A 118,345-nucleotide genomic window follows, 5' to 3' on the forward strand; every position below is an offset into this window, starting at 1 on the left:
AGGTGGGTTCATTGAGGAACCTCCGTTGTTGCTGGACTTCTTCCGGGAACTTCGCAATTACAACTGAAAACGATGGTGACAAGTTTGGATGCGACAACAAGTTAAAAATGTTAAGTTGGGTTGATGTTTGGCTCTGAATATGTCTCAAAATAATTTATATATAATAATATAACATACTAATAATGCATAACGAAGACAATGGTGGTTTTCTGTGAATATCTTCCATAACGTTACTATAGTTAATTAAGGTAAATATTAGAAAGCCGGGTTTGACCGTCGGCGTTGTATGAGCTACAGTACAGTACCGTTATCTAGCTAGATAACGTTATGTCCTAACTAGGCAGAACTAGGTTTGGATTATTTCCTGAACTATATTCTTTCCCATATATTGGAAACATTACATGTACAATACTGTCCCATTTTGGAAACATTACATGTACAATACTGTCCCATTTTGGAAACATTACATGTAAAATACTGTCCCATTTTGGAAACATTACATGTACAATACTGTCCCATTTTGGAGACGTTGCATGTCCACCCCCCTTATGAAGGGAAATTAATATCTTAGATGGTAGCTGTTCAATTGCATAATGGTATTAATACAGTGTCTAGACTACCTCTTTTGTATAAATGCCCTTCAGAATCCAAACACAGTATTGCCACGCAGCAAAATGTTGTGTGTAATCTTTCAAGTCAAATCTTCAAATCTTTCAATTTGTGTACGAAGATCTTGAAATGTGATATTAGGCTGTATGGCAGTACTGTATTGGCTGGTGCTTTCTCCAATATATTCTTCTATTTTACATTACATTGTATGTCATTGCCATTTATCTTTCAATATTTATTTAATATATATATATATATATACACACACACACACACACAGTGGGGCAAAAAAGTATTTAGTCAGCCAGTTCCACCACTTAAAAAGATGACAGAGGCCTGTAATTAGCATTTTTTTCCAGAAAATCCCATTGTAGGATTTTTAATGAATTTATTTGCAAATTATGGTGGAAAATAAGTATTTGGTCAATAACAAAAGTTTCTCAATACTTTGTTATATACCCTTTGTTGGCAATGACAGAGGTCAAACGTTTTCTGTAAGTCTTCACAAGGTTTTCACACACTGTTGCTGGTATTTTGGCCCACTCCTCCATGCAGATCTCCTCTAGAGCAGTGATGTTTTGGGGCTGTTGCTGGGCAACACGGACTTTCAACTCCCTCCAAAGATTTTCTATGGGGTTGAGATCTGGAGACTGGCTAAGCCACTCCAGGACCTTTGTTAAACCTGTTAGAGCTCTAGGGGCGCTATTTCATTTTTGGATAAAAAACGTTCCCGTTTTAAGCGCGATATTTTGTCACGAAAAGATGCTCGACTATGCATATTCTTGACAGTTTTGGAAAGAAAACACTCTGAAGTTTCAGAATCTGCAAAGATTTTGTCTGTAAGTGCCCCAGAACTCATTCTACAGGCAAAACCAAGATGATGCATCACCCAGGAATTAGCAGAATTTCTGAAGCTCTGTTTTCCATTCTCTCCTTATATGGCTGTGATTGCGCAACGAATGAGCCTACACTTTCTGTCGTTCGCCCAAGGTCTTAGCAGCATTGTGACGTATTTGTAGGCATATCATTGGAAGATTGACCATAAGAGACTACATTTTCCAAGTGTCCGCCTGGTGTCCTGCGTCGAATTCGGTGCGCAATTGCCAGCTGCTTCTACTTTACCATTTGATTCAGGGGAGAAAGCATGTGTCCAAGAACGATGTATCAATGAAGAGATATGTGAAAAACACCTTGATGATTGATTCTAAACAACGTTTGCCATGTTTTCAGTCGATATTATGGAGTTAATTTGGAAAAAAGTTCGCGTTTTGAGGACTGAATTTGGGGATTTTTTTTGGTAGCCAAATGTGATGTATAAAACGGAGCTATTTCTAATACACAAGGAATCTTTTTGGAAAAACTGAGCATCTGCTATCTAACTGAGAGTATCCTCATTGAAAACATCAGAAGTTCTTCAAAGGTAAATGATTTTATTTGAAGGCTTTTATGTTTTTGTTAATGTTGCGTGCTGGATGCTAACGCTAATGCTAACGCTAAATGCTAACGCGAAATGCTAACGCTAGCTAGCTACTTTTACACAAATGATTGTTTTCCTATGGTTGAGAAGCATATTTTGAAAATCTGAGATGACAGTGTTGTTTACAAAAGGCTAAGCTTGAGAGATGGCATATTTATTTCATTTCATTTGCGATTTTCATAAATAGTTAACGTTGTGTTATGCTAATGAGCTTGCTGATAGATTTACACAATCCTGGATACAGGGGTTTTTTCATAGCTAAACGTGACGCAGAAAACGGAGCGATTTGTCCTAAACAAATAATCTTTCAGGAAAAACTGAACATTTGCTATCTGAGAGTCTCCTCATTGAAAACATCTGAAGTTCTTCAAAGGTAAATGATTTTATTTGAATGCTTTTCTGTTTTTTTGTGTAAATGTTGCCAGCTGAATGCTAATGCTAAATGCTACGTTAGCCATCAATACTGTTACACAAATGCTTGTTTTGCAATGGTTGAGAAGCATATTTTGAAAATCTGAGATGACAGTGTTGTTAACAAAAGGCTAAGCTTGAGAGCTAGCATATTTATTTCATTTCATTTGCGATTTTCATGAATAGTTAACGTTGCGTTATGGTAATGAGCTTGAGTCTGTATTCACGATCCCGGATCCGGGATGGGGAGATCAGAAAGGTTAAGGGAATTTTTTTGATCTATAATGACTAATTATGTATACATTTCAATCAGGATGTTTTAGTCAGAATACTGTTATGCTACTGTACATGTATGAATTTTCTCTCTTGCTCCCAGTATTGAATATAATGTAGTGAATGTAGTCGGGAGTTTAGTACAATGACGGTCTGTTCCTTGGTACAAATGAATGAACTATCTCCAGACTGTCTAGAATGCTTATCTACACTGACTGACCTTGGCTCTAGGCGAGGAGGGAAGGCTTGAGAGCTATAGGGCCTTTCTACCAGTGTCAAGAAGAGACGGAACATTTAGAAAACGCTGACGTCATTTTCAGTTTATAACCTGTGGTAAAATGTGTATGAACTCAGTACTCTCTTGAATAAAGGCTGTTACTTGACTTTAAGACCGGGACTCTGTCCATTCCTATAAAATAAGGGTCTTACAAATCCTTATGAATTGACAGAGTGTTTAATTTTAATTGGGAATTAAAACAGAGGAATTAAATTCCTTCAACAACCTTAAAATGCTTCTTACGAAGCCACTCCTTCGTTGCCCAGGCAGTGTGTTTGGGATCATTGTCATGCTGAAAGACCCAGCCACGTTTCATCTTCAATGCCCTTGCTGATGGAAGGAGGTTTTTACTCAAAATCTCATGATACATGGCCCCATTCATTCTTTCCTTTACACTGATCAGTCGTCCTGGTCCCTTTGCAGAAAAACAGCCCCAAAACATGATGTTTCCACCCCCATGCTTCACAGTAGGTATGGTGTTCTTTGGATGCAACTCAGCATTCTTTGTCCTCCAAACACGACGAGTTGAGTTCTATTTTGGTTTCATCTGACCATATGACATTCTCCCAATCTTCTTCTGGATCATCCAAATGCTCTCTAGCAAACTTCAGACGGGCCTGGACATGTACTGGCTTAAGCAGGGGGACACGTCTGGCACTGCAGGATTTGAGTCCCTGGCGGCGTAGTGTGTTACTGATGGTAGGCTTTGTTACTTTGGTCCCAGCTCTCTGCAGCTCTCCCCCGTGTGGTTCTGGGATTTTTGCTTACCGTTATTGTGATCATTTTGACCCCACGGGGTGAGATCTTGCGTGGAGCCCCAGATCGAGGGAGATTATCAGTGGTCTTGCATGTCTTCCATTTCCTAACAATTGCTCCCACAGTTGATTTCTTCAAACCAAGCTGCTTACCTATTGCAGATTCAGTTTTCCCAGCCTGGTGCAGGTCTACAATTTTGTTTCTGGTGTCCTTTGACAGCTCTTTGGTCTTGGCCATAGTGGAGTTTGGAGTGTGACTGTTTGAGGTTGTGGACAGGTGTCTTTTATACTGATAACAAGTTCAAACAGGTGCCATTAATACAGGTAACGAGTGGAGGACAGAGGAGCCTCTTAAAGAAGAAGTTACTGGTCTGTGAGAGCCAGAAATCTTGCTTGTTTTAGGTGACCAAATACTTATTTTCCACCATAATTTGCAAATAAATGAAATAAAAATCCTACAATGTGATTTTCTGGATTTTTCTTTCCTCATTTTGTCTGTCATAGTTGAAGTGTACCTATGATGAAAATGACAGGCTTCTCTCATATTTTTAAGTGGGAGAACATGCACAACTGGTGGCTGACTAAATACTTTTTTGCCCCACTGTATGTATGTATGTATATATATATGTATATATATGCGTGTTTTAATGCTTGTTAGACTATTATTTGACACATTTTCTCTTCCTTTGAAATTCTTATAGGACAGAACATGGACACAATGCAATTGGGATCAAGAAGAAGTTTCAGATATGTTGTAGGACAGCTGCATTTGAAGTGTACATTTAACCTGCATAGCAGTCAATACAAACTGAAATCTATTAGCATACAAATGTGTGCAAATGATCTTTTCAGATGTTCTCAGAAATGAATCAAGTCCAGGGAATGGATATGAGAGTGAAATCCCGCTGTCCTTTGATGGGGAGAACATTCCCGCCCTCGAGGACGTCTCCATGGGACTTGGGGCTCTGATAGGGCTGTGTTTTTTATTTTCCCTTAAATTTCCCAAAAATGTCAGAAAAACACTTATGTTCTTAAGTTACTGTGTTATGGGGATAAGAGAAGTTGGGGTGGAGTTACCAAGGCCGTTCATAAAGATGGCAAGTTTAAAAAATGAACCCCAAAATGTTCTTCAAAGAATAACATTTAGGGGTTCCCACAGTTTCAATTTGAAGAACCCCTAAAGGATACTCCAGGAACATTTACTTTTTAGAGTGTATATTGATAAAAGTCACCTTGTCCAAGAGACATTTACATTGTTATACACAGCCCAATTTGGGATGGCTAATTTGGGGCGAAAAAGCGGCCACAACAGACAGACCTGATATCGCCTATAATTCGACGTCACGTGCTGAGTGGGTATGACCAAAGTTATTATATTTAGCTACACTTTGTAGTACATTTTTACACTATAATAAATGTTTCTGATGCTACATTGCCCGTTTTCAAACGGAGTTGTTGGTTTTTAGGGGCAGTCGCTTTGTGTCAGTATTTTCTCAACTGCGATACAAACTACAGTCAGCAGATGGCGATGTCCGTCTTTCAGGTGATTCTGCCACTGTGATGTATAATCTAGTGGACGGGACGCTTCAACATCAACAGCTAGTCAGCCACCTTGGTTCACTAACTTTATGGAAAAAGGTTTATTCAATACATCTAGCAACTCCGCTCATACTGGGAAGAAAATCCAATAAGCGTTTTATAATTACATCGTTAGGGTAACTTACCCTAAAGTAGATACACTCCCATCAGTTTCTGAGACAACTGCCCAGACTTTGTAGACCGTTTAATAATGCTTAAACCTCAACTTTATCAAATGATCCATTAAAGATACCAACTCAAGACCTACATTCATCTACATATGGGTTGTTAAAATTGTATCTAATTATATTCCCAGTATTACTTGATCAATTCTCTAGTAATCGATTATACACACATACAATTTATCATATATTCACAGAATCCATATAAAACGTAAGAAATTCTTAGGTTCTCACGAAAAACATTCCATTTGCTTTTTCAAGGACAGTCCATAGCTACGAAGCAGCTCTCCAAACATACTCCCAGCGGAAACAAAAAAAAATATGCTTTTGTTTCCCGGACAATGACCGGATCGTCAATGGTTCTCTAACCTCCCACAGACCACGGCAAAAATCAAGCCTCCCAGGAACTATAGACTTTCCGCTGCTTTCTAAACTACCATCCCGCAATCTTCTATGATGGCAGTGAAGGAACGGAACCCCAAGATAACGTTTTATCAAAGCTTATTATCCACATATCAATCATCTGACTAGGCATATTTCTCTGTGAGGAACTATAGAGATCTCCGTGAGGAACTATAGAGATCTCTGTGAGGAACTATAGAGATCTCTGTGAGGAACTATAGAGATCTCTGTGAGGAACTATAGAGATCTCTAGGAGGAACTATAGAGATCTCTAGGAGGAACTATAGAGATCTCTAGGAGGAACTATAGGGATCTCTAGGAGGAAATATGGATCTCTAGGAGGAATTATAGATCTGTGAGGAGCTATAGATCTCTGTGAGGAACTATGGAACTATCGATCCGTGAGGAACTATAGATCTCCGTGAGGAACTATGGAACTATAGATCTCGGTGAGGAACTATAGAGATCTCCGTGAGGAACTATAGAGATCTCGGTGAGGAACTACAGAGATCTCCGTGAGGAATTATAGAGATCTCCGTGAGGAACTATAGAGATCTCCGTGGGGAACTATGGATCTCTAGAAGGAACTATGGTACTATAGATCTCCGTGAGGAACTATGGTACTATAGATCTCCCCGTGAGGAACTATAGAGATCTCCGTGAGGAACTATAGAGATCTCCGTTGGAAACTATAGAGATCTCCATTGGGAACTATAGAGATCTCCGTTGCGAACTATGGATCTCTAGGAGGAACTACGGATCTCTAGGAGGAACTACAGATCTCTAGGAGGAACTATGGAACTATAGATCTCCGTGAGGAACTACGGATCTCCAGGAGGAACTACGGATGGATCTCCAGGAGGAACTACGGATCTCCAGGAGGAACTACGGATGGATCTCCAGGAGGAACTACGGATGGATCTCCAGGAGGAACTACGGATGGATCTCCAGGAGGAACTACGGATGGATCTCCAGGAGGAACTACGGATGGATCTCTAGGAGGAACTACGGATGGATCTCCAGGAGGAACTACGGATGGATCTCCAGGAGGAACTACGTATGGATCTCCAGGAGGAACTACGGATGGATCTCCAGGAGGAACTACGGATGGATCTCCAGGAGGAACTACGGATGGATCTCCAGGAGGAACTACGGATGGATCTCCAGGAGGAACTACGGATGGATCTCTAGGAGGAACAACGGATGGATCTGGATGGATCTCTAGGAGGAACTACGGATGGATCTCCAGGAGGAACTACGGATGGATCTCCAGGAGGAACTACGGATGGATCTCCAGGAGGAACTACGGATGGATCTCCAGGAGGAACTACGGATGGATCTCCAGGAGGAACTACGGATGGATCTCCAGGAGGAACTACGGATGGATCTCTAGGAGGAACTACGGATGGATCTCTAGGAGGAACTACGGATGGATCTCTAGGAGGAACTACGGATGGATCTCTAGGAGGAACTACGGATGGATCTGGATGGATCTCTAGGAGGAACTACGGATGGATCTCTAGGAGGAACTACGGATGGATCTCTAGGAGGAACTACGGATGGATCTCTAGGAGGAACTACGGATGGATCTCTAGGAGGAACTACGGATGGATCTCTAGGAGGAACTACGGATGGATCTCTAGGAGGAACTACGGATCTCTAGGAGGAACTACGGATCTATGTGAGGAACTACAGATCTCTGTGAGGAACTACAGATATCTGTGAGGAACTACAGATCTCTGTGAGGAACTATGGAACTATAGATCTCTGTGAGGAACTATGGATCTCTAGGAGGAACTATGGATCTCTAGGAGGAACTATAGATCTCTAGGAGGAACTATAGATCTCCGTGAGGAACTATAGATCTCCGTGAGGAACTATAGATCTCCGTGAGGAACTATAGATCTCCGTGAGGAACTATAGATCTGTGAGGAACTATAGATCTGTGAGGAACTATAGAGCTCCGAGCTCTCATATCAGTCACACAACTCTCATATCACAGTCACACAATGCTATTCCCTAACATACCTAATCAGTTAGTTGTTTTTCAACAATATTTTAACCTGCAGGAATATTTTCACATTTCTATCTCATGGTTAGTTTCTAGGATAATGTAACTCATACATTTACATCTTTCAATACTTCTAAAATGGGTTCCAGATTTAAAACAATTACAGGTGCACCATCCTATCTTCTACTATATCATAAATGGTAACTAGTAAACACAGATTCTAGTTTTCATCCAGTTCACACAGATAGCTGACTCACCCTCAGAGCCTCCTGACTGGGCCCTGTTTACACCTCCACACAGGAATACACACTCAGAGCCTATGAGGCTTTTCTAAAAACTACACATTGCGTGTTTCACTCACCTCTTTCTTTTTTAAAAAACTAGGTTTGAGTTGTGGTATCCACTCAGATCAAAGGTGGGTTCATCTGCTCCGTTCCCGAAGTGTGGTCTCCCTGAGATCCCAAGTTAGAGGGATCTCTCGTGCACCATTTAGCCAGGTCGTCAGTCACCAAGTCAAGATTCACGTCCCCATCGCCAAACGTGGTTGTTGATTTCTTTGATATCAAATGAGGTGACCAATGTATCACTCAAGTCAGAGTTATACTTGAACTAAATCTTTATTTGCTTAATAATAAGGGAGCAGGTCAAGACAACGCACACATATAAAGTGAATCAATTGAGTGCTCTACGATAATGATGGCTGGTCGACGAATCACCCCCAGATGATTCATAGGTCTTTTACAGCCAAGACACACCCCTTTCAATCTACATGACAAACAAGAGAAGTATAAAATGGGTCACAATATTAAGATTTGCTTCTCAGCAGACAGTATCTGCTGTAAAAAGAGTACTATTTGTGTAGAGTCCAGGGTCTAACCCTGAGGTCATCTCTCCCTGGTACCATATAGAACAGAAACATTAACTCATGCTCTGGAATGTGGTCTCTTTAGGTTTTATCACCCAAAAGACATTGTAAATCTCCTGTCAGTGTTTCTCCCAGAGGCCCATCCTCAGTAGACACAATAGTTATAAGAACCCTCTATTCTGTTGCATAAAACAACCATTTGATATAATAAAAGTATTATAACATAATGTTTCAGTTTTGCTCTCAGTGTCCACTCAAAGTTGACTAGTAACAACAACTGGGACATAGAAGACACCCACTAAATCTGCCCATAAATGGAAAAACAAAAACACCTTCCCCCTTAAGAGAATGCTTACCACCAACAGAAAACCACTTCCATTTCACATTATAATCAACTACAATGCTCCAACTTCACCAATATAAACACTGGCTGTGAAAAATTAAAAACAAGAAAAAAAAAACCCTAAAACTTACTAGTGTCTAGAACTGTTGTCTTCCTAAAAAACTCACTAGCGTCGGGAACTCTCGTCCCCTTGGAACGAGCCCAAACAAAACTCATCTCCAATACGGAAAAATGTGCAGTCAAAATAAATGGCAACGCACTGGCTAAATGCAAAACACAAAACTTTTCCACTGCCCACCCTTGAGACAAACAGCAACCAAGTTGTCCTTACCACAGAGATGTTTTATTTCAAGGGGAAACTCCTGCAATATCCGTAGTAACTTTACACCTCACTGCAGAACTTCTCTCTTTTCAGGGTTCAATAGATAAGGTATGTTGTTGGATCGGGACCCAGTCCCCAATGTCATGCTCTAGTACATTTGGTTTGGCACATATGAGAATTAACCCTGATATTCTTTAAGCAGGGCAACAATGTCAATATAATTGTACCAAAAAATTGTCAGTTGGTTGCATGAATAATTATCATTACTAAATATTTCATGAAATGTAAAAAAATAAATAAAGTATTTGGTTGCATAGTCTTATTTTCAACGTCTTTTCAATTACATTTTGCTAGGTGGGATATCCCAATGTCCAAATCAATAAATAAATCAATAACCAATGTGCAGAAACAGTTTGGGATAAATTGAAAACCTAAACATAACATGTGCTATATACACAAACGTCCACCACAATAATCATATAACTTTTTTTAAACAAGCACCAGGAACGCCGTTGTTTTGACAAGTAGCAATAAATCACTGATATCAATTAGGGGGAAAATCAGGTTGTTCGTGCTGTTGAAACTAACAACTAGAAAAAAACATGGAAAACACACTGGTTAGAGGACAACCTGCAGAAGACAGTCAGCTACATTTTGGAGTGATGCATTTAAATTTAAGGGTCGCTAAACAAAGGAACGCAACACTTATTTGTCATCACTCATCAATATCATGTTGAAATCAATTGTGCCGAGAGGAGGGAGATGAGGTTGCACGTCCTGTTACAACTAACAGCTCAAAAACCACACGGAATCTGGTAATAATGTGTACATCACTGGTTAGAGGACAATTTGTAGAAAACAGCGAGCTACATTTTGAAGTGTTGCATATTGATTCAAGTGGGTCACCAACGTGGTAAGTGTAACACAGCTCTTTTTGTGTTAGTCACTTTTTGTTAAATCGCATAAATAGTACTTTTTCAATTCAGAGCCTGGATTTTTCCCAAGGCTAATATCCATATCACGCTGAAATATATTGTATGGGGCAAACGTTTAGGTTTCTACATTGTGAAATTCCTTAAAATACTCCTACTATAATGTTAAAACATTCTACATTGTGACATTTTTTAATTGATATCACGAAATAACTGCATGTATTTTCTGATGTTTGATCAGAGATCTTTCATCAAAGTATCTCTTGTCACACTGATCACAGCTAAAAGGTTTCTCTCCTGTGTGTGTTCTCTGGTGTGATACCAGATGGCCAGATTGAACAAAACTCTTCCCACATTGATCACAGCTATAAGGTTTCTCTCCTGTGTGTATTCTTTGGTGTAGAGTCAGAGTGCTAGATGTAGCAAAACTCTTCCCACATTGATCACAGCTGTAAGGTTTCTCCCCTGTGTGTGTTCTCTGGTGTACTGTCAAAACTCCAGATCCACCAAAACTCTTCCCACATTGACCACAGCTATACGATTTCTCTCCTGTGTGTGTTCTCTGGTGTTGAGTCAGATGGAAAGATTGACCAAAACACTTCCCACATTGAACACAGCTATAAGGTTTCTCTCCTGTGTGTGTTCTCTGGTGTACTATCAGCACTCCAGATCTACCAAAACTCTTCCCACATTGACCACAGCTATAAGGTTTCTCTCCTGTGTGTGTTCTCTGGTGTTGAGTCAGATGGAAAGATTGACCAAAACTCTTCCCACATTGAACACAGCTATACGGTTTCTCTCCTGTGTGTGTTCTCTGGTGTTGAGTCAGATGGCAAGATCGACCAAAACTCTTCCCACATTGAACACAGCTGTAAGGTTTCTCTCCTGTGTGTGTTCCCTGGTGAGTCAGCTGGGAAGATTGACCAAAACTCTTCCCACATTGAACACAGCTATAACTTTTCTCTCCTGTGTGTGTTCCCTGATGAATGTTAATGCCTGATGAGGTGAATCTCTTCCCACAGTCAGAGCAGCAGTGAGTTCTCTTCCCTGTGGATCTCTGCAGGTGTTTATTGAGGTGTTCTGATCTGGAGAGACTCTTCTCTGCCTCGTCAGCATCATGAGGTTGTTGAGGCTCCCCAGAGGATCCACGATAGTCACTTCTCTCTCCTGTGTGAACAACAAAGTCAGACAGATGATTAAAGGCTCACAACAGCGGTAATCCATTGTAAAAGGTGATGCCAACAGCGTAGCCATGATGTTATACAACAATTGATGTCTGAATGTCAAAATTATTTGACAATTGTCTTAAAATGAGCAAGAAGTCATATTTTGTCTTGTTTTCACATTAGTAGTGACATCAATGATTGTAGGGTAGAAATAAGATATTCATGTTGCTGAATCTCTAAGCAGTGTGCCAGACGACTTTTGGTCTCCAATATAGGCACATTTCTGTGTTTGCTAAAATTGCGGCACGAGGGCAATTTGATTGCAGAAACTCCTCCCTGCTAATGAGGAAACCGATAGTTATGGATGTAGTATATCTGGTAATGAGGAAACCGATAGTTATGGATGTACTATATCTGCCTGGAGCAAAAATGGTGAGCAAAGATTTGTTTTTCACAATGTATTCTGAATGTGAATGGGGGAAAACTCCATTTCCAGGTTGCTTATGAGTACATTTCACACTACTTTGGATTATAATTGTGAGGCTCGTTTGAATGTCCTGCTTAATATAATGTTTCCTACAGTATTATGAATTATGTGTAATTATTGAAGAACCGCGTTAATGACAGTATCAATTTGGGTGTTGTCAATAAAGTTAAGATTACATTTTTTATTTCACCTTTATTTAACCAGGTAGGCTAGTCGAGAACAAGTTCCCATTTACAACTGTGACCTGGCCAAGATAAAGCAAAGCAGTGTGACAAAAAACAAGAGTTACACGTGGGATAAACAAACATACAGTCAATAACACAATAGAAAAATCTATATACAGTGTGTGCAAATGGAGTAAGGAGGAAATGCAATAAATAGGCCATAGTAGCGAAGTAATTACAATTTAGTAAATTAACACTGGAGTGATAGATGTGCAGATGATGATGTGCAAGTAGAAATACTGGTGTGACAAGAGCAAAAAAAGAAAAACACGGGGATGAGGTAGGCAGCTGGATGGGCTATTTACAGATGGGCTGTGTTCAGCTGCAGCGATCAGTAAACTGCTCAGATAGCTGATGCTTAAAGTTAGTGAGGGAGATATAGGTCTCCAACTTCAGCGATTTTTGCAATTCGTTCCAGTCATTGGTAGCTGAGAACTGGAAGGAAAGGCGGCCCAAGTAGGTGTTGGCTTTGGGAATGACCAGTGAGATATACAGTCTAACCAGACACATTAGAATATGTGGACAACAACAAATACCAAGTACCAAATACCAAATAATAAGTCAGAATCGTCCAGGGTAGTGATGCTAGTCAGACGGCAGATCATTTTAGAAAGAGAGGGTCCAGATTGTCTAACCCAGCTGATCTGTACGGGTCCAGGTTTTGCAACTCTTTCAGAACATCAGATATCTGGATTTGGGTGAAGGTGGGTAGGCTTGGGCAAGTAGCTGCGGGGGGTGGGGAGCTGTTGGTCGGGGTGGGGTAGCCAGGAGGAAAGCATGGCCAGCCATAGAGAAATGCTAACTGAAATTCTCAATTATCGTGGAGTTATCGGTGGTGACAGTGTTTCCTAGCCTCAGTGCAGTGGGCAGCTGGGAGGAGGTGCTCTTATTCTCCATGGACTATACATTGTCCCAAAACTGTTTGGAGTTAGTGCTACAGGATGCAAATTTCTGTTTGAAAAAGCTAGCCTTTGCTTTCCTAACTGACTGTGTGTATTGGTTCCTGACTTCTCTGAAAAGGTGCATATCGCGGGGACTATTTGATGCTAGTGCAGTACGCCACGGGATGTTTTTGTGCTGGTCGAGGGCAGTCAGGTCTAGAGTGAACCAAGGGCTATATCTGTTCTTAGTTACAAATTTTTTGAAAGGGGCATGCTTATTTAAGGTGGCAAGGAAATTACCCTCTAAACAACAACCAGGCATCCTCTTCTGACGGGATGAGGTCAATATCCTTCCAGGATACCTGGGCCAGGTCGATTAGAAAGGCCTGCTTGCAGAATTGTTTTAGGGAGCGTTTGACAGTGATGAGGGGTGGTCGTTTGACCGCGGACCCATAACGGATGCAGGCAATGAGGCAGTGATCGCTGAGATCCTGATTGAAAACAGCAGAGGTGTATTTGGAGGGCAAGTTGGTCAGGATAATATCTATGAGGGTGCCCATGTTTACAGATTTAGGGTTGTACCTGGTGGGTTCCTTGATAACTTGTATGAGATTGAGGGCATCTAGCTTGGATTGTAGGACGGCCGGGGTGTTAAGAATATCCCAGTTTAGGTCACCTAACAGAACAAACTCTGAAGATAGATGCGGGGCAATCAATTCACATATGGTGTGCAAGGCACAGCTGGGAGCTGAGGGGGGTCTGTAACAGGCGGCAACAGTGAGAGACTTATTTCTGGAGAGATTCATCTTTTAAATTAGAAGCTCGAACTGTTTTGGCTTAGACCTGGAAAGTATGATAGAACTTTGCTGGCCATCTCTGCAGTAGATTGCAAATCCTCTCATTTTGACAGAAAATGTTGTAGTTGGGGATGGACATGTCAGGTGGCCTTGTTTGTTGGTGGCCTTCCAAAGCCAGGATTCATACATGGCAAGGACATTAAGGTTGACAGAGTGTGCTAAAGCAGTGAGTAAAACAAACTTAGGGAGGAGGCTTCTGACGTTAACATGCATGAAACCAAGCTTCTACGGTTACAGAAGTCAACAATTGAGAGTACCTGGGAACACACAGGGCCTGGGTTAACCTCTACATCCCCAGAGGAACAGAGGAGTAGGATGAGGGAATGGCTAAAGGCTATCAGAACTGGTTGTAGTGCGTTGTGAACAGAGAATAAAAGGAGCAGATTTCTGGGCGTGGTAGGATAGATTCATGGCATAATGTACAGTATGGTAGGGTGCGGGTACAGTGAAGGTAAACCTAGGCATTGATTTACGATAAGATTGGTTGCATCTCTGGAGGCACCAGTTATGCTAGGTGAGGTCAGCTCATGTGTGGGAGGTGGGACAAAAGAGTTCTCTGAGGCATGTTGAGTGGGACAAGGGGCTCCGCAGTAAAATAAAACAATGATAACTACCCTAAACAACAGTATACAGGGGATATTGACATTAGAGAGACATAAAGCAATCACAGGTGTTGATTGGGAGAGCTAGCTAAAACAACAGGTAAGACAACAACAACAGGTAAAATGGCGATGAATGGGCAGATTATCTGGTGTAATGGTCCAGAGCTTACGGCAGGAATACGGTGAGGTAGTGGAGAAAAACAGTCCGATATGCTCAGGGTTGATATTGCGCTGTGCAGACTGGCAGGTATTATCCAAGCTAAAAGCGGCTGGTGTCTGAGCTAAAAAGTTCAAGACCGCTAGCAGTGGCTAACAATGACTAAATAGCTAGTAGCTAATTAGCTGGTTAGCTTCTGATGGCTAGCTGCTGATGGAGGTTCTAACTATAAGATCTACAAAATAGCAGATCCATATCACATTGGGTGAGGCGAGTTGCCGGAAGCATATTTCATTTAAAAATGGAAAAAGAGAGAAATATATTGCAATATATATAAAAAAGACGAAAAAAAAACATAACATTTACAACAAACACGTCTTACTGCTACGCCATCTTGGATTACAAGATGACTCTCAGTTAAAAACCATTGGATTTAGCAAATTCTGAAATTATTTAGTATACCTGTGCCCATGAAAACTGTTTTCCCAGTGTAACATAAGGAGCGAGTGCATTTCAGAATAGGAAAAAAACTCTCAGCAAGATCCCGTATTTAAGTTCATCATATGGTAAGCGTAACGTTATGACTATAACTACTGTTCCCCGAAGTAAGGAAACTAGGTACAACATACTATTAAATTCACGCCTCACTGGAAGCCCGCTTCCAGCGAGGAGTGATGAGCAGGTGATGAGCGTGAGGCTCGGGTTTATTCCTTAAATTTAATACCGCTCTTCACCAACACAGGAAGGAGTGGGGCCAAACAGGTGTTGTACCTTGTTTCCCTCCTTCAGGGAACAGTAATTATAGTGTTAGGCTCTAATTTTTCAGAGTAAATAACTCACGGACACTAGAGAAGCTTAACCAAGTTTAATTCTTCCCAAAGGGTCTTTACAGCTGTAATTCAAACAAAAACATGTTCTCACCATCATAAGTATATATACCCCACTTTGGACACCCCTCCTTCTCTCTAATCCTTACATCTCCTGGTTCCACAGGAAGAGGGTGACAGGATACTAAACCCTTATTACTCCTTTCAGGGGATCTGACCTGACCTCAATCATTCCTTCGCCTAATCCACAGATGTCCATCCGCTTCCCCTACAGCAATCCTGTGATCTCCTCCCATCCACCCAGCACATTCCACAGCCACTCTGTCTTTCTTCAGATCTCACTCCTTTATATACTCTGCGTCTGATCTATCATGTCGTTAATATCTCAATGTTCAAAGTTTAGCCCGAATCCAACAATAGTCATAAAGTTACACTCCCTTTCAGTCGGTCAACTTCGGTAAAACAGGTGTCTTTTATACAGGTAACGAGTTCAAACAGGTGCAGTTAATACAGGTAATGAGTGGAGAACAGGAGGACTTCTTAAAGAAAAACTAACAGGTCTGTGAGAGCCGGAATTCCTACTGGTTGGTAGGTGATCAAATACTTATGTCATGCAATAAAATGCAAATTAATTACTTAAAAATCATACAATGTGAATTTATGGATTTTTGTTTTAGATTACGTCTCTCACAGTTGAAGTGTACCTATGATAGAAATTACAGACCTCTACATGCTTTGTAAGTAGGAAAACCTGCAAAATCAGCAGTGTATCAAATACTTGTTCTCCCCACTGTACATATTGTTGATTTTATTAAAACACATGGGGAGATTGGTAAAAAAAAAAAAGATGTCTCTTGGTTGACCAAGATTTATTTTAGTTGGGGACAGCACATGATTTTGCAATGATTTTGGGGCTCACGAGTGGCGCAGCGGTCTAAGACACTGCATCTCTGTGCTTGAGGCGTCACTACAGACACCCTGGTTCGAATCCAGGCTGTATCTCAACCGGCCGTGATCGGGAGTCCCATAGGCCCGGCGTTGTCCGGGGAAGGCAGTCATTGTAAATAAGATTTCTGACTTGCCTAGTTAATCAAAGGTTACATTTAAATAAATAAAAATTGTGTTTTATGACAAACTGTTTTTTACAAATCCGTCAAGGCACCAACTTTGAGAAGGGTATAAAACAAACGTTTCAAATCAATTCATTAATGTAATTGAATCTATGTATCATTATGACATCATGGATGAATCTAGGCATGTTTCGCCATGAGCTGAAACCAAACCTGGGTCCAGCGACTGTTACGCCAAGATGTCTTAACTTCTTGACGAGGTCGCTAGGTTTTGGGTTACGGTTGCTTCAATAGCTTTCTCTATGAATTTGAGAGTGGTTACATTTCTCCTTCTCTCAGCTGTTTACCAAACCAAGTCTCAGGGCTGACATTTTGTTTATGTTAAAAAAAAAAACACAATCAACCAACCAACCAATCTGCAGTTCAAACAGTTTTGGGAAAAGATGATGGGGCTGGAGAAATGTAACTACTCTCAAATTCATAGACAGACCTATGGATGCAAGGACTAACCATCCACGATATCAACATTATAGTTTTAACCATGTTGAGGATATACAGTGTTGTTTAGAAACAATGTAAACCATTGGAGTAAAAAAAAAGCTTATTTGTGGTCCTGATGGGGTATAACAGTTGAACTAAGCTCATGAGGCATGTATTATATTCTTCAAGAATCAATGGCTATAAATTCATAATTTAAAAGTCTAAATATTGATGTAGCTATTGCATATTTCCCCTTTAACACCACACATCAGTTCCAACAACTGCAGAGTTTGTGCCTCTGTATTTAAGACAGTACTTACTAGTCTTAATCAGGGTCCATTCATTGGATGCCTTAAGATACGTTTGGGAAACCGGGCCCAGATATCCAGCCTCACTAAAACCCCCTCTTTGCTCTTCTTTTACTGTAACATCCTCCTCCTCTTTCACTCTGAACGCGTCTTCCTCTTCTTTCACAGTAACGTCTTTCTCTTCTTTCACTGTAACATCCTCTACTTGTTTTTGTATTGTGACATCCTCCTCTTCCTCCTCCTCTTTCACGACAACGTTCAGCCACAGACCCTCTTTCTCCGTCCAGCAGACCATCTCTTCTTTATCAGGAGGAGAGTAGCTTAGTGAACTCATGGTCTGGAATGCTAGCTAGCTAGGCTAATGCTAACCTAACCAGCCTGCTAGCTGACTAATAACAACAACACCGTAAATATGAAATTAAATCGGATAACTAACTAGACGACAGAAGTGGGTTTAAAACACAGTGGCTAATATCCACTAAAGCGTCTAAAGAGCTTTATTGGTTCGTCTATTTTGTCTAACAAGCTACCGAGGTGTCTGACTAACTGTTGCTGCTGTTGAAAGAAGCATTCCGTCCACTAGATTATACGTCACACCAGCATCATTGCCTTCAAGTCGCAGACCGCCCTCTGCTGCCTGGAGTGGGTAACGCAGTTGAGTAAAATGTAAATTACATTTTCAGACAAAAAGTTAAAGGGTAAAAATAAGAGACGTCGCCATGCCTTTAATGTTCATTATCCCCCCCTAAATAAATAAATATCAGTCAATATTTTTTTTATGCGATTAGTTTTTTTCGTCAAACGTTTCGTCGCATCTTAAACTTCTTCAGACCTGCACTGGGACCGGGGGAGGCTGCTGCTGCACGAGTGACTGTTAGACTTTCTTCAGCAAAGATGGCGGACAGAAATAAAAGGAGAGAGGGGTACCGCTACACTGAACTGGATCTAAGATGGCGGACTGAAATACGAGGAGAGAGTGGTACCGCTACACAGAACGGAACTGGAGCTAAGATGGCGGACTGAAATACAAGGAGAGGGGGGTACCGCTACACAGAACTGAACTGGATCTAAGATGGCGGACTGAAATACTAGGAGAGAGGGGTACCCCTACACAGACCTGAACTGGATCTAAGATGGCGGACTGATATACAAGGAGAGAGGGGTACCGCTACACAGAACGGAACTGGATCTAAGATGGCGGACTGAAATACCAGGAGAGAGGGGTACCGCTACACAGAACTGAACTGGATCTAAGATGGCGGACTGAAATACTAGGAGAGAGTGGTACCGCTACACAGAACGGAACTGGATCTAAGATGGCGGACTGAAATACTAGGAGAGAGGGGTACCCCTACACAGACCTGAACTGGCTCAAAGATGGCGGACAGAAATACTAGGAGAGAGGGGTACCCTTACACAGACCTGAACTGGATCAAAGATGGCGGACTGAAATACTAGGAGAGAGGGGTACCCCCACACAGACCTGAACTGGATCAAAGATGGCGGACTGAAATACTAGGATGGAAGCAAATGTAAGGGATTATAACGTTATAAAAAAAATCATGCAAAAACATGTACAGTTGACAGGAATGTTAGTTAATGTAGAGACAAACGATTATGCTTTTTTTTTTATCATAAAGATAATTTAAGAAAATCTTGATTTAGCTGGCTAGCTTTATGGGTGTTGTGACATGAGTATGAAATTGTCATTCTGGTTGTTTTAGGGACTCCTGAAACAACCAGCAAACCAGGCTGTACTGGTTTGGATACTGTATGGATGTGTAGCTAGCTATCTAGCCGATCTGTGTAATGGACCCGAACGTTTGGTATACATATTAGTTCAGAACCTAGCTATGAACCTCAGCTATCATAGCCAGTTGTATCAACTTCAAAACAGCCTGAATGACATTAATGAAGCCTATGGATTGAGTAGAATATAATATCATGTCGTGCCAAGGATGCAAGTCATATATACATGTAGTTATTACCATGCATGAGATCCCCACATTGTAGCCTGTACATTTAATATATTCACTGATCATGTACTCTACCTTGGCAAATAAAGGTGCTGTTCAGGTATGAATGTCTTTGAGATTATTTTTCAGTCATATCCAATACCAGGAGTATCAAATTCCAGTCTTTGAATGATGCTGTGTCTGCATGTATGTATTACAATTATACACTTCAACAGTATTTACCAATCTTGGTCCTGTGACATCAATGGTTACACATTGTAACTAATAGACTAGAAACAGGATTTAACTAGTTAATTCATATATACAGAACTATGTTAAACAGTACACTACACTTCCTATGCATCATGTAAATACTCTAACACTGGTTCATCTCAACATCTAATGCCCTTCATCTGCATTGATCTGATAAACACAGGATAGGTGGAGTATTTCATCACATTACACTTCATTTCAACCAGTAGAGAACGCTTTATTGAAAAGCTCATTATCCAAATGTTATAAATACAAGTTCAAACTGTACTTCAATGCACATCTGTTGTGAATTATATGAACAGAGGTGGAAGGAGAGGTGTAAAAGACAGAAAGGGAAAGAGGTAAGAACATAGGAGCAGGGAAGGCAGCACGTGATTAATGAATCACAGTGCTACCTAAATATTGTCTCAGTTCATCACAATTACATAATAGTGTCTCATCAGCCCAAAGGTTATCTTAAAAGCAGGTGAGGTGGCGATGATGGGACTGGGGGTTGGCATCCTCTCACATCAAAACATACCTGCAGATGAGAGACGGATGAAGAGAGAGAGCATGTTTAAGCCTTGTGTTTTTATTTTTTATTCTAACATTGTTAGTCATCAATCAGGAGGTGAAATGCAAAACTGACCTTGAATCATTAACTCTGGGACTACTGCATCTCTATCTGTATTTCAATGTAAAGCATCTCTTTAATAATACTTCCTGTTGACCTGACCAAGTGACCACTCACCTCTGATCATGCTGTGCCCTCTTGTAGCCAGTTCAGATGCAGGAGGCGTTCACCGACACAGCTGATATAACCTAGAGGATTTAGGGAGAAGGGGAGAGAGGGATGAAGTGAAGGAGAGAGACTGTTATTGAGAAAATAAGGTAGTTAAAGTGACAGTGTTCAACAGGAATCTGTGTGTGGCCTCACCTGGTGTCCACACCACACTAAGTGGCTGCAGAGGACTTTATGCTGAAAAACATGAACGGACGCACAAGGACAAACAATATAGCGTAGTTATAGAAATAATGAACTGTCTTACTATTCTCCATGGTTGGCCCTCTTGCCTATTCTTTGAAGGTGGAAGGAGCCACAGTTATACATCTGAACCTGCTTACTGCACAACACAATCCATCAATCAGATTGATACATGAGTGTGTAGGTGTGGGTTATAGGGTGTCTAATTGTTCAACATTTTTTCAATGTGGGTGATTTAAAATACCCTGTTTTGTTTTTTTTTGCACAGACATCAAACCCTACCTAGGGAGACAACAGCACCCTACCTAGGGAGAGAAACTGTGAATTTAATAACTGCAGGTGACATAGCTAAGTAAATGGAAGAATACTCTTATTGCAATGTGAATGGCTCTTAAAAGAGCCTTTGGTTGTGCATAGTGTAGTCTAAGGTGTTGCCAGGGAACAGCACCATCTTTGAAGAAGTAGGAGGTGAAGATCTCCTGCACACGGATTGCCTCTCTTGCTGCGTTGTTGGACCCCATCCTTGAAACATCCTGCAGAGCAGCAGACTTCTCCTCTGGGACACGGCGGCGAGCTGCAGAACCCATCCTGGTCCTCGTGTCCATCCTCATGAAGTTACGCAGGACACAGGTAGCCTTCACACACCTGAATTCCTCCAGGAGGCAGTCCCAGATGACCCTAGTCACCCATCCTTGCAGTGCCCTACACGGTAAATGTAGGAAATCGTTTTGAAGGAATCTCCAGTTACAAGGTATCTAGGAATATGGAAGACAATGTAATTATTAGACTGTTACATCACCAGGTCATTGTGGATTACTAAAGTATAATATCCCTGATAACAAATCATGATAACATTGGATTGATAGATGCATGGGCACACATATGTGCATGTGTAACATGTGACAATTACAGGATCATATCAAGGATAGCATCGCAAATTAATACATAAATACCACCTGAAGCTTGATGATGAGTTGATAATTTGAATCAGCTGTGCAGTGCTGAGCCAAAAACTACAATGTGAACTTATATTGGACGTCAGGCATAGTCTTATTGTCAACATCTTTTCAATTACATTTTGCTAGGCGGGATAGCCCAATGTCAAAACACAGTTTTAACGTCTTCAAATCAATAACCAATATGCAGAAACAGTTTGTGATATACTGAAAACCTAAATAGAAAATGTGCTATGTACACAAACATCTGCCACAATAGTAATCATATAAACTGCACAAGCACCAAATCACTGATATCAATTGGGGGCGAATCAGGTTGTACATGCTGTTGAAACTAACACAACTAAAAAAACACATGGAAATGGGAGATATCTTTTACCTCACTGGTTAGAGGACAACCTGCAGAAGACAGTCAGCTTCATTTTGGAGTGATGCATTTAAATGTAAGGGTCACTAAACAAAGGAATGCAACACTTATTTGTCATCACTCATCGATATCACGTTGAAATCAATTGTGCAAAAGGAGGGAGATGAGGTTGCACATCCTGTTAAAACTAACAGCTCAAAAACCACACAGAATCTGGGAATAATGTGTACTTCACTGGTTAGAGGACAATTTGTAGAAAACAACTAGCTACATTTTGATGGGTTTCATTTTGATTCAACTGGGTCACCAACGTGGTAAGTGTAACAACTATTTTTTAGTTAGTCACTTTTTGTTAAATATCAGCGTATCACATTGATCACAGCTATGAGGTTTCTCTCCTGTGTGTTCTATGGTGTATAGTTAGACTGCTAGATGTAGAAAAATTACCATCATAGTCTAAAAATGTATCTCGTGTGAATTCTTTGATATATTTCAAGGTCTGATGAAGAGTTGAATATCTTCCCACAGAGCAGCAGTGAGATTTCCCTCCAGTGTGTATTCTCAGGTGTTCTTTTAGTGAATTTGGTATTGAGAAATATAACCCACAATCACTAGTCTACTTCCTCTCTAACCACTAGTCTACTTCCTCTCTAACCACTAGTCTACCTCCTCTAACCACTATTCTACCTCCTCTAACCACTAGTCTACCTCCTCTAACCACTAGTCTACCTCCTCTAACCACTAGTCTACCTCCTCTAACCACTAGTCTCTAACCATTAGTCTGCCTCCTCTAACCACTAGTCTTCCTCCTTTAACCACTAGTCTACCTCCTCTACCCACTAGTCTACCTCCTCTAACCACTAGGCTACCTCCTCTAACCACTAGGCTACCTCCTCTAATCACTAGGCTACCTCCTCTAATCACTAGGCTACCTCCTCTAATCACTAGGCTACCTCCTCTAATCACTAGGCTACCTCCTCTAATCACTAGGCTACCTCCCCTAATCACTAGGCTACATCCCCTAACCACTAGTCTACCTCCTCTAACCACTAGTCTACCTCCTCTAACCACTAGTCTACCTCCTCTAACCACTAGTCTACCTCCTCTAACCACTAGTCTACCTCCTCGATCCACTAGTCTACCTCCTCTAACCACTAGTCACTAACCATTAGTCTACCTCCTCTAACCACTAGTCTGCCTCCTCTAACCACTAGTCTACCTCCTCTAACCACTAGTCTACCTCCTCTAACCACTAGTCTGCCTCCTCTAACCACTAGTCTACCTCCTCTAACCACTAGTCTACCTCCTCTAACCACAAGTCTACCTCCTCTAACCACTAGTCTACCTCCTCTAACCACTAGTCTACCTCCTCTAACCACTAGTCTACCTCCTCTAACCACTAGTCTACCTCCTCTAACCACTAGTCACTAACCACTAGTCTACCTCCTCTAACCACTAGTCTACCTCCTCTAACCACTAGTCTACCTCCTCTAACCACTAGTCTACCTCCTCTAACCACTAGTCACTAACCACTAGTCTACCTCCTCTAACCACTAGTCTACCTCCTCTAACCACTAGTCTACCTCCTCTAACCACTAGTCTACCTCCTCTAACCACTAGGCTACCTCCTCTAACCACTAGGCTACCTCCTCTAACCACTAGGCTACCTCCTCTAACCACTAGGCTACCTCCTCTAACCACTAGTCTACCTCCTCTAACCACTAGTCACTAACCATTAGTCTACCTCCTCTAACCACTAGTCTACCTCCTCTAACCACTAGTCTACCTCCTCTAACCACTAGTCTACCCCCTCTAACCACTAGTCTACCTCCTCTAACCACTAGGCTACCTCCTCTCTAACCACGAGTCTACCTCCTCTCTAACCACGAGTCTACCTCCTCTCTAACCACGAGTCTACCTCCTCGCTAACCACGAGTCTACCTCCTCGCTAACCACGAGTCTACCTCCTCGCTAACCACGAGTCTACCTCCTCTCTAACCATGAGTCTACCTCCTCTCTAACCACGAGTCTACCTCCTCTCTAACCACGAGTCTACCTCCTCTCTAACCACGAGTCAACCTCCTCTCTAACCACGAGTCTACCTCCTCTCTGTAATATTTGTGTTGTGGAGAAATGACCAGGCAGGAGACGGGAGTACAGTTAGTTTTCGTTTAGTCAAAACCCCTCGTGCTCTACAGTTTGCGGCACCCCAGTGAGCATGTGCATTTCCTATTAGGTGTAGTAAAGTAACACTGCCGTAATGCATTACTGCTTAGTAACAGCACAGTAACTAATATAAACCGATGTAGATCCCAGATACTACACTCTCTAACCACGAGTCTACCTCCTCTCTAACCACGAGTCTACCTCCTCTCTAACCACGAGTCTACCTCCTCTCTAACCACGAGTCTACCTCCCCTCTAACCACTAGTCTACCTCCCCTCTAACCACTAGTCTACCTCCTCTCCTCCTCCATTTTATTGGTCACATACACATGTTTAGCAGATGTTATTGCGGGTGTTGTGAAATGCTTGTGTTTCTAGTTCCGACGGTGCAGTAATATCTAACAAGTAATATCAAACAATTTCACAACATATACCTAATACACACAAGCCTTTGAATCTAGGTTTCTCTGTAGAAATGATCCATTCCGCCAGAGGGTGTTGGGTCTCCTGTATCAGTGGTTTTGACAAGATAGACACCTGCAGACACACAGTATAGTGCCTCTCATGTACTCTCCTAAGATTGGACTTTTCTATACCAAGTATCACATAACTGTGTTCCAACTGTGTGCAACAACTTGTCCTGGGGATTATTATGGATCTCCATTAGTTCCTCCCAAGGTAGCAGCTATTCTTCCTGGTGTTTATTTTGGATCCCCATTAGTTCTTGCCAAGGCAGCAGCTACTCTTCCTGGGGTTTATTATGGATCCCCATCAGTTCCTGCCAAGTAAGAAGTAAGGTCAGGGAGCGTGCAAGTCTGCCTGAACCGCCCCTTTCGAGCAAAAGGTATAAATGATGGGTTGTGAATTAACAGGTATAAATGATGGGCTATGAATTAACAGGTATAAATGATGGGTTGTGAATTAACAGGGATAAATGATGGGTTATGAATTAACAGGTATAAATGATGGGTTATGAATTAACAGGTATAAATGATGGGTTATGAATTAACAGGTATAAATGGTGGGTTATGAATTAACAGGTATAAATGATGGGTTATGAATGAACACATATAAATGATGGGTTATGAATTAGCAGGTATAAATGATGGGTTATGAACAAACAGGTATAAATTATGGGTTATGAATTAACAGGTATAAATGATGGGTTATGAACAAACAGGTATAAATGATGGGTTATGAACTAACAGGAATGAATGATAGGTTATGAATTAACAGGAATAAATGATGGGTTATGAATTAACAGGGATAAATGATGGGTTATGAATTAACAGGTATAAATGATGGGTTATGAATTAACAGGTATAAATGATGGGTTATGAATTAACAGGTATAAATGATGGGTTATGAATGAACACATCCCCTCCAGGCATTTCACTAGATTCAGGATTACTTATAGTGACCATAACATCACAAAACATGACATCTAAGTAGCTGAATATTATTTTGGACTAACAGTCTAAAAGTCTAAAGGACACAACTCATGTTATTCTGGTTAAACAGTGAGAGTTGATTAAGGAGTGGGGATTTTTTTGACAATTAGGAAATAATATGTCATGTTTCACTCGTACCTCAGCCAGCATTGTGAACGGTTAGAAAATAATATGTCATGTTTTACTCGTACCTCAGCCAGCATTGTGAACGGTTAGAAAATAATATGTCATGTTTTACTCGTACCTCAGCCAGCATTGTGAACGGTTAGAAAATAATATGTCATGTTTCACTCGTACCTCAGCCAGCATTGTGAATGGTGTCTGAGGTGGTGACATACTAGACCATGGCAGTAAATATAATACTTAGTTGTTTTTAGTCATGCATGAAAGGTCTGTGGTGCTTCTGTGGTTATAAATTACTGACCTTGGAATACATTTCTGGCCATGCTGGCAGGGTCTGAATCAAACCCAATGTCCACCTGGTACACTGACAGGGTCTGAATCAAACCCAATGTCCACCTGGTACACTGGCAGGGTCTGAATCAAACCCAATGTCCACCTGGTACACTGGCAGGGTCTGAATCAAACCCAATGTCCACCTGGTACACTGGCAGGGTCTGAATCAAACCCAATGTCCACCTGGTACACTGGCAAGATCTGAATCAAACCCAATGACCATCTGGTACACTGACAGGGTCTGGATCAAACCCAATGACCACCTGGCACACTGACAGGGTCTGAATCAAACCCAATGACCACCTGGCACACTGACAGGGTCTGAATCAAACCCAATGACCACCTGGCACACTGACAGGGTCTGAATCCTACCCAATGTTAAGGGGAGGGAAGATTGGTCAAGAGGGTGATGATTATTGTTGTTCTACTGCCTGATTGTTATGCAACAGCACTGTTTACAAAAGCTTTGTTAATGAACAAGGCCCACACACTGTTTACAAAAGCTTTGTTAAATCAGCACAACAGTTTTCAGCTGTGCTAACATAATTGCAAAAGAGTTTTCTACTGATCAATTAATCTTTTAAAATTATCATCTTGGAATAACTAACACAACGTGCCATTGGAACACAGGAGTGATGGTTGCTGATAATGGGCCTCTGTATGCCTATGTAGATATTCCATAAAAAATATGTTGTTTCCAGCTACAATAGTCATTTACAACATTAACAATGTCTACACTGTATTTCTGATCAATTTGATGTTATTTTAATGAACAAAAAAATAGATTTTCTTTCAAAAACAAGGACACTTCTTACGGACCCCAAACTTTTGTTACACAATGTAGGAGCAGTATAGACCTAGTCTTTTCATTATATACATCTACATGACGTATGTATTGCCTGGTTCACCAACTACTTCTCTGATAGAGTTCAGTGTGTCAAATAATTCTTTGGACACTCTGTTAACAACCCTCCAGACGAGCTTCAATGCCATATAACTCTCCTTCCGTGGCCTCCAATTGCTCTTAAATACAAGTAAAACTAAATGCATGTTCTTCAACCGATCGGTGACTGCACCTGCCCGCCCGTCCAGCATCACTACTCTGGACGGCTCTGACTTAGAATACGTGGATAACTACAAATACCTAGGTGTCTGGCTAGACTGTAAACTCCTTCCAGACTCACATCAAACATCTCCAATCCAAAGTTAAATCTAGAATTGGCTTCCTATTTCTCAACAATGCATCCTTCACTCATGCTGCCAAACATACCCTTGTAAAACTGACCATCCTACTGATCCTCGACTTCGGCGATGTCATTTACAAAATAGTTTTGTCACCAAAGCCCCATATACTACCCACCATTGCGACCTGTACGCTCTCGTTGGCTGGCCCTCGCTTCATACTCGTCGCCAAACCCACTGGCTCCAGGTCATCTACAAGACCCTGCTAGGTAAAGTACCCCCTTATCTCAGTTCGCTGGTCACCATAGCAGCACCCACCTGTAGCACGCACTCCAGCAGGTATATCTCTCTGGTCACCCCCAAAACTAATTCTCTCTTTCCAGTTCTCTGCTGCCAATGACTGGCAAAAACAACAAAAATCTCTGAAACTGGAAACACTGTTCTCCCTCACTAGCTTTAAGCACCAGCTGTCAGAGCAGCTCACAGATTACTGCACCTGTACATAGCCCATCTGCACCTGTACATAGCCCATCTGCACCTGTACATAGCCCATCTGCACCTGTACATAGCCCATCTGCACCTGTACATAGCCCATCTATAATTTAGCCCAAACAACTACCCCTACTGTATTAATTTATTTTGCTCCCCATTATTTTTATTTCTACTTTGCACATTCATCCACTGCAAATCTACCATTCCAGTGTTTTACTTGCTATATTGTATTTACTTTACCACCATGGCCTTTTTTTACCTTTACCTCCCTTATCTCACCTCATTTGCTCACATCGTATATAGACTTATTTTTCTACTGTATTATTGACTGTATGTTTGTTTTACTCCATGTTGTATGTGTCGAACTGCTTTGCTTTATCTTGGCCAGGTCGCAATTGTAAATGAGATCTTGTTCTCAACTTGCCGACCTGGTTAAATAAAGGTGAAATAAATCAAATTTTAAAAAATTCTATAGATCCGACATGATGTATTGTTACACCATGTAGGAGCAGTATAGACCTAGTATGTTCATTATATACATCTACATGGTGTATTGTTACACCATGTAGGAGCAGTATAGACCTAGTCTGTTCATTATATACATATACATGATGTATTGTTACACCATGTAGGAGCGGTATAGACTGACAGTTGCTGGCTACTTATTTAGATTTAGTTTGACTTAATGAAACTGCCTTAAATCTGCTGTAGTAAAAAAAAAATATTCGCACTAATCAATCAGCACATTCAGGTCTTTCTATGTTTCAATATAATAGTATTATTTAATTAAATCCATTTAAAATAATCTTTGTCTGAAAATAAAATATGATCCTCAACTGCGTTTCCCCTCCAGTCAGCAGACGGCGATGTGAGTCTTTCTGGCGACGCTGCCAGCGTGACGAATAATCTAGTGGACGGTTCTTCAGAAACAGCTCATCAACCACCTCGGTAGCTTGTTAGCCAACATAGCCGAAAGATTCAAGCTATTTATACGCTTTCGGTGTATATTAGCTGCTGTGTTTTAGACACACATCTGTCGTATCTACTTGTTAACCTATTTAATTTCATATTACGTTATTTTGTATTAGTCAGCTATAGTAGCTGGCTGGTTAAGTTAGCACTAGCCTAGTCGCTAATGATAGCTAGCTAACGTCCCCGAACATGAGCTCCCTAAACTACTCCCCTCCTGTTAAAGAAGAGGAGGTCTGCTGGACGGAGGAAGAAGCTCTGGGGCTGAACATTGTTGTGAAAGATGAGAAGGAAGAGGAGGATGTTACAGTAAAACAACAAGTGGAGGGTGAGGCTGTTACAGTGAAAGAAGAAGAGAAAGACGTTTCAGTGAAAGAAGAGGAAGAGAAAGAGGAGGAAGACGCGTTCAGAGTGAAAGAGGAGGAGGATGTTACAGTAAAAGAAGAGGAAGAGGAGGATGCAGTTTTTGGAGTGAAAGAGGAAGGGGCGATTACTGTCACATTGGAAGATGAAGAGGTGGAGATTGGAGATCTAATTAACACAAGTAAGTACCGACTTAAATGTGTTTTTTCACTTTGGATATTCGGAGTTTGCTCGTCAATACCTCTTCAACGGAGGGCCCTGGGATGATGACTGATATGTCTAGAGTCAGACAACGTAGAGAGCAAGCCACCCCTTGTTTTATCCTTTCCGTTTCCAAAAAGTCAAACTTAACATATATTTGAGAAGGGTCTATCTGCTGACCGCAGACTGGGGGGCACGGCATGTAGTGATTTTCGTGTAGTGATGATTTACTACACACCGTGCCCCCCAATAGTGCCATGTGAGAGTTGGGTTGGCTACACCAAAGATTATGGATATACTGACAAGATGATTCTCCGCTCTAACAAGGGGAGTCTTTGTCTTCACAGTGGCCATGCGGGTTGTCTAGCTCCCACCTATCCTTTCTTTGGATTGGTGGATACATCTTATTATTGTAATCTATTGTTTATATTATATGAGGGTTGTTGACGTCAACAACGTCAACGTATTCAATGGAGAGAGATGCTAAGCTACTAGCATGAATATGCATATCGATCTGGAGACAACTCCTGTAGTGTTTTTATCAAAGTTGTCGGTATGTCACGTGTCCACATAACTTAAGCTTTACGAAACTTCTGTTGGATTAAGTAAACCTCATGTAGCAATTAAGCCATTCATTTTGTTGTTGACCAAATTCGACACTTTCCACATTGGGTTGATAATTGTTTCCACTTGGATCTGCTGTAACCTACTGGCATGACCTAGAGAGAGTTACAACCTACTGTAACCTACTGGCATGACCTAGGGAGATATAACCTACTGTAACCTACTGGCATGACATAGGGAGATACAACCCACTGTAGCCTACTGGTGTAACAGTATAACTTTAGACCGTCGCCTCACCCATACCCGGGCGCGAACCAGGGACCCTCTGCACACATCAACAACAGTCACCCACGAAGCATCACCCATCACTCCACAAAAGCCGCGGCCAATGCAGAGCAAGGGGAACTACTACTTCAAGGTCTCAGAGCAAGTGACGTCACCGATTGAAACGCTATTTAGTGCGCACCACTGCTAACTAAGCTAGCCGTTTCACATCCGTTACACTGGCATGACCTAGAGAGATACAACCTACTGTAACCTACTGGCATGACCTAGAGAGATACAATCTACTGTAACCTACTGGCATGACCTAGAGAGATGTAACCTACTGGCATGACCTAGAGAGATACAACCTACTGTAACCTACTGGAATGACCTAGAGAGATACAACCTACTGTAGCCTACTGGCTTGACCTAGAGAGATACAACCTACTGTAGCCTACTGGCATGACCTAGAGAGATATAACCTACTGGCATGACCTAGAGAGATACAACCTACTGTAACCTACTGGCATGACCTAGAGAGTTACAACCTACTGTAACCTACTGGCATGACCTAGAGAGTTACAACCAATGGTATGCAAGCATTTCTAAACTTTTTTCTCACTTTTATGGGGTATTGTCTGACGATTGCTTAATTTTTTTTAAATGGAACATTTCTCTATTTAATCTATTTTAGAATAAGGCTGTAACGTAACAAAATGTGTAAAAAGGGAAGGGGTCTGAATGCATGTATGTTGTATGTTTTAGGGCTGTCCCAGATTTTTTTTTTAAATAGTATTTTCTTTCTACCAAATGAATGGTTGAAATTTTATGATGTGTATTTTTTTTCATATAGACACACCCCATGTGTTTAATAACATCAACTGTATATGCAGAACTTGAACTGAACTGATGCTTTAAGCGTTTGATTAAATAATTAAGACACACAGATCACTTGAGGAAGCCAGAGATCAATTTAACCAGAAGAAAATAACCAATTCCCAACCTGCTGCTGGCCTGAGGTTATGCTCGTGAAGTTTCCAGTAAAATCGGCAAACTTTTTCCATTTCCATTTGGAGAGCCAATCTATCTTACCATTTCTACCAATCTGCGTGCCAGTTATGAATGAGTTACAACACCTGTTTGGCCCCGCCACTTCCTGGATCGGTGAAGAGCGGTGTTAAATTGAAGTCTCACGCTCATCACCTGTGGAAGGCGGGGCTTCCAGCGAGGCATGGATTTAATAGTATGTTGTACCTAGTTTCCCTCCTTCAGGGAACAGTAGTTATAGTCATAACGTTAAGCTTGTCATATGATGAACTTCAACTTAAATACTGGATCTTGCTGTCGGACAGTTTTTTGTATTCAGATCTCTGAAATGCTCTCTACCTACGTAACATTTAGTGGCTCCTTATGGGAAAACAGTTTTCATGCGCACAGAAATCCTAAATCATTTCAGAGTTTGCTAAATCCAATGGTTCTAACCGAGTGTCACCTTAACTTTATTGACAAAAGTTATGGGTCCTGCAGTTTCTCTATGTTGTTGTTAGGTGAAGTTATGGGTCCTACAGTAGGTCTATGTTGTTGTTAGGTGAAGTTATGGGTCCTACAGTAGGTCTATGGTATTTGTATAACTAGTGGTTTCTGTAGGACCCATAACTTAATCTATGTTATTGTTATTGTATTCACACCAATAATACTTTTCAATACTTTGTAGAATCACCTTTTGTAAATGACATCGCCGAAGTCAAGGATTGGTAGGACAGTCAGTTTTACGAGGGTATGTTTGGCAGAAACCCAGAATTTGTGAGAAACTGGTTGAAATGAAGGCCAGCTACGATTGTCAGAAAATCTATTTTCGAGAGCGCGCTAGCCTGTTCATTTTATACTGGCTTCTCACGCACACACATTCACACAAACATACTCACACACAATCACACAAACATACTCACACACAATCACACTAACATTAGCACAACATGTCCACAACAAGTGGGTGGGGTGGGGTTATATCCTTCCTGTTTGGCCCTGTCCGGGGGTGTCCTCGGATGGGGCCACAGTGTCTCCTGACCCCTCCTGTCTCAGCCTCCAGTATTTATGCTGCAGTAGTTTGTGTAGGGGGGCTAGGGTCAGTTTGTTATATCTGGAGTACTTCTCCTGTCCTATTCGGTGTCCTGTGTGAATTTAAGTGTGCTCTCTCTCTTTCTCTCTTTCTTTCTCTCTCTCGGAGGAGGACCTGAGCCCTAGGACCATGCCTCAGGACTACCCGACATGATGACTCCTTGCTGTCCCCAGTCCACCTGGCCGTGCTGCTGCTCCAGTTTCAACTGTTCTGCCTTATTATTATTGAACCATGCTGGTCATTTATGAACATTTGAACATCTTGGCCATGTTCTGTTATAATCTCCACCTGGCACAGCCAGAAGAGGACTGGCCACCCCACATAGCCTGGTTCCTCTCTAGGTTTCTTCCTAGGTTTTGGCCTTTCTAGGGAGTTTTTCCTAGCCACTGTGCTTCTACACCTGCATTGCTTGCTGTTTGGGGTTTTAGGCTGGGTTTCTGTACAGCACTTTGAGATATCAGCTGATGTACGAAGGGCTATATAAATAAATTTAGAAAGGCAGGGCAGGATGGATATAGGTCTGCAACAGTTTGGGTGTAGAGTGTCACCCGCTTTGAAGAGGGGGATGACCGCGGCAGCTTTCCAATCTTTGGGAATCTCAGACGATACGAAAGAGAGGTTGAACAGACCAGGTGGAAAGCAAGGCCAGCCGTAGAGAGATGCTTATTGAAATTCTCTATTGTCGTGGATTTATCAGTTTCCTAGCCTCAGTGCAGTGGGCAGCTGGGATGAGGTGCTCTTATTCTCCATGGACTTTACAGTGTCCCAAAACTTTTTGGAATTAGTGCTGCAGGATGCATATTTCTGTTTGAAAAAGCTAGCCTTTGCTTTCCTAACTGACTGTGTGTATTGGTTTCTGACTTCCCTGAAAGTTTCATATCGCGGGGATATTCGATGCTAGTGCAGTACGCCACAGGGTGTTTTTGTGCTGGTCGAGGGAAGTCAGGTCTGGAGTGAACCAAGGCGTCAGACGTCAATTGTTGTACAACATCATGGCTACCGTGTTGGCATCACCTTTTACAGTTTCTGCTGTTGTGGGCCTTTAACCGTCTGACTTGTTGTTCACACAGGAGAGATACGGGACTACCGTGGATCCTCTGAGGAGCCTCAACAACAACATGATGATGAAGAGGCAGAGAAGAGTCTCTCCACATCAGAACACCTCAAGAAACACCAGCGGAGACCCACAGGAAAGAAATCTCACTACTGCTCTGACTGTGGGAAACGTTGCAGAACTTCATCAGAACTTAAAATACACCAGCGAGTACACACAGGAGAGAAGCCTTATAGCTGTAATCAATGTGGGAAGAGTTTTACGACATCTAGCCATCTGATTGTACACCAGAGAACACACACAGGAGAGAAATCTTATAGCTGTGATCAATGTGGGAAGAGTTTTATTACATCTAGCATTCTGACTCGACACAAGAGAACACACACAGGAGAGAAACCTTATAGCTGTGACCAATGTGGGAAGAGTTTTATTACATCTGGCATTCTGACTCGACACCATAGAACACACACAGGAGAGAAACCTTATAGCTGTGACCAATGTGGGAAGAGTTTTAATACATCTAGCATTCTGACTCGACACCATAGAACACACACAGGAGAGAAATCGTATAGCTGTGATCAATGTGGGAAGAGTTTTGTTCGATCTGGCAATCTGACAGTACACCAGAGAACACACACAGGAGAGAGACCGTATAGCTGTGGTCAATGTGGGATGAGTTATGTTCGATCTGACCATCTGACAGTACACCAGAGAACACACACAGGAGAGAAACCTTATAGCTGTGACCAATGTGGGAAGAGTTTTAATACATCTAGCATTCTGACTAGACACCAGAGAACACACACAGGAGAGAACCCTTATGGCTGTGATCCATGTGGGAAGGGTTTTACTACATCTTGCTAGTTGTATTTACACAGGAGAGAAATCTTATGGCTGTGATCAATGTGGGAAGAGTTTTACAACATCTTGCCAGCTGACTTTAAACCAGAGGACACACACAGGAGAGAGATCTTATAGCTGTGACCAGAGATACTCTGATAAAAGATCTCCGATCAATCATCAGAAAATAAATACATGAAGGAGTTGTTTCATGATATCAATGAAGTAATGTCACAATGTAGAATGTTTTGCCATTGTAGTAGGAGTATTCTAATGATGTCACAATGTAGAACCCTAACCCTTTGTCCCCTGTTCTATTGATTTCAACATGATATAGATATTAGCCTCAGGGGATAAATCCAGGCTCTGAATTGGAAGAGTTACTATTTATCTGATTTAACAAAAAGTGACTAACAAATAAGTTGTTACACTTAACATGTTGGTGACCCACTTGAATCAAATTGCACCACTTCAAAATGTAGCTGGCTGTTTTCTACAAGTTGTCCTCTAACCAGTGATGTACACATTATTCCCATATTCCGTGTGGTTTTTGAGCTGTTAGTTTTAACAGGACGTGCAACCTCATCTCCCTCCTGCTGCACAATTGATTTAAAAATTATATCGATGAGTGATGACAAATAAGTGTTGCGTTCTTTTATTTAACTTCCAAATGTAGCTGACTGTCTTCTGCATGTTGTCCTCTAATCAGTGAGGTGAAAGATATCTCCCATTTCCATGTGTTTTTATAGTTATGTTAGTTTCAACATCACGTACAACCTGATTTCCCCCCTAATCGATGTCAGTGATGTATTACTATTTGTCAAAACAACAGCGTTTTTGGTGCTTATGCAGTTTATAAGGTGCTTGTTTAAGAAAATACTTCATATGATTATTGTGGCAGATGTTTGTGTATATAGAACATTTTATCTTTAAGATTTCAAGTTATCACAAACTTTCTCTGCATTTGGATTATTGATTTGGACACGTTAAAACTGTGACATTGGGGCTATCCCACCTAGGAAAATGTCGTTGAAAATAAGACTTTGCCCGACGTACAATATACGTTTGGTATTAGTTGAAAGTGAAAGTTGAAAAGAAAACAATTTAATTTCAACAGCCTATACACATGGTCGCAGTGTAATAAATTGGTCTATAATCAATTGTATGAACAGTCCTACAACATTCAAGTGCTAAATGTCTTCATTTCACAACTGAAGAAGCATGATTCAAATCGCCTCATATTTCTCTGGGCTCGAACCCAGAGTCTGGTGGCACAGCTAACACTGCATCGCAGGAGGCTGTGCACCACCCAGGAGGCTGGAAGTTGTTTTCTGTTGTTTTCTCTTGTCAAACAGAAATATAGGATAAAGTTGTTGTCTTTAGGGGGAAGGTGTTACAGGCTTTGGTTTTTCCATTTATGTTTTGAGGTTGGAGGTTAGCAGGTAGGAAAGGAGGATACCTTGTTCAATTGAAATGTGTCTTCAGTGCACTGATTGGTGTCACCTTGTTAGTCAGTATGTGTTACACCTGTGCTGGCTTATACATCTCATTAGTGGGGAGGCGTTTCACTTGAGCTGGTCCAGGTTCTATTTAAGAGTGTCTGGCCCAGTGGTCTAGTTGTCTTGATAGATGTGGAGAGTCAACACCTTTAGTTGATCCACCTTTTTGGTTAAAGATGTTTTCATTTCAGGTTGAAGCTTCTTTCTGAAGAGAGCTTTTTTTGAAGAAAAAAATGAATACAAACAAGCAAACCTGGTTGGTTCCGGGGATTGGTATAGCAAATACCGTAAGATTTTCATGGACTGAAAAGGAGATGGAACCTTGGGGCAGGGAAACTTTTGGAAGGACCATATTGATGGGATGCCTCAGGATAGAGGTGAAGGAAGTACTCTGCCTTCAAGGCAACCCAAATGAAAAGGGTTTTGATGTGACGTTTCACAAGCAAGAGAAACATGATGATGTATTGAAGATGGCAAAGGAAGCGGAAAGAAAAGGACCCCTGTGCCATTATGCGGTGACCAGCCTGGCAAAGAACAACTTCAGGGTGGTCACCGTAAACATGTACAATCCGCACGTGAAGGATGAAGAAGTGAGGGCCTTTCTGGGGAGATACATGGACAATGTCTCCTCAGCGAGGTACCTCAGGGACTCCCTGGGTTTCTGGAACGGGAGGAGAGGGTTCCAGGCGTTACTCAGGGAGTCCCCGAAGAGTGTGGATGGCTACCTCCATCCTCCGGCGATGTTCTCCCTGGGGGCTGACAGGGAACACTCTACTATGCACGTCAGCCCCCGTTCTGCAGGCGTTGTATGGCCTACGGCCATATCCTGGCCTCGTGCAGCGCCAAGAAATGTCGTTTTTGTGGGTCGGAAGAACACGAGGCCAAGGAGTGTGACGAGCCCAAGGCTTGCCACGGGTGTGGCTCAAGAGCACACCTGTGGCGTGATTGCCCGGCTCGTCACCGGTCATACGCGTCTGCAGCTGGGGGGGGGGGGCGGGTGATGGGGGGAGGAAAGAAAGGACGCGTGCGGATTGCATGGATGGCACAGGGGAAAAGACGGCGCAGGAAGAAGATGGGAAGAAGGATGAGGTGGGAAGAAAGAGGCGAGGAGAAGAAAAGAATGGAACAGAAGGAGAGAAGAAAAAGGGGACGGAAGAAGGTGGAGGAGCTGAGCAGAGGGAGAAGGGGACAGTGGTACGAGAAGGAGTGGAAGAGGGAACGGGGACAGTGACGGAGAAGGAGGGAGGAGTGGAGGTGGGAGGGGGGGAGATGGGGGGAAGGAGTGGGGGGACAGCCTGCCAGGCTTCCTCGAGGTCGAAATGAGGGATTTGGTGGAGGGGTTAGTGGGGATGGGACGTTGTGTCTCCCCGCTACCTCCTTCACCAAAGAAGAAAGGGATAAAGAGGGGGAGCTTGGCAGGAAGTGAGAGGGAGGGGGGTGTGGAGGGGGAGGGGGGGGGTTAAGAGAGTGGCGGGGGGGGGGAGGGGAGGGTAATTTGTTCTCCCGGTTTGCCTCAGCCCCTTGCATTTTAGTGGATGACTCCAGTGAGGGGTCGGTGGGTTGTTTGCTAGAGGGATCCCAACTCCTGTTTGGGGAGATGGGGTCCCCTATATGCAGCCCCGAGGCAAACAGGGAGGGGGGGATGGTGGGTGGGGAGGGAGGACCCAACACACTGCCTGGATCATGGGTTGGGATGGAGGACGGGGGGGCGTCAGGAGAGGAGAGGACGTCCCCGCCGGTGGAGATGGACCAGGGGAGCATCGGGTGAGTCTCCTAGTTTTTCTTTGGGTTTTGGGGTTTTTATTTTCTGTAAATAATTAAATGAATAGTTCTGTTTCTTTTTTTAGTCTAAATGTTAGGGGGTTAAGGGATAATGTTAAAAGGAGGGCGGTTTTTTGTTATTTAGAGGGTGTGGGGTTTGATTTCTGTTTTTTACAGGAGGCTCACCTGAGGGATGGTGGGGATGTGTGTAGATTTAAGAGGGAGTGGGATAAGGGGGAATCTTTTTGGGGCATAGGAGGGGTGCACTCAACAGGAGTAGGGATTTTGTGTGGGCATAGAGAGGTTAAAATAGAGAACACTTTTGTAATAATGCAGGGTAGAGTTTTGGGGATAGATGTTAAGTTTAGAGAAGCTAGATATAGGTTAATTGGGGTGTATGGGCCACAGGTGGCGGCAGACAGGAGGGAGATGGTGGACTGTCTGGCGCCCCTGTGTGTTACAAACAGGCACTTGGTGATAGGAGGAGACTTTAATATAGATTTAGGGTTAGGCGGTGATAGCAGTGCAGGTGCCATCTCTGGGCTAATGGCTTGCCATGGTCTGGTTGATGGTGGCCTGCACACTACTCCGGCAATGGTCGGTCCTACATGGCGCAACTCCAGGGGGGTTGCGCGGAGGCTCGACTACATTTTTGTATCCAGGTCTTTGGGTCAGTTGTCTGGGCGGCTGTTGCCTGTTTTCTTCACGGATCACGACGGGGTGTTCCTGCAGGTGGGGACGCCAGTCTGCCTCTTCGGTAGGGGGTACTGGAAGTTAGATCGGGATATACTGGAGGAGCAGGCTTTCGTTGATGCATTTTTTTGTTTCTTTCGGAGGCTTGACGGCCTCCGGTCCATATGCGAGGGGGTGTTAGAGTGGTGGGATTTAGTCAAGGGGAGGATAAGGGCTTTTATAATAGGATATTGTAGAAGGAAAAAAAGGGAGGAAAGGAGGGAGGTGGATCGTATCCAAAGGTTAATTGAACTCGAGTACGAGGCAGGCAACCTCGGCGGGTCGATTGACTGGGAGAGATTCACAGCCCTAAAGGCGTGGCGTGGTGTGCTGTCACTTCTTTATAAGAAGGGGGAAGCAACTGACCTTGGCAACTGGCGGCCATTGACCATGCTGTGCGTAGATTACAAGATTCTTGCAAAGGTTTTAGCAGACCGGTTGCGCACAGCCCTTCCCTACGTCGTCCACGAGGATCAGACGTGCGGGGTAGAGGGCCGCTCTATAAGATGGAACCTACAGTTGATCAGGGATTCCATCGCTTGGGTTGAAGATAGAGGGCTGCCTTTAATGGTAGCAGCGCTAGATCAGGCGAAAGCTTTTGATCGCGTGAATAGATATTTTCTATTCAGGGTGTTAGGTAGATTAGGATTTGGGGAGAAGTTTATAGGATGGATCCGTACTTTATATGTCGGAGCGGGGTGTCGAGTTAGTGTAAATAGTCACTTAGGTGACGTTTTTGACCTCTCGCCTGGGGTCAGGCAGGGATGCCCACTCTCGGCTCTCCTCTTCGTTCTGTACATGGAGCCTCTGGGGGCTGCCATTAGGGCAGACACAGGGGTGGAAGGCTTGTTGATCCCTGGAAGCGGTGGGCTGCGTGTTAAGATGACGCAGTACGCCGACGACACTTCCTTGCTGTTGTGCAAGGACTTGTGCCTGACAAGGTCCCTTGCCATCTTTGGGGATTTCACCCGAGCGTCGGGAGCAGTTCTGAACCATGCAAAGTCTTCCGTCAAGTTTTTCGGAAGATGGCGCGGTAGAACGGATGTGCCTGGGGGGTTATCTCTCTGTGAAGGGGCCCTGAGGATTCTCGGGGTTCATTTTGAGACCTCCGGCTCAGCGACGCTAAACTGGAACATGCGTATCGCAGTGGTACAGAGGAAGCTAGCAATGTGGAAGGCTAGGTATTTGTCTTTTATGGGCAAAGTCCTGGTCCTAAAGGTGGATGTGTTGCCGTCTCTTTTGTATGTGGCATACATCTATCCATTGCCGGCTTGTCTGAGGAGGACTCTAGTGAGGCTTGTGTTTCAGTTTATGTGGAGTGGCAGGTGCGAGTGGGTCGCCAGGGCACGCATGATCTGTCCCATCGGGGAGGGAGGTAGGGGGGTACCACATTTCCCCCTCAAGCTGGACGCCATTTTTGTTTCTTTCTTGTTGACGGAGCTTGCTCGTCCGGTTATACACCCGTCCGGTTACCTCCTGCTGATGTTCTTCTCGTTTAAGGCGAGAAGCGTAATGGTGTAGTCTAACGCGGGTCCTCGGGCGGAACAGCTGCCGTGGCATTTTGGCCATGCGGCCAAGTGGCTGCGTGCGCACCCCGAGGTTGAAGTTGCCCGAGTAGGTTTAGACCACAGGCACCTGTACGAGGAGGTCAGGCAGGCAGGGAGTCCTGCGCCTGTAGCGGGCATCTCGTCAGTGGTCTGGGAGGGAGTGCAGGCGCGGGGCCTGGACAACAGGCTCAAGGACCTGAATTGGTTGGGCCTCCATAAGTGCTTGCCGGTACGTGCCATCTTGTACCGGTATAGTTTGGTGCAATCCCCCACCTGTCCAAGATCCTCTTGTGGCAGGGAGGAGACTGTGCGCCATGCCTTCTGGGACTGTGCCTTTGCCGGACTAGTCTGGGCTAGGGCACGGGTAATGCTAGGTGTGGTTAGGAGTGATTTTGTTTTGACATGGGCTAGGCTAGAGAGAGGCGTAGGGAGAGCAAAGGGAACGGATAGGGACAGGTTTCTGCTGTGGCTTCTCATGAGTCTCTTTAAAAAGGGACTGTGGGAAGCCGGGCAGAATTTAGTCAAGACAGGGAGAGATTGTGGGGTGGAAGGGATAGTGAGAAGGGTGGAAGGTAATTTGAGGGGGAAGATGAAGAGGGAGGAGAGGAAGTGGGGGAAGCATGCGGCACGGGAGAGGTGGAAAGGGGGTTTAGGGCTGGGAGTGTTAGAGTGAGTTTGGTAAGGGGATAGATTAGGGAAGGGGAGATAGAGAAAGGGTTAGGTATTGGTTAGGTATGACGGGGAGGGACGATGCTCCCCTGAGGTTTGTTTTTGTTTGATGTTTTTGTAAATATAATTAATTAAGAATGAATGAGAATTATGATTTTGTAATAGTATGAATGGTATTGATTGTAATAAATTATTTTAACCACCACCTTTTTGATTTACTTCCTGTCTTTAAGTTTGGTGTGTGTTTTCCTTATGTTTGCCTCTTCTTGGGAAGATTTAGTGGGTCTCATGGTGAGTGTCTTTTAGGTCCCAGTTGTTGTTACTAGTCGATTTTCAGTGGACACCCCCATAGTGTCTATCAGAGCCCCTCCTAAAAAACAAGCTTGTATTTTGGGTTGGATATTGCATCCAATTCATATTTTAATCAATGGCATTTCCTTAGACTGTTCATTAGTCTTTCAGTTGTTTTTCTTCTGTTAATTTTCATTGTTTTTTTCCTACGAAGCCATTATGTTGCATCCATGTCTGAAATGTGCTGTATAAATAAAGCTTGATTTTAACATATTGTAAAACAAATGAACCCAATGACCGACCAATCAACAGACTCTTGGTCCCTCTTAGTATCCCCCTTGTCCCTTTGAACTAGACCAGGTACTGTGTTACAGCTGCTCTCTCCTCCTCAATGTCATGAACTAGACCAGGTACTGTGTTACAGCTGCTCTCTCCTCCTCAATGCCATGAACTAGGTCCAAAGCCCTCACGTCCACAGTTTCCCCAACCTAAACTCACTGAGATGAGGTCCAAAGCCCTCTCCTCCACGGTTTCCCAACCTAAACTCACTGAGATGAGGTCCGAAGCCCTCTCCTCCAAATTAAGGCTATTCCATGCGAGAAATTGACAAGAAACTGAAGATCTCGTACAACGTTGTGTACTACTCCCTTCACAGAACAGTGCAACCTGGCTCTAACCAGAATAGAAAGAGGCCCCAGTGCACAACTGAGCAAGAGGACAAGTACATTAGTGTCTAATTTGAGAAACAGACACCTCACAAGTTTTCAACTGGCAGCTTTATCAAATAGTAACTGCAAAACACCAGTTTCAATGTCAACAGTGAAGAGGCGACTCCAGGATGTTGGCCTTCTAGGCAGAGTTGCAAAGAAAAATCGATATCTCAGACCGTTTAAAAATATAAAAAAATTAAGATGGGCAAAATAACACAGACATTGGGCAGAGGAAGATTGGAAAAAAGTGTTATGGACAGACAAATCTAAGTTTCAGGTATTTGGATCACAAACAAGAACATTCATGAGATGCAGAAAAAATGACACCTTCTGTCAAGCATGGTGGAGGCAATGTGATGGTCTGGGGGTGCTTTGGTGGTGGTAAAGTAGGAGATTTATACAGTGTAAAAGGCATCTTGAAGAAGGAAGGCTATCACTCCATTTTGCAATGCCATGCCATACCCTGTGGACTGTGCTTAATTGGAGCCAATTTCCCCCTACAACAGGACAATGACCCAAAGCACAGCTCCAAACTATGCAATAACTATTTAGGGAAGAAGCAGTCAGCTGGTATTCTGTCGATAATGGAGTGGTCAGCACAGTCACCGGATCTCAACCCTATTGAGCTGTTGTGGGAGCAGCTTGACCGTATGATACATAAGAAGTGCCAATCAAGCCAATCCAATTTGTGGGAAGTGCTTCAGGAAGCAGGGGGTGAAATCTCTTCAGATTACCTCAACAAATTGACAACTAGAATGCCAAAGGTCTGCAAGGCTGTAATTGCTTTAAATGGAGGATTCTTTGACGAAAGCAAAGTTTGAAGGACACAATTATTATTCCAATTATAAATGATTATTTATTACCTTGTCAACGTCTTGACTATATTTCCTATTCATTATGCAACTCATTTCATGTATGTTTTCATGGAAAACAAGGACATTTCTAATTGACCCCAAACTTTTGAACGGTAATGTAGGTTCAACAGGTTTGAGCAACACAGAATTTAGAACAGTCACATTATTATAGATGACGTCCCACGCGGCCTAGAGCGTGCGCAGCGTAGCCTTTATGTCATCTACTAAACCACTGGCCATTTTCGAGAGCATCAAATCCATGCTGAATTGTGGGTAAATTGTGACTGGCTGATTTATAAATAATGACGAGGAGTTATTTATGATGCATGGGTATTTGTATATCAGTCAGTTGACAGTCGCCTGCAGTGTCAAACAAGCCCAATACCAAACCAATCAGGTGGTTGTTCAACTAAATTAAGCTTCAGAAGTTGTTGATCACGTGCTGCTGATAAAGTGATACAGGCATCAGCACACTGTTTTGAAGTTTACTGCTTAGCGATTTGGATGCATGCCTCGTAGCTCCGGTATCAAACGTAACATCCCTACCGAAAAGTTGACAAAACAAAAAGGAGCAAGCAGGTTGTTTCGTTTTGTGCCCACGGTAAGAAGGCACCAGAGTTTACTCTCCTGTTAAAGAAGAGAAGGTCTGCTGGACGGAGAAAGAGGGTCTGTGGGTGAACGTTGTCGTGAAAGAGGAGAAGGAAGAGGAGGATGTCACAATACAAAAACAAGTAGAGGATGAGGCTGTTACAGTGAAATAAGAAGAGGCAGACGCGTTCAGAGTGAAAGAGGAAGTTTCAGTAAAAGAAGAGGAGGAAACTGGATATCTGGACTCGGTTTCCCAAAGGCATGTTAAAGCATCCAATGGTTCTAACGATGAACGGGCCCTGATTAACACTAGCAAGTACTGTCTTAAAAACAGAGGCGCAAACTCTGCAGTTGTTGAACTGATGGGAAATATGCAATTGCTACATCCATATTTAGACTTTTTAAATGTGTTTATTTATAGCCATTGATTCTTGAAGAGTATAACATGCCTCATGAGCTTCGTTCAACTGTTGTACCCCATCAGATCCCCCAAATAATAGTTTTTACGCCAATGTTTAGAAAGAATGTAAATCAACACTGTATAGCCTCAACATGGTTAAAACTATAATGTTGATATTATGGATTGTCAGTCCTTGCATCCATAGGTCTGTCAATGAATTTGAGAGTAGTTACATTTCTCCAGCCCCATCCATCATCTTATTACCAAAACAGTGGTGGAATGACATCTTTGTTATTGTTTGAACTACAGATTGGTTGGTTGATTGTGTGGCTTTTTTTAAGGGGCCACTTAGGATTTAAACAGCAACTAAATGTCAGCCCTGAAACTTGGTTTGGTAAACAGCTGAGGGATGGGGGCTGGAGAAATGTAACCACTCTCAAATTCATAGAGAAAGCTATTGTAGCCACCGTAACCCAACACCTAGCGACCTCTTCAAGAAGTTCAGACATCTTGGCGTAACAGTTATAAGGTGTTGGCTTGACAGTCACTGGACCCAGGTTTGAGTCCAGCTCAGGGCTACCCCCTGAATTGACTATAAATACAAGGACTAGCCATCCATAAGGTCAAAATGATAGTTTTAAACAGATTTCAAGGCTATACAGTGCTTGTTTACAAACAGTGGTGTTATACAAGCTTATATTTTGGTTTCTGGTGGGGTAAGTTATATTAACTTAAGTTATATTTTTCAAGAATCAGTGGCTAAATAGTAAATGGGTCTTTCTATAACTACCAGGGGTCAAATTGTTAGCTGTTGATAAGTTATTAGCTGTGTTAGAATACTCATACTAACCGTACTATTTGTTATGTTAATTGATTATATAGTATGCTCATTGGTCATAGTATGGATATAGTTAATATGTTAAAAGTTCCCTGATGTCGTACTATCTTCGCCAAAATATGACGTAAACACGCAGTACGTTAGGGTCCATAATGCAATTCTTCATCAAATGGGCGTGGTTTCACATCGTTTTCAGATTTGAAGAAAATGGCGGAAAATATTCAGACGAAGCCCAACGAGAGCCGATACAAATTCATTGTTTTAACTAATTATGACAAATGTTAATAAAATACTGAGCAATGTAATAAAGTAATGACTTTTCAAATAAGTTACCATACACGTTATTTTGACTGACAATTTGCTTGCATGCTATTACAGCAGTATGTACCGGTATGTCAACTAGCTACCTAACGCTAGTTGGCTACTTATACAGTATATGAACTATATTCTAACTAACTACCCAATGTTTATTGACTTGATTATTCCCATCATTCTTAGCTTAGCTAAATGGCATAGTCGTTGTGCTTTTTCAATGGACATTCGGGTGCTTTCATAAATCGCTCTGGCTCTCTACTCCGATTTCAGAGCTCTCTCGTCTGAGTACCAGAGAGCAGAATAATGAATTTACTAGCACTAACTGTGCTATTTTGTTTGTTTTTTGCTTTGTTTGTAACTTATTTTTTAAATCTTATTTTGTACATAATGTTGCTGCTATCGTCTCTTATGACCGAAAATAACTTCTGGACATCAGAACATTGATTACTCACCACCACGAGCTGGAAGCTATTTGTTTTTTTCCTTCAACGAGTCCGACGAGCCCTATGTAAGGGACATATTGCTTTCCCGGGAACAGGCCCACGTCATTTGCGTGAATAGAAGACTGAGAAAAGGGGGGCAGAGTTCGTGCTGCCTTCTAAGGATTTGTATGCGGTCGAGTAAACCCCCACTGCTTTCAATTCTACTAGCAAACGTGCAATCTTTGGAAAATACAATTGATAACCTACGAGGAAGATTAAAATACCAACGGGACATTATAAACTGTAATATCTAATGCTTCTCGGAGTCGTGGGCGACTGACGACATTATCAACATACAGCTGGCTGATTATACACTGCACCGACAGGATGGAGCAGCGGCGTCTGGTAAGACCAGGGGTGTCGGACTATGTATTTTTGTAAATAACAGCTAGTGCAGATATCTAAGGCAGTCTCAAGGTTTTGCTTGCCTGAGGTAGAGTATCTCATGATAAGCTGTAGACCAAACTATCTACCTAGAGAGTTTTCATCTGTATTTTTCGTAGCTGTGTGCATTCCACCACAGAGCGATGCTGGCACGAAGACCGCACTCAATGAGCTGTATTCTGCCATAAGCAAACAGGAAAATGCTCATCTAGAGGTGGCGCTCCTAGTGGCTTTAATGCAGGGAAACTTCTCAGTGTACAAACCCTCATTGTCATGCTGATGGTAAAGCTAGCCAAAGAGCATTTTACTGGTTGAAGTGTTGAAGAATAAAGCAGTTGATTTGCGACAGTAACACAAATATATTAAGATTCAAACGAGCCTTACAATTATAATCAAAAAGTAAGCAATAAGCAAACTGGAAATGGAGGCTATATTTTCTTTCAGCCTATTAGAACTCCCCTGAGTTTTCCCCCACGGTGGTGAAATAGTGAATAGATACAGAGCTTAATGTGAGCTTCCTTGAGTAGCACTCCTGATCTTGCGCTGATAGTGCTTTGTAATATTCAGAATACGTTGTGAAAAACAAATCTTCGCTCACCATTTTTGCTCCAACCAGATATACTACATCCATAACTAGTGGTTTCCTCATTACTAGATATACTACATTCATAACTAGTGGTTTCCTCATTACTAGATATACTACATTCATAACTAACGGTTTCCTCATTAGCAGGGAGGAGTTTCTACAACAAAATATACTACATCCATAACTAGCTGTTTCCTCATTAGCAGGGAGGAGTTTCTGCTACCAAATTGCGTGTGCATTGCCCTCATGCCACAATTTTAGCAAACACAGAAAGTGGCCTATATTGGAGAGCAAAAGTCTTCTGGCACACTGCTTAGGATTTCAACAACTTGAATAACTTATTTCTAGTTAATACTAATGTGAAAACAAGACAAAATATGACTTGATGCTAACTTGACTGTCTTAATTGTCAAATCATTTAAAACCTGTACAGGGATCAACATCAGCGGAAATTCAGAGTGAATTTAGTACTCGATAGTACTAATAGTACTCGATAAAACTCAAACTTAAATTAAAACACACATGCAGGGTACTCAATTAAAGCTACACTCGTTGTGAATCTAGCCAACATGTCAGATTTTTAAAATGCTTTTCGGCGAAAGCATGAGAAGCTATTATCTGATAGCATGCAAACCCCAAAATACCCAAAGGGGACGTAAACAGAATAATTTGCGTAGCCGGCGCTACACAAAACGCAGAAATAAAATATAAAACATTCATTACCTTTGACGAGCTTCTTTGTTGGCACTCCTATATGTCCCATAAACATCACAATTGGGTCTTTTTTCGATTAAATCGGTCCATGTATACCCAAAATGTCCATTTATGAAGCCCGTCTGATCCATGGAAAAGCACCGCTCCAAAACGCAACGTCATTTTTTTAAAATTAAAAATGTTACCTATAAACTTTGACAAAACACTTCAAACTACTTTTTTAATCCAACTTTAGGTATTAGTAAACGTTAATAATCGATCAAATTGATCACGGGGCAATCTGTATTCAATAGCAGCACGTTTGCAAATTATGCTCCATTTTGTCTCTCTCCAAACATCCGTTTGTATGGTCGATAACAGGAAGTGCCTATTGGTCATCTGACCAAGGATTAACTTCAATGTAAATGCCAGTACTGGCGACATCGCGTGGAAGCTGTAGGCATTGTAAACAGGGCCCCATATATTTTCGCTTGCCATAAACAATACAGAGACTGGCGGAGTGATTTTTTGTGTGAAAAGTTTTCCTTGGGATTTCGCCTGCTAAACACGTTCTGTTATAGTCACAGACGTGATTTAACCAGTTGTATAAACTTCAGAGTGTTTTCTATCCACACATACTAATCATATGCATATACTATATTCCTGGCATGAGTAGCAGGACGTTGAAATTTTGCGCGAGTTTTAACAAAAACTGCCCGAATTCGCAGCCTCCTTAACAGGTTTTAAGACGTCAATTGTTGTACAACTTCGTGGGTACGATCTGGGCATCACTTTTTACCTCAAATAATCCATGGATTTCTGTTGTTTTGGGCCTTTAAAACTTCTTAAGGCTAGGGGGCACTATTTTCACATCCGGATGAAAAGTGCCCAAAGTAAACTGCCTGCTACTCAGGCCCAGAAGCTAGGATATGCATAGTATGAGAAGATTTGGATAGAAAACAGTCTGAAGTTTCTAAAACTGTTTGAATGATGTCTGTGAGTATAATTTGGCAAGTGAAACCCAGAGGACAAATCATCCAGTTTTTTTTTTAGGTCACTCTCTTTTCAATGGGTTTTCATTGAGAATCTATAATTCTAAGGCAGTTGCTTGCAGTTCCTATTGCTTCCACTGGATGTCAACCGTCTTTAGAAATTGGTTGATGTTTTTCGTTTTGAGAAATGAAGAAGTAGCCCTGTACAGAACGAGGGTCGAGTCTAGTGTACTGTTGTGGTTGGGACGCGCGACCTGAAAGCACGCTCCACATTGTTTTCCTCCGGTATTGAACACAGTTTATTCCGTCTTAAATTGTATCGATTATTTACATTTAAAAATACCTAAAGTTGGATTAGGAAAGTTATTTGAAATGTTTGGATCAAGTTTACGGGTAACTTATTAGATCATTTGTAGTCATGTTGGGCAAGTTGGAACCGGTGTATTTCTGAATCAATCGCGCCAAATAAATTGACACTTCGGATATATAACGACAGAATTTATCGAACAAAAGGACCATTTGTGATGTTTAATGGACATATTGGAGTGCCAACAGAAGAAGATCTTCAAAGGTAAGGCATGAATTATATGTTATTTCTGACTTTTGTGTTGTGCCTGGTGGGTTGAATTATGATGGGGTTATGGTTTGATGGGGTGCTATCCTCAGATAATAGCATGGTTTACTTTCGCCGTGAAGCATTTTTGATATCTGATACCGTGCCTGGATTAGCAAGAAGTTCATCTTTAAACCCATGTATAACACTTGTATGATTGATGAATTATTATTATAAGTATTTCTGTTTTTGAATTTGGCGCGCTGTGTCAAATCAATCCCGTTAACGGGATTGGCGCGGGAAGGGATCACTAACCATCTGTCTGACTTTGTCGTTCACATAGGAGAGAGACGGGACTATCGTTGATCCTCTGAGGAACCTCAACAACATCATGATGCTGAGGAGGCAGAGAAGTCTCTCCAGATCAGAACTCCTCAAGAAACACCAGCATAGACCCACAGGGAAGAAATCTAACTGCTGCTCTTCTCTGTGGGAAGAGATTCAACTCTAAAGTAGACCTTAAATTACATCAAAGAATTCACACAGGAGAGAAATCTTATAGCTGTGATCAATGTGGGAAGTTATACTCAGCTAATCAGCCTGATAGTACACCAGCGGACACACACAGGAGAGAAATATTATAACTGTAATCAATGTGAGAAGAGTTGTACTACATCTAGCTATCTAACTATACATATGACAACACACACAGGAGATAAATCATTTAGCTGTAATCAATGTGGGAAGAATTTTACTCAGCTAAACAACCTTATAGTACACCAGCAGACACACACAGGAGCGACATCTTATGGCTGTGATCAATGTGGAAAGAGTTTTACTGCGTCAAGCTCCTTGATAGTCCACCAGATAACACACACGGGAGAGAAATCTTATACAGTGGGGCAAAAAAGTATTTAGTCAGCCACCAATTGTGCAAGTTCTCCCACTTAAAAAGATGAGAGAGGCCTGTAATTTTCATCATAGGTACACTTCAACTATGACAGACAAAATGAGGAAATAATAATCCAGAAAATCACATTGTAGGATTATTAATGAATTTATTTGCAAATTATGGTGGAAAATAAGTATTTGGTCACCTACAAACAAGCAAGATTTCTGGCTCTCACAGACCTATAACTTCTTCTTTAAGAGGCTCCTCTGTCCTCCACTCGTTACCTGTATTAATGGCACCTGTTTGAACTTGTTATCAGTATAAAAGACACCTGTCCCCAACCTCAAACAGTCACACTCCAAACTCCACTATGGCCAAGACCAAAGAGCTGTCAAAGGACACCAGAAACAAAATTGTAGACCTGCACCAAGCTGGGAAAACTGAATCTGCAATAGGTAAGCAGCTTGGTTTGAATAAATCAACTATGGGAGCAATTATTAGGAAATGGAAGACATACAAGACCACTGATAATCTCCCTCGATCTGGGGCTCCACCCAAGATCTCACCCCGTGGGGTCAAAATGATCACAATAACGGTGAGCAAAAATCCCAGAACCACACGGGGGGACCTAGTGAATGACCTGCAGAGAGCTGGGACCAAAGTAACAAAGCCTACCATCAGTAACACACTACGCCGCCAGGGACTCAAATCCTGCAGTGCCAGACGTGTCCCCCTGCTTAAGCCAGTACATGTCCAGGCCCGTCTGAAGTTTGCTAGAGAGCATTTGGATGATCCAGAAGAAGATTGGGAGAATGTCATATGGTCAGATGAAACCAAAATAGAACCTTTTGGTAAAAACTCAACTCGTCGTGTTTGGAGGACAAAGAATGCTGAGTTGCATCCAAAGAACACCATAACTACTGTGAAGCATGGGGGTGGAAACATCATGCTTTGGGGCTGTTTTTCTGCAAAGGGATCAGGACGACTGATCCGTGTAAAGGAAAGAATGAATGGGGCCATGTATCGTGAGATTTTGAGTGAAAACCTCCTTCCATCAGCAAGGGCATTGAAGAGGAAACGTGGCTGGGTCTTTCAGCATGACAATGATCCCAAACACACCGCCTGGGAAACGAAGGAATGGTTTCGTAAGAAGCATTTCAAGGTCCTGGAGTGGCCTAGCCAGTCTCCAGATCTCAACCCCATAGAAAATCTTTGGAGGAAATGTTTGATTATCGTGGAGTTATCGGTGGTGACAGTGTTTCCTAACCTCAGTGCAGTGGGCAGCTGGGATGAGGTGCTCTTATTCTCCGTGGACTTTAGTGTCCCAGAACTTTTTGGAGTTAGAGCTACAGGATGCAAATTTCTGTTTGAAAAAGCTAGCCTTTGCTTTCCTAACTGACTGTGTGTATTGGTTCCTGACTTCTCTGAAAATATGCATATCACGGGGACTATTCGATGCTAGTGCAGCACGCCACAGGATGTTTCTGTGCTGGTCGAGGGCAGTCAGGTCTAGAGTGAAACAAGGGCTATATCTGTTCTTAGTTCTACATTTTTTAAAGGGGCATGCTTATTTAAGATGTTGAGGAAACTACTTTTAAAGAACAACCAGGCATCCTCTACTGACGGGTGGAGGTCAATATCCTTCCAGGATACCCGGGTCAGGTCGATTAAAAAGGCCTGCTCGCAGAATTGTTTTAGGGAGTGTTTGACAGTGATGAGGGGTGGTCATTTGACCGCGGACCCATAACGGATGCAGGCAATGAGGCAGTGATCGCTGAGATCCTGATTGAAAACAGCAGAGGTGTATTTGGAGGGCAAGTTGGTCAGGATAATATCTGAGGGTGCCCATGTTTACGGATTTAGGATTGTACCTGGTGGGTTCCTTGATGATTTGTGTGAGATTGAGGGCATCTAGCTTGTATTGTAGGATGGCCGGAGTGTTAAGCATATCCCAGTTTAGGTCACCTAGCAGAACGAACTGAAGATAGATGGGGGGCAATCGATTCACATATGGTGTCCAGAGCACAGCTGGGAGCTGGGGGGTCTATAACAGGCGGCAAAAGTGAGAGACTTGTTTTTAAATTAGAAGCTCGAACTGTTTGGGCATAGACCTGGAAAGTATGACAGAACTATTCAGGCAATCTCTCTAGTAGATTGCAACTCCTCCCCCTTTGGCAGTTCTATCTTGACAGAAAATGTTGTAGTTGGGAATGGAAATGTCAGAATTATCTCATTCGTTAAGTATTCAGACCCCTTCACCTTTTCCATATGTTGTTACATTACAGCCTTATTCTAAAATTGAATAATTTCTCCCCCTCATCAATCACACAATAGCTCATAATGACAAACCCACATTTTTTTTTTATTTTTTTTTTTACATTTTTGCAAATGTATTTAACTATTCAAACCCTTTGCTATGAGACTCAAAATTGATCTCAGATGCATCCTGATTCCATTGATCATCCTTGAGATGTTTCTACAACTTGATTGGAGTCCACTTGTGGTATATTCAATTGATTATACATGATTTGGTAAGGCACACACCTGTCTATATAAAGTCCCACAGTTTACAGTGCACGTCAGAGCAAAAACCAAGCCATGAGGTCAAAGGAATTGTCCATAAAGCTCTGAGACAGGATTGTGACGAGGCACAGATCTGGGGAATGGTACCAAAAAATGTCTGCAGTATGGAAGGTCCCCAAGAACAAAGAGGCCTCCATCATTCTTAAATAGAAGAAGTTTGGAACCACCAAGACTCTTCCTAGAGCTGGCCACCCTGCCAAACTGAGATATCGGGGGAGAAGGGCCTTGGTCAGGGAGGTGACCAAGAACCCGATGTTCACTCTGACAGAGCTCCAGAGTTCCTCTGTGGAGATGGGAGAACCACCCAGAAGGACAACTATCTCTGCAGCACTCCACCAATCAGGCCTTAATGAAGCAATGATTCAATTGGCAAAATGTATTTCAATTAACAATTCAGTGAACTGTTCTGTGAAAGGAGCTTGCAGGTATTTGTTGTTTTGCATGTTGCCTACTTTGATGCTAATTAACATTTTCCAATTTGAGAGTAAAGAGACAAATATATTGATAAAGTATTTGTCACCACGCCGCTTGGTCCTGTTGTGGTGGGTGATTCTGTTAAGGTTTTCTTCTGGTGAAAGAGAGGAGGACCAAAATGCAGCGTGGTTATCTTTATACATCTTTAATGAAAGATGAAAATAGAACAATATACAAAACAAGAAACGTGAAAAAAACGAAACAGCCCAATCTTTTTTTTTTTATAAAAATAATTTATTATCATCAATACCATTCATTCTGTACAACTCATAATTTCCATACAAACTCAAATAGTGGTATTTTAATTTAAACAAAACAAAAACCCCAAACAAAACCTCAGGGGAGCATCTTCCCTCCCCGTCATCCTACAAACTACCTTTCCCTATCTCCCCATCCCTAATCTATCCCCTTACAAATCTAAATGACACCCAGCCCTAAACCCCCCTTCCACCTCTCCCGGGCAGCATGCTGCCCCCACTTCCTCTCCTCCCTCTTCATCCTCCCCCTCAAATCTCCTTCCACCCTCCTCACTATCCCTTCCACCCCCCAATCTCTCCCTGTCTTCACCATGTTCTGCCTGGCTTCCCACAGCCCCCGTTTAAAGAGACTCATGAGAAGCCAGAGCAGAAACCTGTCCCTATCCGTCCCTCTCGCTCTCCCTACACCTCTCTCTAACCTGGCCCACGTCAATACAAAATCCCCCCTTACCAAACCTAACAACACCCGTGCCCTAGCCCATACTACTCCGGCAAAGGCACAGTCCCAAAAGACATGGCGCACAGTCTCCTCCCTGCCACAAGAAGATCTTGGACAGGTGGGGGATTGCACCAAACTATACCGGTACATGATGGAACGTACCGGCAAGCACTTATGGAGGCTCAACCAATTCAGGTCCTTGAGCCTGTTGTCCAGACCCCGCGCCTGCACTCCCTCCCAGACCACTGACGAGATGCCCACTACAGGCGCCGGACTCCCTGCCTTTCTGACCTCCTCGTACAGGTGCCTGTGATCTAAACCTACTCGGGTAACTTCAACCTCAGGGTGCTCACGCAGCCACTTGGCCGCATGACCAAAGTGCCACGGCAGCTGTTCCGCCCGAGGACCCGTGTTAGACCACACCATTACGCTTCTCGCCTGATACGAGAAGAACACCCGCAGGAGGTAACCGGACGGGTGTATCACTGGATGAGCAAGCTCTGTTAACAAGAAAGAAACAAAAATTGCGTCCAGCTTGAGGGGGAAATGTGGTACCCCCCTACCTCCCTCCCCGATGGGACAAAGCATGCGTGCCCTGGCGACCCACTCGCACCTGCCACTCCACATGAACTGAAACACAAGCCTCACTAGAGGCCTCCTCAGACTAGCCGGCAATGGGTAGATGTACGCCAAATACAAAAGAGACGGCAACACATCCACCTTTAGAACCAGGACTTTGCCCATAAAAGACAAATAGCTAGCCTTCCACATTGCTAGCTTCCTCTGTACCACTGCGATACGCATGTTCCAGTTTAGCGTCGCTGAGCCGGAGGTCTCAAAATGGACCCCGAGAATCCTCAGGGCCCCCTCACAGAGAGATAACCCCCCGGGCACATCCGTTCTACCGCGCCATCTTCCGAAAAACTTGACGGAAGACTTTGCATGGTTCAGAACTGCTCCCGACGCTCGGGTGAAATCCCCAAAGATGGCAAGGGACCTTGTCAGGCACGAGTCCTTGCACAGCAGCAAGGAAGTGTCGTCGGCGTACTGCGTCATCTTAACACGCAGCCCACCACTTCCAGGGATCAACAAGCCTTCCACCCCTGTGTCTGCCCTAATGGCAGCCCCCAGAGGCTCCATGTACAGAACGAAGAGGAGAGCCGAGAGTGGGCACCCCTGCCTGACCCCAGACGAGAGGTCAAAAACGTCACCCAAGTGACTATTTACACTAACTCGGCACCCCACTCCGACATATAATGTTCTCCCCAAATCCTAATCGACCTAACACTCTGAATAAAAATGATCTATTCACGCGATCAAAGGCTTTCGCCTGATCTAGCGCTGCTACCATTAAAGGCAGTCCTCTATCTTCAACCCAAGCGATGGAGTCCCTGATTAACTGTAGGTTCCATCTAATAGAGCGGCCCTCTACCCCGCACGTCTGATCCTCATGGACGACGTAGGGAAGGGCTGTGCGCAACCGGTCTGCTAAAACCTTTGCAAGTAGCTTGTAATCTACACACAGCATGGTCAACGGCCGCCAGTTGCCAAGGTCTGTTACTTCCCCCTTCTTATATAAAAGTGACAGCACACCGACAGCCATTGATCCCCCCGGGACCCCCGTCTCAAGGATGGCCTTCAAGACTTCGAGGACCACTGGTCCAAGTATACCCCAAAACTTGAGATAAAACTCAGCCGGCAGCCCATCTATCCCAGGCACCTTCCCTTTTCCCATCCTCCTAAGAGCGCTCTCAACCTCTTCTAGTGAGATCTGGGCCTCCATCACTTCTCTAATGTCCTCCGGCAACCGCCTGGACAAGTGTTCTAAAAACACATTTCCCTGCTCTACATCTATTTCCCTTTCCTTAAATAAACCTTGGAAATGATCAGTTGTCACCCTGACCATATCCTCTGGTTCTCTAACTATACTACCATTTTCTTCCCTAACGCCATGCATTACCTTCCTACTCTGTCTGGCCCTAACCGACTTAAAGAACATAGCAGAACAAGTCTCATTGTGTTCTAGAAAGCCACTATGCGCACGCTCCAGGAAAGCTCGAGCCTTCCGCTCCTGCAACTCCCTGAGCTGCGCCTTTAGGGTTGCGGATCTCTCCCAGTCAAACGACCCACCGAGGTTGCCTGCCTCGTACTCGAGTTCAATTAACCTTTGGATACGATCCACCTCCCTCCTCTCCTCCCTTTTTTTCCTCTTGCAATATCCTATTATAAAAGCCCTAATCCTCACCTTAACTAAATCCCACCACTCTAACACCCCCTCGCACATGGACCGGAAACCCTCAAGCCTCCAAAAGAAACCATAAAACCCGTCAACAAAAGCCTGCTCCTCCAGCACATCCCGATCTAGCTTCCAGTACCCCCTACCAAAGAGGCAGACTGGCGACCCCACCTGCAGGAGCACCCCGTCGTGATCCGAAAAGAAAACAGGCAACAGCCGCCCAGACAACTTACCCAAAGACCTGGGTACAAAAATATAGTCGAGCCTCCGCTCAACCCCCCTGGAGTTGCGCCATGTAGGACCGTCCATTTTCGGAGTAGTGTGCAGACCACCATCTACAAGCCATTAGCCTGGCAATGGCGCCTGCACTGCTATCCCCCCCTCTTCCTAAATCTGTATTAAAATCCCCCCCTATCACTAATTTCCTATTTGTGACACACAGGGGCGTCAGACAGTCCACCATCTCCCTCCTGTCTGCCACCACCTGTGGTCCATACACCACCACTAATCTAAAATTACAATCCCTTATCGTGACATCCACCCCTATAACCCTCCCCTGCATTACCACAAAAGAATCCTCCACTTTAACCTCCCTGTGCCCACACAAAATCCCTACCCCCGATGAGTGCACCCCCCCAACACCCCAAACCGACTCCCCCTTGTCCCACTCCCTCTTAAACCTATTAACATCCCCTCCATCCCTCAGGTGAACCTCCTGTAAAAAACAAAAATCAAACCCCACACCCTCCAAAAAACTAAAAACCGCCCTCCTCTTAACACAATCCCTTAAACCCCTTACATTTAAACTAACAAAAGTAAAATCAGACCCCATGAAAGAATAAAATAAAAACATGTAATACACTCAAATTCTAAACCCAGACAGAAAAAAACAAAAACAGGAGACTCACCCGATGCTCCCCTGCTCCATATCTACCGGTGATGACACCATCTGTACTCCCAACATCCCCCCCTCTTCCTCCATCTCACCAACCCAGGATGCAGGAATAGTGTTTGGCTCCGGGGTGCCCTGCACCCTGGGTCTACCCCCACAATCCTCCCCCTCCCCAGTGCTGCAGCTGGATTGGAAAAAATTTGGGGAGGCTGAGTCCCCAAACAAAAAACTCCCCACCTCCTCCTGTACCCAGTCCTGAGTCCTGTTAGGTGTGTCCCCACCCAACAGATATTGAGAGCCTGTGGAAACCAGCAGCAACCCAGAGGTTTCTCCCACCCCCATCACTCTCTTGGCCATCCCCTCCCTCTCACTGTCGGCCAATCGCTCCCTCCTCTTCATTCTCTTCTTTGGTGATGACGGCAGTGGAGAGATACCAACCCCCCCCCCCCCCCCCCCCCCCGCCAGCTCCTCCACCATACCCCTCATCTCTTCCACCAGGGCACATTCCCCCCAGTCCACTTGCTCTTCCACCGTCTCCTTCTCCACCACTCCTCCATCGCTTTCTTCTCTCTCATGCTCCTCCACTCGGTTGCCGTCTTCCGCCGCTTTTCCTGGTTCTCCTACTCCCGTGCCTTCCGTTTCCTTTTCTCTTCCTTCCGCCGCCTCTTGCTCCTCCTCCTTCCTTGTGGCCTTCCCCTCTGGACCTGTACTCTGATCATGAGGCGTGCTTCCTTCCCCTCCTCTTCTTCCCCCATCCCCGCCCCTGCTCCCCCCCCAGCCGCAGACGCATATGACCGCTGACGGGCCGGGCACCCCCGCCACAGGTGTGCTGACGAGCCACACCCATGGCACGTCTTAGGCTTGTCACAATCCCTCGCCTCATGATCCTCAGATGCACAAAATCTGCATTTTCTTGTACTGCATGAGGCGAATATGTGACCGTAGGCCATACAGCGTCTGCAAAATGGGGGCTGACGTGCATAAAACAACGTCCCCCTGTCAGCCCCTAGGGAGAACATAGCAGGAGGATGGAGGTAGCCACCATGTCCCTTTGAGTCCTCTCTGAGGAGGGCCTGGAAACCTCTTCTCCCATTCCAAAACCCAAGGGACTCTTTGAGGTGCCTTGCTGAGGAGACGTTATCCATATATCTCCCCAGAAAAGCCCTCACCTCTTCGTCCTTAACGTAAGGGTTGTAAATGTTGACAGTTACAACCCTAAAATTATTCTTCGCCAGGCTTGTTATTTCGTAGTAGCACATCGGCCTCTCACCTCCCACTGCTCTTGCCCTTCTCAGGATATCATCGTGTTTTGCCTCTGTATATAGTGCCACGTCGTATGCTCCCTCCAACGAGTTGCCTTGGAAACAAAACACGTCCTTCACCGTCAGCTTTAGAATCCCCATCAATATTATCCTTCCAAAAGATTCCCGTCCTAAAGGCTCCATCTCCTTTTCCTTCCAAGCAAACCTAATCGTGTTAGCCAGCCCAATCCCAGGGACCGACCGTGTTGATGTATTTAGCACCATCTCCGCAGGGAGAATGGCGCTCGTTCTCTTCTCTTCCAAAACAAGTGAAAAGAAAAAACCAAAATGACTGAGCCTATCTGGTGCAAACAAACACAGAGACAGGAACAATCACCCACAAGAGACCTAAATAATATGGCTGCCTAAATATGGTTCCCAATCAGAGACAACAATAACCACCTGCCTCTGATTGAGAACCACTCTAGGCAACCATAGACTTACCTAGAATACTTAACTAAACACAATCCCATAAACTACAAAACCCCTAGACAAAACAAACCACATAAATCACTCATGTCACACCCTGGCCTAACCAAAATAATAAAGAGAACACAGAATACTAAGACCAGGGCGTGACAATGACAATAGACGACATTAAGTAGCTGAATATGATTATGGACTAACAGTCTAACCGTTTGAAGGAAACAACTCATGTTATTCTGGTAAATCAGTGGGAGACTAGTTGATTATGGACTAAAGGAGTGGAGATTGTTTTACAATTAGGAAATAATATGTCATGTTTTACTCGTACCTCAGCCAGCATTGTGAATGGTTAGGAAATAATGTCATGTTTTACTCGTACCTCAGCCAGAAGTGTAAATGGTGTCTGAGGCAGTGACATACTAGACCATGGCAGTAAATATAATACTTAGGTGTTTTTAGTCATGCATGAAAGGTCTGGGGTGGTTCTGTGGTTATAAGTTTCTGACCTTGGAATACATTTCTGGCCAAGCTGGCAGGGTCTGAATCAAACCCAATGTCCACCTGGCACAATGGCAGGGTCTGAATCAAACCCAATGACCACCTGGCACACTGGCAGGGTCTGAATCAAACCCAATGTCCACCTGGCACTCTGGCAGGGTCTGAATAAACCCAATGTCCACCTGGCACTCTGGCAGGGTGTGAATCAAACCCAATGTCCACCTGGCACTCTGACAGGGTCTGAATCAAACCCAATGTCCACCTGGCACTCTGACAGGGTCTGAATCAAACCCAATGTCCACCTGGCACACTGGCAGGGTCTGAATCAAACCCAATGTCCACCTGGCACTCTGGCAGGGTCTGAATCAAACCCAATGTCCACCTGGCACTCTGGCAGGGTCTGAATCAAACCCAATGTCCACCTGGCACTCTGACAGGGTCTAAATCAAACCCAATGACCATCTGGTACACTGGCAGGGTCTGAATCAAACCCAATGTTAAGGGGAGGGAAGATTGGTCAAGAGGGTGATGATTATGGTTGTTCTACTGCCTGATTGTTATGCAACAACACTATTTACAAATCCTTTGTTAAAGAACAAGTTGTTGTTTGTGTCTCATTGCTTTGCTTTATCTTGGCCAGGTCGCAGTTGTAAAAGAGAACTTGTATCAACTGGCCACCTGGTTAAACTATCATTATACCCTGATGAAGACAGCCTGGCTGTCGAAACGTTGGTAATTAAATTTTTGCATCTGAGCTCCTAGAGTGTGCGGCTCTCTTTTATCTTCAAGTTTTCTACTCCGCTAGCCAGCACCTCGCCAAAATAGGTGTGCATTTATTTTTCTTCTAGATTAAACTATCATTATGACATCATGGCCACCTGGTTAAATAAAGGTGCATATTTTTTGTAACATTAACAATGTCTACTCTGTATTTCTGATCAATTGCATGTTATTATAATGGACAAAAAATGTGCTTTCTTTAAAAACAAGGACATTTCTAAGTGACCCCAAACTTTTGAACAGTAGTATACATCTACATGATGTATTGTTACACCATGTAGGAGAAGTATAGACCTTGTCTGTTCATTATATACATCTACATGATGTATTGTTACACCATGTAGGAGCAGTATAGACCTACAGTAGCTAGCTACTTATTTAGATTTAGTTTGACTTAATGAAACTGCCTTAAATCTGCTGTAGTAAACATTTATATTCACACTAATCAATCAGCACATTCAGGTCTTTCTATGTTTCAATATAATAGTATTATTTAATTAAATCCATTTAAAATAATCTTTGTCTGAAAATAAAATATGATCCTCAACTGCGTTTCCCCCTCCAGTCAGCAGACGGCGATGTGCGTCTTTCTGGCGACGCTGCCAGCATGACGTATAATCTAGTGGACGGTTCTTCAGAAACAGCTCGTCAACCACCTCAGTAGCTTGCTAGCCAACATAGCCGAAAGATTCAAGCTATTTATACGCTTTCGGTCTATATTAGCTTCTGTGTTTTAGAAGTACTTCTGTCGTATCTACTTGTTAACCTATTTAATTTAATATTAAGTTATTTTGTATTAGTCAGCTATAGTAGCTGGCTGGTTAAGATAGCACTGGCCTAGTCGCTAATGATACATAACTAACATCCCCGAACATGAGCTCCCTAAACATCTCCCCTCCTGTTAAAGAAGAGGAGATCTGCTGGACGGAGAAAGAAACTCTGGGGCTGAACATTGTCGTGAAAGAGGAGAAGGAAGAGGAGGATGTCACAGTAAAAAAAGAAGTAGAGGGTGAGACTGTTACAGTGAAAGATGAAGAGAAAGACGTTACAGTGAAAGAAGAGGAAGACTCGTTCAGAGTGCTCCTCCTCCTTCCTTGTGGCCTTCCCCTCTGGACCTGTACTCTGATCATGAGGCGTGCTTCCTTCCCCTCCTCTTCTTCCCCCATCCCCGCCCCTGCTCCCCCCCCAGCCGCAGACGCATATGACCGCTGACGGGCCGGGCACCCCCGCCACAGGTGTGCTGACGAGCCACACCCATGGCACGTCTTAGGCTTGTCACAATCCCTCGCCTCATGATCCTCAGATGCACAAAATCTGCATTTTCTTGTACTGCATGAGGCGAATATGTGACCGTAGGCCATACAGCGTCTGCAAAATGGGGGCTGACGTGCATAAAACAACGTCCCCCTGTCAGCCCCTAGGGAGAACATAGCAGGAGGATGGAGGTAGCCACCATGTCCCTTTGAGTCCTCTCTGAGGAGGGCCTGGAAACCTCTTCTCCCATTCCAAAACCCAAGGGACTCTTTGAGGTGCCTTGCTGAGGAGACGTTATCCATATATCTCCCCAGAAAAGCCCTCACCTCTTCGTCCTTAACGTAAGGGTTGTAAATGTTGACAGTTACAACCCTAAAATTATTCTTCGCCAGGCTTGTTATTTCGTAGTAGCACATCGGCCTCTCACCTCCCACTGCTCTTGCCCTTCTCAGGATATCATCGTGTTTTGCCTCTGTATATAGTGCCACGTCGTATGCTCCCTCCAACGAGTTGCCTTGGAAACAAAACACGTCCTTCACCGTCAGCTTTAGAATCCCCATCAATATTATCCTTCCAAAAGATTCCCGTCCTAAAGGCTCCATCTCCTTTTCCTTCCAAGCAAACCTAATCGTGTTAGCCAGCCCAATCCCAGGGACCGACCGTGTTGATGTATTTAGCACCATCTCCGCAGGGAGAATGGCGCTCGTTCTCTTCTCTTCCAAAACAAGTGAAAAGAAAAAACCAAAATGACTGAGCCTATCTGGTGCAAACAAACACAGAGACAGGAACAATCACCCACAAGAGACCTAAATAATATGGCTGCCTAAATATGGTTCCCAATCAGAGACAACAATAACCACCTGCCTCTGATTGAGAACCACTCTAGGCAACCATAGACTTACCTAGAATACTTAACTAAACACAATCCCATAAACTACAAAACCCCTAGACAAAACAAACCACATAAATCACTCATGTCACACCCTGGCCTAACCAAAATAATAAAGAGAACACAGAATACTAAGACCAGGGCGTGACAATGACAATAGACGACATTAAGTAGCTGAATATGATTATGGACTAACAGTCTAACCGTTTGAAGGAAACAACTCATGTTATTCTGGTAAATCAGTGGGAGACTAGTTGATTATGGACTAAAGGAGTGGAGATTGTTTTACAATTAGGAAATAATATGTCATGTTTTACTCGTACCTCAGCCAGCATTGTGAATGGTTAGGAAATAATGTCATGTTTTACTCGTACCTCAGCCAGAAGTGTAAATGGTGTCTGAGGCAGTGACATACTAGACCATGGCAGTAAATATAATACTTAGGTGTTTTTAGTCATGCATGAAAGGTCTGGGGTGGTTCTGTGGTTATAAGTTTCTGACCTTGGAATACATTTCTGGCCAAGCTGGCAGGGTCTGAATCAAACCCAATGTCCACCTGGCACAATGGCAGGGTCTGAATCAAACCCAATGACCACCTGGCACACTGGCAGGGTCTGAATCAAACCCAATGTCCACCTGGCACTCTGGCAGGGTCTGAATAAACCCAATGTCCACCTGGCACTCTGGCAGGGTGTGAATCAAACCCAATGTCCACCTGGCACTCTGACAGGGTCTGAATCAAACCCAATGTCCACCTGGCACTCTGACAGGGTCTGAATCAAACCCAATGTCCACCTGGCACACTGGCAGGGTCTGAATCAAACCCAATGTCCACCTGGCACTCTGGCAGGGTCTGAATCAAACCCAATGTCCACCTGGCACTCTGGCAGGGTCTGAATCAAACCCAATGTCCACCTGGCACTCTGACAGGGTCTAAATCAAACCCAATGACCATCTGGTACACTGGCAGGGTCTGAATCAAACCCAATGTTAAGGGGAGGGAAGATTGGTCAAGAGGGTGATGATTATGGTTGTTCTACTGCCTGATTGTTATGCAACAACACTATTTACAAATCCTTTGTTAAAGAACAAGTTGTTGTTTGTGTCTCATTGCTTTGCTTTATCTTGGCCAGGTCGCAGTTGTAAAAGAGAACTTGTATCAACTGGCCACCTGGTTAAACTATCATTATACCCTGATGAAGACAGCCTGGCTGTCGAAACGTTGGTAATTAAATTTTTGCATCTGAGCTCCTAGAGTGTGCGGCTCTCTTTTATCTTCAAGTTTTCTACTCCGCTAGCCAGCACCTCGCCAAAATAGGTGTGCATTTATTTTTCTTCTAGATTAAACTATCATTATGACATCATGGCCACCTGGTTAAATAAAGGTGCATATTTTTTGTAACATTAACAATGTCTACTCTGTATTTCTGATCAATTGCATGTTATTATAATGGACAAAAAATGTGCTTTCTTTAAAAACAAGGACATTTCTAAGTGACCCCAAACTTTTGAACAGTAGTATACATCTACATGATGTATTGTTACACCATGTAGGAGAAGTATAGACCTTGTCTGTTCATTATATACATCTACATGATGTATTGTTACACCATGTAGGAGCAGTATAGACCTACAGTAGCTAGCTACTTATTTAGATTTAGTTTGACTTAATGAAACTGCCTTAAATCTGCTGTAGTAAACATTTATATTCACACTAATCAATCAGCACATTCAGGTCTTTCTATGTTTCAATATAATAGTATTATTTAATTAAATCCATTTAAAATAATCTTTGTCTGAAAATAAAATATGATCCTCAACTGCGTTTCCCCCTCCAGTCAGCAGACGGCGATGTGCGTCTTTCTGGCGACGCTGCCAGCATGACGTATAATCTAGTGGACGGTTCTTCAGAAACAGCTCGTCAACCACCTCAGTAGCTTGCTAGCCAACATAGCCGAAAGATTCAAGCTATTTATACGCTTTCGGTCTATATTAGCTTCTGTGTTTTAGAAGTACTTCTGTCGTATCTACTTGTTAACCTATTTAATTTAATATTAAGTTATTTTGTATTAGTCAGCTATAGTAGCTGGCTGGTTAAGATAGCACTGGCCTAGTCGCTAATGATACATAACTAACATCCCCGAACATGAGCTCCCTAAACATCTCCCCTCCTGTTAAAGAAGAGGAGATCTGCTGGACGGAGAAAGAAACTCTGGGGCTGAACATTGTCGTGAAAGAGGAGAAGGAAGAGGAGGATGTCACAGTAAAAAAAGAAGTAGAGGGTGAGACTGTTACAGTGAAAGATGAAGAGAAAGACGTTACAGTGAAAGAAGAGGAAGACTCGTTCAGAGTGAAAGAGGAGGAGGATGTTACAGTAAAAGAAGAGAAAGAGGAGGGTGTAGTGTTTGGAGTGAAGAAGGAAGGAAAGGAGGAGACGGAAGGTCAGATTAACACCAGTAAATACTAATATTTAATAACGGGGGCACAAACTCTGCAGTTGTTTTACTGCTGTACACAAACGTGGTTTTAAAGCAGTAATGGTTTTTTATTTTAGTACATTTTAAAGTGAGATTTCAGAGCCTGGTGTAATTCCGTTACTGTGGAATTGTCCAGCTCCTAACTTCTCAACAATAATATAAGCACAACATGCAACAATTTCAAAGATTTTACTGAGTTACAGTTCATAGAAGTCAATTGAATTAAATAAATTATGCCATAATCTATGGATTCCACGGCTGGGCAGTTGCCATACCCATTGTCAATGTTTGTAAAAACATTTAAACATTCACTACATTGACTGTCTGACTTTGACGTTCATACAGGAGAGAGGTGTGAACTTCGTGGATGCTCTGGGGATCCTCAAAAACATCATGAAGCTGACGAGGCAGAGAAGAGTCTCTCCACATCAGAACACCACAAGAAACAACATCAGAGACCCACAGGAAAGAAACCTCACTGCTGCTCTGACTGTGGGAAACGTTTCAAATCTTCATCAGAATTGAAAAAACACCAGCGATTACACACAGGAGAGAAGCCTTATAGCTGTAATCAATGTGGGAAGAGTTTTACTCAGTCAAGCCACCTGGTATCACACAAGAGAACACACACAGGAGAGAAGCCTTATAGCTGTGATCAGTGTGGCAAGAGTTTTACTCAGTCAAGTAGCCTGGTATCACACCAGAGAACACACACAGGAGAGCAGCCATATAGCTGTGATCAGTGTGGCAAGGGTTTTACTCTGTCAACCAACCTGGTATCACACCAGAGAACACACACAGGACATCAGCCATATAGCTGTGATGTATGTGCAGACAGTTTTACTACATCAAGCCAGCTGGTAGTACACCAGCGAGTACACACAGGAGAGAAACCTTATAGCTGTAATCAGTGTGGGAAGAGTTTTACTCAGTCAAACAGCCTGAAATCACACCAGAGAACACACACGGGAGAGAAACCTTATAGCTGTGATCAATGTGACAAGAGATACTCTCATTCAAGTAGTCTGATTAAACATCAGAAAATACATGCTGGAGATCCACGGAGTGTGGAATGGGTAGCAGACCTGGGTAACAGAACACAGAGTGTGGAATGATCTCCAACACCAGACCTATATACAGTTGAAGTCATAAGTTTACATACACCTTAGCCAAACACATTTAAACTCAGTTTTTCACAATTCCTGACATTTAATCCTAATAGAAATTCCCTGTCTTATGCCAGTTAGGAGCACCACTTTATTTTAATGTGAAGTGTCAGAATAATAGTAGAGAGAATTATTTAGTTCAGCTTTTATTTATTTCGTCACATACCCAGTGTGTCAGAAGTTTACATACACTCAATTAGTATTTGGTAGCATTGCCTTTAAATAGTTTAACTTGGGTCAAACGTTTCGGGTAGCCTTCCACAAGCTTCCCACAATAAGTTTTGTCCCATTCCTCCTGACAGAGCTGGTGTAACTGTGGCAGGTTCATAGGCCTCCTTGCTCACACACACACACTTTATTTATTTATTTATTTATTTCACCTTTATTTAACCAGGTAGGCTAGTTGAGAACAAGTTCTCATTTGCAACTGCGACCTGGCCAAGATAAAGCAATTCGACACATACAACAAGTTACACATGAAATAAACAAAACATACAGTTAATAATACAGTAGAAAAAAGAAAGCAAGTCTATATACAGGGAGTGCAAATTAGGTCAAATAAGGGAGTTAAGGCAATAAATAGACCATGGTGGCAAAGTAATTACACTTTAGCAGTTAAACACTGGAATGGTAGATGTATTGTTACACCATGTAGGAGCAGTATAGACCTAGTCTGTTCATTATATACATCTACATGATGTATTGTTACACCATGTAGGAGCAGTATAGACCTAGCCGGTTCATTATATACATCTACATGATGTATTGTTACACCATGTAGGAGCAGTATAGACCTAGTCTGTTCATTATATACGTCTACATGATGTATTGTTACACCAACAAAATGAAGGGAAATAACCAGCTTAAATAACAAGTAACCAGCTTTTGGGCTAAAATATCCTGGTAGTGGGTAGAGTTGATTTATTTTATACAAACATATACACACAACTTTATCAAGGGTATCTATAACTAGGTGCTTATTTTGATATCTAGTTATTTGACTGAATCAGAAATACAGATGTGGAGTAGATGTAGAGTTTGTTTTAAATTCTCATAAAATCTGACCTAATCAAACAACACTTGTTGCTCTTTGTGCGTGTTGATATAATATTCATATTTAATGGAGAGAAAAAAAACGTTTCCCTAAACTGCTTTATAATATTATAATTCTCGACCATGAGCTCACAAATCTACTCTCCTGCTAAAGAAGAGCAGGTCTGCTGGATGGAGAAAGAAGCTCTCGTGAAAGAGGAGGAGGAAGAGGAGGCTGTTACAATACAAAAACAAGTAGAGGGTGAGGATGTCACAGTGAAAGAAGAAGAGAAAGACGTTTCAGTGAAAGAAGAGGAAGACGCGTTCAGAGTGAAAGAGGAGGATGTTACAGTAAAAGAAGAGGAGGATGCAGTTTATGGAGTGAAAGAGGAGGAGGATGTTACAGTTTTTGGAGTGGAGGATGAAATTAAAGAAGATGAAAACGTTTTTGGAATGAAGGATGAAGAGGGGGAGGTTACTGTCACATTAGAGGAGGACGAAGAAGAGAAGACTGGAGATATGATTCACACCAGTAAATACAGTGAGTACTATCTAATAAAATAGGGACATTGATCTGATTAACACCAGTAAATACAGTGAGTACTATCTAATAAAATAGGGACATTGATCTGATTAACACCAGTAAATACAGTGAGTACTATCTTATAAAACAGGGACATTGATCTGATTAACACCAGTAAATACAGTGAGTACTATCTAATAAAATAGGGACATTGATCTGATTAACACCAGTAAATACAGTGAGTACTATCTTATAAAACAGGGACATTGATCTGATTAACACCAGTAAATGCAGTGAGTACTATCTTAAACAGGGATACAAACTCTGCCGTTGTTGAACTAATGTGTGATTTTTTCAAATGCATTCTACACTTAAATATGTTTTTGTACTGTATGATGGAGTGAGTGATGTCATAGTAAGGCCTTCAAGGAGTTGGCTTGATGGGAAGTCGTGATGTCATCCAATAGGAGACTGATCTTCATGTGAATTTTCATTATTCTTTTTAAAATCCTTCATGTCAAGTCTTACCATAGACTTTCAAAACAATTTAAGTCCAAACTGTAACTAGGCCACTCAGGACCATTCAATGTCATCTTGGTAAGCTCCTCCAGTGTAGATTTGGCATTGTGGTTTAGGTTATTTTCCTGTTCGTACAGTTTTTTGTATTCAGATCTCTGAAATGCACTCTACCTACGTAACATTTAGTGTCTCCTTATGTTACGCTGGGAAAACAGTTTTCATTGGCACAGAAATCCTAAATCATTTCAGAGTTTGCTAAATCCAATGGTTCTAATCGAGAGTCACCTTAACTTTATTGACAACACCCAAATGGATACTGTCTTTAACGCAATAATACTTAATACTGTAGCTGTTTAGTTAGTCGCATGTTCAACTATCATCAGCTGATCCAGGAAATCATTTTCTGAATAACAGTCACATGACAAACATCACGACATGCAACAACAACCAAAGTGCTTCTTCATTCATTACTCTGGTAAAGACAGTTATGCCGTGCTCCACGTTGGATCCAACATCCCTAACAAATTGGTGTTTATAATGTGTTATTGTCTGCTTGATTTATAGTAGGGTCTCGTTAGTGGAAACAGAGATACTTAGCTCATAATGTGTAGAGAACTGTTCCTTGATGGATAGACTATTGTACAACACACAGAGCTATTTTCCTTTATTCAGGACATTTAGAATGACAACACATTACAGAGTAGTCTAGTGGGATTAATGACAAAATTATCTGGTGATCAGGTTATGAAATGTCATGACAAAAACATTTTAGTTTCCATGTTTCACCTGAAATATTAAGTTATTTAAAGTTATAGGTCTATGTTATGGTCTACGTTATGGGTCCTACAGTAGGTCTATGTTATTGTTAGGTGACGTTATGGGTCCTTCAGTAGGTCTATGTTATTGTTAGGTGACATTATGGGTCCTACAGTAGGTCTATGTTGTTGTTAGGTGAAGTTATGGGTCCTACAGTAGGTCTATGTTATTGTTAGGTGAAGTTATGGGTCCTACAGTAGGTCTATGTTGTTGTTAGGTGAAGTTATGGGTCCTTCAGTAGGTCTATGTTATTGTTAGGTGAAGCTATGGGTTAATTTGTTAAACACTTAGTGTACAAACCCTCATTGTCAGGGAGATGGCAAAGCTAGCCAAAGAGCATTTTACTGGTTGAAGTGTTTTTTAAGTGTAAAACAGTTGTGACAACACAAACATATTAAGCAGGAGATTCAAGTGAGCCTTACAATTATAATCCAAAAGTAATGTGAAATGCACTCATAAGCCACCTGAAAATGGAGGCTATTTTTGCAGTCAGCCTAAGAGAACTCCCCCGAGGTTTCCCCCACGGTGGTGAATTAGTAACTAGCGACACAGAGCTCAATTTGAGTTCCGTTGAGTAGCACTCCTGATCTTGCGTTGATAGTGAGCTGTAATATTCAGAATACATTGTGCAAAAACTAAAATCTTCGCTCAACATTTTTGCTCCAGGCAGATATACTACATCCATAACTAGCGGTTTCCTCATTAGCAGGGAGGAGTTTCTTCAACCAAATTGCATGTGCATCACCATCGTGCGCCAATTTTAGCAAACACAGAAAGAGGCCTATATTGGAGACCAAAAGTTTTCTGGCGCACTGCTTACACGGAACCCAAACCGGCTGCGCGCGTGCGCCATCGTGCATAAATGTATTTTGTCCCCCCACACCAAACGTGATCATGACACGCAGATTAAAATTTCAAAACAAACTGAACCAATTATATTAATTTGGGGACACGTCGAAAAGCATTAAACATTTATGGCAATTTAGCTAGCTGGCTTGCACTTGTTAGCTAATTTTCCCTATTTAGCTAGCTTGCTGTTGCTAGCTAATTTGTCCTGGGATATAAACATTGAGTTGTTATTTTACCTGAAATGCACAAGGTACTCTACTCCACCAATGAGTCCACATGTAAACAGTCAACCGAATCGTTTCTAGTCATCTCTCTTCCTTCCAGGCTTTTTCTTCTCTTGACTTTACATTGCAATTGGCAACTTTCATAAATTAGGTCCATTAACCGCCACTGACCTCGTTCGTCTTTCAGTCACCCATGTGGGTATAACCAATGAGGAGATGGCACGTGGATACCTGCTTCTATAAACCAATAAGGAGATGGGAGAGTGTTATGGGATTTTTTTTTATCAATAATGACTAATTATGTATACATTTCAATCAGGACTGACTAATCAGAATACTATTATGTTACTGTATAGATGTATGAATTTTATTTTAATCCTAGTACTGAATATAATGTGTGTAAATATAATCAAGAAGTAGAACAATGACTGTCTGTTCCTTGGTAGAAATGAATGAACTTATAGCCAGACTGGCTAGAATGCTTATCTACACAGGCAGACCTTGGCTTGCGTCGTAAATTATCTTAGTAGGGAGAGACGATGTGGGAAGGCTTGAGAACTATACAGCCATTGTACTGCTGGTTGATGAGACGGGGTAGTACGAAAACTAATGACGTCATTTTCAGTTTATAATCTGTGGTAAACTGTATCATGTTCAGTACTCTCGAGAATAAACACAGCTGGTTGATTTTTGAGACTGGTCTCTGTCCATTTTATACAAATAAGAGTCTTACAAATTCTTAGGAATTGACAGAGTGTTTCATTTTAATTGGGTATTAAAACATAGAGGAATATAATTCCTGTAACAGAGAGGCAGGACTTGCAGCGCGATCTACATCACAAATAGAACTGACTTCTATTTTAGCCCTTAGCAACACAGATGCTCGTTGGCATGTGCAAGCAGCGTGGGTGCAATAATTAAATTATATAGATTTCTAATTTTATTTTGCTACGTGAGCGATGTTGTCAGCCTGTTTGGATTTCAACAACTTTAATAACTTATTTCTAGTTACTACTAATGTGAAAACAAGACAAAATATTACTATTGTTGCTAACTTGACTGTCTTAATTGTCAAATGTATCAGATGTCAATTTTTATACAACTTCATGGGTATCACCTTTTCTTCAAATCTGCTGTTGTTGGCATTTAACCATCTGTCTGACTTTGTGATTCACACAGGAGAGAGACGGGACTATCGTGGATCCTCTGGGGATCCTAAACAACATCATGATGCTGACGAGGCAGAGAAGAGTCTCCAGATCAGAACTTCTCAAGAAACACCAACAGAGACCCACAGGGAATAAATCAAATTGCTGCTCTGACTGTGGGAAATGTTTCATAAGAACTAATTCACTAAAAGTACACCTGAGAATTCACACTGGAGGGAAATCTCACTGCTGCTCTGACTTTGGGAAAAGATTCAATTCTCCAGTAGACCTTAAAATATATAAAATAATTCACACTGGAGAGAAATCTTTTGTGTGTGATCACTGTGGGAAGAGTTTTATTCGGCTAAAAACTCTGAAAACACACCAGAGAATACACACAGGAGAGAAATCTTATAGCTGTAATCAATGTGGGAAGAGTTTTTCTACATCTAGTTATCTAAGGATACACCAGAGAACACACACAGGAGAGAAACCATATAGCTGTGGGAAGTGTTTCACTCAGCTAAATAGCCTGATAGTACACCAGAGAACACACACAGGAGAGAAATCTCATCAATGTGGGAAGAGTTTTGGTACATCTGGATGTCTGACCACACCAGAGAACACATACAGGAGAGAAATCTCATCAATGTGGGAAGAGTTTTACTACATCTAGCCAGCTGACTTTACACCAGAGAACACACACTGGGGAGAAATATTATAGCTGTGATCAATGTGGGAAGGGTTTTTCTCGGCCAGACAGCCTGAATATACACAAGCGGACACACACAGGAGAGAAACCTTATAGCTGTAGTCAATGTGTACATCTAGCCAGCTGACTTTGCACCAGAGAAGACACACAGAAGAGAAATATCTTAGCTGTAATCAATGTGGGAAGAGATACTCTGATAAAAGATCTCTGACTAAACATCAGAAAATACATGGAGTATACATGTTATCAATTAAATAATGTCACAATGTAGAATGTTTTAACATTGTAGAAGGAGTATTTTAATGTCACAATGTAGAACCCTAAACGTTTGTCGCCTGTTCTATTGATTTCAGCATGATATGGATATTAGCCTCAGGGGGGAAATCCAGGCTCTGAATTGAAAGAGTTACTATTTATGAGATTTAACAAAAAGTGACTAACAAGAAAAGAGCTGTGTTACACTTACCACGTTGGTGACCCACTGGAATCAAAACGCCACAATTCAAAATGTAGCGATCTGTTTTTTACAAACTGTCCTCTAACCAGTGATGTACACATTACTCCCAGATTCCGTGTGGTTTTTGAGCTGTTTTAACAGGACGTGCAACTTCATCTCCCCCCTCTCGCACAATTGATTTCAACATGATATTGTTGATTGATGACAAATGTGTTGCGTTCCTTTGTTTAGCGAACTATACATTTAAATGCATCACTCCAAAATGTAGCTGACTGTCGTCTGCAGGCTTTCCTGTAACCAGTGAGGTAAAATATATCTCCCACTTCCATGTGTTTGACCAAAATGAAAAATATAAAAATATAAAAATATAAAAAAATGAATAATGGCAATTACACATGCAATGAAACTACGCATTTTTTTTTGCACTTCAATGCTAAAAACAAGCTGGTTAGCAGAGAATGGTTTCGATCCCTCGACCTTTAGGTTATGGGCCCAGCACGCTTCCGTTGCGCCACTCTGCTTTCAGCCACTTCAGAAAAGACTAGAACTCACAATCCATGGCTTAGGAGGCTAGGGTCTTAGGCCACTGGGGTTCTGTGTAATCAGTATGACCTAAATGAACTGATGGAAGAGTTAGTTTAGTTAGTTTCAACATCACGAACAACCTGATTTCCCCCCTGATCGATATCAGTGATTTATTGCTACTTGTCAAAACAACGGTGTTTCTGGTGTTTGTGCAGTTTATAAGGAGCTTGTTTAAAAAATACAAGGAATATGATTATTGTGGCAGATGTTTGTGTACATATGTTTTAGTTTTTCAATATATCACAAACTGTCTCTGCATATTGGTTATTGATTTGGACACGTTAAAACTGTGTTTTGACATTGGGGCTTTCCCACCTATCAAAAATGTCTTTAAAGAGAAGCCTATGCCCGTTTGGTTGTAGTTAAATTACTTGAAAACAACTTAATTTCAACTTACTTTGAGGTAGCCTAGTGGTTAGAGCTTTGGGCCAATAACCAAAAGGTTGCTGGATCGTGTCCACGTGCTGACAAAGTAAAAATATGTCCTTTTGACCCTAAACAAGGCAGTTAACCCACTAGGCCGTCATTAACCCACTAGGCCGTTCCTCGGCCGTCATTGTCGATAAGAAGTTGTTCTTAACTGACTTGCCTAGTTAAATAAAAGTTAAATAAAAAGTGGACTAGAGTTCTTGAAGCTAGTGAGTTTTCGGATTCTATAAAGAAAAAAAAGAAAAAATAAATACTATTGTGTTTTTTCTTGTATTGTTTTTCTTGTATTGTTGAAGGTGTAGAAGGTGAAGCATTATAGATTATAATGTGAAATGGAAGTTGTTTTCTGTTGGTGGTGAGCAAACTTGTCTATCAAAAATATAGGACATATTTGTTGTCTTGAAGGGGAAGGTTTTACAGGCTTTGGTTTTTCCATTTATGTTTTGAGGTTGGACTTGAGCTCGTCAGCACTGATTGGTGTCACCTCGTTAGTCACACCTGTGCTGGCCCATCTCATTAGTTGGTCCAGGTTATATTTAAGAGGTCTGGCCCAGTGCTCTTGGTAGATGTGGAGAGTCAACACCTTTAGTTGCTCCACTGCTTTGGGGTTTGTGTCCTGATTTTATTTATCTTTATTTAACTAGGCAAGTCAGTTAAGAACAAATTCTTATTTTCAATGATGGCAGAATGACAGGTACCTTGTCAGCTCGGGGGTTTGAACTTGCAACCTTCCGGTTGCTAGTCCACCACTCTAACCACTAGGCTACCCTGCTGCCCCAGTTTTTTTTTTCTTCTTTTGTTTGCCTCTTGTACAGTTTTAGTGGGTCTCATGGTGGGTGTCTTTTAGGTCCCAGTTGTTACTAGTCAACTTCCAGTGGACCCCCCCCATCGTGTTTTTCAGAGCCCCTTCGAAACCCCACCTGTTTAATTGTGGTTGTTGTCAGTGACTCTTTGTTAGTCCCTCGTTCTATTTAAGGGACATTTCTGTTTTTTTCGATGGAGAACGTAACAAACAATGTAGTAAAACAAGCTTTTATTTTGGGTTGGATTTTGCATCATGTTGTTTATTTTAATCAATAACATTTAGAATGCTTAAAATGCTCATTAGTCTTCCATTTAATCTTGTTTTTATGTTTCATTGTGTAGTAAATGATTTTTTTTCATTTTTTTTCTTTCTGTGAAGCCATGTCTGAAATGTTCTGTATAAATCAAGCTTGATTTGAACATATTTGCGAAATGAATGAATGAATGAATCCAATGACCGACCAATCAACAGACTCTTGTAAAAGCAACACATATTAGGGGAGGCAGGTAGCCTAGTGGTTAGAGCGTAGGGCCAGTAACTGAAATTTTGCTGGATCGAATCCCCGAGGTGACAAGGTAAAAATGTAATTCTGCCCCTGAACAAGGTAGTTAACCTACTGTTGCCTGGTAGACTGTCACTGTAAATAAGAATTTGTTCTTGCCTCGTTAAATACGTTTTACTTTTTTTTTAAACAAAAAATATTTATCTTGGTCCTTATTAGTATTAAAAAACAGTAATAGAAGTATTTAAAAAATAGTGCATGTTGAAATCAACAATACATGAAAGGATTCAACTATTAAACATTGAAACAAACAAATGGATCAAACAAATCAACCCCACTTTTCCAGCCTGCTGAAGGCGTGGTGGAGTGGTAAACACCACCCCCGGCTCTACCAGAGGCTTGAGGTGGTCTCCCACAGCTCTGCTTATGTCATGTTCTGTCGCCTTGCTGTTCCATTTCTTGACTGTCCCTGCAACACAGAAAGAAACACATTCAGTCATATTAAAAAAACACTCAAAGTAATGGATATGGAGCATCTATGGCCTCAGTTTCACCTGGCACATTAATGTGACTTCTTTCATCTGATCACTCCAAGCTGCATTAGGTTCAGATCAACCAGGATGGGCCTTGGACACAGTCAGGCCACTGAATATAAATAAGCAATGTAAAGAGGTGGGGTGAATGAGTGAGGAAAATAACATTTGACACCAATGACCTTCATAATAACAAAGAACAAATGTGTACCTGAGGGGAAATGAACTTTGATACAGCCAGAATTTGCACTAATGTAAATAAACATAGATGATGGAACATATTCCCTTTTGCTGACGTGATGAACCGCTAAGGGGACATAATATTTACCATCTAAACCATGTGTGACCTCTCTGGATGTAGAAGTGTTCTTCCTAACCAGTCCCTCAACAGCTCTCTGACTGAGCTCCATCCTCACTGGGTCTTCAGAGGAGAGGAAGGCTGAGGAGGGATGGAAGGATGAATGGATCAGTCAGTCAATAAATTGTAGAGCTGCTGTCTGACAAAATCACTAGTCATTCATTAAAGCAAATAAGGCTTTATGACTGCCGAATACCAACTATCAATCACTTAAATCATGTATTTTCAGGTAGAGATAAATCCTTGGGACGTCCCTAGCCCGTTGAAGTTGACATTTAAAATGGTTAAGGTTAGGGGTTAAGGTTAGGGTTTGGGGTAGGGATGTCCCAAGGATCCCGTTGTGCATTCTTCTGTCTCTTTAACATAGCAGGTGATGGGTTCTGACTTCTGAACTTGAAAATATGAAATATCTTTATTATGTGAAATTGAATGAAACAACAATGTATGTTGATGCTAATATGATGTACAATATTCCATGATGTTTCTATATGATAACAATAGAGTCATATATTTAATATGCCATATACTATTTTTTAACAGTTTCACTAATTCGTTTTAATTAACTTAACTATTATGATTCAACATCAGTTCACCGTCTCACCTCATACTGTACTGGAGCAGCAGCAGCTGACTTGATCGTTGATGCTAATCAGCATGTTTGAAAATGAGAGTAATTGGATCCGACTACAACACTTAATTAAAATGAAGGGTTCAACTGGAGTTGTTCTCAGATCCCCTAAGAACCGTAGGGTTCTTGGTCAATGAAAAATAGCCCCAAAAGGTTATTCAAAGAACTTGTTAGAAGGTGGGTTCATCGAGGAACCTCCATTGTTGCTGGGCTTCTTCTGGGAACTTCGCAATTACAACTGAAAACGATGGTGACAAGTTTGGATGCGACAACAAGTTAAAAAGGTTAAGTTGGGTTGATGTTTGGCTCGGAATATGTCTCAAAATAATGTATATATAATAATAAAACATACTAAAAATGAATAACGAAGACAATGATGGTTTTCTGTGAATATCTTCCATAACGTTACTATAGTTAATTACCGTAAATATTAGAAATCCGGGATCGACCGTCGGCGTTGTACGAGCTACAGTACAGTACCGTTATCTAGCTGGATAACGTTATGTCCTAACTAGGCACAACTAGGTTTGGATTATTTCCCTCAACTATATTCTTTCCCATATATTGTATATCGTTTCCATAAAGCCAATATGGCTTTACACTTATTAACGTAAGTTTCCAATCTAGAGCAGTACTCACTTTTGTGATAATGAACTAGCTAACGTTAACTAACTAACTATCTAATTAACTAACTAGCTAGCTAACTAACTAACTAAGGACGGTGACCTGTCCAGACGAGATGTTACAACGAACTGAATCGTCAATGGAGGTCTTCCTCTTTATATAGCCTGCTACAGCATGCAATACTATTAACTCACAAGGGGGCATAACGTTACATGGACAATACTATCCCATTTTGGAAACGTTACATGGACAATACTATCCCATTTTGGAAACGTTACATGGACAATACTATCTCATTTTGGAAACGTTACATGTACAATACTGTCCCATTTTGGAAACGTTACATGGACACCCCCTTGTGGAAGGAAATTAATATCTTAAATGGTAGCTGTAGATGGGATTCAAATGCATAATGGTATTAATAGAGTGTCTAGACTACCTCTTTTGTATAAATGCCCTTCAGAATCCAAACACAGTATTGCCACACAGCAAAATGTTGCGTATAATCTTTCAAGTCACCCTGATAAAATATTGAACAATTTGTTTACAAAGATATCTTGAAATGTGATATTAGGCCTGTATTTTTTTTATTTCACCTTTATTTAACCAGGTAGGCTAGTTGAGAACAAGTTCTCATTTACAACTGTAACCTGGCCAAGATAAGCATAGCAGTGTGAACAGACAACACAGAGTTAGTTACACATGGAGTAAAGAATTAACAAGTCAATAACACAGTAGAAAAAAATAATACAAAAATAGTCTATATACATTGTGTGCAAAAGGCATGAGGAGGTAGGCGAATAATTACAATTTAGCAGATTAACACTGGAGTGATAAATCCTCAGTACTGTTACTGTATGGCAGTACTGTATTGGCTAGTGCTTTCTCCAATATGTTCTTCTATTTTACATTACATTGTATGTCGATGCCATTTATCTTTAAATATATATTTTATATATATTTATTATGCTTGTAAGACTATTCTTTTACACATTTTCTCTAATTCTTATAGGACAGAACATGGACACAATGCAACTGGGATCAAGAAGGTACAGATATGTTGTAGGACAGCTGCATTTTAAGTGAACATTTAACCTACATAGCAGTCAAAACAAACTGAAATCTAGTAGCGTACAAATGTGTGCAAATTATCTTTTCAGATCTTCTCAGAAATGAATCAAGTCCATGGAATGGATATAGACACAAATAATTCAAGGACTAGCAGAGAGGCGAGGCAGGGGTGAGGACATCATCCTGCTATTTTGACAGTGAAACTGAAAGCCGAACCACTGCTTTTAATCAGGACAAGGTGACCGGAAACATGACCGAATACAAACAGTGTAGCTATTCCCTCCGCAAGGCAATCAAACAAGCTAAACGTCAGTATAGAGACAAAGTAGAGTCGCAATTCAACGGCTCAGTCACAAGAGGTATGTGGCAGGGTCTACAGTCAATCACGGATTACAAAAAGAAAACCAGCCCTGTCACGGACCAGGATGTCTTGCTCCCAGGCAGACTTTTTGGCCCGCTTTGAGGACAATACAGTGGCACTGACACAGCCTGCAACCAAAACATGCGGACTCTCCTTCACTGCAGCCGACATGAGGAAAACATTAAAACGTGTTAACCCTCGCAAGGCTGCAGGCCCAGGCGGCATCCCCAGCCGCCCCCTCAGAGCATGCGCAGACCAGCTGGCTGGTGTGTTTACGGACATATTCAATCAATCCCTATCCCAGTCTGTTGTTCCCACATGGTTCAAGAGGGCCACCATTGTTCCTGTTCCCAAGAAAGCTAAGGTAACTGAGCTAAACGACTACCGCCCCGTAGCACTCACTTCCGTCATCATGAAGTGCTTTGAGAGACTAGTCAAGGACCATATCACCTCCACCCTACCTGACACCCTAGACCCACTCCAATTTGCTTACCGCCCAAATAGGTCCACAGACGATGCAATCTCAACCACACTGCACACTGCCCTAACCCATCTGGACAAGAGGAATACCTATGTGAGAATGCTGTTCATCGACTACAGCTCAGCATTTAACACCATACTGCCCTCCAAGCTCGTCATCAAGCTCGAGGCCCTGGGTCTCGACCCCGCCCTGTGCAACTGGGTACTGGACTTCCTGACGGGCCGCCCCCAGGTGGTGAGGGTAGGCAACAACATCTCCACCCCGCTGATCCTCAACACTGGGGCCCCACAAGGGTGCGTTCTGAGCCCTCTCCTGTACTCCCTGTTCACCCACGACTGTGTGGCCATGCACGCCTCCAACTCAATCATCAAGTTTGCGGACAACACAACAGTGGTAGGCTTGATTACCAACAACGACGAGACGGCCTACAGGGAGGAGGTGAGGGCCCTCGGAGTGTGGTGTCAGGAAAATAACCTCACACTCAACGTCAACAAAACTAAGGAGATGATTGTGGACTTCAGGAAACAGCAGAGGGAACACCCCCCTATCCACATCGATGGAACAGTAGTGGAGAGGGTAGTAAGTTTTAAGTTCCTCGGCGTACACATCACAGACAAACTGAATTGGTCCACCCACACAGACAGCATCGTGAAGAAGGCGCAGCAGCGCCTCTTCAACCTCAGGGGGCTGAAGAAATTTGGCTTGTCACCAAAAGCACTCACAAACTTCTACAGATGCACAATCGAGAGCATCCTGTCGGGCTGTATCACCGCCTGGTACGGCAACTGCTCCGCCCACAACCGTAAGGCTCTCCAGAGGGTAGTGAGGTCTGCACAACGCATCACCGGGGGCAAACTACCTGCCCTCCAGGACACCTACACCACCCGATGTCACAGGAAGGCCATAAAGATAGTCAAGGACAACAACCACCCGAGCCACTGCCTGTTCACCCCGCTATCATCCAGAAGGCGAGGTCAGTACAGGTGCATCAAAGCTGGGGCCGAGAGACTGAAAAACAGCTTCTATCTCAAGACCATCAGACTGTTAAACAGCCACCACTAACATTGAGTGGCTGCTGCCAACACACTGACTCAACTCCAGCCACTTTAATAATGGGAATTGATGGGAAATGATGTAAAATATATCACTAGCCACTTTAAACAATGCTACCTAATATAATGTTTACATACCCTACATTATTCATCTCATATGTATATGTATATACTGTACTCTATATCATCTACTGCATCTTTATGTAATGCATGTATCACTAGCCACTTTAACTATGCCACTTTGTTTACATACTCATCTCATACCATCTACTGTATCTTGCCTATGCCGCTCTGTACCATCACTCATTCATATATCTTTATGTACATATTCTTTATCCCCTTACACTTGTGTCTATAAGGTAGTAGTTTTGGAATTGTTAGCTAGATTACTTGTTGGTTATTTCTGCATTGTCGGAACTAGAAGCACAAGCATTTTGCTACACTCGCATTAACATCTGCTAACCATGTGTATGTGACAAATAAAATTTGATTTGATTTGGTGCCGTGGCGGAGATCTTTGTGGGCTATACTCGGCCTTGTCTCAGGATGGTAAGTTGGTGGTTGAAGAAATCCCTCTAGTGGTGTAGGGGCTGTACTCTGGCAAAGTGGGTGGGGTTATATCCTTCCTGTTTGGCCCCGTCCGGGGGTATCATCGGTTGGGGCCACAGTATCTCCTGACCCCTCCTGTCTCAGCCTCCAGTATTTATGCTGCAGTAGTTTGTGTCTGGGGGCAGTTTGTTATATCTGGAGTACTTCTGTCTTATCCGGTGTCCTGTGTGAATTTAAGTATGCTCTAATTTTCCCTTTCTCTCGGAGGACCTGAGCCCTAGGACCATGCCTCAGGCCTACCTGGCATGATCACTCCTTGCTGTCCCCAGTCCACCTGGCTGTGCTGCTGCTCCAGTTTCAACTGTTCTGCCTGCAGTTATTCTATTTAGCTACACTTTGTAGTATATTTTTTCACTATAATAAATGTTTCTGATGCCACATCGCCCGTTTTCAAAGGGAGTTGCTGGTTTTTAGAGGCAGTCGCTTTTTAGCTTTTTGTCTGAAATTATTTTCTCAACTGCGATACCAACTCCAGTCAGCAGATGGCGGTGTGCGTCTTTCAGGTGATTCTGCCACTGTGACGTATAATCTAGTGGACGGGATGCTTCTTCAATATCAACAGCTAGTCAGCCACCGTGGTTCACTAACTTTATGGAAAAAGGTTTATTCAATAAATCTAGCAACTCCTCCCATACTGGGAAAATATAGAAATACACACTCAAGAGCCTCCTGACTGGGCCCTGTTTACACCTCCAAGGTGCCCCCCTCACACACACTCAGAGCCTATGAGGCTTTTCGAACTACTACACTTTGCGTGTTTCGCTCACCTCTTTTTAAAAAAACGAGGTTTGAGATGTGGTATCCACTCGGCTCGCTGCCTCTCAGATCAAAGGTGGGTCCATCTGCTCCATTCCCAAAGTGTGGTCTCCCTGAGATCCCAAGTTAGAGGGATCCCTGGTGCACCATTTACCCAGGTCGTCAGGAGTGGTCACCAAGTGAAGATAACCACATTTGGGGATGGTTAATTTCTTTCATATCAACTGAGACAAAATTCACACAAGTCAGAGCGATTCTTAAACTAAATCTTTATTCACTTAATAAGAGCAGGTTAATACAACGTACACATACAAAGTGAATCAATTGAGTGCTCTACGATAGTGATGGCTGGTTGTTGTATCACCCCCAGATGATTCGTTGAGAGACCCAAGTACAAAGGTCTGTTACAGCCAAGATACACCCCTTTCAACCTACATGACCAACAACAGATGTATAGAACGGGTCAGAAGGTTATGATTTGTATGAAAGACACTTCTAATACTACTAATTCTCAGCAGACAGTTTCTGCAGTAAAAACAGTACTCTTTGTGTAGAGACCAGGGTCTGGCCCTGAGGCCATTCCTCCCTGGTACCATATAGAACAGAAACATTAACTCATGCTCTGGAATGCGGTCTCGTTAGGTTTTATCACCCAAAAGACATTGTAAATCTCCTGTCAGTGTTTTCTCCCAGAGGCCCATCCTCAGTAGAACACAGACACAATAGTTATAAGAACCCTCTATTCTGTTGCATAAAACAACCATTTGATGCAATAAAAGTATAATAACATAATCTTGCAAATTTTACTCTCACAGTGTCCACTGAAAGTTGACTAGTAACAACAACTGGTACCTAAAAGACAAGCACCACGAGACCCACTAAATCTGCCCAAGAAGAGGAAAACAAAAGAAAAACCCACAACAAACTTAAAAACAGGAAGCCAAAACGGTAGCGCAACTAAAGGTGTTGATTTGTCACATCTATCAAGACAACTGGAGCACTGGGCCAGACACTCTTAAATAGAACCTGGACCAGCTCAGGTGAAACACCTTCCCACTAACGAGATGGACAAGCCAGCACAGTGTAACACATACTGACTAACGAGGTGACACCAATCAGTGCGTCCTACGTGCTAACGTCCAACCTCAAAACATAAATGTAAAAACCAAAGACTGTAACACCTTAAGAGAATGCTCACCACCAACAGAAAACAACTTCCGTTTCACATTATAATCAACTACAATGCTTCACCTTCTACAATATAAACATGGTGTCTACTGGCTGTCATCAATTAAAAAGCAGAAAGAAAAACTTTTTTCCCTCACTAGCTTCTAGAACTCTCGTCTTCCTAAAACTCACTAGCTTCTAGAACTCTCGTCCCCTTGGAACGAGCCCAAACAAAACTAATCTCCAATACGGAAAAACGTGCAGTCAAAATAATCCATGGTAACGCACTAGATAAACTCAAAACACAAATCTTTTTGACTGCCCACCCTTGAGACGATCAGCAACCAAGTTGTCCTTGTCACGGACATGTCTGATTTCAAGAGGAAACTCCTGCGATATCCGTATTAACTTTCCACCTCACTGCGGAGCTTCTCTCTCTTTTCAGGGTTCACTACATAGGCATGTTGTTGGATCGTGGCCCAGTCCCCAATGTCACGCTCTAGTACATTTGGGTTGAGACATCTGAGAATGAACCCTGATATTATAAAAGCAGGGTAACAATGTCAATATAATTTGCATGAATAACTATGATTACTAAATGTTACATAATTGTAAATATGAAATATCAAAAGCAAATGTACACCCCTTTGTTAATATGTATCGGCAATAATTAACTTGATGGTGAGGCATGGAATAACAAAACGTATCTTTTGTCAGGCTGAATGTTTGAAATATGAGGTGATTTGAGTCAGGCTTCTTCAGTAGTGGAATAAAGACCATTAGCACTTGAATGTTGTCAAATACTGGAGTGATGTCAGATTGTTAATACAATTGATTATAGACCAATTTATTATACTGCGTCCATGTGTATAGGCTGCAAGTATTTCGAAAATAAGTTGTTTTCATTGAAAAATATTATATATTTTATATATATTTTCTAACTTCTTTTTTTATAACTTCTTTTCAATTACATTTTGCTAGGTGGGATATCCCCAATGTCAAAACACAGTTTTAACATGTCCAAATCAATAACCAATATGCAGAAACAGTTTGTGATAAATTGAAAAGCTAAACATAAAATTTGCTATATACACAAACTACTGTCACAATAATCATATTATTATAAACGGCACCAAAAACGCTGTTGTTTTGACAAATAGCAATAAATCACTGATATCAACTGGGGGGGAAGGGGGGGGGGGGAATCAGGTTGTTCGTGCTGTTGAATCTAACACAACTAAACAAAACACATGGAAATGGGAGATATCTTTTACCTCACTGGTTAGAGGACAACCTGCAGAAGACAATCAGCTACATTTTGGAGTGATGCATTTAAATGTAGGGGTCACTAAACAAAGGAACACAACACTTATTTGTCATAAATCCTCGATATCATGTTGAAATCAAGTGTGCGACAGGAGGGAGATGAGGTTGCACATCCTGTTAAACGTGACTGACCAAAAACCACACAGAATCTGGGAATAATGTGTACATCCCTGGTTAGAGGACAATTTGTAGAAAACAGCTAGCTACATTTTGAAGTATTGCATTTTGATTTAAGTTGGTGGCCAATGTGGTGTGTGTAACACAACCCTATTTTTGTTAGTAACTTTTTGTTAAATCACATAAATAATACTCTTTCAATTCAGAGCCTGGATTTTCCCCCTGAGCCTAATATCCATATCATGTTGAAATCAATAGAACAGGGGACAAAAACGTTTAGGGTTCTACATTGTGACATCATTAAAACACTCCTACTACAATGTTAAAACATTCTACATTGTGATATCATTAAAACACTCCTTCTACAATGTTAAAACATTCTACACTGTGACATTATTTAATTGATATCATGAAATAACTCCTTCATGTATGTATTTTCTGATGTTTGATCAGTGATCTTTTATCAGAGTATCTCTTGTCACATTGATCACAGCAATGAGGTTTCTCTCCTGTGTGTGTTCTCTGGTGTACAATAAGATGGTTAGATGTAGTAAAACTCTTTCCACATTCATCACAGCTAAAAGGTTTATTTCCTGTGTGTGTTCTCTGGTGTGATACCAGGTTGCCTGACTGAGTAAACCTCTTCCCACATTGATCACAGCTATAAGGTTTCTCTCCTGTGTGTTTTCTCTGGTGTGATACAAGGTTGCCTGACTGAGTAAAACTCTTCCCACATTGATTACAGCTATAAGGTTTCTCTACTGTGTGTGTTCTCTGGTGTGATTTTAATTGTCCAGAGCGAACAAAACTCTTTCCACAGTCAGAGCAGCTAAAAGGTCTCTCTCCTGTGTGGATTTTCTGGTGAATTTTAATGTCTGCTGAGGAGGCGAATCTCTTCCCGCATTGTGCACAGATATAAGATTTCTCTCCTGTGTGTGTTCTCTGGTGTAATATCAGGCTGAATGACTGAGTAAAACTCTTCCCACATTGAATACAGCTATAAGGTTTCTCTCCTGTGTGTGTTCTCTGATGTAATATCAGGCTGGATGACTGAGTAAAACTCTTCCCACATTGAATACAGTTATAAGGTTTCTCTCCTGTGTGTGTTCTCTGGTGTTTAGTCAGCCCGCTAGAAGTAACATATCTCCTCCCACATTGATCACAACTATAAGGTTTCTCTCCTGTGTGTGTTCTCTGGTGTGATTTTAAACATCCTGAAGAAACAAAACACTTTCCACAGTCAGAGCAGTGGTGAGTTCTCTTCCCTGTGGGTCTCTGCAGGTGTTTCTTGGGGTGTTTTGATCTGGAGAGACTCTTCTCTGCCTTGTCAGCGTCATGAGGTTGTTGAGGCTCCCCAGAGGATCCATGATAGTCACGTCTCTCTCCTGTGTGAGCAACAAAGTCAGACAGACGGTTGAAGGCCCACAACAGCGGAAATTCACTGTAAAAGGTGATGCCAACAGCGAAGCCATGATGTTGTACAACAATTGACGTCTAAAGAATGTTACAATTATTTGACAATTGTCTTAAGACAGAAAGAATAGTAATATTTTGTCTTGTTTTCACATTAGTAGTAACATCGATGATTGTAGGCTAGAAATAAGTTATTCATGTTGTTGAAACTCTAAGCAGTGTGGCAGAAGACTTTTGGTCTCCAATACAGGCCCCTTTCTGTTTTTGCTAAAATTGCGGCAATTGGTTGTAGGCAATTGGTTTCTACAATTTGGTTGTAGAAACTCCTCCATGCTAAGGAAGAAATCACTATTTACCAATATCGATTTTAGTTGTATTCTGAATATTACAGCGCAATTTGTGTCTATATATGGAAAAATACACGTAAAAAATTGGTTGGCCAAGATTTATTTCAGTTGGGGACAGCACTAGAACATGATTTTGGGGCTCCCGAGTGGTGCAACGCTCTAAGGCACTGCATTTCAGTGCTTGAGGCGTCACTACAGACCCTGGGTCGAATCCAGGCTGTATCCCAACCGGCAGTGATTGGGAGTCCGATAGGGAGGCGCACAATTGGCCCGGCATAGTCCGGTTTTGGCCGGTGTAGGCCATCATCAATACAGGTAAGTACAGGTAAGTGGAGGACAGAGGAGCCTTTTAAAGAAGAAGTTACAGGTCTGTGAGAGCCAGAAATCTTGCTTGTTTGTAGGTGACCAAATACATATTTTCCCCCATAATTTGCAAATAAATTCATTAAAAATCCTTTTACTTTTTTGCCCCACTGTATTTGTAATGTGGTGCTTCTTGTTCACTGAGTGTAATTCATGCCAATGTAATTTTTTAAAGCTGTTAAGAATTTGTTCTAGTTAATTAAATAAAGGTTAAAAAAAATGTTTTTTATAAATAGTGTTTTATGATAAAGCATTTTCTACAAATCCGTCAAGGCACCAACTTTGAGAAGGTTCTAAAACAAAGGTTTCAAACCAATTCATGAATGTAATGGAATCTAGGTATGTTTCACCTTTAATGTAATTGAATCTAGGTATGTTTCACCTTTAATGTAATTGAATCTAGGTATGTTTCACCTTTAATGTAATTGAATCTAGGTATGTTTCATCTTTAATGTAATTGAATCTAGGTATGTTTCACCTTTAATGTAATTGAATCTAGGTATGTTTCACCTTTAATGTAATTGAATCTAGGTATGTTTCATCTTTAATGTAATTGAATCAAGGTATGTTTCACCTTTAATGTAATTGAATCTAGGTATGTTTCACCTTTAATGTAATTGAATCTAGGTATGTTTCACCTTTAATGTAATTGAATCTAGGTATGTTTCACCTTTAATGTAATTGAATCTAGGTATGTTTCACCTTTAATGTAATTGAATCTAGGTATGTTTCACCTTTAATGTAATTGAATCTAGGTATGTTTCACCTTTAATGTAATTGAATCTAGGTATGTTTCACCTTTAATGTAATTGAATCTAGGTATGTTTCACCTTTAATGTAATTGAAACAAGGTATGTTTTGCCTTTAATGTAAGGGCATGAAAAAAGAACTGGCTGAATATTATACAAGGACTTATCAATAGATCTAACAATTTCGCCTCCACCGGAAATCTACATTGGCAATTCTAGAATATACTACATAGCCTAGAAACCTGGTTAAACTATCATTATGGCATCATGGATGAATTCTAGAATATACTATATATCCTAGAAAATTGGTTAAACTATCATTATGACCTCATTGATGAATTCTAGAAAATACTATATAGCCTAGAAACCTGGTTAAACTATAATTATGACATCATGGATGGCCAGTCCTTGTATTCATAGTGTAGTGAATTCAGGGGGTAGCCCTGAGCTGAACTCAAACCTGGGTCCAGCGACTGTCAATCCAACACTTTATAACTGTTACACCAAGATGTCTGAACTTCTTGATGGGGTAGCTAGGTGTAGGGTTATGGTTGCTACAATAGATTTATCTATGAATTTGAGAGTGGTTACATTTCTCCAGCCCCCATCCCCCAGCTGTTTACCCAAACCAAGTCTCTGGGCAGCCATTTTGTTATTTTTTAAATCCTAGGTTGTCACTTTAAAAAAGCCATACAACAATCAATCTGCAGTTCAAACAATAACAAAGCTGTAATTCAAATGTAATTCCACCACTGTTTTGCTAATAAGATGATGGATGGGGCTGGAGAAATGTAACTACTCTCAAATTCATAGACAGACCTATGGATGACCATCCATGACATCAACATTATAGTTTTAACCATGTTTTGATGCAATGTTTATTTACATTGTTTCTAAACATTGGAGTAAAAAAGCGTATTTGGGGTTCTGATGGGGTTCAACAGTTGAACTAAGCTCATGGGTTATATTCTTCAAGAATCAATGGCTATAAATAAACACAATTAAAAAGTCTAAATATGGATGTAGCTATTGTATATTTCCCCTTTAACACCACACATCAGTTCAACAACTGCAGAGTTTGTGCCTGTTTTTAAAACAGTACTTACTGGTGTTAATCAGGGCACATTCATCGTTAGAACCATTCGATGCCTTAAGATGCCTTTGGGAAATCGGGCCCAGATATCCAGTTTCCTCCTCTTCTTCCTCCTTTTTCGATGTAATAGTAATCTCCTCCTCCTCCTCTTTCACTCCAAAAACGGCATCCTCTTCTTTTACTGTAACACCCTCCTCTTCTTTTACTGTAACATCCTCCTCTTTCTCTTCTTCTTTTACTGTAACATCCTCCTCTGTCTCCTCTTCTTTTACTGTAACATCCTCCTCCTCTTTCACTCTGAACGAGTCTTCCTCTTCTTTCACTGAAACGTCTTTCTCTTCTTTCACTGAAACGTCTTTCTCTTCTTCTTTCACGGTAACTACCTCACCCTCTACTTGTTTTTCTATTGTAACAGCCTCCTCTTCTTTGACGAGAGATTCTTTCTCCGTCCAGCAGACCCCCTCTTCTTTAGCAGGAGGAGAGTTGCTTAGTGAGCTCATGGTCGGAGATGTTAGCTAGCTAGGCTAATGCTAACTTAACCAGCCCGCTAGCTGACTAATAACAACAACACAGTAAATATGTAATTACATCGGATAACTAACTAGACGACAAAGGTGAGTTTAAAACACAGTGGCTAAAATACACGAAAGCGTCAATAGAGCTTTATTGGTTCGTCTATTTTGTCTTGCAAGCTACCGAGGTGGCTGACGAACTGTTGCTGCTGTTGAAAGAAGAGTTCCGTCCACTAGATGATACGTCACACCAACAGTACCGTAAATCCTCACACCGCCATCTGTTGACTGGAGTGGGTAACGCAGTTGAGTAAAATGAATATTTTATCTTTAATAACAAGTTAAAGTGTAGGAAGCATTCGTTTTTACTCACCAGTGTAACAATACAGTGTGGTTAAGAATTAGTACGCTAGTTGTAGTCACGATATGGTTACCTATAAGTACAAACAGTTATGTTTTTGCATTATTACATATTTATTAACTTATTTCCGGATATCATCTAAACTACCAACAATGCAGTATTTCTCAAGGTCATATGGATGATCAACTCTGTGCTACCGTGTTTGTATGCCAGTGTAACGGTGTAATGAAGTTACATTTTAAAAATAGATGTAACATTTATTTAACTAGGCACGTCAGTTAAGAATAAATTATTATTGACATTGACGGCCTACCCCTGCCAAACCCTAACCCAGACGATGTTGGGGCAATTGTGCGCTGCCCTATGCGACTCCAAATCACTGCTTGTTATGATACAGCCTGGATTTGAACCAGGTTCTGTTAAGGCGCCTCTAGCACTGAGATGCACTGACGTTAGACCATTGCTCGTGTGTTTACATTACACTCAGTGATAAAGGTATGGGATTCTGGGTAAACCACGGCAGATTTTTTGAAAATTTAGTTGTCCTGGAATAGAAATGTATAAAGTTGACATTACATCGTAAAATCCAAGTTTTAAATAATACATTAGCAATTTATGTTTTAGTAACTACTGTGGTTTGGCGTCAAATAAGCCACTCCTTATATGTTATTTGCTGAATCTCAGTTTTCCATCTGGATTTAATGCTGAAAATGCATCTTCTTTAGGAGTGCTATTGTTATCCTGTTGACTACTGATCATTCATCCACACTATGTGTCCGGTGAATGCAGGTAATTTATGACAAATGTATAAAGTATGTTTTATAAACTCGTGAACACCAGCCGGTTTATTATCCCGGTTTTGTTAGTTTAGGTGTATTATACTTCTTCACCACCAGATGGGGACATTTATTATTTATTTCCAGGTTAATTTGATATATTTTGATACTAAAATGGATGACAGTTTATTCTGATGTTGTGAATGAGACACATGGAAATAATGTATTTATTTTTATAATAGTACATTAGGAATGATTAGGAATTGTTAAATCCACTATACGATCACAATAACTTTGATAGACATTTCAACTGTTTTTTTTGTTAGTAGGGCAGATTTATGTAGAATTGCTGTGGGAGTGCTATTTATATCCCGTCACTACTGATCATTCATCCATACTGTGTGTGTCCCATCATTGCAGCTTTGGAGATAAATTAACTATCCATCCATTGCTCCTTCCTGTGTTGACTCACTGACTTGAGAGATGGGACCAGGAAGGTCACACTAGCTCGATATCTAGCTCAAGCTTGCAAAAGTAAAAAAAATAAAATAATAATAATAATGTTTTATTGAATATTATTAACATACAATATACTTGCAGTGAAGCCACTCAACAACTACATCACACCAGTCACCCAACAGATTCCCATTCAGAGCAACACACAGAAGCATCCAGGGTCATTGCCCTGCTCAAGGGCACATTGACCAATCTACCACCAGGACAAAAAACGTGAACCCGAACCCTCCAAGATCCCCAATAGCTGTCCCTCAACCATTCGAGACCCCTCCCACAGTCCCCCCTCAGGAAGAAAAAACAATGAATTCCATTCCCCACCCCCAAGAAACCTCCAATGCACGAACAACCAAGAGAATGAACTAAAGAGAAAAAAGGAAAAGACAGAAGAAAACAGCAAACAACAATGCAAAAAATAATAAAACAAAATAATACATTTAAAACAAAGGACATCAAGGAACTAAAATCATAACAGCAATGCCAACTGTATATGTTTGTGTGCATGTCTGGCACTATTACATGTATGTGTGTGTTCTTGTATGTGTTCATTTGAGTGAGTGTGTGTATATGCATGTGTACCAACACCTGCATGGCATCAGCCTCAGGCAAACCTATTTGCTGAAAGACCAAGTCCACATTATGGCAAGAACAGCTCAAATAAGCAAAAAGAGATGACAGTCCATCATTACTTTAACACATGAAGGTCAGTCAATGCGGAAACTTTCAAGACATTTGAAAGATTCTTCAAGTGCAAGTCGCAAAAACCATCAATGGCTATGATGAAGCTGGCTCTCATGAGGATTGCCACAGAAAATGAAGCCCCAGAGTTACCTCTGCTGCAGAAGAAAAGTTCATTAGAGTTAACTGCGAAGACAGCACAACTATGCCTATGAGATGGTTTGGGATGAATCGAAATGGAAGGAAATGCAGCCAACAAGTGCTCAGCATATGTGGGAACTCCTTCAAGAATGTTGGAAAAGCATTCCAGGTGAAACTGGTTGAGAGAATACAAAGAGTGTGCAAAGCTGTCATCAAGGCAAAGGGCGGCTACTTTGAAGAATTTCAAATATAAAATATATGTTGATTTGTTTAACACTTTTTTGGTTACTATATGATTCCATATGTGTTATTTAATAGTTGTCTTCACTATGATTCTACAATGTAGACAATAGATAAAAGAAAGAAAAAACATTGAATTTGTAGGTGTGTCCAAACAATTGATGTCCTTGCCGTGTCTGAATCCTGGCTCAGGAAGGCCACCAAAATTTTGGAGATTTCCATACCCAACTATAAAATTTTCCATCAAGATAGAACTGCCAAAGGGGGAGGAGTTGCCGTCTACTGCAGAGATAGCCTGCAAAGTAATGTCATACTTTCCAGGTCCTTAACCAAACAGTTCGAACTACTCATTTAAAAAATTACTCTCTCCAGAAATAAGTCTCTCACTGTTGCCGCCTGCTACCGACCCCCCTCAGCTCCCAGCTGTGCCCTGGACACCATTTGTGAATTGATCGCCCCCCATCTAGCTTCAGAGTTTGTTCTGTTAGGTGACCTAAACTGGGATATGCTTAACACCCCCGGCAGTCCTACAATCTAAGCTAGATGCCCTCAATCTCACACAAATCATCAAGGAACCCACCAGGTACAACCCTAAATCTGTAAACAAGGGCACCCTCATAGACGTCATCCTGACCAACTGGCCCTCCAAATACACCTCCGCTGTCTTCAACCAGGATCTCAGCGATCACTGCCCCATTGCCTGTATCCGCTAAGGATCCGCAGTCAAACGACCACCCCTCATCACTGTCAAACGCTCCCTAAAACACTTCTGTGAGCAGGCCTTTCTAATCGACCTGGCCCTGGTATCCTGGAAGGATATTGACCTCATCCCGTCAGTTGAGGATGCCTGGTCATTCTTTAAAAGTAACTTCCTCACCATTTTAGATAAGCATGCTCCGTTCAAAAAATGCAGAACTAAGAACAGATATACCCCTTGGTTCACTCCAGACCTGACTGCCCTCGACCAGCACAAAAACTTCCTATGGCGGACTGCAAAAGCATTGAATAGTCCCCGCGATATGCAACTGTTCAGGGAAGTCAGGAACCAATACACGCAATTTGCATCCTGTAGCTCTAACTCCAAAAAGTTCTGGGACACTGTAAAGTCCATGGAGAACAAGAGCACCTCCTCCTAGCTGCCCACTGCACTGAGGCTAGATAACACGGTCACCACCGATAAATCCATGATTATCGAAAACTTCAACAAGCATTTCTCAACGGCTGGCCATGCCTTCCTCCTGGCTACTCCAACCTCGGCCAACAGCTCCGCCCCCCCCCCCCCCCCCCCCCGCAGCAACTCGCCCAAGCCTCTCCAGGTTCTCCTTTACCCAAATCCAGATAGCAGATGTTCTGAAAGAGCTGCAAAACCTGGACCCGTACAAATCAGCTGGGCTTGACAATCTGGACCCTCTATTTCTGAAACTATCCGCCGCCATTTTCGCACCCCCTATTACCAACCTGTTCAACCTCTCTTTCATATCGTCTGAGATCCCCAAGGATTGGAAAGCTGCCGCAGTCATCCCCCTCTTCAAAGGGGGAGACGCCCTGGACCCAAACTGTTACAGACCTATATCCATCCTGCCCTGCCTATCTAAGGTCTTCGAAAGCCAAGTCAACAAACAGGTCACTGACCATCTCGAATCCCACCGTACCTTCTCCGCTGTGCAATCTGGTTTCCGAGCCGGTCACGGGTGCACTTCAGCCACGCTCAAGGTACTAAACGATATCATAACCGTCATCGATAAAAGACAGTACTGTGCAGCCGTCTTCATCGACCTTGCCAAGGCTTTCGACTCTGTCAATCACCATATTCTTATCGGCAGACTCAGTAGCCTCGGTTTTTCTAATGACTGCCTTGCCTGGTTCACCAACTACTTTGCAGACAGAGTTCAGTGTGTCAAATCGGAGGGCATGCTGTCCAGTCCTCTGGCAGTCTCTATGGGGGTGCCACAGGGTTCAATTCTCGGGCCGACTCTTTTCTCTGTATATATCAATGATGTTGCTCTTGCTGCGGGCGATTCCCTGATCCACCTCTACGCAGACGACACCATTCTGTATACTTCCGGCCCGTCCTTGGACACTGTGCTATCTAACCTCCAAACGAGCTTCAATGCCATACAACACTCCTTCCGTGGCCTCCAACTGCTCTTAAACGCTAGTAAAACCAAATGTATGCTCTTCAACCGATTGCTGCCTACACCTTCCTAGCATCACCACCGATTAATCGGAATGGCCGTTTTCATCACCACCCTGGATGGTTCCGACCTAGAATATGTGGACATCTATAAGTACCTAAGTGTCTGGCTAGACTGTAAACTCTCCTTACAGACTCATATCAAACATCTCCAATCCAAAATAAAATCTAGAATCGGCTTTTTATTTCGCAACAAAGCCTCCTTCATTCACGCCACCAAACTTACCCTAGTAAAACTGACTATCCTACCGATCCTCGACTTCGCCGATGTCATCTACAAAATGGCTTCTAATACTCTACTCAGCAAACTGGATGCAGTTTATCACAGTGCCATCCGCTTTGTTACTAAAGCACCTTATACCACCCACCACTGCGACCTGTATGCTCTAGTCGGCTGGCCCTCGCTACATATTCGTCACCAGACCCACTGGCTCCAGGTCATCTACAAGTCCATGCTAGGTAAAGCTCCGCCTTATCTCAGTTCACTGGTCACGATGGCAACACCCACCCGTAGCACACGCTCCAGCAGGTGTATCTCACTGATCATCCCTAAAGCCAACACCTCATTTGGCCGCCTTTCGTTCCAGTTCTCTGCTGCCTGTGACTGGAACGAATTGCAAAAATCGCTGAAGTTGGAGACTTTTATCTCCCTCACCAACTTCAAACATCTGCTATCTGAGCAGCTAAACGATCGCTGCAGCTGTACATAGCCTATCGGTAAATAGCCCACCCAATTTTACCTACCTCATCCCCATACTGTTTATATTTATTTACTTTTCTGCTCTTTTGCACACCAATATCTCTACCTGTACATGACCATCTGATCATTTATCACTCCAGTGTTAATCTGCAAAATTGTAATTATTCGCCTACCTCCTCATGCCTTTTGCACACAATGTATATAGACTCTCTTTTTTTTCTACTGTGTTATTGACTTGTTAATTGTTCACTCCATGTGTAACTCTTTGTTGTTGTCTGTTCACACTGCTATGCTTTATCTTGGCCAGGTCGCAGTTGCAAATGAGAACTTGTTCTCAACTAGCCTACCTGGTTAAATAAAGGTGAAATATATATTTTTTTAAATAAAAAAATTGACCAGTACTGAATATGCATTGTGAAGGAGAACTGATCCTAGATCTGTACAAAGGCATAACATCTACAGCAGGAACAACTGTCTGAGTTAAAAAGGCCCAGCTGGATTGAATTGAGCCATTTAAAATGACATATTTGAATGTAAAATGATTTGTTCTGTTTGTCAATACAAGACAAGGTCTGTAGAGGCTTGGCATATTAGTGGTAGATTTGGGGGAGAATTTGACATGTCAGTTGGAAAAGTGATAGATTTATGGGGGACCCTTGTCACTACAGGCAATGAGTGAGCAGCTTCCCTTCCCCCACATCTCAGGCAGTTCTGTTACTCACAACACTTCCCCTGCTTTCATCAACAATGGAGTAGCCCACTGAACTAAAGCCTTGCAATTTCATATCTGGGGTATTTTTTTTACCCCTGCCAGCATTGTGAATGGCAGTGACATACTAGACCATGGCAGTAAATCTAATACTTAAAGGATGTAAAGGTAAAGGAGGTAGTTGCTCTAGTTGCTCTATACCTATACCCTGTCATCCACCTGTTCTACAAGAGGTAAAGGAGGTAGTCTAGTTGCTCTATATCTATACCCTGTCATCCACCTGTTCTACAAGAGGTAAAGGAGGTAGTCTAGTTGCTCTATACCTATACCCTGTCATCCACCTGTTCTACAAGCGGTAAAGGAGGTAGTCTAGTTGCTCTATATCTATTCCCTGTCATCCACCTGTTCTACAAGAGGTAAAGGAGGTAGTCTAGTTGCTCTATATCTATACCCTTTCATCCACCTGTTCTACAAGAGGTAAAGGAGGTAGTCTAGTTGCTCTATATCTATACCCTGTCATCTACCTGTTCTAGTGCAGTTGTATCTCCCCCCCCCTGTCTGGTTCTAAATGGGTCCTCCTACTCTGACATGTTGTATCTGTCTTCTTCCCCCCCTGTCTGGTTCTAAATGGGTCCTCCTACTCTGACATGTTGTATCTGTCTCCTTCCACCCCTGTCTCGTTCTAAATGGGTCCTCCTACTCTGACATGTTGTATCTGGACCCCCCTCTGTCTGTCTCTGGAGGTTTGGCCCTATAGAGTACAACGGTCCGTTCATGGATTCCTATGTAGAGAGGTTCATCCTGAGAGTCATCACCCCACTGACCTACCTACCATCACGAGCCACACTACAAGACTTCCTGTCTTATCATGAGGTATGATGGGGGGGGGGGGGGGGAGTTTGATGCTGAAGGGAATAAGACTAAAGGCAGAGCAGAGAAACAAGGAGATAAGAGGAAATGTGTGTTATGCTTTGGGTGTTATTTTCTGTTGAAAGACAAGAGTTCTATGTAACAAGGAGTGACAATATCTCAAATGGAACCCTGTTCACTTTATCGTGCGCTACAGGGCTATGGTTAACAGTAGGACACCTATATAGGGAACCAGGTGCCATTTGGGAGTGGTCCACTAGGTGTGGTGTACCTGTGGGTCAGGTGTAGTGTACGGTATGGTGGATGGAGGGTGTTATGTTGTCGAGGAGCTGTTTAGCCAGTTTCTTGTTTAATCCTTTCTGTAGTGCCTCTGTCTGTCACAACAGAGAGCCTGGTTTGTTTTGCTAGCAGGGTTTAGCCTGTAGATATTACCTAGATAAAAGTGAGTCTTTCTGACATGGCTGACTGCTTCTACTGTTCTATGACCTGTGATGTCACAGTACCTTTCCCATAATGCCCAGGTTGAACAGAAATCCTGTTTGGAGGATTCACAGAATCAGGAGGGAATAAACAGGAAATCCAGAATCCTCTAACCAAGGTTTCTGGAAAACCTTTGAATTTTGAGGAAGTTACCGGATTTTTGCAACCCAAGTCACGTGTTTCATTTCTGTTGTCTGTTCTCCTCTCCTGCCTCCCAGCCGGGGTAGTGGGTTATTTCCAGTTCAACTCTTCTCCTCAGCCTCCCGGCTACATCACATACCTCTCCTCAGCTCTGCAGGCCTTAAAGAGAGGTAAGCTAACTGCTACATGCTAACTCCCTAAAGCCCCGAAGAGAGGTAAGCTAACCTCTACATGCTAACTCCCTAAAGCCCTGAAGAGAGGTAAGCTAAATGCTACATGCTAACTGGCTAACTCCCTAAAGCCCTGAAGAGAGGTAAGCTAACCGCTACATGCTAACTGTCTAACCCCCTAAAGCCCTGAAGAGAGTTAAGCTGACCGCTACATGCTAACTGGCTAACTCCCTAAAGCCCTGAAGAGGTGTTTTTAGTCATGCATGAAAGGTCTGGGGTGGTTCTGTGGTTATAAGTTACTGACCTTGGAATACATTTCTGGCCATGCTGGCAGGGTCTGAATCAAGCCTAATGTCCACCTGGCACACTGACAGGGTTTGAATCAAACCCAATGTCCACCTGGCACACTGACAGGGTCTGAATCCAACTCAATGTCTACCTGGCACACTGACAGGGTCTGAATCAACCCAATGTCCACCTAGACCACTCTGGGCTAAACTTTACTGTCTCTTTCCATGAAACATGGATGCCAAATTAGAGTGCTTGGGAACCTAACAAGTCTTCAGGCAAAGTTACTCATCAAACCACCTCTATTAGACTTCACCTCTTTGTACCTCATCTCAGTGAGTTTAGGTTGGGAAACCGTGGAGGAGAGGGCTTTGGACCTCATCTCGGTGAGTTTAGGTTGGGAAACCGTGGAGGAGAGGGCTTTGGACCTCATCTCAGTGAGTTTAGGTTGGGAAACCGTGGAGGAGAGTGCTTTGGACCATATCTTAGTGAGTTTAGGTTGGGGAAACCACAGAGGAGAGGGCTTTGGACCTCATCTCAGTGAGTTTAGGTTGGGGAAACAGTGGAGGAGAGGGCTTTGGACCTCATCTCAGTGAGTTTAGGTTGGGAAACCGTGGAGGAGAGGGCTTTGGACCTAGTTCATGGCATTGAGGAGGAGAGAGCAGCTGTAACACAGTACCTGGTCTAATTCAAAGGGACAAGGGGGACACTAAGAGGGGTAATTTTTTATTGCAATATGTTCAAGTCAAATCAAGCTTTATTTATACAGCACATTTCAGACATGGATGCAACACAATGGCTTCACAGGTTATAAACATAAAATTAAAATAATTAAATTAAACAAATATATAAACATATTTAGTACACAACAAAAATGATAAACTGAAGAATAACAACTGAAAGACTGATGAGCATCCTAAGGAAATGTCATTGATTAAAATATTAATAATTGGATGCAATTTCCAACCCAAAATATAAGCTTGTTTTATAGGAGGGGCTCTGAAAAACACTATGGCACCTGAAAGACACCCACCATGAGACCCACTAACTCTGCCCAAGAAGAGGCAAACAAAAGAAAAACCCACACCAAATTTAAAGACAGGAAGCAAACCAAAAAGGTGGAGCAACTAAAAGGTGTTGACTCTCCACATCTATCAAGACAACTGGAGCACTGGGCCAGACACTCTTAAATAGAACCTGGACCAGCTCAGTTGAAACACCTTCCCACTAACAAGATGGACAAGCCAGCACAGGTGTAACACATACTGACTAACGAGGTGACACCAATATGTGTACCCAAGACACATTTCAGTTGAATGCATTCAGTTGTACAATCAATCAATCAATCAAATGTATTTATAAAGCCCTTCTTACATTAGCTGATGTCACAGAGTGCTGTATAGAAACCCAGCCTAAAACCCCAAAGAACAAGCAATGCAGGTGTAGAAGCACGGTGGCTAGAAAAAACTCCCTAGAAAGGCCAAAACCTAGGAAGAAACCTAGAGAGGAACCAGGTTATGAGGGGTGGCCAGTCCTCTTCTGGCTGTGCCGGGTGGAGATTATAACAGAACATGGCCAAGATGTTCAAATTTTCATAGATGACCAGCATGGTCAAATAATAATAATCACAGTGGTGTAACAGGTCAGCACCTCAGGAGTAAATGTCAGTTGGCTTTTCATAGGTGATCATTCAGAGTATCTCTATAACTTCCATTTCACATAATCATCTACAATGCTTCACCTTCTACAATATAAACATGGTGTCTACTGGCTCTCAACAATTAAAAACACATATTTCTAAATAATAATATACAATCGGAATATTTTTTTCTCCGTTTCCTTTTTATAGAATCCTAAAACTCAGCTTCTAGAACTCTCGTCTTCCTAAAACTCACTAGCTTCTAGAACTCTCGTCCCCTTGGAACGAGCCCAAACAAAACTCATCTCCAATACGGAAAAGCATGCAGTCAAAATAAATTGTGATCCATGGTAACGCACTGGCTAAACGCAAAACACAAATATTTTTGACTGCCCACCCTTGAGACAATCAGCAACCAAGTTGTCCTTACCACAGACATGTCTGATTTCAAGAGGAAACTCCTGCGATATTCCTAGTAACTTTCCACCTCACTGCGGAGCTTCTCTCTCTTTTCAGGGTTCACAAGATAGGCATATTGTTGGATATAAAAGCAGGGTAACAATGTCAATATAATTTTACCCAAAAATGTAAAGTTGGTTGCTTGAATAACTATGATTACTAAATGTTACATAATTGTACATTTGAAATATCAAAAGCAAATGTACGCCCCTTTGTTAATATGTAGTGGCAATAATGAACTGAAGGGTGAGGCATGAAATAATATAACGTATCTTTTGTCAGGCTGGATGTTTGAAATATGAGGTGATTTGAGTCATGCTTCTTCAGTAGTGGAATAAAGACAATTAGCACTTGAATGTTGTCAAGAACTACTGGAGTGATGTTAGATTGTTAATCAAATTGATTATAGGTGTATAAGCTGCAAGTACGTTGAAATTACAACCCAAAAATACATCTTTTCAACTTTCCCTTTCAACTACAACCGAACATATATTGGACGTCGGGCATAGTCTTATTTCCAACGTCTTTTGAATGACATTTTGCTAAGTGGGAATAGCGCAATGTCAAAACACAGTTTTAACGTGTCCAAATCAATAACCAATATGCAGAAACAGTTTGGGATATATTGAAAACCTAAACATTTTGGAGTGTTTCATTGTCATTCCAGTGGGTCACCAATGTGGTAAGTGTAACACAACTCTTTTCTGTTAGTCACTTTTTGTTCAATCAATAAATAGTAAACTCTTTCAATTCAGAGCCTGGATTGTTTCCCTGAGGCTAAAATCAATTGAACAGGGGGCAAACATGTAGAGTTCTACATTGACATTCATTAAAATACTACTGATATAATGTTAAAATAATCTACATTGTGACATTATTAAATTGATATCATGAAACAACTCCTTCATGTATGAATTTTCTGATGTTTGATCAGAGATCTTTTACTAGAGTATCTCTTCCCACATTGATCACAGCTATAAGATTTCTCTCCTTTGTGTATTCTCTGGTGTATTGTAATGCCTGATGAGGTGAATCTCTTCCCACAGTCAGAGCAGCAGTTAGATTTCTTCCCTGTGGGTCTCTGCTTGTGTTTCTTATGTTCTGATCTGGAGGGATCAGAAGGCTCCACAGAGGATCCACGATTGTCCAGTCTCTCATCTGTGTGAACGACAAAGTCAGACAGATGGTTAAAGACCCACAACAGCAGAAATCCACTGTTTATTTGAGGTAAAAGGTGATGCCCAGAGCATACCCATGAAGTTGTACAACAACAGTAATTATAGTCATAAAGTTACACTCCCTTTCAGTCAGTCAACTTCGGTACAACATACTATGGGGAAATACAATCATTCCCCAACCGACCAAAACGGATACTAAATGACCTGACCCCGCAAGATGCGTCAGTTTTGTCAATGTATTCATTGTCTTTGTTTCAAACACTCCTGTCAATGTTGAGTAAGGACACACACCTGATTACGCATATAGCAGTAGGACTAGTCTATCTGGCCTGCACACAAATGTAGGTCTATAAATGTGTCCATTTGGGGATGCCTGATAGTATTTCTGATTGTCTTAAAGCTCCACCACTAATGAGAGGTGGAGCTTCTCAAAGTAACTTTTCTTCACCTCCAAACAGCAAGTAAACAAAGTCTAATCAAAATCAATTGCGAATGACAATAGTTCCTCAAAGTATTTTATAAAATATTTCCAGCTCTCGCCCTTTCGATAACCACTCGGCATAAAAGGGAAATATGTAACGCTCTGATCCAGTGGAAATGTCATAAAATACCTGATTACTTCTTATTCTTTGCACAAATAGCCAACAGCTGTGTCTGTCCCGAACTCACTGGCGCAGGAAACTCTGACGGCCCAGAATATTTTATACAATGTTGCAAGCTCCCTATCACAAGTTTTGGGCCAACCCAGTTGATTGTATCAACTATATTTCAAGTTCGTTGTAGACAGGCCATGTGCAGCAAATGTGATTTATGGGAGCGGTGTCTGCAACATAAATATATATATATATATATATATATACATGTGTTTTATGACAAAACGTTTTTTACAAATCCGTCAAGAAACTAACTTAGACTTTACTGAAATTACACGCCCCTAACCAACAGTGCAGTTCAAGAAGAAGAAAACGTTTAACAAGTAGACTAACATAAAAAGCAATAACAAAAGTAACACAATGAGAATAACAATAACGAGGCTATATACAGGGGCACCGGTACCGAGTCAGTGTGCGGGGGTACAGGCTAGTTGAGGTAATCTGTACATGGGGGCGTAGTGACTATGCATAGGTAACAAACAACCAGCAAGTAGTAGCAGTGCACAAAAGGGAGGGGGGTGGGGAGGTCAATGTAAATTGTCCGGTGGTGATTTTATGAATTGTTCAGCAGTCTTATGGCTTGGGGGTAGAAGCTGTTGAGGAGGCTTTTGGTCCTAGACTCAGTCCAGTTGATGGCGGTAATGCACCTTAAAGTTGGTTGCCAACCGCCATATAAAGTCCAAAGAAAAAGAAGCCTGAAGGAAGGAGAAATTACAAGATACTAATTTGGTTTACCTTTTCGGGCATCATGACTGGTTACCTATTTTGATGTGATGTGAAAGTATTATTTGAAATGCTTTTGATGTGATTTGAAAATATTGTGCGAAATTATTTGGATGTGATATGAAAATACCGCGATTTATGTTCCTAGGAACGTATCGCAATTGAGAATCGATTCACATTTAGGTGGATTATTTTACTATTTTACCTGCCAGAGCCAGTCTACCTCTGAAAATAACATACAGTCCTTGGACCTTGAGGAGTAACGGCGGCAGCAATCAGCAGTAGACAATAACAAAGCGAACTCCCTGCCCATTTCGGTAAAAAGCTGAGGGATGAGGCTGGAGAAATGCAACCATCCATGACATCAACATTATAGTTTTAACCATGTTTTGAGGATATACAGTGTTTGTTTATATTTAATGACAAACACGGCGACTAATATACACCAAAAACAATGTAAAGAGCGTGAATGTTGTAGCTATGTTTGCTAGAAAGCTACCGAGGTGTCTGACTAGCTGTTGTTGTTGAAGGAGCGCCTGGTCCACTAGAATATACTTCACACTGGCAGCGTCGCCGGAACCTAAAAGACGCACATCGCCATCTGCTGACTGGAGTGGGCAACACAGTTGAGGAACCCAAAGTTTATTTTTCATTTATTTCATTAAAGTTTAATATTATATTAAGTCGTTCAAAGAGAAGCATGTGTTGATTGATTCGTTTTTAATGAGTGAGAATTTAAAACAAACTTTACACCCACTACATATTTGCATTGAACCATAATTCTGACATGCATCATTTTGACCCCAGAGGCATATATTTTATTGTAGCCAAAATGTGGTTTATTCAATTCTTCAAATTTTTCATGACTTTGTCAATCAACTGATTCTTATTAAATCTAAATCATGGTTTAGTGTTTCTGTATCAAAATGGACTTTTAACAAATTCAAATCATTTGGAGTCATTGTGACCCCAGGCAAAAGCACCTTTGATAAATAGGACATTTATTTCAAATCCAAATCAAATCACATTTTATTGGTCACATACACATGTTTAGCAGAAATTTGATTTTTCTATACCACGTATCACGTGACTTTGTACAAAACTGCCAATGGTAGAAACGTCAGCCAGCGGTAGAATACTCTGCCAGCGGTATACAGTGCATTCGGAAAGTATTCAGACCCCTTCACTTTTTCCACGTTGTTACGTTACAGCCTTATACTAAAATTGAAAATGTTTCCCCCCTCATCAATCTACACACAATACCCCATAATGACATCACAATACCCCATAATGACATCACAAACCAAAAACAGGTTTTTTTTAAAAAAAGGAGCGTATCCTTAAGAGGTTTAAATCATTGCTACATAAAGGCCTGATTGGTGGAGTGCTGCAGAGATGGTTTCCTTCTGGAAGGTTCCCCCATCTCCACAGAGGAGCTCTGGAGCTCTATCAGAGTGACCATTGGGTTCTTGGTCACCTCCATGATGAAGGCCCTTCTCCCCCAATTGCTCAGTTTGGCCAGGTGGCCAGCTCTAGGAAGAGTCCTTGGTGGTTCCAAACTTCTTCCATTAAAGAATGATGGGGGTGTTGAAGGAATTCTAAATTCCTCTGTTTTAATTCCCAATCAAAATTAAACACTCTGTCAATGCATAAGGGTTTGTAAGACCCTTATTTTATAAGAATGGACAGAGCCCCGGTCTTAAAAGTCAAGTAACAGCCTTTATCAAGAGAGTACTGAGTTCATACACATTTTACCACAGGTTATAAACTGAAAATGACGTCAGCGTTTTCTAAATGTTCCGTCTCTTCTTGACACTTGTAGAAAGGCCCTATAGTTCTCAAGCCTTCCCTCCTCGCCTAGAGCCAAGGTCAGTCAGTGTAGATAAGCATTCTAGACAGTCTGGAGATGGTCTGTTCCTTTGTACAAATGAATGAACTGTCATTGTACTAAACTCCCGACTACATTCACTACATTATATTCAATAATGGGAGCAAGAGAGAAAATTCATACATGTACAGTAGCATAATTGTATTCTGATTAGTACATCCCGATTGAAATGTATACATAATTAGTCATTATAGATAAAAATACCCTTAACATATCCACCCTTTGATTAAATATTATACATCCAATCGCACATGTAGTTATATTGTAATATTAAAAAGCCTATTTCTATTTTTATTAGAGATATTTCTTGTCATCAAAACATCACCTAAACATAACCCCATACTTGCATTCGTTTCTCAGGCCTACATCAGAATCATAACTCTTCTTATCAGGATTTTCGTTACAATCTTCATAAAAAAACAGTCTAATATTGAAACAGGATACAACCTAGCCTCCCTAAACATCAAAAATGGTCTCTTCAAACAAATTCCCCGCAACTGAAGGATCCAGATTCGTCCACTTGTCCTGTAGACATACAATCAGCACTCTGCGGGTCTGAACCTGGAATCCCCTGGTACCTCACCATCTATTGTCATCGATTTCTCCAGAGTCCTGGAAATAAGGCCTCATACACAGGGAATTAGACAACAGCCCCTTAAAACTAAAACAGTCACACAGGTGAATGCAGCCCACAATACAGTGATCATAATATTTTTTCCCATTTTCTGAACACACTATCAAACCCAATTAGTCAGAGAAGTATCCACCCCAGAGTTTTCTGCCAAACCGTTCTCCAGGGTGGTCAAACCAGCTGAGGCTTCGGGCACTGATTCGTCCGGAGCTGTGTTATTTGGGATGTAAGCACAAACATGTTCCTGATAATCACGCATACTTCTCCCTTTTCAGCCAATAACATATCTAATGCAATTCTATTCTGCCAAGCCATCAGAAAAAGGGAAAAGGGATAGTTGATTACTGGGGTTTTGCATTTGCACAGGCATAACATTCTTCTTTAGCTACTGATCTGGCCGTATATTGAATCCATTCCAACCATAAGTTGAAATCCCCAAACCCAGTCTCCACCTCTATAACTTCTTTAAGGTCTTTGGTCTGAACTATTCGTACTGGTCATTTACCCTGGATTATTACACTAGGAGTAGCCGTTGTGTTAGAGAGATTGGTTGAACTTCGGTCAATAATATTCTCCTTATCAACTCTAACTTCTGCCCTCTGGAACGGTACCATAGTATCAGTTGAAAACTGGTCGAAGCCTACATACCATAACCCGAGATCCTGGGTATTGACTGCCTTAATGTTAATTCGCACCTTTATTCAATACTTCCTCTGCTCGGGAACACTGTCCGAAACCCTTACTATACCCCATCTGGTCCCATACTGGGTGAGTGGATTCATATAGCCCTCTCTCTCCAAATGAGCTATGACCTGTGTCCACGATCAATATGGGAACCTGCACCGATATATGCCATAATGGCTCAGAGTCCTAGACTGCCATGTAGTTAGAGACTCCATTTTGGTCTACATAAAACTCCATTGAGAGATCCTTCCCAACCTCTACTCTAACTTCCTGTCTACCCAGATCTAGGGATCTCTTATGCTTATTTTGGAACAAAATCCTCATCGTCTAAACCATTGGTCAAATTACCACTCTCCGCATACTCAAGTAGGACGTGCTGTATCAGGAATATGGCACCCACGATAAGACAGCTCAGACGAACAGCTTCCATGTGAAGCCCCACCCTCTCCCCGAGAACACATCACTTAGCAAGAGCCAGACACACCTTCACTTCTATGAACAAAAACAGGGATGAAAAGACAGGAAGGATTTTCTTCATTCGAGAGATGGCCCCCGGAATTCTGTTAATTCCAGTTCTCCTCTCGAACACTGTTTATTGTTCGACAGTGCCAGTGTGTCTTACCCTCCCACCGTGCGATATGAATCCGGGTAGCTCTTTCAGCTAGCTGTCACCAGGAGTCCTTGGTATGGTCCCCCCAACAAGCCTCTGGGACTGGATTGAGTGACTTCACCTGTAGTTCACCTGTAATGCATAAAATCCTGGACATACAGGCTTGGTTAACAAACAGTTTCTCATATGTTTTATCTTATTATATCTTTAACTTATATGCCTATTTGTTAGGTAAAAATGTTTTTTTTTAATTATTAGTTTCTTATCCAATAGGCCACTAACTTACCCACCCCCCTTTTTGATACCTGGCTCTGCCCAGGTAACAACCTTATATACCCTAAATAATGACTTAGGTAGGATTAGTAAATTATCCTTATTTTCGGACATTATCATGTAAGTCCAATTCTCCCTTGGGCATCCATTCATCCCAATCCTGTATCAATTCTCTGTCCAGTGTCTTATCTAGTTTAAGAAGTATCTGTGCTATTTATATATGTTCTTAAATATATATATTTACCGATTTAAACAGTCATTCCTTTCTCTCCTATCTCTCAAAATGCCACTAAGCGTCTCACTGTTTGACTATCTAAAATCATTGATTTTAGAAAAAAAACATGTCTATAAGTGGCCATCTCTAAAGTCCTTACATTTCCTTAATCAATCTATCTTAATCCTTACAATAATCCTAAATCACCACAGATGTCCTATATTCCTGTCAAATTTAATAATATTTAAAAGACCTAATGGTTAACCAGAGCCTGAACAAATGCTAACCATATCGAAATCCTTCCTACACTTTACAAGCTCTTTACTTCAGGGATCCTCAGTATTCTATCTGACAATAACATTAATTTAATATATGTTGCATAGTGTGGAATACCTTATCTACAGTAATTTATCACCCCTATTTATTCTCAATGATAAATATAACTATTTTCTGTTGTAATATCAAATCCATAATAGCCAATTCAAAAACTTCACAGCTAATATTGTAAATCAGCTTCAGTGATTCAAACAATAATTCTAAACCCCAAACTAAACTCCATTATAACTAATTTACCTTAAAATTAGTAACTCAACTGACCACAATTCATTATACAAATGGTTCTCCCCCGGGGCTGATCAGACCCCAAAAGATAGCCACGATAAGGTCAAAAGGTCATACCACCCTTTTTTAGTCATGTTTCCATACCATATTAGACATATTAAAGAACCCTTTATCCTTAAAATAAAAATAATCACCTGTGTAATTAAAACCCATAAAATAAAAACTCATAAGGTTCCATATGTGAGCGTGCCTCTTTAAAATACCTTTGCACTAAAACAAATAGTTCTAACAATTGTTTTATGTGTATATATTTGCAAACCTTAATGGATAATCAAGACTTCCAGACCTTTTTCAATTTGGTCGTTTATGGCCGCTCTCTCCCCCACTCTCCCCAAGATTATAATCCCAGGAGGCTTCTAAAAGTGAGACACAACACGCCTAACTAGCATTCACTATGCTACTTCGATTCAGAAACTCAATAAGTGAACTATAACTAAACCTAATGATAATTCCCCTTTGACTCAAATCATTAATCATAAGTTTTAAACATCGTCTACGTATATGTTTACTTAAATGAACATGCTACCCTTAGATACAATTAAACCTGATACATTGTGTGTAAGAAATCCGTAATTTAATCCCAGATATCTCCCATGGCTCCTTTAATTTACTTATTTTAGATAACTTCCATCCGTCCCGGAATAAAGAATCCTACTTAAACACGCCAGAACACAATGTTTAACTAAGTTAAATCAAACCCTAAAATTGACCATAACCAGTAAACAAATAAACAAACCACTTTTATCAGCTAAAAACAAACTATACGAAAACTCACTACTATAATGCTTCAGATGGCAAAATTACTCAGAGACTCACGTTTACATCTGTTAGTTCCTCAAGAAAAAAACAACAACTTGCCCCTGTTATGGATGTCTACCTATCAGGGGAAAAGCTCAAATAACCAAATTCAACCTAGCTAATTTCCCGAAACATATGCCGTTATGTTTTTCTAGAGGTTGTTTTTCAACTTTAAATACCCTAACATGGCTCCACACAATGGAAACAGTGCTCAAATTCACTGGTGTTACATAAACAATCAAACCTGGAATCGACAACCATCAGAATCCATTATCACGATGTTTTACGATTCAGACATCCAGTCTCCCTCTCTCACAGCCTAATACAGTCCAAATAAACGCCACAAATCTATGATACCCACCTAGCGAATCAGCTGCTAGTTTTTAGCATCTTTCCTGACGACTTCCTTTTAAAAATGTATTTGGACATTTTTATCAACTTCTGAAAAGTGACTCAAAACAATAATGCACGCATTTTCCTTCTAAAAGACAAACAATTTTCTCTGTTACACCCAGTCACGACATCATTTCCGTGGCGACGAAAGTGCCTCGCGAGTGATGTCATCAACAAGCGCTCAACCTCGACTCAATTCGCAACGATTTTCAACGAATTGTAAATAATTGTTGGCTGTCTGCAGCAACAGTTATTTCGGGTTCGATAAACCAAACCTAATTTATCACATCTGTTGAATCCTGGATTAGAGTTTACAACATCAATCAACATCTCTCATCTCCCAATTCGCTAAATTTATAAGAACATTTCGATGGGCACAAATCTATCGTAATTGTTTCCCCGTTATTATTCAGAATTCATTTGATTTAAATTACTGTCTCGTCTTTGATTTAGCATTTTAATTACGACTCTATTCCCAATACATTATTCCCAACAGATAATTTAGTGAACAGACATCGTCTTTGCATCAAAATTCGCTTCGTCCTTATTTTAAGTTGAATGAATTAGTCTTTCAATTTGAACCAAACAAACTATTTAAAACGTTCAGTTTATATCTTATACCAATACTAGTGACTATAACTTTCTCTGCAAAACAATTCGTTAAATTACAATATTGGTGGTGACGTTTACAGGGAGTGTTACACTCCCGGGCGAAATGTCCAATTTCGTTACAATGAAAACATTTTCTCTTTTTCTTTTGACTCACCTTATCCACTTCATTCCTTTTTCTAACTCCATTATACCTCCCTCGGCTTCAGCGGGACCCACATACATGGATGGTAATTTCACAGGTGGCTCCTGCAGCCGTATTCTTACAACCACTATTTCGTCGACTGGATTACCTCTGTATTCTTGGTATAATTGAGAAGGATACAGTTTGTTACCCTCACGTCCACCCAATTGGTTAACTTTTTGATCTGCGGGAGCGGAGGGCAGCGCCTCTTGAGTCTTGTCAGATTTAACCTTTTTTCCTGCGCGTCCAATTCTCTTTTTTGCTTCCGATAGCCAAACTCCAGCTGTGTATAACCCCTGTTTATTCTGCTTTTTCACATTATTTCCACATTCCTTATGTATCTGTTTTATAAGTGATTCCAGCTTTTCTACATTTAGACATCAAAATCGTATTTCTTTCTCCATCTTAGACCGAAATCAATGTTTCTCTTGTCTCTCTGTTCCATATAACGCTCGTCTCCCGTTAGTTCCGGCGCTTCTTTTGAGGCATTTCCACCCATTCTTAATCCTTACCGTTACTAGTAGCTATGGTATTTAATCACTTATCTATGCCTTACTATATTTAATTTTAAATTCTATGTGTGTGTCTTTCTACGAATTAGCAATTTACCGTTACTTAATTACTTTATTATGTGTGTGTCTCTTTAAAGATAGTCAGTATTTATTTTCCTTCCTGTGAACCACGTCCATAGAAGACTTTTGACTGGACATCACATTTCACCCATAGGATATTCTTTTTGGGACTTTCAACGTTAATATCTCATATCTCACTACTCTAGACTAAGTTAACCTCATCCTTTGATATTAATTTCTTTCAGCATTGTACAGGTTCAATTATTCTGTTCGCCTAGAATTACCCTGCCTTCTCACCAAGCCTAATTTATCCTCACCTGTTATATATATATCTTATCTGCTACTTCTTGATAGTCAGACTACTTCCCATATACAGATAGACTACTCAGGTTCAAACTTTATTTAGGTATGTTTTTTTAATTAATGGCTATCCTATTTGTACGGAACAAGCGTCCTAATTATCCAATGCGTACTATATCTCTCCTTAATAACCTTCTGGCTTGCAAAACCAGGATTTATTAAGCTCTAGTTTATTTATGGTAGTGCACCTTACCACAGGTCAATTTCAGACCTGTTTCCTTCCTATCGATTTTGGTTAAAACCCAAGGTAGAAACCCATTTTATTTGTTCAGAATATTCAAGCACCTATTATTGATCAAATCCAACTCCTTTATAACATTTTAATCAATAAATATCCTAAATAATCCCTCCCAAATTTGAGAATAAAGGCTAGTGACCTGCTGCCGACTGGGAAAAGCACTGTTCGTTTGGATCTGTCATCGTATCTGCCATCTGGGATAAACACCGGCCTGTTTTTAACCTCAATCCAGAAGCCAGGTCTTTTTTTTTATTTATTGATTAACGTGCACTTTTTTTTTCCGGCGTACGACCTCCAGATGGCAGGGACGGATTTTTAGATCCCGGCTTCGAAGGACCAATTGTTGAAGGAATTCTAAATTCCTCTGTTTTAATTCCCAAATCAAAATTAAACAGTGTCAATGCATAAGGGTTTGTAAGACCCTTATTTTATAAGAATGGACAGAGCCCCGGTCTTAAAAGTCAAGTAACAGCCTTTATCAAGAGAGTACTGAGTTCATACACATTTTACCACAGGTTATAAACTGAAAATGACGTCAGCGTTTTCTAAATGTTCCGTCTCTTCTTGACACTGGTAGAAAGGCCCTATAGTTCTCAAGCCTTCCCTCCTCGCCTAGAGCCAAGGTCAGTCAGTGTAGATAAGCATTCTAGACCGTCTGGAGATAGTTCATTCATTTGTACAAAGGAACAGACCGTCATTGTACTAAACTCCCGACTACATTCACTACATTATATTCAATAATGGGAGCAAGAGAGAAAATTCATACATGTACAGTAGCATAATTGTATTCTGATTAGTACATCCTGATTGAAATGTATACATAATTTAGTCATTATAGATCAAAATTCCCTTAACAGGGGGCCATTGTGTTCTTGGCGACCTCCAATGCTACAGACATTTTTGGTACCCATCTCCAGATCTGTGCCTCGACACAATCCTGTCTCTGAGCTCTACGGACAATTTCTTTGACCTCATTGCTTGGTATTTGCTCTGACATGCATTGTTAACTGTGGGACCTTAACTAGACAAGTATAATCATAAACAATATGATTTCATGTGGCATTAACAAAAACACAGATTCTCAATCAAAAATAAGTCCTAACACAGCGCCTTTATTCTCTCATGTGATTTCAGGTTCTCTGACTGAAAAAATGTCCTTCCACACAGAGAGAGAACAGTGGTGGGGCTTTTTTAGTGTGTCTTCTTATGCTCCTTCAGGCTCCTTAACCAGATTAACTCTTTCCACACTGGGAACATAGAAAATGCTTTTCTCCTGTGTATTCTCTCATGCTCCTTCAGGCTCCCTAACCAGGAAAAACTATTTTTACACTGGGATAAGACCTGAATGAAACCTGCACATGATAAAACTGTCTTCCTATGAGGTTTAATCTAGACTAGATCCCTCAATAAAAGAGCAGAACTGGTCATCACAGAGTGGCTGTAGTGCTTTGTAGTCTGGGTAAATCCATTTAAATTCAATACATTTTTGACAGCATCCCTTTTGATAAAAAAAGCTTTCCTTACATGTTTGACTATGGAAGAAGTGGTAAGAAAGTGACTTTTTGTTTTTACATTCAGTTTCATTCATGAGATATACAGTAGCAGTCAACAGTTTTGTGACGGCCCCTCCTCTGCAGTGCAGGGGCGGTTCCTCCTGCAGGCAGAGGAGGGTCATTAGTTATTGGAGTCACCTGGGCTCAGGGTATTTAAACGGTTTCACTAATCACTCGTCTCTCTCTCTCTCTGCTCCTCCAGGTATGATCCTGTTTGTTTGTTTGTTCCTTTGTAGTTTTACGTAGTTTTCACTCAGTCATATTCACACACAGATTCACGCATCCCTGCACTTTATATACACCCTACGTTATGATATTTTCACACCTCATTCCTTTTTCTTTATTTAAAGTTAAAGTTAATAGTTTTTGTTTTATAATAAAGAACCTTTTTGATTGACCTATACCTGTTGTTCGTGTCCCCTCATTTTTGCCACAGGCTATGAGTCGGCCTGTGACAAGTTTGGACACACCTAGTCATTCAAGGGTTATAATTGTTGGTTTTACCATTTTCTACATTGTAGAATAATCGTGAAGACATCAAAACTATGAAATAACACATATGGAATCCTGTAGTAACCAAAAAAGTTTGGGACTTTTCAAAGTAGCCACCCTTTGCCTTGCATTCTCTCAACCAGCTTCACCTGGTTGAAGGAGTTCCCACATATGCTGAGCACTTGTTGGCTGCTTTTACTTCACCCTGCGGTCCAACTCATCCCAAACCATCTCAATTGGATTGAGGTTGGGTGATTGTGAAGGCCAGGTCAGCTGGTGCAGCACTCCATCACTCTCCTTCTTGGTAAAATAGCCCTTACACAGCCTGGAGGTGTGTTGGGTCATTGTCCTGTTGAAAAACAAATGATAGTCCCACTAGGCGCAAACCAGATGGGATGGCGTATTGCTTCAGAATGCTGTGGTAGCCAGACAGGTGTGTGCCTTTTCAAATCATGTCCAATCAAGTTGTAGAAACATCTCAACGATGAACAATGGAAACAGGATGCACAGCTGAGCTCAAAGTAGAGTCTCATAGCAAAGGGTCTGAATACCTAAATAAGGTATTTCTGTTTTTTATTTTTAATAAATGCGACATTTTTTCTCCAAACCAATTTTCTCTTTGTCATTATGGGGTATTGTGTGTAGATTGATGAAGATTTGTATTTATTTAATTAATTGAAAAATAAGGCTGTAACGTAACAAAATGTGGACAAAAGTGAAAAAAAAGGGTTAAAGACTTTTCAAAATATGTTTCTAGATAAATAAATATTCATATTTGTTATTATATCTCTCAGATAAAGGATAGACACTCAGAACAAACTTCCTTTAGATGTTTTGGGGGAAACAATGTTACTATGGTTACTGTTGTGCCATGTTGTGAATTTCATCCAATGTGTTACTATGGTTACTGTTGTTCCATGTTGTGAATGTTATCTAATGTGTTACTGTTGTTCCATGTTGTGAATGTTATCCAATGTGTTACAGCAGTACGGCCAAAGCATGTTTTGACATAACTCAACTGTTGAATATTTTTTGTTGATACTTCAAGGCATCTCACAACTCAAATTCAGAAAGCCAAATGATCCTTGGTATAACCTTAAAACAGTACTATACTGGGGAAGCCCTTCATGTTGGAGGGTGTTTCTACAGTACTATACTGGGGAAGCCCTTCATGTTGGAGGGTGTTTCTACAGTACTATACTGGGGAAGCCCTTCATGTTGGAGGGTGTTTCTACAGTACTATACTGGGGAAGCCCTTCATGTTGGAGGGTGTTTCTGCAGTACTATACTGGGGAAGCCCTTCATGTTGGAGGGTGTTTCTACAGTACTATACTGGGGAAGCCCTTCATGATGGAGGGTGTTTCTACAGTACTACACTGGGGAAGCTCTTCATGTTATTTAAACCTTCTTAAAACAATTCCATATAGCTTAGAAGGACCTCCCCCTCAGACAAGGCTTAGACTGTAATGGGTTAAACTATCTGAAACTTACATTACTCAGACAAGTTATCCTGGGATCTTACATTACTCTCAGACTAGTTATCCTGGGATCTAAATGACTCTGAAACTAGTTATCCTGGGATCTTACAGCTTACATTACTCAGACTAGTTATCCTGGGATCTTACAGCTTACATTACTCAGACTAGTTATCCTGGGGAATAGTTTGAATATATTTGCAAAAATCTAAACCTGTTTTTGCTTTGGAATTATGGGGTATTGTGATGGCATTAAGGGGTATTGTGATGGCATTAAGGGGTATTGTGATGGCATTAAGGGGTATTGTGATGGAATTATGTGGTATTGTGATGGCATTATGGGGTATTGTGTGTAGATTGATGAGGATTTAAAAAATAATCATCCATTTTAGAATTAAAGGGATGCACCGATATCACATTTTTGGCCAATATTTTCCTTGTCCCAAAAAATGATACCGATAACCAATATTTAAAATTTTAGAGTTAAATTTAGAGTTAAAAAGTTAATGTTACTCTAATTTAATTATGCCAATGTGCTTTCATCAATTGAAAGCCCTTAATCTATTTTATGAGAATTTCTAAGATTTCTTGTTTGCATAAAACAGACGCAGACCAGTCTTTCAATAATAGGTCATAGAATTTATTCTCGGAGCGCGCTCCCACTTAATCACATGCAGCAGTTTATATACAGATCATGACGTCATTTCATTGCTTTAACAGAATCCCCTCCTCTCGACAGGACAAAGTAAGGTGAAAAGTTCATTCTAAATTACTAACACATTCCCAGATAACTTTTGACCCCTCAACATTATCGATCACCACTGAACTGACAGTTTTTATTAACAGAAAACCTAGGAATCCACTCACTGCCTTATCTAAAAACCCCAGAGCTAAGTTTCTGTAGGGTCAACCATAGGCTAACGACCTTATCTGTTTTCACAGTCCACAACCCATATAGTTAATCAGATATAATAAAACAGAGTATAAGTTTACTTAGTTACAATTCCATTTAAAATGATTAGTTCAGTCATATTAATCATAATTTCCTAACAGTTAAACACACACAGACGCAGCGGTCTAAGTCACTGCATCTCAGTGTGAGAGGCGTCACTACAGTCCCTGGTTTCAATCCAGGCTGTATTACATCCGGCTGTGATTGGGAGACCCACAGTAATTGTCTGTTATTGGTGTAAAGCGGACAACAAAGGAGAGGGAACCCACAGTACTTGTCTGTTATTGGTGTAGAGGGGACGACAAAGGAGAAGGAACCCACAGTAGTTGTCTGTTATTGGTGTAGAGCGGACGACAAAGGAGAGGGATCCCACAGTAGTTGTCTGTTATTGGTGTAGAGAGGAAGACAAAGAAGAGGGATCCCACATGTGGATAGGAAGATACAAAATATCATTATTTCTAGAAAATATTCATTTAAAATCCAGGAATTAAACAACTTTAGCTCTCTAGGTCAAGCCAGTAGGCTACAGTAGGTTGTAACTCTCTAGGTCATGCCAGTAGGTTGTATCTCTCTAGGTCATGCCAGTATGTTACAGTAGGTTGCATCTCTCTAGGTCATACCAGTAGGTTACAGTAGGTTGTAACTCTCTCTCGGTCATGCCAGTAGGTTACAGTAGGTTGTATCTCTCTAGGTCATGCCAGTAGGCTACAGTAGGTTGTAACTCTCTAGGTCATGCCAGTAGGCTACAGTAGTTTGTATCCAAGTGGTTGTAACTCTCTAGGTCATGCCAGTAGGTTCCAGTAGGTTGTAACTCTCTAGGTCATGCCAGTAGGTTACAGTAGGTTGTATCCAAGTGGTTGTATCTCTCTAGGTCATGCCAATAGGTTACAGTAGGTTGTAACTCTCTAGGTCATGCCGGTAGGCTACAGTAGGTTGTAACTCTCTAGGTCATGCCAGTAGGTTCCAGTAGGTTGTAACTCTCTAGGTCATGCCAGTAGGTTACAGTAGGTTGTATCCAAGTGGTTGTATCTCTCAAGGTCATGCCAGTAGGTTACAGTAGGTTGTATCTCTCTAGGCCATGCCAGTAGGCTACAGTAGGTTGTATCCAAGTGGGAACAATTATCAACCCAATGTGGAAAGTGTCGAATTTGGTCAACAACCAAATGAATGGCTTATTTGCTACGTGAGGATTACTTGAACCAACAGAAGTTTCGTAATGATTAAGTTGTTATGTGGACAAGTGACATACCGACAACTTTGATAAAACACTATAGGAGTTGTCTCCAGATCGCTATGCATATTCATGCTAGTAGCTTAGCATCTCTCTTCATTGAATACAGGCGGTTGCCGTCAACAACCCTCATAGAATATAAACAATAGTTTACAATAATAAGATGAATCCACCAATCCAAAGACAGGATAGGCGGGAGCTAGACAACCTGCAGTGTCGCTTTGTGGACAACGACTCCCCTTGTTAGGTTGGAGAGACATCTTGTCAGTATATGCATAATCTTTGGTGTAGCCAACCCAACTCTCATATGGCACTATTGGGGGGCACGGTGTGTAGTAAAACATCACTACACGAAAATCACAACATGCCGTGCCCCCCAATCTGCGGTCAGCAGATAGACCCTTCTCAAATATATATGTTAAGTCACTTTATGGAAACGGAATGTAGAAAACAAGGGGTAGCTTGCTCTCTACGTCGTCTAATTCTAGACATATCAGTCATCATCCCAGGGCCCTCCATTAGAAGAGGTACTGACGAGCCATCTCCGAATATCGAAAGTAAGTATGTCTTCACCATAATTTTCAAATAATCATTAAAAATCCTACAATGTGATTTCCCAGATTTTTTTTCTCTCATTTTGTCTGTCATAGTTGAAGTGTACCTATGATGAAAATTACAGGCCTCTCTCATCTTTTTAAGTGGGAGAACTTGCACAATTGGTGGCTCACTAAATACTTTTTTGCCCCACTGTACATATATATTTTTAAATGTTGCTGACACCATTCCCCAGAGGTGTCTCATTATTGGGATTAATTGCTGATTCCTACCTGTAGCTCACTATGAGGTGTCTAGTGATACAGGTTAAGGGCCCTGTTGGAGATTGGTGGTTGGTAAGCGGAGTCGAGGGAACAAGCAGAGTTGGACACGACCATGTTATTATCCCACACACAGTCTCTGTGGTTCATATGAACCCCATTCCTGGGAAATTAGATTTGATTACATATCGCCCCTGTCTGTTACCACAGAAGGGTTCCGTCTGTCCGATTCCCAGCTAGGTTATGAGGCGCTTTGTCACCAGTACCTATGTCCTGCTGATAGGGGAAACCTCCAATCTTATTATAGAAAAAGTAATTAGGGGGAAACTATTTAGTAAACTGAAATAAAATAACAAACCTGTTTGAAGAATTAAAACTATTCCAAAACTATCTTTGACTCCTAAACTAAAATAGCCTAAAATAATAACCAGCATGAATTATGTCCAGTTTGAAAAATGTATATCTTAACTTTGGGCAAAAATAGATTTGGGTTTTAAATATTTTTACGTGGTTTTTAAAACCTCTAGTGACTCCCCATCCCGCACGAGGGAGCGTAATCATCGACTGACACTAATTAGCATAATGCAACGGACATAAATATTCCTAGAAATTTTTCCTATTCATGAAAATCACAAGTGAAATATATTGAGACACAGCTTAGCCTTTTGTTAATCACCCTGTCATCTCAGATTTTCAAAATATGCTTTACAGCCAAAGCTAGACAAGCATTTGTGTAAGCTTATCGATAGCCTAGCATAGCATTTTGTCCAGCTAGCAGCAGGTAACTTGGTCACGGAAATCAGAAAAGCAATCAAATTAAATAATTTACCTTTGATGAGCTTCGGATGTTTTCACTCACGAGACTCCCAGTTAGATAGCCAACGTTCCTTTTTTCCAAAAATATTATTTTTGGAGGCAAAATAGCTCCTTTGTTCTTCACGTTTGGCTGAGAAATCGCCCGGAAATTGAAGTCACGAAAACTCCGAAAAATATTCCATAATAGCTCCATAATATCGACAGAAACATGGCAAACGTTGTTTATAATCAATCCTCAAGATGTTTTTCAAATATCTATTCGATAATATATCCACCGGGTTTTTCAGTAGGACCGATTGGAATAATGGCTACCTCTGTATTTTACACAAGAATCACTCTGGGAGCATCAGGTGACCACTTGCGCAATGTAGCCGCTTACGGGTATTCTTCAACATAAATGCATAAAACTACGTCACAATGCTGTAGACACCTTGGGGAATACGGAGAAAAAGTAATCTGGTTGATAGCCTATTCACTGCTCAATAGGGACGCATTGGAACGCAGCGCTTTCAAAACATGAGGCACTTCCGGATTGGATTTTTCTCAGGCTTTCGCCTGCAACGTCAGTTCTGTTATACTCACAGACAATATTTTTACAGTTTTGGAAACTTTAGAGTGTTTTCTATCCTAAGCTGTCAATTATATGCATATTCTAGCATCTTGTCCTGACAAAATATCCCGTTTACTATAGGAACGTTATTTTTTCCAAAAATTAAAATACTGCCCCCTTGTCACAAAAGGTTAAATAATCTGAACCTGGTGGCTGGTAAATGCTGCCATGGGATGGCAATGTTTAAATAGGCCTAGCTTGTGTATCACTATCACCAGAAATACTTTAAGAAATTAGGATATTGGAATCTACTTTCGATTTGTATTAACAGCTTAAAGAAAAGAAAATTGCCATGAATTATCCTCTGTGAACAAGAAGCACAACATTCCAAATATTTTCAGAGATGTGAGATAATTAACTTGTTCTCTGTAATATCGTATAGCTTTTTAATCTTGACAGTATGTACTTTTAAGGAAAATCGGCATGTTTCTCGACTCATACCCTGACTTTAAAAAGGGATTTAGACATAATTCCTTTGATACAGCAGTTGCAATATAGGGGATAACATCTACAGAAAATACAGAAATGCTTATGGGGAGGTGTTGCTGTATACAGTGCATTCGGAAAGTATTCAGACCCCTTTACTTTTTCCACATTATGTTACGTTAAAGCCTTATTCTAAAATTGATTAAATTCTTAATTTCCCCCTTTCATTTAGCTAATTTATTTGGCACACCTGCATTTGGGGAGTTTCTCCCATCCTTCTCTGCAGATCCTCTCTAGCTCTGTCAAGTTGGATGGGGGGTCCATGTTGTTGTTAGGTGAAGTTATGGGTCCTACAGTAGGTCTATTTTATTGTTAGGTGAAGTTATGGATCCAAGAGTAGGTCTATGTTATTGTTAGGTGAAGTTATGGGTCCTACAGTAGGTTTATGTTGTTAGATTAAGTTCTGGGTCCTACAGTGGGTCTATGTTGTTAAGTGAAGTCATGGGTTCTACAGTAGGTCTATGTTGTTGTTAGGTGAAGTTATGGGTCCTACAGTAGGTCTATGTTGTTGTTAGGTGAGATTATAGACCATTTTGGCAATTTGTTTAACACTTAGTGTACAAACCCTCATTGTCAGGCTGATGGAGCCAAAGAGCATTTTACTGGTTGAAGCCGTTTTTAAATATAAAGTAGTACATTTTGACAATAACACAAACATATTAATCAGGACATTCAAACAAGCCTTACAGTTATAATCCAAAAGTAATGTGAAATGCACTCATAAGCAACCTGGAAATGGAGGCTATATTTGCTGAGTTTTCCCACACGGTGGTGAATTAGTGAATAGACACAGAGCTTAATGTAAGTTTCCTTGAGTAGCATCCTGATCTTGCACTGTAATATTCAGAATACATTCCTCACTACCAGATATACTACATCCATAACTAGTGGTTTCCTCATTAGCAGATATACTACATCCATAACTAGTGGTTTCCTCATTAGCAGATATACTACATCCATAACTAGTGGTTTCCTCATTAGCAGATATACGACATCCATAACTAGTGGTTTCCTCATTACCAGATATACGACATCCATAACTAGTGGTTTCCTCATTACCAGATATACCACATCCATAACTAGTGGATTCCTCATTACCAGATATACCACATCCATAACTAGTGGTTTCCTCATTACCAGATATACTACATCCATAACTAGTGGTTTCCTCATTACCAGATATACTACATCCATAACTAGTGGTTTCCTCATTACCAGATATACTACATCCATAACTATCGGTTTCCTCATTAGTGGGGAGGAGTTTCTGCAACCAAATTGAGTGTGCATCGCCCTCGTGCCGCAGTTTTAGCAAACACAGAAAGGGGCCTATATTGGAGACCAAGTCGTCTGGCACGCTGCTTAGGGTTTCAGAAACTGTAATAACTTATTTCTAGCCTACAATCATCGATGTTACTACTAATGTGAAAACAAGACCAAATATGACTATTGTTGCTCACTTCTTAATTGTCCATTTTTTTTAACATTCATTACAGACTTCAGTTGTTGTACAACATCGTGGTTCTAGGCATCACCTTTTGCACTGGATTTCTGTTGTTGTGGGCCTTGAACCATCTGTCTGACTTTGTTGTTCACACAGGAGGGATACGGGACTATCGTGGAGCCTCAACAATATCATGATGCTGATGAGGCAGAGAAGAGTCCCTCCAGATCAGAACACTTCAAGAAACCCCAGCAGAGACCCACAGGAAAGAAACCTAACCGCTGCTCTGAATGTGGGAAGAGATTCGCGTCCTCAGTAGACCACAAAAGACATCAGAGAATCCATACAGGAGAGAAACCTTATAGCTGTACTCAATGTGGGAAGAGTTTTACTCAGTCAACCAGCCTGATATCACACCAGAGAACACACACAGGAGAGAAAGCTTATGGCTGTACTCAATATGGGAATAATTTTGTATCATCTGGCTATCTGAAGATGCACCAGGGAACACACACGAGAGAAACCTTATAGCTGTGATCAATGTGGATACTCTGATAAAAGATCTGATCAAACATATAAAATACATACATGAAGGAATTGTTTCATGATATCAATGAATTAATGCCACAATGTAGAATGTTGTAACATTGTAGAAGGAGTATTTTAATGATGTCGCAATGTAGAATGTTTAAACATTGTAGTAGGAGTATTTTAATGATGTCACAATGTAGAA

The 118,345-nt window shown here is 41.6% G+C and overlaps 5 protein-coding genes across 7 annotated transcripts; 3 read left to right on the top strand and 2 right to left on the bottom strand.

Moving 5' to 3' along the window:
- Nucleotides 1–7,238: 7,238 nt before the first annotated feature.
- LOC118938249 (zinc finger protein 180-like) lies at nucleotides 7,239–18,201 on the bottom strand. Its single transcript, XM_036940696.1, has 2 exons — nucleotides 17,509–18,201; nucleotides 7,239–11,604 (listed from the first exon to the last, which is right to left on the bottom strand). The coding sequence occupies exons 1-2, from the start codon at nucleotides 17,828–17,830 to the stop codon at nucleotides 10,640–10,642; spliced, it is 1,287 nt and encodes a 428-aa protein (XP_036796591.1). The 5' UTR covers nucleotides 17,831–18,201; the 3' UTR covers nucleotides 7,239–10,639.
- Nucleotides 18,202–28,634: 10,433 nt separating this feature from the next.
- Nucleotides 28,635–36,606, top strand: LOC110487376 (zinc finger protein 436). Of its 3 annotated transcripts, none has more exons than XM_021559305.2 (2): nucleotides 28,635–29,270; nucleotides 32,349–32,406. In XM_021559305.2, exons 1-2 carry the CDS (start codon nucleotides 28,919–28,921, stop codon nucleotides 32,360–32,362), a joined length of 366 nt encoding a protein of 121 aa, XP_021414980.1. In that variant the 5' UTR covers nucleotides 28,635–28,918; the 3' UTR covers nucleotides 32,363–32,406. The 3 variants fall into 3 exon arrangements, with proteins under 3 accessions (XP_021414980.1, XP_021414979.1, XP_021414978.1); XM_021559304.2 differs by having other exon boundaries at nucleotides 28,637–29,270; nucleotides 32,346–32,406; XM_021559303.2 differs by lacking the exon at nucleotides 32,349–32,406 and adding an exon at nucleotides 33,308–36,606 and having other exon boundaries at nucleotides 28,652–29,270.
- On the top strand, nucleotides 36,101–64,626 carry LOC110485128 (zinc finger protein 239-like). The gene is made up of 4 exons (XM_036939732.1): nucleotides 36,101–36,220; nucleotides 36,394–36,571; nucleotides 63,322–63,387; nucleotides 63,769–64,626. The coding sequence occupies exons 1-4, from the start codon at nucleotides 36,101–36,103 to the stop codon at nucleotides 64,536–64,538; spliced, it is 1,134 nt and encodes a 377-aa protein (XP_036795627.1). The 3' UTR covers nucleotides 64,539–64,626.
- A 679-nt stretch (nucleotides 64,627–65,305) lies between these two features.
- On the top strand, nucleotides 65,306–71,261 carry LOC118938251 (glutamic acid-rich protein-like). Its single transcript, XM_036940699.1, has 2 exons — nucleotides 65,306–66,162; nucleotides 69,732–71,261. Exons 1-2 carry the CDS (start codon nucleotides 65,766–65,768, stop codon nucleotides 69,854–69,856), a joined length of 522 nt encoding a protein of 173 aa, XP_036796594.1. The 5' UTR covers nucleotides 65,306–65,765; the 3' UTR covers nucleotides 69,857–71,261.
- An 8,661-nt stretch (nucleotides 71,262–79,922) lies between these two features.
- LOC118938248 (zinc finger protein OZF-like) lies at nucleotides 79,923–86,996 on the bottom strand. The gene is made up of 2 exons (XM_036940695.1): nucleotides 86,252–86,996; nucleotides 79,923–83,658 (listed from the first exon to the last, which is right to left on the bottom strand). Exons 1-2 carry the CDS (start codon nucleotides 86,736–86,738, stop codon nucleotides 82,697–82,699), a joined length of 1,449 nt encoding a protein of 482 aa, XP_036796590.1. The 5' UTR covers nucleotides 86,739–86,996; the 3' UTR covers nucleotides 79,923–82,696.
- Between the last annotated feature and the right edge of the window lie 31,349 nt (nucleotides 86,997–118,345).

This window comes from Oncorhynchus mykiss, chromosome 13 (genome assembly GCF_013265735.2).
Source record: "Oncorhynchus mykiss isolate Arlee chromosome 13, USDA_OmykA_1.1, whole genome shotgun sequence".
Lineage (NCBI taxonomy): Eukaryota > Metazoa > Chordata > Actinopteri > Salmoniformes > Salmonidae > Oncorhynchus > Oncorhynchus mykiss.

Bases quoted from the DNA above. Each gene is read 5' to 3' on its own strand.
- LOC118938249 (XM_036940696.1), bottom strand. From the start codon at position 17,830: ATGAGTTCACTAAGCTACTCTCCTCCTGATAAAGAAGAGATGGTCTGC. The intron at 11,605-17,508 runs GTAAGTACTGTC...TTGTTCACACAG, and splicing joins ATGGACCCTGATTAAGACTA to GAGAGAGAAGTGACTATCGT.
- LOC110487376 (XM_021559303.2), top strand. From the start codon at position 28,919: ATGAGCTCCCTAAACTACTCCCCTCCTGTTAAAGAAGAGGAGGTCTGC. The intron at 29,271-33,307 runs GTAAGTACCGAC...TTGTTCACACAG, and splicing joins TGGAGATCTAATTAACACAA to GAGAGATACGGGACTACCGT.
- LOC110485128 (XM_036939732.1), top strand. From the start codon at position 36,101: ATGGCAAAGGAAGCGGAAAGAAAAGGACCCCTGTGCCATTATGCGGTG. The intron at 36,221-36,393 runs GTGAGGGCCTTT...GGGGGCTGACAG, and splicing joins CGCACGTGAAGGATGAAGAA to GGAACACTCTACTATGCACG. The intron at 63,388-63,768 runs GTCAGATTAACA...ACGTTCATACAG, and splicing joins AGGAAAGGAGGAGACGGAAG to GAGAGAGGTGTGAACTTCGT.
- LOC118938251 (XM_036940699.1), top strand. From the start codon at position 65,766: ATGAGCTCACAAATCTACTCTCCTGCTAAAGAAGAGCAGGTCTGCTGG. The intron at 66,163-69,731 runs GTGAGTACTATC...TGATTCACACAG, and splicing joins GATTCACACCAGTAAATACA to GAGAGAGACGGGACTATCGT.
- LOC118938248 (XM_036940695.1), bottom strand. From the start codon at position 86,738: ATGAGCTCACTAAGCAACTCTCCTCCTGCTAAAGAAGAGGGGGTCTGC. The intron at 83,659-86,251 runs GTAAGTACTGTT...TTGCTCACACAG, and splicing joins ATGTGCCCTGATTAACACCA to GAGAGAGACGTGACTATCAT.